The sequence below is a fragment of the Thalia democratica genome, chromosome 9 (assembly GCF_965202585.1).
Source record: "Thalia democratica chromosome 9, ktThaDemo2.hap1.1, whole genome shotgun sequence".
Taxonomy (NCBI): Eukaryota; Metazoa; Chordata; class Thaliacea; order Salpida; family Salpidae; genus Thalia; species Thalia democratica.
In genome coordinates this window covers 30,754,719-30,898,897 of record NC_139173.1, presented here as the reverse complement: position 1 = coordinate 30,898,897, position 144,179 = coordinate 30,754,719, and the positions used below count along the sequence as shown (strand labels likewise).

General features: G+C 27.7%; 5 protein-coding genes across 6 annotated transcripts; 2 read left to right on the top strand and 3 right to left on the bottom strand.

Annotated features, from left to right (window-relative positions):
- Positions 1 to 1,631: 1,631 nt before the first annotated feature.
- Positions 1,632 to 13,558, bottom strand: LOC145843823 (U4/U6 small nuclear ribonucleoprotein Prp3-like). Its single transcript, XM_082951061.1, has 14 exons — positions 13,482 to 13,558; positions 12,016 to 12,182; positions 10,914 to 11,015; positions 10,394 to 10,536; positions 9,270 to 9,427; positions 7,777 to 7,870; positions 7,188 to 7,388; positions 6,217 to 6,386; positions 5,664 to 5,740; positions 5,105 to 5,251; positions 4,450 to 4,663; positions 3,388 to 3,590; positions 2,515 to 2,615; positions 1,632 to 2,045 (listed from the first exon to the last, which is right to left on the bottom strand). The coding sequence occupies exons 2-14, from the start codon at positions 12,158 to 12,160 to the stop codon at positions 1,950 to 1,952; spliced, it is 1,851 nt and encodes a 616-aa protein (XP_082807187.1). The 5' UTR covers positions 12,161 to 12,182; positions 13,482 to 13,558; the 3' UTR covers positions 1,632 to 1,949.
- Positions 13,559 to 34,845: 21,287 nt separating this feature from the next.
- Positions 34,846 to 73,249, bottom strand: LOC145844158 (uncharacterized). 2 transcript variants are annotated; one of them, XM_082951524.1, is made up of 8 exons: positions 73,096 to 73,249; positions 70,635 to 70,737; positions 68,437 to 68,512; positions 67,151 to 67,285; positions 66,631 to 66,699; positions 65,479 to 65,500; positions 35,979 to 36,167; positions 34,846 to 35,084 (listed from the first exon to the last, which is right to left on the bottom strand). In XM_082951524.1, the coding sequence occupies exons 1-8, from the start codon at positions 73,235 to 73,237 to the stop codon at positions 34,870 to 34,872; spliced, it is 951 nt and encodes a 316-aa protein (XP_082807650.1). In that variant the 5' UTR covers positions 73,238 to 73,249; the 3' UTR covers positions 34,846 to 34,869. The 2 variants fall into 2 exon arrangements, with proteins under 2 accessions (XP_082807650.1, XP_082807649.1); XM_082951523.1 differs by lacking the exons at positions 34,846 to 35,084; positions 35,979 to 36,167 and adding exons at positions 63,276 to 63,976; positions 64,879 to 65,067.
- A 10,540-nt stretch (positions 73,250 to 83,789) lies between these two features.
- LOC145845182 (dynein axonemal heavy chain 3-like) lies at positions 83,790 to 89,857 on the top strand. The gene is made up of 9 exons (XM_082952605.1): positions 83,790 to 83,844; positions 84,830 to 84,916; positions 85,153 to 85,316; positions 86,115 to 86,188; positions 86,253 to 86,316; positions 86,635 to 86,812; positions 88,106 to 88,295; positions 88,996 to 89,191; positions 89,764 to 89,857. Exons 1-9 carry the CDS (start codon positions 83,830 to 83,832, stop codon positions 89,855 to 89,857), a joined length of 1,062 nt encoding a protein of 353 aa, XP_082808731.1. The 5' UTR covers positions 83,790 to 83,829.
- LOC145843759 (dynein axonemal heavy chain 3-like) lies at positions 89,795 to 134,527 on the top strand. The gene is made up of 72 exons (XM_082950979.1): positions 89,795 to 89,848; positions 90,404 to 90,538; positions 90,704 to 90,808; positions 91,407 to 91,586; positions 91,888 to 92,024; positions 92,686 to 92,812; positions 93,151 to 93,311; positions 93,795 to 93,979; positions 94,418 to 94,541; positions 94,959 to 95,112; positions 95,485 to 95,632; positions 95,974 to 96,185; positions 96,775 to 96,866; positions 97,233 to 97,347; positions 100,433 to 100,549; positions 101,304 to 101,483; positions 101,775 to 101,911; positions 102,425 to 102,626; positions 103,036 to 103,239; positions 103,555 to 103,669; positions 103,912 to 104,110; positions 104,602 to 104,824; positions 109,741 to 109,917; positions 110,449 to 110,614; positions 110,869 to 111,015; positions 111,159 to 111,292; positions 111,484 to 111,561; positions 111,772 to 111,971; positions 112,316 to 112,436; positions 112,850 to 112,960; positions 113,216 to 113,338; positions 113,591 to 113,713; positions 113,973 to 114,156; positions 114,394 to 114,497; positions 114,671 to 114,773; positions 115,551 to 115,768; positions 116,117 to 116,229; positions 116,552 to 116,721; positions 117,109 to 117,304; positions 117,591 to 117,726; positions 117,926 to 118,051; positions 118,385 to 118,575; positions 118,812 to 118,993; positions 119,257 to 119,465; positions 119,749 to 119,861; positions 122,242 to 122,425; positions 122,674 to 122,796; positions 122,910 to 123,050; positions 123,220 to 123,337; positions 123,656 to 123,844; positions 124,047 to 124,192; positions 124,461 to 124,606; positions 124,858 to 125,123; positions 125,395 to 125,580; positions 125,873 to 126,045; positions 126,320 to 126,487; positions 126,815 to 127,072; positions 127,300 to 127,462; positions 127,742 to 127,961; positions 128,365 to 128,588; positions 128,875 to 128,990; positions 129,329 to 129,490; positions 129,771 to 129,887; positions 130,104 to 130,241; positions 130,462 to 130,587; positions 130,956 to 131,090; positions 131,413 to 131,651; positions 132,122 to 132,321; positions 132,637 to 132,763; positions 133,132 to 133,217; positions 133,735 to 133,941; positions 134,371 to 134,527. The coding sequence occupies exons 2-72, from the start codon at positions 90,425 to 90,427 to the stop codon at positions 134,472 to 134,474; spliced, it is 11,118 nt and encodes a 3,705-aa protein (XP_082807105.1). The 5' UTR covers positions 89,795 to 89,848; positions 90,404 to 90,424; the 3' UTR covers positions 134,475 to 134,527.
- A 777-nt stretch (positions 134,528 to 135,304) lies between these two features.
- On the bottom strand, positions 135,305 to 140,160 carry LOC145845181 (carboxypeptidase B-like). Its single transcript, XM_082952604.1, has 8 exons — positions 140,152 to 140,160; positions 138,667 to 138,903; positions 137,311 to 137,517; positions 136,908 to 137,012; positions 136,744 to 136,846; positions 136,099 to 136,304; positions 135,767 to 135,851; positions 135,305 to 135,498 (listed from the first exon to the last, which is right to left on the bottom strand). Exons 1-8 carry the CDS (start codon positions 140,158 to 140,160, stop codon positions 135,305 to 135,307), a joined length of 1,146 nt encoding a protein of 381 aa, XP_082808730.1.
- Between the last annotated feature and the right edge of the window lie 4,019 nt (positions 140,161 to 144,179).

Genomic DNA, 144,179 nt, shown 5'->3' with positions numbered 1-144,179 from the left:
ATAAATGTTGCACACAGTGATTGTTTGTGATAATTTATTTAGTACAGGGTTGCCACTGGTTTTTGAGAAAACTCTATCTGGTTTTCTGAATTTCTTCCATGTTTTTGGCTGTATTTTTAGTTTGAAGTTAAGTTTAAGAACTGTTTAAGTAGTATAACAACATTAAAATATACTGTAAAGCTACTTTAAAAATTTATTTTAGTAAAAAAAATAATGATAACAAAATATTTTTATCTATAAGATAGATTTTGTGTCAAATCAAATTTTACTGCTTAAAATGAAAATACTGTTTAAAATTCCAGGTTTTTTTTAATTTCTCAAATTCTAGGTTTTTTAGCCTAAATTTCCAGGGTCCAGGTTTTTTGGCAATCCTGTAAGTACTGAACTTTATCCTATTGCAAGAGAAAAGTTTAGTATTTTATTATTGAAAACCTAGTATATTCTAATATAACACTTTGAACAACGAACGCGCCGTATATTGCTGTTCAACATTAGTATTTTAAAATATTTTTCATTTTATTACCATAATCGACATAGTAATTTTTTTTTGAGTTATCAATACATGTATAAAATGATTATATGTTGTATTTAAGATTGGCTACCAAAAGCTTATTTGACACGTTATAATGTTTATTTTTGTTATTCTTTGAAAAATTTTGCCATCAACTTAACTATTGTTTTGATGACACGCTTAAAGATTAGTAACTGTAGAAAACAAACCGATTTCTTTTTGTATTATAAATACATGGAGCATATGCAAATGATAATACGTTTAGAACAAACGTTTATTTGGTACTACTACGGTTTCACTGCTAAGCAGCTTTACAGGTACAATGATAAAACGACGATCTAAAGCACTTCATATATAGAGATAGAAAGGTAATTAGAGGTGATTAGTAATAATTTAATAAGTATTTATTATATTTATAAGCATTAGTAGCTTTTAGGACAAAAAGTTTAACTAAAATACAACCAAATTAAGCATTTACGCCGAAATAAAAACAAAATTACTAAGGTTAATTAAAAGGATGATTCAAAAAACATTAACTATTATACAATAAATAAAGTAAGGTTAAATTAAAAATATCACGATCTGAAGTGGGGGCACAGGGCAGAGAGTGTATGCATATATTGCATGTAATTTTGTTCATGTGTAGCGCACTTCACTTTTAAACCGGTCATTTTTAATTACAAGTGAAATATTTAACATATTGCTATCATAATTTTAAAGCCAACATATCATATAGATAACCCAGAACTAATGTATATTGTAATTGCTCTTTATAGTTATTTCGGCAACTAACATATGAAATAAAAAGTACGACAAAATCAAATAGCATAAATTAAGCAGCCTAAAAAATAGTTTTTTTCTAACCTATGCCAATAGCATTTGGCAAACAATTAAATATAGTTATCTATAGTATCATAATTTTTGAGTTATCAAGAACTTAATTTAAAATTAAATGTCCGAGCACAGAATAATTCTGATAAGAAGCGACTAATTTTCAGATTTATTTTGTAAATTATTTCATGCATTATTGGAGCTTTATAGTGACAAAGGAACAATTCAAGTCTACAAGGTTTATTACAAAACAAAATGTGAACTCAAATTATATTACAAGAAAGAGCTCTAGCATTAGTTAAAAAAGTCGTACAATAAGTTGCAAAGACGCCATTGTTAAAAATATAAACATTTCAGCTGAGAATACCACACAAAAAACAACATGAAAAAATTATCACTAAATAAAAATGAATAAAAGATACCCGTAAATTGGTTTTTAACACTTAAACTGAAGCATGTCATTGAAAACCTTGTGAAAAACTAATCCTTAAAATTGTTCCGTGAGAAAAATTATAATAACTATAAAATAATATTGAACAAACTGGGATATCCTTTTAGTATGGTAATATCATGGTATAATGAGCAAACCATCTTTCCAGCATGTAATCTATTCATTCAGCACCGCATGCGCGTGTGCCAGATCCCAGTACTGCTTCACTTTGTGCTTGGTGAACACCTCTGCTGCTTGCAAGTCGTTTTCAACCTTCAACATATTTCTATTTAATTTTTCAGTGCAAGATTACGTGTAAAACATTGGTTTTTACAACGGTACGTATAATACAACAAGACATAGTAAATGAACTAAAAAGCTTCATTCAGAAAAATACAATATATGAAGGTTTGTCAATATACTTATTCTTTTATATTCCTTTTAAGTTTTCAACCTTGAGTAATAGTTAAAGTAATCATTTCAATATAACTGTTTTGTGTAAAGCTACATGTAAAACTTTAAATTTTTTACAACATTGTACAAGCTATGAAAGTAATAAAGTAGAACGTTTAAAATGGATCTTTAGTTGAGTAAATATTGTTAATAAAATTTTGTTAGTAACAATCATTTTCTTTTAAATGAGCAAATTTACCTTTTCCATGTTATGTAATTACAGATAACAGATATTACTGGTAAGTTAACACGAAATTATATTACCGATTTACAAAAGATTCAAATGTACCTGTTTGAAAGTCATGTCGCCGAAATTTTTCTTGTGGGTCGTTCCCTCCCACAGCACTTCGCACCACTTCGTATCCGACACAACTTCTTCATCATCCTCGTCTGTATAAAATTAATAAGCATTAAAGTGGTAGTTGTTATTGATTAGTATCAAACTTTATACAAATACTGCGAGTTACAACAGTGCTTTCAATGTTCAACTCTAAAAACAGAAGTGGACATTGACTGCACGAAAGAAACAAACGCAATCTGTCTACCATTAAAAAAATGTAAATGAAACATTTGACTCAACACATTTCAGAAAGCTCAGTTAAGACTTGAAAATAATTTTGTCAAATTTTAAAAATTAAGCGAAAAACCTTGAAAAACAGTTACGCTGAATAATTTTCATAAAAACTTAAAAAAAGACTTAAACAAACACACTCACCTTCCAACTTGTAAATGAAAAAGTTCATAACACGTGAAAAAATATAAATGTAAAATATTAAAATCCAATTAAGGAGTTCAAAATAAAAATTCTTTTTAAGTACAAAAACCACCGTTAAGTTATAAAAATGTATATGAACAAAGAAAAAAAAAATTTTAAACACCAACCTTCCAACTTGTTACCATTTTACATCATAAAAACATCCATTTAAATTATATAAATGCAAATAAAAACAAAAAACACCTTTATATACAAATAAAGAAAAACATATTTTTTAACCACCAACCTTCCAACTTGTTACCATTTTACATCATAAAAACACCATTTAAATTATATAAATGCAAATAAAAACTCCAACACCAATTAGTTGATACTTTTATAACAATACCAACCAGTTATAAAAATGTATTTGAACATGTATACAAATAAAGAAAAAAAATTTTTTACCTTCCAGCTTGTTTCCCTTCTTGTCCTCGTCCCACTTGATCCTGACCATCATGAGCCGCTCGAACTTGCGCTGCGCCTTCGGTCCGCCCTCCACCACGACCACGTTGATGTTGGGGTGCATGAGCGTCATCCCCGTCATGTACAGTTGCTTGCTGTTCATCTCGATCTTGTACTTCTTCCTCGGATCTCTTAATGTTCGCACTCTGTTGAGGGGGATTTTAATTGAGTTTTTGACAAGCGCTTAAATCTAATTAGTTTTCTTTGTTTTTTGTTTGGTTCTAAGCGATCGTTTAGATCTATTTTAGCTACGTTCGCACTCTTTTTAGGAGTTTTGTTTATGTGTATACTATATGCAGGGTTGCCAAATGCTTTTGGCAAACTTTCTACAAGCTTTCAAAAATTCTTCCATGTTTTTAAAATTACACGATTTAGGGTCTATTTTTAGGTTATAATTAAGTTTTAGGTAAAAAACGTGTTAAAATGGTATTATGAAATTGAAAAGATATATGAAGCTTCATTGTGGTTTTAATTAAAAAAATTGGATGATGACAAATAAATTTTATCTATAGAATAGGTTTCAATAGATTATACAAATCGAAATTTTACTACTTAACAAGTAAAAGTTGTTCAAAATTCCTCAAATTCCAGGTATGTTTAGCCTTAATCGTAACTTCCAGGTTTCTTTACTTAACATGTAAAAGTTGTTTAAAATTCCAGGTTTTCCCAGGTCTATTAGTGATTTTTGTTCAAGATTTCTCAAGTTCTAAATTTTTTTACAACCCTGACAAAACATTATTTATCAAACACTAACAACTTTTTTTTTTAAAGCTAATTTTATATCAAACATTTATATCAAAATTTAATATAACAAATGACAACAAAAAAAAAACGATCATATCTTCTAAAAGCGTTAACGGCTACTTTTCAACTAAGCTTATGGCAACTACTTAGACTATTTTTTATTTAGACAAACAAACTTGTTTTACAACAAATAACCACTTTCAAACCAAACTTTAAAAACTAGGAAAAACACAAAAACTTTATAAACAAACAATCGCAAACTTGTAAATTTTGACGTGGGTCACGTCGGTGGTGTCCTCCTTCAATTTCCTGATCTTCTTCTCCCGCCGCTCCTCCTTCGTCAGCTTCCGCTCCTCGTTCTGCTCCTCGTGCTTCCGCACCCGCTCCTCCATCTGCCTCCGCACGTGCCGCTCCACCTTCGTCGGGTCCTTCACCGCGTCGTTGCCCAGCACCCGCATCAGGTTCGACAGTTTCACTGTGGGGGAAATTTTCAAATGTGACTGAATGAGAAATTTCTTGGTACGTTTTCAGAAGAAAAAAACTGGAAGGGGATTATTTGTTTTGTTGATTTTTTTTTGTTGGAAATTTTTTTTTTGCGTTTTTTAGTACTTTAGAAAACTCACTTGGTAAGTAAAAAAAAAAAGGACAATAACTGTATTCTTTAAAAGCAGTAAATTTTTTATCTAAATTCCAGAGAAAGTAAGTTATTTTACAAGTATTATTACCTAAAAACAGACTACTAAATCAATAAAAGAACAAACATACTTTTTCAACAATTCTAATTAATTTAATAATAGTTAACACTTAGTTCAAACAATAAATATTCTCCTTATTTTTCATAATTTTTTTAAATTTATTCATTTACTTTTAGGTCATGCTAAAACAAAAATCATACAAAACTTTATTTTCTCCTCACCTTTAGGCTCCGGCGGCGGCTTCAACCCCAACCTGATTTTCTCCTGCTCGTCCTTGAGCGCCTCCATGCGGCTGATCCTGCGCATCTTCTTCCGCTCCTTCTTCGTCAAGTAAGTCTTCAGTACCTGGTCCTTCGACCCTCCCTGCGCTGTGTGACGTCATAATGAGATGTTACGAGAATGTGTAAATGAATATACGGTTGTAATAAAAAATATGACAAGTTGGAATCTTATTTTTGCTAAATGTAACCTAAAGTTCTTTTAACATCTTAATAATTTAATATTTTTTTTGTTTTGCAATGTTAACTTATTTTTTATGTTTAAAAGTAGGACAAAAAATAATTATGTTAAAACAATTTACGAAGAATATACTTAGTATAGAAAAATACAAACCTTACATAATGGCCAACTAACAATTTTTTGGAGTGGATGAAATTTTTGACAGTTAAAACTGTGAGCTTTCTACTGAGTCTTTTGCCTTAACAAAAACTAAACCTTTAATTTGTCCCAATACACTTATCTAATTTAATATATATATATATATATTATAATAAAACTAACATGGTGGTTCAACTTGGATCGGATGCTCGACCAGATTGGTGATGGCTTCGATGTCAACCACGTATTCGCCTGTCTGCCTGTTAGAACATATAAACTTTAATGTAACAATTTATATCAACTTCGGTATAACGAATATCAAGTAGGTGCCTTTGTAATGTTAATGTGTTTGTGTGTTTACGTAAACTTCGGATTGCTACAAAGCAATATGAAGTTTAAAGAAGCTATTGTTTGTCCCTAAAATTAAAATTATTAACTTATAAAAGATGCATTAGACATTTTACAACATTTGGTGGGTTACTCCTTTTTTTTCAAAGTTTTATATAGCCGACGAAAATAAGCACTTTCAAATAAAAAAGTTGGATTTTTCAAAATAAATAACTTTTAATCTAGTAAACTAGACATTCAAAAACATTATAAACAAGAAAACGCAAACTAAGTCATTGGGTTTTAACACGTACGCTAAAAAAAGTATAGTCAACAAAAAATAATCATCTCAAAAAGTATTGAGATGCGTAATTGTTAACTTAATTAGAATCACAAACAAAAAACTGACTCGTCGGGTTTGAACACGTACGAGTCCCACCAGTCCAGCCCCTCGTCCGCATCATTATCCTCCTTCTCGTCGACGATTGAGGGGGCGAGGAGGGCCAGCTTCGAAGCTTTCTGAATTCCCGTCCGCTTGGCCGCCTGGGATATCTCGAACTGCAGCTTGTCCAGCTGAGTCTGAAGAGAAAAATATTTTATTTAAAAAATTTCGAACATAGTCTATGTCTATGCCTGTGAGACAACAATTTTAATGACTCTTTTTAATTTTAATTATATCTTCGTTAAACCTATTTAAACTTCTCAAACTGCAGCTTGTCCAACTGAGTCTAAAGAGAAACATATTTTGTTTTATTTAAAAAATGTTTCAAATTCTTAACATAAATGAAACCTAAAGGGAAGTTACCTATATTATTATTACTTTGTTAAAGTATATATTTTAAATATCTCAAACTGCAGCAGGTCCAATTAAACCTGGATGTGGAATGTTGCTCTTAATGAACATTTGCTTTCCTATAAGTGCTAATAACATAAATTTCGAACTTAGCTTGTAATTATTAGGTAAAATGTTTTACAATTCGTGTACCGCTCAATTAATTTATAAAGTCCAATTGAGTCTGTAATGAGAAAAATATTTTGAACATCTATATCTGTAAGACAACAATTTTAATAATTCTTTTTAATTTCAATTGTTTCTTTTTAAACTATTTTAACCAAACTGCAGCTTGTTTAATTGAACCTGGGTACAGTATGTTGCTGTTATAACAAAATAAATTTCGAACTTAGCTTGTACTTGTCAGGTGAAACATCTTAAACTTTGTACTACTCAAATAATTTATACATGTTTTTTTATAATTGTTGAAAAGAAAAAGATACCTTTACAATTTGTTACCAGAAAGTATACCGTGCGGCACAACACTCACCTAGACAAAATATGTATCCAAAACTTAATAACATTTAAGGTAACAAAACAAAACAAACTTTGGTCCTCAGCTTCTTTCCCATGCGCTCGAACTTTCCCGGCTCGTAGAACTTGAATGATCTTCGGGGCCGGGAGTTTCCCTCGGGAAGCTTCACCCTGCTGTCGAAGTAGCTGGAAGTGGTGCTGATCGGTTCGGACTGCTCCGGCTTCTCCTGCAGCTTCTTGTGGAACTGCTCCTGCTTCTTCGCTTTGATGTTCGCCTGATGTGAATGTTGAATGTAAGTAAAATGAAAAACATGAGAGTAGTGTGAGAAAATTACTACTAATTTCAAGCTAACAGTTCAGGAACAGTTTTAGGTTCTAATGCTTTTCTATTTTATTTACTGATGCTATACTTCAACGAGTTCGACTTTTATAGAAAAAACACAAAAACGTATTAATTCTTTCTTAAACTCAACTACATACAAAATGTAATTTTCTATAGTTTTTTTATCTACCAGAGGTTTGACCCACTTATTCAAACTACTACAAATACACATTACACCTACCGCACTTAAGCCTGTGATCAAACATAAATCAAAGTTTACACTATTCAAACTTATAAAAACCGGCTGGTAATTTACTGTTATATTATTATTACAAGTTCACCTTCAAAGTCGGCGCCCTCTTGGGAATGCTCAAAACTTGACCTGACGAGTCGATGGTTCTCCCCTGGTCGTCCAGAATCAGTGGTTTCGGTGCCCTGAAACATACAATAAAATTTTAATCTGAAGATAATCATTTAAGATTTACTAATATATAACAAAATACTTTTTTAGATAAGCAGAAGTACTTTAACAACATAGTAGAATAATGACTGTTTTTATTAGAAATGTTTTATGTTAAAATAAAATAGAGTTTAGGATTTGTGTTATAAGCTATACACTTTAATACAAAAAATTAAAAAATTTTCTGTTATAAACAAGAAAGACCACACACACAAATTTCAAATACTAAACATTTTTTTTGTTCAGGTATTTAATTAAGACAAACCAATGATAAACAGTCTAGAATATTCTTAAAACAAATATTTAGCCAACTTTAAGGCCATTGGGGAGTTAAGCTGTGTTTTTTACAAGTTGATCTTATTTTATAGTTTTTTTAATCTTCAAGATGCTTTATATCGTTTTAGAAATTTCGAATTATTTTTTGAGATATGACCAATCAAAGTCAGGCCGTACAATAGGTTCCTTATGGGAAGGGAAAACTAAAACAGAGAAAAAAGACTATTTTATTCAAAATCTATCTCCTCCCTACATTTTTCAAGCAATCTTCTTCAAACTTTCACAGTCTAATCTTTATACAATAACAAAAAAAAATTTTACTTTGGACTTTAAAAACTTTAAAGTAAAAATTAAAAAAAAAAGACTTTATTTTTTGTCTTTTTTTTTTATTATTAAAACTCATAAGTAACATTTTTTTCTTTTAATACAAGAAACATTTCCTGAAAATTTGAAGAAGATTGCTTGAAAAATGAAGGAGGAGATAGATTTTCAGTGAATTTTAAAATTTCCGAGAAAATTGACCCCGAAAAATTTGCGGTCCATACGTATGTATCGGAAACTTTTTACAAAAAATAAAATTTCTTACTAGTTAAACGATATTTTTGAATTCTATAAAAACTGGCTTGTAGTTTGCACTTAAAGCTTTCATATAAAAACCAAAGTTAATTTTAAAAAAAAAAATGTAACTGTTAACTTAAAACTTTTTAAGTTTGAAAGTTTTTATTAAAATAATATAACATAAAGCCTAATTAAAATTTTATATTAGCTTTAAAAGAATGATTTTTTATACTTAATGAAAATTTTGTGTTTTAAAACTTTGAAGTAACTATGACTTTAAGGTTTTCTAACAAGCGAATACTAAGTACAGTATTAACTTTGCGCATTGGTTTTCAAAAACCACTGACTTATTATTAAATCAATGTCAAAAAAACTGACTAAAACCAGACTAAACAACATCAAAACTTTAATAAAAATAATGAAAAAATCATAAACTATTGCATATTAAAAAAAAAGCAAACAGAGGATTTACTTTACTTCTTTCAACTTAATAAATCATGCAGTTTTTAATGTATTATTACGAAAGTATGAACAACCAACGTGGGCTTCTCGGGCACGGGTATGTTGAACGGCAGCTTCAAACCGGGTATGCTCTGCATGCTTACCAGGTTGGATTTTATTTTGTTCTGCAGCTCGGCGATCTTCTGCGCTTTTATCATCTCTTCCACCGTCTTGTTTTGCGGCGCGGCTGTGAACCCCTGAGAAATTATAATCTTCATAAAATTATGAATAACTACAGTGTTTTCAAGTCATTTAAAAATGTTTTTGATTTTTTTAAACATAAAATAACTTTTCAAGTTTTAAGTACTAAACGTGTGATTAAAATAAAATATATTTCTTTCAAGCATTTTCCTAAAAAAATTATTAGTTAATTGAAACCCTTTTCTGCTATTTATTTTCTAAAACTCTTAATTTTTAAAGGTTATAACCCCTGTGAGTTATAACCTTTAATTATTTAATTAAGTTATCAAAATCTACGATATTTTAAGGTATTTAAAAAAGTTATGGATCATTGACTTTTTTTCTATGATAACCCTTTAAAATTTCAATAGCTATACATGTGAAAAAACTATAATAAAATATGCTTCTTTAGTTCAAGACTTTTCTTTAGAAAAATAGATACTAGCTATCATTAAAATACTTAAAGTATAACCTTTTTAAATAAATCAACTTTTTTGCAATTTATTTTCTAAAATTCTTAAGTTCAAAGATGTGAAAGCTTTTAAGTGGTTTAGGAATGATTCTTAAAATTTTGAGGTCTATAGCTTACAAACAAAAAAGTAAATAAACATTATTATGTGAACTTGAATTTTTCAAAAAAAAAATGAAAAAATTGAGTTCATATGTTTGTATAAAAATTTTATTGTGTTTACATATATAATTTAATTGTACTTACATATACACTTACATCTTAGTCAACTTTTTTTTTAATTATATAAAAGGAATTGTATGAGAATGAAGTTTAGCTTTTGTAAAATAAAATACTTGACCACTACTGTAACCAATAAGTCTTTTAGTGAAAACTTTTTTACATGCTTTTACACTCGTACTTTTCAGGACTTGGTTGCTATAAAATTAATAATATAAAAAATTGAGCTTATTTTCACAATAAAAAAATGGTTGTTATGTTAGCTTACAAAACATTCAAAAGTACAAAAACAAACCGTTTTTTTCTGCTTGCTTGCAATTTTCTTTTTAGCTTCTGCCAGCATTTTGGCGATTGCAGACTGGTTTGGCACTGCGGCTTCGGCTTGTCCTTGCAAGTTGTCTTGAAATTTGCGCATCTTTGCCAACGTGTCGTCTTCGTCTGAAACGTAAACTAAAATTTAAATCAAAAATATTTAGAGTCATGGATAAGTCCAGTGTGGATTAAATTTGTGTTATATTTAAAACTAATATCTCATATTTGCTTTACTAAAAAGTAAAACTTAATTAATACCACTTGTGAATTTACAATAAAACAATACTTTTATACTATTTAAAATTAAAACAATTAGAAAGGCAACATATAAAATTGCCTTCAAAATGTATCTATACTTATAGCATGTTTATTATTTTATTTTTATTGCTATCATAATAACTTATATATAGTAAAGTTTATTGCATGTAACAATTAAGCATTTTTTAAAGGTTGAACAAATAATTAGTGGTACAAATAGATTTAAGCATGAACATTATACTAACCAACTGTTGACTTTCTTTTCAAACCCTTCTTTCTTTCAATTATAGTAAAAATTTCTTCAACAAATTGTTTGGTGTTGTTTGGCATAACACGTTTCATTAGTGCTGTTAAAAAAAATTTAATTGTAAAACTACACAATTTATATTCTTACATTTAATTTTTTTTAACTTCTTGACTGTAAACAGTTCCAGCTAAAATTTCAGAAAAAAATAGGGAAATCCATGAAAAATAGAATAATATAGGGAAAATATTTTTGAAAGTTTTAACTCAAAATTAAACTCAACCACATTACCTTGCAAAATGACAGGGTAACTGTTGTGAGCTAGTCAGATTTAAAAAAATAATTCTACAAGTATTGTGAAATACAAAGAGCAAATACTTTTTTACCATTTTTTGCATTTTAAACTACTTACCATTTATACTTTATTCCTTCAAAAATAAAATAAAAATTAATAAAACCCAAATAAAATACTATGTAATATCTTGATAAATTTATTATATTTAAAACTCCATTTTTTAAAGATATGACTCTTAAGTATAAACGTTTTAAGCATTTAGCAAAAAAAATGTCTTAAAACTTATCACAAAAGTTTCAAGTACTTTGCAAAAAAAAATTCTAGAGATTTTACAAACTTTTAAATTAACCTAGGGAAATATAGCAATTTTCAAAAAAATGCAAAATCTAGGTAAGTGGGAACCCTGTGTATAATTCACTGTAAAATAAAGTAATAAACAAGGGTAATTTCAATTTCTGCAGTTTTATATTTTACACTTTTTCTTTCTATTTTCAATAGGTTAACTAAGTGTTTAGTTGTAAATTATAAGAAAAATTTAGATAACTGCTTTTTTTCAATTAAACAAAACAATGCCTGGAATCTACTTTTAAGTTGTGCAGGTGCATGGCTGAAACTTTATTATAAGATTTCAACTGTATAAAATTTTAACATATAAAAGTATATAACTTGCAAATAATTATCTTTATAATTAAGAATTTTCAGTAATAACTTCCTAAGAAAGAGTTTATCAACTATTTTTATTTTACAACTATTTTACACTAATCTACAATAAAAAAGCTTGTAAGTCTAAAAACCAAAACACACTCACTTGCAGTTTTTTCTCTGTCTAGGCGCTTTTTAACGCAGCTCATAGCAGCTGACAGGGTGGACTGATCCACTTGGCCATACACATTTTGCATGGCCGAGCCGATGCACTGCTTGAGTTCCTTGTCATCCACCAATGGTGTGTCCATGGTGACTTTTTTAATATTAATTCTGTAATAAATGTTTATGTAAGTCACTTTAATGCTTCAAAATTAAATGAAATTAGTAATTTTGATGAAAATTGTGTAGTTAGTTTTGGTTTTAGAAAGTAGTTACAAGCAGTATGTGTTTAACAGTTTTTATTGCAAAACTGGGTTTTACTTAAAGGGATCATGAAGTAAAAAACAGTATTTTAAAATAGTAGCATTTTAATTTTAAGATTATATTTGAAATAAAAATTGTGATGAAACTTTTGATGAAAACTGGATTCAAATATTCTTTTTATCAAAATAATGATTCTTAAATATTATCTCCTTTATTTCAGGTTATATACTGGAATGTTTTAATTTAAAAATAAGACAATATTTTAATACCACTATGGTTGCCTCTTTCTAAAGCAAAAAAGCTAGCTTGAGTTACATTTAAAAAGCCTTAGCTTACCAGAGTATATAAAAAAGTTAAAAAGAATAGCAAAATTCAAAAATTAAATAAATACTGTTAATAAAACTTAAACAGTAGCCTAAATAAATGTCAATACAATCAAAATGACAAAATACCAGAGTATTAAAAAAATTATGAAAAAAAAAATTAAGTCACCAAAACTACCCTGAGAAGCACAATACACTAAAACTAGCCTGAGACTTGCAAAAAACTAAAAAATAAGCCTGAGTCAGCCTTAGTTTTTCAAAAAAGTTCAAAGAAGCCTGAGTTGGTCTAAGTTAGCTTAAGTTAGCCCTTTTTTTTAATTTCAAACTAGCCTGATATATAAGTAGTCTGAGTTTGTGGGAAAACCCTGTACCGCAACAACTTACAAATTTATTATTATTAACTTATCTAACTCCTGTTATTTTATCATAATAAATTTTATTTTTATTATTCAAACTCAACTTTTCAGATAACTATTTGAGTTTTATTTATTAAGACTTTATTTATCTAAAAGGGTTCTGCTGCAGCTTAGAGTGTTATCACATTACTTTTGAGAGAATATTTTTTTCAAACACTAAATTATTTGACACTAAAATATTTTTTGGTTTTCACTTTCATCAGTACAGCATAAAAACTTTCACTATGAAACAATCATTAAACTACACTGCATAAACAGCAGTTCTCATGGCTACAGTTTTGGATTAGTTCTAATTTTAATTTATTTCTAAATAGAACTCATCAGTTAGACATATTGAACTTCTAAACAAGCTTTACCAAACATTAATATTATTTTTTGTAGGAAATGTGTAGAAATGCATGGTCTAGTGTAACTTTCAGTAAATTTTCAAAAGAGTTTAAACTTTGAAAGTTAAAATAACAACTTACAAAATTAATTTTAATCCCTCTTCATAAACTTTCTTTGGAAAATATATTCTTTATAAGAAATAGGGAAACTAATTAGCTGAAAAAAACAACAATAATTAATATAATTTGAAAAAACTACAATTAATGTTCATTACAAATCATAGTTGTCTGTAATAAATATATTTTTAAAGTTTAACAGTTAATTTACTTAAAAAAATACTTATTTCCTTTTTAAATTTAAACTTTATTAAGTTTAGTGAAATTTATTTAGTTTATTTAATCAAAAATATTTTAAATATTTTAAAGAGTAATTTTATCAATTAATTAAAATCATGAATTATCAGAGAAATTTCACTATTGTTTTATAAGAAAAACAATACTCAGTTTAATACTCAATTTCTTTCACATATTTAAATCAGGGATTTTAGAAGATATTCTAGTACTATTTTCAATATGATATCACAATTTTTATATCACAATATGATATTTAATTTTTTTAATCATTTAATTTTAACAGGGTTACCATGATTTAATGTAAAAAGCCAACCTAAGTGACCAAAAACTAGGTTAAGCTACAACAAACTTTTTTGAGTAAGTCTGGGTTTATTTAAAAATTGAAAATAAATAGTAAGAACCAACTAAAATCAAATGTTTTTATTTTTGACTTAATTTAGAAATAATTTTATAATGGTAACAAAATGAATTTTGTCTAGAAAAAAAACATTTTAGTAAAAATTTGATTTTGAGGCATAAAATCAGACTATAACAAAACAAACTACTAGTTATAAAAAATTGCGAGTAAGCCAGAGTTTTACTACTAACGTTTTACATTTATTAAGTGATCTAAAAATTACACACACTCAACTTATTTTCCACACATAAATTCAAAAAAATCTTTAATGTTTTATTTACAAAAATCAGAAAAGCAAAAATTAACTAGTAAAAAAAAAATTTATGATGTCAATAAAGTTTGTGCAACCTTACATCTAACTTTAGTTCTTTTATTTTGAAGTAGGTGAAGGAAGGGTAAAATATTTTTAAGATACAAAATTGATCTGAAATACTAAATATGATAATGAAAGATGGCTGTCTTTTTTGACAAACTTTTGTTATTATACATATATAAAACGAAACTACAGACAAACTATGTTGGTTACCCAGTTTGTTTACCTTTTTATAAAACTAATTTTTTTAAATTTATTTAAAGTTAGTTTAAAGTGATTGATAATTTTTTTAAGTTTTTTTTTTATGGTAAAAGATTGTCTGTAGTTTGGTTTTACATATGCAAAAGGTTTTACATATTATGGTAAAAAAAAAACATCAGTCTCAAACTCTACCCCTTGCAACAATAAACGTTTTCTGGGGAGTTCAAAATATCAAATATCAAATTCTGGGGAGTTCAAAATATCAAAAGTTTGTCAGAAAAGTGTTTCAAAAAGGGAGTAAGAGTAATACAAAGTTTTAAATAGTATAGAGCATAAACTGTTTTATTAAAACTTTGATTTCATTATTAATATATATTTTTATCAAAAATTACAGTTTACATTTTTTAATTTAAATTCAAAGTACAAAAAACAAATCTAAATAGCATAACTATTATATTATTTAATAGTTATATTATAATACAATAATAAATGTTACATATGGATAATAGTTATCTTAAAAAGGGGGAAATGTTTGGTGATTCTTTTATCTAGATATTTTATAATTTCAATAAGTTTTTGTTAACAAACTTTTGAGAGTAAAATTCACTGTTCAAATTGTTTGTTTTAACAGCAAGTACGATAACATCAGTTCTGCATGGAATAGTAAAAAAAAACTTTAAGAAAAAAGTTTACCAAGACATTTCATTTTATTTCTATTTTAATCGAATGTTTCTACTATGCATTATCGGTTGAAAAATTTTAGATGTAAAAACCAATGCTATTTTAAACGGAATATAAATATAAAGGTCTGATTTGCACAGTCAGCTAAATCGGTAAATATTTTCAAAGCTTTGATTTTTTTTTACTTACATATACACTGTTTATTAAACGACAAAAGACGCTCAAAAATTTAGTCCAAAAACCAGGTGCACTAAAAAACTTTTTGATTATCGAGTCATACACCAAAACAGTTTAATATCAGGTCCAGGACATTATACCCTTATTCCTTATTCACCTTACTCAGACGTTATGAAAATTAAGCAAAAAGCAATTTAATTGTTACAATTAAAAATAGCGACAAAAATATTTATATCTGCTGACTTAACATATATGAGTGACTATTATGGTCACGAGCAGGCATGGTAAAATTTGAAAATCTTTAATTACAGCTGTTTAATCACTATAGTAACTAGAAAGCTAAAGTAACAAAATATAGCGAACTTTTTTCTTCTATTTTACATTTTGTCAAATTTAATAATTTAAATTTCAATACTTTTGTTGTAATGGATTTACTATATATTAAAAAAAAGCTTAGTTTACAAAACACTTTATTATTTTAACACCTGTTTGTAAGATTAAAGCAGTTTATAATATTATCTTTACATATTAGCTTAATTTTTTTTTTGACAAAAAATTAAATTCTTAAAAGTGGTTGTTTAGTTAGATGCTTAAGAAAAAGAATAAAACAACATTTAAGTATAAAATAATTTTTTTCTGTAATTTTACCTCTTATTCAACATTATTATTTATTGACTATCACTTGTTGTATCAATTTGTTTTCATAAGTACATAAGTTCTTCAAAGTATATCAACTCACATGTTTTAAAATCTTTAATAATTAATAGAAGTTTAAACAACATTATTAGAGAAAAACATTAATGTTTTTTATGTAATATATTAAAATAAGTTTTGCTTCGTGCATGCTTTGTCTACAAATGAGGGTTGTAAATTAGTAGGGTAAAATATTCTAAAGAAATAACTACATAGTATAAACTTGTGATTATAATACAAATAGAAAGTTTTAATGATAAAATTAAAAAGATTTTTAAACTATTTTTGATAGTTTCAGAATAAGAAAACCAATCTTAAGATAAGAAATATAACTACTATAGCTATTTGCAAAACTTTATATATCTTTAAGATTGGACTAAGTGGTAATCAACTAAAAAAACGCATATCTACACACAACACAACAATAAAAAGCAATCCAAATGACAAAAACTACCTCCAGTATAAACAAGCAACTGAACTCTCAAAATTAACCCATAAATTAAAAAAAGAAAATAAGAAATACAAAATAAGTTGGAAAATATTACAAAGGGAGAAAAAACCAAAACCAGGAATTATGACATGCAGGTTGTGCTTAAAAGAAGCTTTACTAATCCTTGAATCCGGTACAAATTGCATCAACAAAAGTCGGAATAATGAACTCATGCAGACACAAAAACAGATTTTTACTAATAAACTGGAAAGCAGACAAAACTTAAACCATATCATAATTAAAGTAAAAAATAGGTTATTTTTCTTGATTTTTTCATTGAGTTTTTGTTGACATTTGACTTAAATTGGAAAAAAAGTTTTTTTAGACAGTTCTTAATTCAACTTAAATAAATTTTTATAATTTTTTTAGATAGTTATTAAATCCGTTTAAATTTTGACTGTTATGTTAACTTAACACAAATTGGATTTTGAAATCTTCAGCGACTTTGAGTTTTATTAATGTTTTGTTGACTCTTGGCTTAAAATCACAATTTTAGACAGTTCTTAATTTCATTTAGATAAATTTCAAGGTATAAATATTTTATTATTATCTTTTTTTTTTAAGAAAAGGTATAAATATTTTTTTTTTTTAAGAAAAGCTCTGGATTCAGTTTTTTTTTTTTATTTGACTCATTTCATTAATATTAATTCAATCCTTTTTTTAGAAACTAGTACTAATTTTACCTAAATATACTCTGATATGCTTGAATTTTCGAATATGCAACATTTTTGTTTTTGTTTATATTCTTCACGCATGAATAAGTTTTTTAACAACAGTATAAATAACTAGCATTGTTATATGCAGTTTCATATTTCATTTTTGCTTGACAATCTCTTGCCACCGAAACCGGTCGCGAATAAAATATAAAATTTGCATAAATCTATTTATATCTTTAAGATTTAAAATATAACTATTATAACTATTTTCAAGACTTTATATATCTTGAAGATTAAAAAAAAAATATTTTATTTATCAGTTTATTTTGATGTTTTGTCAAGACATTTACTTCAACTACCTTTAAATATTTTCAATTATACAAAGTTTTCAAGATCAAAGTAGACCTTAAAAGATCAATATAATATTTAATATTGCTTTCGATGATATACTTTATTTGTATAATTTCATATTAAATACTTTGCTAAATACCTTAAGACAAAAACGTTGCTACCAAGAGACACAATTGTAAAACTTTTCGCTTACGTATTTTTTATTGCTTTTTTTACCTAGAAATTAATTTGCTGTTTGCGCAACTTAAAACATTTATCAAAAAATTTAAATTATCTAGAGCAAAGATGTCACAAAGACCTTAGCCAAATAAAAGTTTTTTTCAAAGCAAGGCTGTTAGAACTAAGCTTCCTTATATCTAGCTGTTCTGACGTTTATACTTTTTGGTTGTCAAAACGATCTAGCTGTAATAAACCACATATAGCAATTACAAACCAAAGATTAATATTTTATAAGATCAGCATAATATCATCGCTTTTTTATGCCTAACTCGCTAAAATGATATATAAGTTTATTTTATAATATAATTTATTTTTTTTTAATTATTTTTCTCAAAAAAAGCTTTCTTGCACGCGTGTTAGTTTTATTTGTTTAAAGTTCATAAACAGTTAGTAAAATACTCATATCGTCAAATTATTTTTTTGAAAATTCTTTTGATAACAAATATATGAGTCACAACAAATAATAACCCACAAAACATAAGAATAAACAGATAACTTTGCTAGAAAAAATAATTAGCTAGTTTAGATATTCAACTAGTTGTGAACTTTAAATCAAATATATATACCTAAATTAGTATAATTATTACGTCCCAGTATTAATATAACCCATGTCTTGGGGCTTAGAAAACTAAATTTTTGTTATAAATTTTATGCGTATCAATATTATTGGTCTGGTATTGATAATTTTTTCTCATACACAATGCATGGATAAACTAATATTATTTAAGCTGGAAAACTAGTTAGTTTTTTAAAATGTACATCAAAGAAAAACATTCCTCGATAAAATATTAATTACAATACATATTTTCTTTGTTAGCTTAACAAAGTATTTTTTGTACAATTAATAAACATAAAAAAATCATCACATGTGGTCAATCGGACAAAAAACTTATTTTTGTTGAAGTAAAAAATAGCTCTTTATTACTGTATAAGACTTTGAAGCCAAAGTAAAACTAGTTGCTGTGTTTGCTTCCAAGAGCTCAAATTAAACTTCGCAACTGACGAATACTAAAGTTACGATCAAATTTGTTATTATTTTTTTTAATGCTAAATTTATGCTCTATTGCACTGTTTGTTATATAAAACTAATTTTATGAAAATTGTTTAAATATTAAAAACTAAAAATTAATTGTTGTTGATCATTTCAAAAATTTTCTAAAGTATTTGTTTAAAAAAACTTCATAACATTTAGTTTTACAATTGTTTTCAACACTCATACCAAAGCCTTATAGTTATCTACAAAACTTAAACTTTTAACCGTAGTCATCAACACTTTAAAGTAACAACTTTCAATAGTTGTATGTTTTATACTTAAAACAATATTTCACTCAAAACAACAGATCGTCAGTTAGTAACAGAATCTGGATACCAATCTGTTAAATGAATAGTAAAACACTAAGTTTAACTTCTAACAAAACTGTCAATATGTGGTATTGTAACAAAAGAAAGTTAAAACTGAAATATTAGAGGTTATTTTACCATCTTAAGCAATAAGTTCAGGTCTATATATGTTTAAAAATAAGAGTTTATAAAACTTTCCTTAAGTAAATTACAACACTTGGTTCATTGCAAGTGTTACTTTATACATACGATACTTAAGAATATTATTTTTTCAAAAGTTTAGTTTATCACATAATACAAAACCTTTTCTCTCAAACAAGCCACTCAATAAGTATTTCAGTCTATGGTAGTATGGATTCTCAATATATCTAAGTTTTCTGACAGCAAGCAACATTTCTTTAAACTCATATTCATATGACCAATTTTCAATAAATTCAGGTTTCAGACTTAGTACCTTATCTTTTCTAGTTTCAAATGATGTTTTTAACAGAACTGCTTTCTCATTGTAAGTTATCCATGGTAAATTACCATAATGTAGGTACAATAGGACATAGAACAAAGATTCAAAATCATCTTTTTTTCCCCTTTTTTGATTTTTGTTGACACTGAGTGAACAAAACGGCAAAGACATCCATCTTTTATTGTAGTTTAATTGCTTTACATCGAAACAAGATCCAAAATCTATCGAATTTATCTTATAGCTGTCACAGGTATATTTAGTAAGTAGAATATTTTCTGGCTTGAGATCGTTGTGTACAATATTTTTTGAATGTATAAATTCCAAAATTTCGATCATTTTTATTCCTATTTTAATAGTAGCTTCAAGGGGCAGTAATTTGTTTTCAAAGTTCAATTTAAAAGAATTCAGATTTACGCAAAGTTGTTCAATCATAAAGCATTTTTTTCCATCAACTTCAATCAAATGACCAACTCTTGGTACGTATGCATAATTGTTTTGTAATTTTTTTAAATATGTATGCTCGTGTTTTATACCTTTCTCAAAGCGTTTATGTAGTGCATATTTCAACAAAATTTTTTTATTTTTATACAACGCTTTCCTGATACTACCCTGCCCTCCACAACTAAATTCACCTAGCATAGCAGTACTAAATTTTTCAAATTAAAGTCTTCAGTAAGATCAAACAAACTATCATTTCTCTTAACCTTTGCAACAAACTGTATCCTTTTAATTATATTTTTATCATGTGTATTATTTTTTCAGTCTGAGAGTTCAAATTTGATTCAGTATAAGATGGCAGCTCTATACTTTCAACGATTCTTTCGTTTTGGACAAAGTTGTACTTTTTTTTCAATAGTAATACTGTTCCAGCTAATCCGGTTATACAAAAGTATATACTGCTGGAGCTTAACTTGAAGGATACTGAAAATTTCATCACGTACAAAATGACTAAGCTAAAAACTCAAAAGACTGTATTTTGAACATGAATTAATTGTAAAAGCTTAAAAATGTGTAAACCAAAACTTTGACATTTAATTCAGCTTTAGAAAACTTAGTGGAAAAGTTGAAAAATAATGTTAATTTTTTTTCTATGATAACAAAATTAATAAATTGGTATACAAAACCTTTTAAAATACTAATTATTTTCTTGTTTATCATATATCAAAGTGTTTTTTTACTATTTTATACAAGATAAATTTTTTAAATATTGTTAGATAAAGGTTACAATAAACCAATACATTTAACAACTTTTTTTGTTTTCTAATTAATATTATTTGTTGGTATATTACTTGGTATATTTCTTTAAATACCTATTTAATTACTTTTCTAGTTGCTAAAAATGTAGTTTTAATATTTAATTTCAGCTAAAGAAGCAACACATAGTTAACAGCAAAAGAATAAAGTTTACTTTTAATAGGAAGTACTTAATACTTTTTTAAATGAAACATTCTGTTTCAGAACAAAATGCTTAACTTTAATAGGAATAAAAAAATTAATAGTTAAAAAACTGTTCGTTGATTCTATATCTAGATATAAAATTCATTTTTAATTGTATTTATGCCTTAGACCTTGTTTTCTATTCATGAAAGGGATGATATTATTCTACTTTTAAAAATGTCTAAAAATAAATGATAGTTAATTTTTTACTTTTATTTAGCTTAAAACTTCTAAAAATTGCTTAAAAAAGTTTCTATTATGAAAAAGTATTGACAAAGTCATTAAATTGTATCTAACAATACTTTTGTAAAAATTCGTTATTCACAAAAAATTTCGTAATGTAAAAAAAAAACATTATTTTACTGTTTATTGATGCTAAAGTACAATGATTTGTTTAGCATTATAGTTGCCAAAATTTATATTAAAGCTTTAGTTCATTATGTTTTAGATGAAATAAAAGTTATTATAAAGATTAAACTATTAACTACTTTAATAAAAAATGTATTATAAATTTTTGGTTAAAATGTCGCTTTTAATTTTTAATTGCTTTAAACTGCCGGTATGTAGTTTAAATCTTTCTTCATACAATCGTAAATTATTTTTGCATGTGTATCACATTGTATAATGACTTTTTTGTATAAATTAAATTTAAAGCTAGCAAAAAGGTTTTCTAACCTTATACAAAATTAGTTTTTGATGTAAAAGAAAAATAAGTTTATGAAATCAGGAACGTGAAAATAACTATCGGGTACTATTAAATATCTGAAGCATAAAAGCTTAAAATAAAATAGTTTAAGCTCTTTAGATAAAAATACTTTGACAGGTCGAAAAATATCAAACTGTTAAAATTTTATTTTTGCTTTTTTAAAACAAATATTCGTAGTGAAACATGAACACTTTTTTCAAGAAATAAAGAAAATAATAGCAATATCAGGCTTTTACTTATTGTTAACAAGAATATCGATTATTAATTTGTATGTGTCTCTGTTAAATTTGATTCGGAAACTTTTAAATGGTTTTGTTGTAAAGGCAAGGTAATATAACATTTGATATAATTGATTTAAAATAAATTAAACGCATAAAAAAAAATAAAAATTGTTATGTATACTTTGAAGACAAAACAAAAGAGTACAATGTATGAATATCTTGAAATTGTTAATACTTGTAATAAAATTTTCAGAATTTTTGAAATTTACTGAGTTTTTCACAACACTTAATTTACTTTTTAAATTTACAATATTATTAACTTTCATATTACTAAAAATTTTCTAGTTTTGAAAGTTGAACATTAGAATCATAATTTATACCCTTACATTTTTTACAGTTTGTCAATAACCAGAAACATTTTGACATAGAGACAGCTAATCATAGTAAATAATGATATATTTTTATTTATCCATAAAAACATATTTCAACTATGTTCATTATGTTATTTTAACTACTAAACATTTAGACTTTAGAGCTTAAATTTAACTATTTATTTTAGACTAACTACCGTGATGAATTAAATCATTATTTTAATGTGTGAATCTAAACTTATAATTTTTTTTAGTTACTAATATGTAACTAAATATAATTTTGCAGAAAAAAAGACATTTAATTATAAAAAAGCAAGTAAAGGTAAAACATTTTTTTTAAACCATACAAGTTTATATTAAATTTTTACTTATTGCTATCTATTTATAATCAAATAATATAATTAAGCTTATTTACATAACAAAACTTTAAAAATAATTCATCTAAAAATAATTTGCCCTGATTTAAAATTATATTTTTGTTTTATTTTTACATTTGTGTTCTTAGCTAAATAGTACTATAATAAATGTACAATATGATTTTCTTTTACAATTTTATTCATCTTAATTATTTTAATAAAAAGAAAGACTATTCATTAAAGTTAATCAAAAGTAAGATAGTTTTCAGATATAAAAGGTTTTTAGTTTTAGATAAACTTTTTTTTTTTTTTTTCTAAATTTACTCTGGCAGAACATGTACTAATAGACAACAACTACTTTTAAAATACTAAAGATTCTACTATACTTTTTGATTTTATTTTTATATGAATATTTTGTGCTTTTTTTTTGTTTGAATTAAAAGTCAGTAGTTTGAGATATTGAAAAAAAACTGTAACTAATTGAGTACCAATTACACTGCTGTTACATTTAGTTGAATACTGAATTACTTTGAACAAAAATACAGTTAGGAGAAAATAAGTCTGATGAAATGTTTCTTAGACTATGTTAAGCTATATGTATACTGTGTTTGAGCAAAATTTCATTCTAGCCACAGCCTGCTGCAGTAAACACGTATTCAGAAAACACAATAATATTTTTTGATTATTTTATTTAAAGTTTTTTTTTAGCAATCTTACTTTTTCTTAGTTAAGTATATTCAAATTTTAAGTTACTTTCTTATTAAATTATTAGATACTTTAATAATGTTCTATTATGCATTCTTAAAATATATTCCTTATAGATTAGTCTTGTATAAAAGTTTTAATACAATAAAATGATTTTCTAAAGTATAATGTTTTTTGTGCATTTGATAGTGTTTGCAATTGTTCTTAAATATAAACATGTTCTCTCATTGTTATGCCTAGTTTTGTTTAGAGTAGCCCTAAATATTATTTAATATCAGCAATTAGTATAATTTAAGTATACACTTAATAATGGTTTTTAGTGTGGTTTTACACTACACTAGAACCTAACAAACGGATAAATAGTTTATAGATTAAAAAGTAAAGCCTTATAAAAAAATAAATGAGTTGACCATTTTTTTGTACTTGAACAAATTTTTTATATATTAAAGTTTTTCTTTAGTTTTTTATACTGTTTTTACAGAAAATGCATGATTTACAGTAACACAACTAGAATGTTACTTATTATTACTAACAGGTCGATAAAAATTCTTTTTCACAGGTGTATTTCGTGGGTAATAAGGCGCTTAAAATTAATAGTTTATGTTTTTTTAAACTCAATTAAGAAATTTTAATTCTTTTTTAGTATCTACATTAAGAATTTTTTTTAGAATTTTTCAAAGCAAACTCAAACAAAACAAGTTTTTAACAACATTTACTTAAAATTCTTAATTTAATTTAAAATAAACTTTATTTTCTCAATAAACTTCTATTTATCATTAATATTTTTAAATAGTCTTTTTAACGTTTAGACAGAACTTTATGTTGTTTTTCTAATAATAAACTTATTAAAACTACTAAATAAGATACAACACTGATGAAACAATTTATTTGTTCAAAAACATTGATTTTTTTAAATTATTGTTTGATATACTATGTGTATACTATCATAACAGATTTATCTTTTTGACTCAGAAAAAAAAAATAAACAGCATAGCTTTTATTGTGAAAATAATATTTTATAATCAATATAAAAATTATGCTGACTTTTTTTATGTTTAAATACTGTGAGTTAAAAATTAAAATTTTAACTTAAGTTCTTTTAAACTATTTTAAGCAAATTGATTGTCGTCACTTTAGATAAAGTTGGATGTAGTGACTTTAAATATAATATTATTTTTAATTATAATTTAATAGACAAGAGTAATATTTTATTTTAAACAGTGCTTGAATTTATTTTAGTTTTATTTTTTGTTTAATTTTGTTAAAGTTTATGAAACTGTTTTTAAGTTTAATATCCTGAGTTAATTTTTTAATTACGTTTAATAAATGATTAAATAGTGACAATAAATTTAACAATTTAAACTTAGATTCGTTTCATATTTTTTTTGAATAATATACTTTGTGTTTTTTTAATTCCATAAAGTAAATGATTCTTCTAAAAAATAAAAGTTAGAAAATATATAAATTTAACAAATTTTACAGCAATTCTAAAAATAAGCCTGTTTAAAAGAGTAAAAAAATTAAATAATGGTATAAATTACTTCTACTTATAATGTTTGTCTTTTTAATATACAGCAAAGCAACTTTAAGTGTCTTTTAAGTTTAATAAAAATGAACAAATAAAAACGCTCACGTAGAACTACAGTTTGTGAATAATTTTGCTTGACTTAATTATAAGATGTTGTTGTTAAACTGAGTTTTATCAATTGTGGTTGTGTTGTTTTATTTAAACCGTGATTAATTACGTTTAAAACTTATTTAAACACTCTAAAAACTATATAATAAACTAACGTTTTAAAAATAACAAATAAAAGTACCAAGTTTTGAGTAAGATTTCTCGTTTTATTTTACATAAAATTTCTAGCACTAATCTCTATTATTAACACGTTTTCGTATATCTTCTTTACAAGGTTGAATAAAAATTACTAAGAAAATGAAAAAAAGCTCTTCAGTCATAAATCAAGTGTGAATCGTTTATGAAGTTTAGTCGAAATCAATCTGCACGTGAAACGTTTATGGGCGAAAAGGAGAAAGAAGCCAAATATTGTTTTAGTTGTAACAATATCAACACGAACAAAGTTGTAACGTTGTGCAGGCTCAATATACAAAGTATAAGTTGTGGATACGACAACAGTAAATTTAGTACGCGAAGTAAGTGCTTTTTTTAACTACAATAAGTACTTTTAAAATTAATAAGAAAACAATATTTTACTTTAAAGTGTTGCTAACTACGGTTAAAGTGTTAAGTTTTGTAGATAAGTATGAGGCTTTGGTATAAGTGTTGAAAACAATGGTGAAACTAAATGTTATGATTTTTTTTAAACAAATACTTTAGAAATTTTTTGAAATGATCAACAATAATTAACTTTGAGTTTTTAATAATTAAACAATTTTAAATACTTTAGTTTAATATAACAAACAGTGCAATAGAGCATAATTTTAGGATTAAAAAAACATTTTTTTTAACTTTCTTTTTGAGATGACACAAATGTTTATAAAAAACTTAAATTTCAGTAACGAAATCGCTATCATTAAAAACAAATTTGAAAAAACATTCTTTCAGTCAATTTTATGAGTTTTATTTTTCTAGTATTTATATACATATCAACTGTACCATTATTTTAAAATTAAAACAAGCTGAAGAAAGAGGTAGATGTAATTTATATACCTAGTAATTGTTTGTTTGTTTTTTTATAAAGTAAAATAATTAACTCTATTTACTTAACCTTTTACAAACTAGAAGAATAAATTTTGATAAAAAATAAAAAAATTGTTGAATTTTGCAGGTGATAGTTCAATGAAAAACTTTTTCGCAACACTTAAAAGTGACAGCGTTTCGCTTTGCGTGGAAAGTGACAAAAAGTTTTGTAGTTACTTAAAAAAATCGTTGAATGCAGAAACTGCTTTAATTTTCCACAAGTTGGCGTGCGTGTACCATTATCCCTACGCAGTAGAAATGACCAAAAACTACATAGATCAACATTTCTTGGTGGTTGTCGAAACACAATCGTTTCTGAAAAGCGGTATAGACGTTGTCGCAAAATTACTTTCCAGATCATCTCTTTCAATAACTTCGGAATTTGAAGTGTTCGAAGCTGCCGATAACTGGATCAACTTCAACCTTACAGAAAGAGGTAGATACTCAAAGGATCTTTTACTCTTAGTTCGTCTTCCTTTGTTGACAAACTTCCAGTTAATTGCTGACGCGTTCAAAAGTTCATCATTCGCAAACAATAAAGAGTGTCTTTTAGTAATGAAAAATATTCTAGAAGGAAGTAACAAAGACTCGTTAAATTTCTGTCGCACGACAAGACATTGCGTCAGTCGGGAGTTCCGCTTGACAGCTTTCAGTAATAATTGTTTGGAGACTCCTAAATTTGTTTTTGATACTGCCAACTCAAAATTTAAATATTTCAAAAAAACTCCGGCGATTATAAAACCGCAAGCCTACTATAAAGTCATCTACGCCAAAGGAACTGTTTTTGTTATTGGATGCAACGAACATGTACCGACGAACGAACGATGCAGGTGCCCACGATGCAAGTACCAGGTATCATTGCAAAAGTACTGCTTGAAAAGCGAATCGTGGAAGGAAGAAACTGAAATTTTAGGTTACTGGCTGGAAGACTTTTGCGTTTGCGTCTTCAGGAACGAGTTGTACCTCATCGGGGGAATGATTTTCTTCGACCACAGCTCGGCCATGCCAAGCGACGATTGCTACAAGGTAAATATCAACAAAGGTAGTTGCAGCGAAATCGCGCCGACCCTAGAAACCAGGTGCAACTCGGCGTGCGCCGTCTACCGGGGAAAAGTTGTCGTGTCGGGGGGGTGCGACTCCGAACGCAGTGGGAGGAAGCGAAAGCGCCACCGTCGAAGTTTTCGACAGCTTCACGAACAAATTCAGCGTTATGACGTCACAATTCAATTTTCAAGACACGGAAAGCGTGTTTTCGGTTGGAAACAAAATTTTTCTTTTTAAAAAGAAAACCCAGGAGACGGGATATTATGATGTTGAAGAGGACTTTTGGTCGGAAGTGTTACTGGAAGACGACAAAAACCGTAAACATGAATGTTTTCTCAAGCTTCCTCAATATAATTGTTGAGTAACATGATATCAAATTTTATGTATAGAAATAATTTCTGATAGGTCTTTTGATTTTTAGTAAAACAGTTTTATCTAATGAAAATAAATTATAAAACAAAATTTGAAATATTTTTTTGTTCTGTATTTTTATCAAAATTATTTTTATTTATAATTTATAAAAACATGGAAAATAGTAGAAAGCTTTTGTACAACTAACTATAAACTTTTTAAATTCTATTATTAAATAATTTTTTTTCAATGATGGATTTTTAAAACTTCTGCTTACTGTATGTTTGTACAGCTTTGAATGTTTAAAAATAAATTCTGAAATTTTAACCAGGGTTTCCCAAAGAAAGCAATTTGGTCTATTTGGTCTGTAACAGAAATTTAAGCGGTGATAAGCAGTAAAGGGGCCAAAAAAAAAGGGATATGAGTAGTAAAGCCCTGAAAGAGGACATTAGGTCAGAATTTGAAACTTATACTAGATAATGATAAGAGAGAGAGAAAAGTAATTCTCGGAGTTTTAAGATGTACTTTTGAAATTTTTATCAGATTTAATTGAAAATATTCAGAAAATTTAATGGTCCATAACCTGTAAAAGTGAGAGTCACAAGGTCAAAGTTTTAAATTTGCACTAGATATCTAAAACCGAAGATAAAAAGACAAAAAAAAGAAAGTTTTTAGGCGTTTTTAATGGTCTTTTTTTAATAAACTTTGTCGTAAGTGGCCATGTTTTTTTCTAATTTTTTAATTAAACGTTTTGAAAAAACGGCCTTTCATAAAAAATATTTGGAAAAACCTGCAATACACAGAAAATTTTATGAACTATTTTGTACTATAACTTATTTATATAGTTTTCTGCAACTTTTAACAAATTGTTTAATAAAAAGAAATATTTTGTTATTGTAAAAAGGACACTCTATCTATAAGTCTTCAAGATCTCAACCTCTAGCTTCCTTGATCTGGTTACTTATCGCTTCTACTTCTTTTCCTTTATTATTTAATCCTTTATCAACGGTTTTACTTATGGGTATATCCTAAATGTAAAATGTTTTCGGTCTAAGTCTGAGCATTAACAAGTTAACTTGAATTTTTACTTAGGGTCTAAAGCAGGGTTTCCCAAACTCATTTACTAAATCACCCCCTTTTCAAAAATTTGAAAAAAAATCGCCCCCCATGATTTTATAAACTATTTTTATTCTCTTGAATACGCACTTTTGAGCCAAAAAAGTTGTATTCAAAATGTAAATTAGTCTGGAACTTCTTATGCAGGCACTTTTGGGCTGTGTTGAAAGTAATTTACAGGGCTTAAAAATTATTTACAGTTTTTTTCTTATACGCCCAGTAAAGTTTATTAAAATACTTGATTACCAAAAAGCATTGTATAATCTGTAATTAATTCTGTTTAAATATGGATTGTTTTAAAACTATAGAAACTTTTTGGTTAGTTGTGGACAAATTTTTTAGTCAGCAAGTGATTTTTACTAAAAAATCCTTTCTAGTGTCGACTTGTTTTAAAAATGTACTGACGGGCTGCATAATTAGAAAAAATTTACATATAAGAAAATTAAAAAACTCCAGCAAAATTGTAATATATTGATTTACTATTATTGTGGTTTAGGAAGTACTATTGTGAACTGAAAACGAAATTTAAGGCGTATTTGAAAATATTAAGTATCAAAAAAATGATTTGTTTTTAGATTCGCTCAAGTAGTTTTCAAGTTACTTAGCGGGCCGAAATTTGACTGGACCGTACGTAACCCATGTAAAATCTTAACTAAAAACTGACATTATAACAATCTCTCATATAACAAATTTCGGAAATTTAGAAGTGAATGCTAAGTAACTTATTTAAGTTGCACAATATACTTAAATCATTTTATAAATAGGCATATTCTAAAATTACTTTACCATAGATTAAAAAACTACAAATGAATGAACAGCTTATTTTAACCATAATGAAATAAATATTAAAACATCATTAATGATCTAGTTTGAGGAAGTTTGACCGACTGGTTGATTATCTCACATGAAAAGTGGTTTTATCAATGGCTTCTGTTAATGCAGTAAAATTATTGGTTTCAATGCTAAAAGTTATTGTAAGCAAGTTAGTTGTGAAGTTTAAAATATGATTATAAATTTTTAAACTATGTGTTTCGTAGTAGAATACCATTAAATAGTATTCGACTTGGAATAACCTTTAAAAAACTAAACTTTAATCCTAACAATAATTTTTTTCTTTATTTAAATTAAAAAAATAAACTCTAAAGGTTTTACAGTTAATTTGTGAACAGAAAGTAAATATTATATTAGATTATAATATATAATATAATATTATTCTAGAATATTAGATTGAAATTTTGTTTTGTAACTGTGACAGTCTTTTCGATAGCTTATGTATTGCTGTTTAAAAATGAATTTGTTTTCTAGCTATCAACCTGTTATAATTTAATAGAGGAAAATAGTGAAAAATTAAAAGCTAGGGTTGAACTATTAAAATAAACAACACATTTAAATTGTCAAAATATTTTGAATTAACATAAAACAAAAAACAGTTGTACTAATAGTTTAAAATTCCTTAGTATAAAGATTTTTAAACAATATAGTCATTTTAAATAGAGACCTCAAATCTCTACTCTTTTAAAGTCAAAAAATATTTTTTGAAAGAAAAACTTTATGGTTATCAAGATTTTTATTTATTTTTACAGATTAAACAAGTAATAACAAGAATATGTCAGATAAATATCTTTCAAACAAGTATTTTGTTCACTATGCTATAAAAACTTCAAGAGTAATATAAAACGACAAATATAAACTACAAAATTAACCAAGTCAAAACATAATTACTAATAACTTTTTAAAATAAACCGCTCAACAAATACAGTAGACTTCCGCTTGAGTTTGCACTTTGAACAAAATCCAAAAGTGCAAACTCAAAAATGCATTATAATTTTTTTTACAAAACGGTAAATTTCGATATGTTATAATGCAATAATGTTATGAATAAACGTAAAATCTACTAAAATATAATAAAAAAAATCATTACAAAAGATAGATCTATATAAGCTGTTAAGTATAATATTTTTTTTATTATTAATACTCAGTTAGCTATATACTTTATTTAAGTTAAGTTTAAGAAAATATAAATTTGCACATTTCTTTTGGGTAAAAAGTTCGAACTCAAAAGGAAGTCTACCCTAATTAATATTCATTAGGCTTTAAGCAAACCTTTTGTAGAATAAATAACTTAATAGAGTTGTTAATATAAAAAAAAACTTAAATACAATACAAACCAGTTTAATTAAGAAATATTTTAAAAACTAAACTAAAAAATTTACATAAGTTAATTTCTGCAACTGAAGTCTAATCTAATTTAAGGATGAGTTTCATGACTGCCTGAACGTTTTTCTATATCTGGTACTAAATTACTTAAATAAAGCTTCAAGTCACCTCCTTTACAAATATCAAGATTAGATCTTTTGCTCAAGATGTTGATAACTGAGCTGGAAGCTTTCTCAACAACATAACTGGAAGGGAAAGCTATAAACAACAATCTAAGTTCCTCCAAAATGATTGAATACTTTTACCTTAGTTTTTTTGAGTCCAAAAACTTTCATATTGTTCTTTTGAAAGATTTACTTTAAATTCAAGGTCAGTTTATAAGTCTGAGAAAGTTTCCTGTAAGTCAACGTTTACTTAAACAGCATCTGTTTCGAAGGGATTCATTATCCACTTCGGAACGTTTAATTGAACTATTTCAGTAAACCGTTTATCAATATCACATTTAAGCTGTTCCTGTTGAGATGAAAATACTTCTACTTCACCTTCGATTATTTGAAATTTTAAGTTTTCCAAACTTGCAAACTGTGAAAGATGATTATTTTTGAGTTTTTGGTTGGTTTCTGAAACTGGTTATCTTACTTTTGACTTTTACAAGATTAAAGTTTTTTCCTTGTAAAGTTTTGTTCAGATTGTTGATCTTACCTTAAAGTGTGACATGTAAGCAATGTCTATTTTTCTTTTGACAAGATTGTCTGCCAATAACTTATCCTGTTCAGAAAAAAAAAACACTAACATGTTTAACGTCATGTCCAAGACATTATACCCTTATTCCTTATTCACCTTATTCTGACATATTAAACATTATGCAAAAAAATAAAATTTTAATTGTTAAAATTAAAATTAACAATAATCTTTTTTTGTATCTTTGCTGACTCAGCAAATATGAGTGACTATTGTGGTCACGTCACGACTGACCTTTAAGTTTAAACTACTTAATTATAAACTAAAATTTCTTATAAAAATTAAAGGTTGATTATAACTCTGAATTCTGATTTAAACTTAAACGTTAATTAACTTTTAATGTAGTTTTAGTAGTTGCGATTCTAAAAGTGTTTAAATTTTAAGACTATAAGTTTAAAATTTCCATAATAAAAACTTTTAATAAAAAAAGATTAGCAACATAGTTGTTTAATTCTATTTAAGTCATACCTACAGCTACTATACCATCAAAGTTTGAAAAAAGTTTTGGCAAAAATAAAATTTAACAAGAGTTTATCTTACATAAAAAAAAATATTTTAGAAAAATTAAGTTGGTACTTATGTTATATGTAAATAAGTTAATTAAAAATGAAAGTTTTTATAAAATTTTAAATCTATACTAAATTTTAAGTTTAGTTTAACTCTTTATTTTTTAAATGTTTTAAACAATATTTTCATTACTATTAAAATTATCATTACAGCTTATATCTTTTATGTTTAAAGTTTTAATAAGTTTTTCATTATAGTTACCATAGTTAAATTTCATTGCTACTGTACTTTATTATATATGTTATATGTTCAAACATAATCAACTTTGCTTAATTCCCAAAAACAAATACGTAGCCTGGCACGTTGCTACAAAGCGGCACAATTGTATAACTTATCCTTTAAAGTGTTTTTTATTGGGTTGATTTTTTACCTAAGAAGGAATTTGCTGTTTGCGCAACTTAAAACACTTGAATAAATTTAGATTATCTAGAGCAAAAAATATCTACAACATTGTAGCCAATAAAAGTTTGTTTCAAAGCAGGGCCTTTATGATTAAGCTTCCTTATATCTAGCTGTTCTGAAGTTTATACTTTTTGGTTGTCAAGACGACCTAGCTGTAATAAACCACATGTATCAACTACAAATTAAAGATTAATATTTTAATTAGGGCAATCTTGCTTGATAGTACAAAATTTAAACTGACCACTCAGCCGAAGTTTATCACTAATTAATATACAAATAAAACACGGCCAAAGAATTTAAATTACAAGGATGAAAAAATGATAACAGCCAACATAGTAGCATCGCTTTTTTCTGCATAATGCTTAAATGATATGTAAGTTTATTGTCTTAGTTTATTTTGAAAACAAAAACATTTCAAAAACAGCTTTCTTGCACGAGTTTTGGTTTTAATTTGTTTAAAGTTTATAAACAAATGTTAAAATACTCATATCGTCAAATTATTTTCTTGAAAATTCTTTTGATAACAAATATATGAGTCACAACAAATTCTTACCTACAAAACATAAGACTTAACAGATAACTTTGCTAACAAAATAAATTAGCTAGTTTAGATATTCAACTAGTTGTGAACTTTAAATCAAATATATATATTCAAATTAGTATAATTATTACGTCCTGGTATTTATATAACCCATGTCTTGGGCTTAGAAAACTAAATTTTTTGCGTATTAATATTATTGGTCTGGTTTTTTAATAATTTTTTCTCATTAACAACGCATGGATAAGCTGATATTATTTAAGCTTGAAAACTAATTAGTTTTTAAAAATGTACATCAAGAAAAACATTCCTGGATAAAATATTAATTACCATATATATGTACTTCGTTAGCTTAACAAAGTATTTTTTGTACAATTAATAAACAAAAACAACCAATGTTTTGTCATCACATGTGGTCAATCGGACATAAATCTTATGTTTGTTGAAGTAAAGAATAGCTCTTTATTACTGTATAAGACTCTAAATCCAAAGTAAAACTAGTTGCTGTGTTTGCTTTAGAGAGCTCAAATTAAACTTCGCAACTGACAAATACCAAAGTTATGATCAAACTTAAGCATTTTAAACAAAATTCTATAATACCAATATGCAACATAAATACCACATTTAAAATAAAGTTAAATAAGCTTTGTATTGTTTTTAATTTTTTGTTCAGTTCAACTTATTCTTTAATGCAGGTTTGAAAGATAAGCTTAGACCAGGTTGCCCATTTTAGTGCCATAAGCTGCAAAGGTAAGAGGGTTTGACTGTTTAAGGGGCTATAAACTGAAGGTTGCACTTGATATTACAGAATTGATAACGAGAGTAAAAAAAAAATTATGCGTACGTAAGGGATATTTACTTTAGATATTCTGTAGTTCTGTATCATGATGAGGAGCATTAAAAAAAAAAAAACTTAAACGCATTTAAGAGAACTTACACTGAAGCAGGGCTTACCAACGTCGGTCATCATTCAGAAAGTGGAGGGGGCCATAAGGCCATCATTTGAACTTACACTAGATATTCTGGAGTTGGTGATGAAGAGATAAAAATAGAAAAAATCTTAAGGTAGTATTTTTATAAATCTATTGGAGGGGGCCAATGCTTTTTTAAATTCTTCAAAGGGGGCCTAATGAAAAAAAGTTTGGAAAACTATGGCTTAGACAAATACCGATTTTACTATGAAAACTAAAGAAAAACAAGCATAATGTTAAAAATATTTACACACAATACTAGTCTCTTTCACAAATATTTAATTAAAAGTTTGTTCAAGGCAGAAAAATATTTTATTAAAATAAACGATTGATTAACAACTGTGTATAATAAGTCATAAAATGTTCATACAATACAAACTATAAAATTTGAAAAAGAAACTAAAAGTTGCATATTTTGCTTTCTCTTTTGTACATGTGTAAAAAGTTACTTTTATTTTTTACAGCTAAAAGTCAAATATTTAACAAACTGTGAGTACAATAAATTCTGATTGATAAAAGCAAAATTGAAGTAAGAGAAAAAGACTGGATTAAATAAACAAAAAAAAACAAGAGACATTATCAAAAAAGCGACAAAAAATCTTATAAACACAACTTTTAAACAAAAAGTAAAATTAAAGTAATAACACAGAAATAATTTATTAATAAGTTTATTGTAAGTTAATTAATAAAAACTGTTATTATTTGTAAAGAAGCGAAACAGCACCGGTTCGCAGAAAGGAGACAGAAAAGCACTGGAGAAATTTCACAGCAGAATTATTTTCTATATTAATTATATATATATAATATTAATCAAATTATTTTCTCAGCGCGTAAATTCCGACAAGAGCAGCCGCCGCGGCGACGCCCACCGATATGTGGGGGAAGTACCGCATGAACCCTCCGTCCTGATTGGCTGTCGGTGTTTCCTTCGCGGCGTCCGATTGGTCGATTTGCTGGATGGGGGTGAGGTCGACCGGTTCTTCTTCCCGGAATTCCCCTTCCACGGGGGTGTTCATCGGCGTGTCAGGGTCTGCAAATTTTTTCACTGGTCAACTATTTGTTTGCTGTCAAGGTTGCTTTTTAAAACTGGCAGTTGTTATAGTTTGCACGATTAAGCTGATGATTTTTTAAATTTTTGATTCTCAACACAATACCCACAGAATTCAAGCAGCAACGTTTAAAATATCAACCCTCTATACTTAAAATACATTTTTACTACTATATTTATTATAAATATGATTGTTGCGTGATCAAAAAGAAAGTTTGACCCTATTTATCAAATCTCAAAGATGGAAACCTTTCAGCTGGTTAAGTTGAATTTAAATTCCTCAAACTAAAGTATTTATGTTTATTGACATAACACCTAATTTTATTTCACATAGACCTTTTCTTAAACCCAGTATCCGTAATCATCAACCTTAGATTCCCGATTCTTATACCCGTAATCTAGGCTTTCAGATTTTCATCTAAAAAATATCTGTACAAAAGTGACGTGAAATTCTGAGCTTTTTAATGAAAGTTTTTTTAAGGCTTTTATTGCCATTGGCGGGTGCCTACCAGACGAAAAAAAAACTTTGCTATTGACAAATAGTCGCATGAACAAACTTAAAACAAAATAATTTCAAATGCTTTAATAGAGTCTGTTTTTATCAAATATTGAAAAACAAAATCAATTAAAACGTCTTCATTTCGCCATGAGCCCACTGCATTAATTGGAAGCCACTTTTTTGCTCAACAAAGTTTATCAAGCAACAAACAATATTTTTTGTTAATTTTATTCTTACAACTTCACCTGTGTTTCTTAATTTTCAATAAAGTTTATCAAGTGTTCAATTTTAATTTTTCACTTCTCAAGTTTCAAAAAAAAACCAAAACTTAGCTTAAGAAGCTACCTTTTTAAAAAACATTTTTTTTTCAACTTCACCTGTATTTCCTGTTGCCTTGCCCTCATCTCCGATCAACTTGAGCAGGGAGGCCGTCAAATTTGCCGGTTTTTCCACGAATTCCGGCGGGGTCGAGCTGTCCATGCTGTCGATGTCTTCGTGTTGGGGCGGGATTATTGAAAACGGCGGGGTCGAGGGCGTCGACGGGAAGTTGTCGAGGTTTTCCGTTTCTATGGTGATTGTTTTTTGTTATAGTAAAAGATTTTTTTTTTGTTCTAAAATATTTTTAAAACTTAAGTGGTGAAAAAAATTCATGAATAATATTTTAGGTTTGAGTCAAACTATTGCTGACAGAAAACATTTAATGAATAACTACTCAAATAAGCACTCGTTAATAAAATAAATTTTTATAACCATAGCTTAATTGTGTTTATAATGGGTGCACTGAAACCGTTATATATAATAAAAATATTAAAAGCTTTGTTACTTTTTTCAAAAAGAAGTATATAAATTTTACCCAGTAAGTTATAAGTTAGTTAATAGTAATATAATAAAAGTTGTTTATGAATAAAACAACAAATTAACATCTAACATAAACAAACTTTAAAATCACTAACCATCTTTTGTTTCCGGTAAGTTCTGTTAGTAATTAAATAAGTTAGTCTAATAAAATAATATGCAAAACAAAACACATAGTTTAATATAATAATAAACTTTGTTTCAGTAGTAACGATAATTAAAGTAAGGTACTTAAAACTTATACTAACTTAATTAGAATTTGCAGTTGTTTCAAGGAAATACATAAACATGCATTTTCTTAAATTGACAAAAACTTAATTAAATAAATCAAACTGACGTTTCCTTGTTTATACTAACAACAAAAATACTAAAAAAAAAACGTTTGTATGAATAAGTTTAATTTATTATAAAAAAAAATCCAAGCCTACAATTTAAGGTTTCAAGTAAATCATTAGTTTGAAAATAAAAACTATATTTATTAAACATAACAACATAAACATTTTCCTGCAGTAATTTTTATGTTTAATATGTTATTGTAAATAGAAACAGTTGTAAATTTGATACAACATAATAGAATTTACTTATGCAAAATACTAATAAAATATCAAAAAAGAACAAATTTCAATAATAAACTAACACGGATAAATAAATCTAGTTATCTTGTCATATGTTAATAAACATTAACAGTAAAACAAATTTATAAAACACAAACATCATTGTATTTTTTCAACGATCATTTTTTTATTATTGTTTGCTTTTCAAAAATTTTAATTGCAAAGTTTGTTACAATAAAATTAAATAACTTACAAATATTTGTGATAATTTTAATTTTTTAAACTAATGAAAACAAACATATTTTTATGATTTAAAAAATTTTGTGTTAAATTAATTGCATAATTTTAAATTGAGACATTTGTATATGAATAAAATTGAAATCATAAATTTATGTAGCTAATTGTTTTTTATATAAAATATTTATAATGTTGCTTTTCTAATCAGTTTAGTTTAGGAAAAGGTTACAGAAAAATTTATTTTTATTTAATTTTCTTGATGTCAACATTGTAGTCAGTCTAGCAGAAGTCTTGAAATCAGCACCTTTTAATTTGATAAGGTCATTTGAAAACAATTTTTACTTTTACCTCCACAAACAGCAATATCAAATTCATCCTGATTGCAATAACTATTTTCATACAAAATAGAAGGTAAACCTCGACAAGATTAAGTCATTTTTGTTAAACAAATGAAAATTAATTCAAATATTGCCAAAATATATTAATAAACCATTTAAGAAAGACATAAATTAAGGTTTAAATAAGTACATTAGTCAGTCTAAAAAATGTTTACCTTGCTGTAAAAAAAAAGTTTATGTACAACTTTCAATAGTTGTATATTTTATACTTAAAACAATATTTCACTCAAAACAACAGATCGTCAGTTAGTAACAGAATCTGGATACCAATCTGATAAATAAATAGTAAAACACTAGGTTTAACTTCTAACAAAACTGTCAATATCGGGTATTGTAACAAAAGAAAGTTAAAACTGAAATATTAGAGGTTATTTTACCATCTTAAACAATAAGTTCAGGTCTATATATGTTTAAAAGTAAGAGTTTATAAAACTTTCCTTAAGTAAATTACAACACTTGGTTCATTGCAAGTGTTACTTTATACATACGATATTTCAGAATATTGTTTTTCAAAAGTTTAATTTATCACATAATACAAAACCTTTTCTCTCATACAAGCCACTCAATAAGTATTTCAGTCTATGATAGTCTGGATTCTCAATATATCTAAGTTTTCTGACAGAAAGCAACATTTCTTTTAACTCATATTCATATGACCAATTTTCAATAAATTCAGCTTTCAGACTCAGTACCTTATCTTTTCTAGTTTCAAATGATGTTTTTAACAGAACTGCTTTCTCATTGTAAGTTATCCATGGTAAATTACCATAATGTAGGTACAGTAGGACATAGATCAAAGATTCCAAATCATCTTTTTTTCCCCTTTTTTGATTTTTGTTGACATTGAGTGAACAAAACGGCAAAGAAATCCATCTTTTATTGTAGTTTAATTGCTTTACATCAAAACAAGATCCAAAATCTATCAAATTTATCTTATAGCTGTCACAGGTATATTTAGTAATTAGAATATTTTCTGGCTTAAGATCGTTGTGTACAATATTTTTTGAATGTATAAATTCTAAAATTTCGATCAATTTTATTCCTATTTTAATAGTGGCTTCAAGGGGCAGTAATTTGTTTTCAAAGTTCAATTTAAAAGAATTCAGATTTACTCCAAGTTGTTCAATCATAAAGCATTTTTTTCCATCAACTTCAATCAAATGACCAACTCTTGGTACGTATTCATAATTGTTTTGTAATTTCTTTAAATATGTATGCTCGTGTTTTATACCTTTCTCAAAGCGTTTTTTTAGTGCATATTTCAACAAAATCTTTTTATTTTTATACAACGCTTTCCTGATAGTTCCCTGCCCTCCACAACTAAATTTACCTAGCAGTACTAAATTTTTCAAATTAAAGTCTTCAGTAAGATCAAACAAACTATCATTTCTCTTAACCTTTGCAACAAACTGTATCCTTTTATTTATATTTTTATCATGTGCATTATTTTTAGTCTGAGAGTTCAAAATTAATTCAGTATAAGATGGCAGCTCTTTACTTTCAACGATTCTTTCGTTTAGGACAAAGTTGTACTTTTTTTTCAATAGTAATACTGTTCCAGCTAATCCGGTTATACAAAAGTATATACTGCTGGAGCTTAACTTGAAGGTTACTGAAAATCTCATCACGTACAAAATGACTAAGCTAAAAACTCAAAAGACTGTATATTGAACATGAATTAATTTAAAAGCATAAAAATGTGTAAACCAAAACTTTGACATTTAATTCAGCTTTAGAGAACTTAGTGGAAAAGTTGAAAAATAATGTTAATTTTTTTTCTATAATAACAAAATTAATAAATTGGTATACAAAACCTTTTAAAACACTAATTATTTTCTTGTTTATCATATATCAAAGTGTTTTTTTACTATTTTATACAAGATTAATTCTTTAAATATTGTTAGAAAAAGGTTACAATGAACCAATACTTTTAACAACTTTTTTTTGTTTTATTATTAATATTATTTATTGGTATATTACTTGGTATATTTCTTTAAATACCTGTTTAAGTACCTTTCTAGTTGCTAAAAATGTAGTTTTAATATTTAATTTCAGCTAAAGAAGCAACACATAGTTAACAGCAGAAGAATAAAGTTTACTTTTAATAGGAAGTACTTAATACTTTTTAAATGAAACATTCTGTTTCAGAACAAAATGCTTAACTTTTATAGGAATAAAAAAATTAATAGTAAAAAAACTGTTCGTTGATTCTATATCTAGATAGGAAAGTAAAGTAGAAGCGCAGTGGGTTTCAGGTTAGGTAAAATTCCCTTTTTATATTGTTTACATAATTTTGATATTTATATCCATGTTTACAAACTTATATTCAAATTGTATCTTTACCAGGGCCTAAGTTAAAGATGAAAATTTAATAATGTAGTTTATCAAGGGACAAAAAAAAACGCACAAAATTTTTGTTCCTAAGACGTGTTATACGATATTTACTTTCGATTATTGAGCCTTGCACTACGGATATCTTTTGTAATATATATTAATTATTATATAACTTTAATTATTATAGTGATTATTATTATAAATTATGTAATAATATATAATTAATAATAAATTATATATAAATTATGAAATTATTATAGTACATAAAATATATAAAAATTATTAAATAACTGTAATTATTATATATTATAAAGATATGCAAAATAAATTTAAAAAAATAAATTGATATATTAAACATTTAATTGCATTAATAGTTTTAAAAACATTGCATTTTAATAAATATAATATAAAGAAAATTAAATATCTCAGTTTAATTTATTTTATTAAAACTTTAGCAGCATGCAACATTAAAACGTAAAATTAAATTAAAATATTGCAATTTATATTATACAGTTTAAATTTAATTTGCTTATAATATAATATTTATATATATAAAGGAAATATACAAATTAAAGCATCTTTAAAATATATTTAATTTACCTTTTTTTTTAATTATTAAAACTTTACCATTTTTATATATTTGGAATTGAATTTATAGTTTTAAAGAAATATATTAAAACATTAGCTGCTTAATTCCTTATTATATTAGATTAAATTAAAATATTTCACTTTAAATTTAATTTAATTATAATACAATACTAATATATGTAAAAGAAATATACAAATTGAAGAGTATTTTTAAAGTATATCTAATTGACTTTTTTTTTTAATTATTAAAATTTTACAATTTTTGTATAACGCGATTTTAATTTATATTTTTCATGTTTTAAACCGAATTTATAATTGTTAATTAAAATAAGGCATTATTGATTTTAGAAGTTGTTCACAAAAGGATGATAAATATAAACTAACTTATATTTTTTGTATATTTAATAATATATACTCATTTAAACTGCTTTATATAAACAGGGTTGCCACTCGTTTGAAAAAAAAAATCCAGATTTTCCAAATTTCTTCCAGGTTTTTAAAAATACACATTGTTGAGTCTATTTTTAGTTTTAAGTCAATTTCTATATAAGAAACTGTGTTAAATAGTGCAAAGATATTGTTAAGTTACTTTAAATGTGTTTTTTAATAAATTTTTTTTTTGATTATGACAAAAAATAATATTTATATGATAGATTTTTCGTGTCAAACCGAAATTTTGCTACTGAAATTATTAAAAATTCCAGGTTTTTTGATAAAAATTCCAGGTTTTTCCAAATTATTTTTGCCTAAATTGTCGAATTCTAGGTTTTTCCAGGTAAAGTGGCAACCCTATATAAATTTTTTTTAATTGCAACATATCATAAAACATATGCTAAAATATCTAGTCAACAAAGTTAAAAAAATTGAATAAAATTTATATTTATTATATTATGTCACTATTGATATTAAAAAATGTTTTCAAAATAACAATTTGACGTAAACTAATTTTTATTATTTGCTGATCAAATTTAAAATGTATGTTTAATATGCGTTGTATAATAATATTATATTGTTCGTTTTGTATTAACTTAAAGTGCAATATTTAGTTTTATTGCAATATGATAATAGCAATACGAATATAAAACATTTGCAATTAAATATTTATTAGTTATATAAAATTGTATATTTATTTTGTATATAATTATTATGTTATTAGTATATTTTGTTTAAATTGCAACATTGTAGTATAATTAATTAGATAAAAAAACTTAACTTTCGTTCTATTTAAAGTGACAGAATTTAAATATGTTGTAAAAAATACGGGCAATTTAATTTTTAATATAAGAACTTTAAATTGTATATTTTTTTACATGTTAATGTAATAAAAAATATATTATACTAATATGTGAACTTTAATTTTAAATTTATGATTGGTTTATAAATAATTTGAATATAAATTTGAAAAATTGAATACCAATATTAAAATATATAATGTAACTAGAAATTCTCCTTTGAAAAAGTTTTGATAATGAAAAAGCGTTAAGATAGGGGTGGGGAGAAGGCTAATTTCAGCTTGATATTGGTCAAAATCTTTAATAATTCAGGAAATATTACCAATATTTTATATTAAATGTAACAAAATTGTTTTTATTACGCTAAATTAATAGTTTACTTCCCACATGTGAAGATGTGACAAAACAGAGTGCTTGTATTCAAAAATATTTTACACAAAAAATAAGTTATGAACACAATGCAGCCTGCAGGGTTCGTGCGCGAATTTTTTATTATTTAGCCTGACTGAGACCAATTTAACCTGACATTTTTTCAAAGTAAGGAAAATACCCTTTAGAAGTCATTTTAGGTACTGGGGGGTCTTGATTAGTACTATTGAAGTCTCCAACTTTATCTCAAAAATATTTTGGGCTTCAAAAATCTGCAAAAAGCAACTCATAGCTTAGTTACAACTCAATAAAATAAGACTAAATTGTGAAAAAGGTGATTTACCCCCTATGCCCTTAATATAACAAAATCAGTGATAAGTTTTAACACAAGTGTTATATCTAATACATAACTAGTGCAGAAATTTAGTATATATTACTTAACACAATTGTTCAAGTTAATTAAGCACTAAGAAAAAACATTATAACCAGAAGATTTATATTAAAACGACATGCATTGTCGTGTTTTACTAAAATTTGAAATGAAACGCTCACACAAGTATTAAAATAAGTAAAAAATGTTGTTTATAGTATTTTGACTAATACTTAAATTGATACATAATTATACAGGGTTCGTGCGCGAATTTTTTTTCATTTAGCCTGACTGAGACCAATTTAGCCTGACATTTTTTCAAAGTAAGGAAAATACCCTTTAGAAGTCATTTTAGGTACTGGGGGGTCTTGATTAGTACTATTGAAGTCTCCAACTTTATCTCAAAAATATTTTGGGCTTCAAAAATCTGCAAAAAGCAACTCATAGCTTAGTTACAACTCAATAAAATAAGACTAAATTGTGAAAAAGGTGATTTACCCCCTATGCCCTTAATATAACAAAATCAGTGATAAGTTTTAACACAAGTGTTATATCTAATACATAACTAGTGCAGAAATTTAGTATATATTACTTAACACAATTGTTCAAGTTAATTAAGCACTAAGAAAAAACATTATAACCAGAAGATTTATATTAAAACGACATGCATTGTCGTGTTTTACTAAAATTTGAAATGAAACGCTCACACAAGTATTAAAATAAGTAAAAAATGTTGTTTATAGTATTTTGACTAATACTTAAATTGATACATAATTATACAGGGTTCGTGCGCGAATTTTTTTTCATTTAGCCTGACTGAGACCAATTTAGCCTGACATTTTTTCAAAGTAAGGAAAATACCCTTTAGAAGTCATTTTAGGTACTGGGGGGTCTTGATTAGTACTATTGAAGTCTCCAACTTTATCTCAAAAATATTTTGGGCTTCAAAAATCTGCAAAAAGCAACTCATAGCTTAGTTACAACTCAATAAAATAAGACTAAATTGTGAAAAAGGTGATTTACCCCCTATGCCCTTAATATAACAAAATCAGTGATAAGTTTTAACACAAGTGTTATATCTAATACATAACTAGTGCAGAAATTTAGTATATATTACTTAACACAATTGTTCAAGTTAATTAAGCACTAAGAAAAAACATTATAACCAGAAGATTTATATTAAAACACATGCATTGTCGTGTTTTACTAAAATTTGAAATGAAACGCTCACACAAGTATTAAAATAAGTAAAAAATGTTGTTTATAGTATTTTGACTAATACTTAAATTAATACATAATTATACAAGGTTCGTGCGCGAATTTTTTTTCATTTAGCCTGACTGAGACCAATTTAGCCTGACATTTTTTCAAAGTAAGGAAAATACCCTTTAGAAGTCATTTTAGGTACTGGGGGATCTTGATTAGTACTATTGAAGTCTCCAACTTTATCTCAAAAATATTTTGGGCTTCAAAAATCTGCAAAAAGCAACTCATAGCTTAGTTACAACTCAATAAAATAAGACTAAATTGTGAAAAAGGTGATTTACCCCCTATGCCCTTAATATAACAAAATCAGTGATAAGTTTTAACACAAGTGTTATATCTAATACATAACTAGTGCAGAAATTTAGTATATATTACTTAACACAATTGTTCAAGTTAATTAAGCACTAAGAAAAAACATTATAACCAGAAGATTTATATTAAAACGACGTGCATTGTTGTGTTTTACTAAAATTTGAAATGAAACGCTCACACGAGTATTAAAATAAGTAAAAAATGTTGTTTATAGTATTTTGACTAATACTTAAATTGATACATAATTATAAATCCTAAACTCTAAATAAATACAGTGATTGTTGATGTCATATCAGATTTTAAAATCTTACACTTAAATTAAAAAACCTTTTATATTTTGTTCTTGTAAAGATAAATTAATTGCACCTAAAATTTGCACTCCCACAAAACTTAGTACTTATATCTTAAAGCTAAGTTATGGTGTTGTAAACATCTCTAATAACTTTAAACAAACAGTAAAATATTTAAATAAACTGCTAAGAGTTTTAATTTATTATTTGTTATAATGTATTTGGTATAAAGCCTTTAAATTAGAAATTAAAACAGTTCAACCAACTAAGCTCTGAAAAACATAGCTGATGTAAACAAATTTAAATAAACAGCTAAGTTGTTGAACTAAACTGTAATGTTTAAACTGTATTTTGTTCATGAATTTTCATAATACTGACGTATATAATCTACTCAAAACAAAATAATAAAGATTCTTAAATTGTTTTTAGAGATTCAACAAAAGATTTTAAGCATTTATTTTTACAAATACTGACTGATTTTGTCTTCAATAAATAAATTTTAACAAGAAATAAATTCACATCTCAATTTGATCTTAAAAAGATTTCTCAATTTTATTTAGTCAAAAATTTTCAAGCATTTGAACTGAAAAAAACTGAAATTCTTAAATTTTTAAATAAAAAAACTGACTTAGCCTGACGTTTTTCAACTTTTTTCAAAAAAACTGATTTAGCCTGACTTAGCCTGACGCGCACGAACCCTGATTATAAATCCTAAACTCTAAATAAATACAGTGATTGTTGATGTCATATCAGATTTTAAAATCTTACACTTAAATTAAAAAACCTTTTATATTTTGTTCTTGTAAAGATAAATTAATTGTACCTAAAATTTGCACTCCCACAAAACTTAGTACTTATATCTTAAAGCTAAGTTATGGTGTTGTAAACATCTCTAATAACTTTAAACAAACAGTAAAATATTTAAATAAACTGCTAAGAGTTTTAATTTATTATTTGTTATAATGTATTTGGTATAAAGCCTTTAAATTAGAAATTAAAACAGTTCAACCAACTAAGCTCTGAAAAACATAGCTGATGTAAACAAATTTAAATAAACAGCTAAGTTGTTGAACTAAACTGTAATGTTTAAACTGTACTTTGTTTATGAATTTTCATAATACTGACAAATATAATCTACTCAAAACAAAATAATAAAGATTCTTAAATTGTTTTTAGAGATTCAACAAAAGATTTTAAGCATTTATTTTTACAAATACTGACTGATTTTGTCTTCAATAAATAAATTTTAACAAGAAATAAATTCACATCTCAATTTGATCTTAAAAAGATTTCTCAATTTTATTTAGTCAAAAATTTTCAAGCATTTGAACTGAAAAAAACTGAAATTCTCAAATTTTTAAATAAAAAAACTGACTTAGCCTGACGTTTTTCAACTTTTTTCAAAAAAACTGATTTAGCCTGACGCGCACGAACCCTGCAGTTATCTTAAGTTTACATTTTTTAAAATATTTTTTTAATATCCTTAAAGCTCAAGTGTTCTGTTTGCTTGAGGTATAAGAATATACGTACAAAAAATTTGGTAGACCTTAAGACTTTTAAGAATATACTTTTAAAGTAAAAAAATCAGATTTAATTATAAAAATGTTACTACAATTTTTATATTTATACATTATTTGTTTGCAAAAAAAAAACTTAATTTCTAGTGTGTAGAAATAATTGTGATAATTTAAAAAATATCTAGTAAAGTTTGTAGTAAACAACACAAAATTGTAGAATTAGAAAAAAGGGCATAGAGAGGGTAAACCACTTTTTTCACAGTTTAATCTTATTTTGTTGAGTTTTAACTAAGCTACAAGTTACTTTTAATTTTAACAGAGTTTTAAAATTCAAAAAAAAAATTTGAAATATAACCGATCAAAGTCAGAGATTACAAAAGATTTCATATGGGAGTGCAAACTAAAAAGGCAAAAAAGAGTATTTCACTAAATTCTATCTACTCCTTCATTTTTTAAGATAATTAGCTCAAACTTTTAGGAAGTGTTTCTTGTATTATTTAGAAAATTATGTTGCAATAGAGTTTTGAAAATTGAAAATAAAAATTTTATAAACAAAAAACAAAAAAAAAAGTATTTTAAACTTAAATTAGGTACTATCAAATTTTGAAAAAAATAAAACTTTTAAATAAAGGTGTGATAAATTATAAAAATATATAGCACTAGTAGTTACTAATTCATGGTTGCCACTGATTAAGCTGAGAAAAATTTCCTGACTTTTCCTGACTTTTTACCAAAATTTTCCTGACTTTCTAAATCAAACTCTTAGATTAAACTTATTTTAAAATACATAATCTAACACTTGAAACTATATAAAGCTTTCAATCTAATTTTAGTACAGGTTAAAAACAACAGTTTTTTTGCTAAATTCTATCATCAAACTTCCAGTACATCACTTAAACCATCTGTGTATGGTTGCTGTTTGTAATAAACATCTCTATCAGCAAATGCTTGTATTATTACCTTATAAACACAGCTTGTCTGAAAAAAGACACAATTTTTTAACATTTCCTAGCATAAATTTATCTAGATAAACAAATGACATATAAGGAACTTTTACAATTAAAACCTTGAATTAATAACTAACTTTCACAACTAAAATCTTAAAGCAACAACAAATTTTTACAGTTGAAGCCTTAAAACTAAACTATATATCTGTTGTAAAAAATATTTCCTCTTATCATTTAGTATAAAATTTGTAACAAATATATATACTCTTATTTACTTTAAGACTTAAGTTACTCTACAAAAAATACAAACAATAAGAAAACTTAATCTTGGCATATACCTCTCTTATAACTTAATTTATAAATTTAAACAACTTTGAAAAAATTATAAAGAGGTAAAGTTACATAAAATACTAACCTAACTGAAATAGTTATAAAGAACTCAATTATTTACTTTAACACAACCACTTTGATTCTAAAATTATGCTAGATAAACTTTTGTGTATATATCACAGTTTCACTATGGAAGTGTCCTTGCTACAGATCATCAATACTAAAAAGCTTACAAAATCTGCTTGTTCAAATAGGATACTTGTTCAATATGTTAAAGGAAAATTTTTGCAGTTTTATAAAAGATATTTTACTATTTTATACCAGATGAAGACATTGGAAATAAAATTAAATACTTTTGTAAATTTCTAGGAAAACTTTGAAATTTTTTTTCTGACTTTAAAGGACTTTTAATTAATTTTTACAATTTAAAGGCTTTGGAAAACAAGGAATTTTGTAAATTTAAACTGACAAAATCTGACTTTTTTTTAATTTTATTAAATTTCCTGACTTTTTCTGACTTTTTTTCAAAACCCCTATTTTTTCCTGACTTTTCCTGACTTTTGAAATTTTTTTGAATTTTTCCTGACTTTTCCTGATTTCCTGACTTTTCCTGACCGAGTGGCAACCCTGCTAATTATTTACTAATTACTGCAACTATTTAAAAACAACTGTTGCCCACAAGCACTTTAAAAAAAAATTGTAACTTATAGCTGCCAACATCTTTCCTAGACTGATGATAAGGGTTAGTGGACTTCTGAACTGATGGACTTCGTAGCATTTATAAATTTCCATTAAAGTTAAAAGAGAAAAACTTATGAGCCTGAATTAAGACCACATTTAATTTTTTAGAATCTTTGCAACCAAAATTTGCAGCAAAAAAGAAACCTGTAGTTTCACTACAGTGACAAGCTACAGGGAAGAAAAAACTTGTGTTGCTTGCAGAGTTAAAGATCAATGACATTAGGCAAGAAGCTCTTAGCACTGAAGATTTTTTTGTCATCATTCGATCTAATTTACGTTATTTAAAATGGTTTAATGCAGCTATATCAGCAGTCTCTTTGTTTTAACCAGAAAAGCAATTTTTAACAAAGGATGTAAGTCCCAACATGTCCCTTGCCAGTGGTGTAACAAATTATTCTACTTGTTCAATGAAAAGGGTACTCAAAATTTAAAAAAAAAGTGCATTTCAGATATTCTCTTTTTTTTTTAAAGTTGAAATAATCAAGAAAGTTTAATGTTTTTAAAAACAAAAATGACCATAACTGCTTTAAGCGACAGGGTTCCCAGATAATATCACTGTGCACTAGTAAAAGATCATCTTGTTAACCATCATATTAAAGATGAAAACATTGGGTAAAGGATAGAAAACACCAACCATCCTTGTGCATCAGTAAAGATTGCTGAATGTAGCAAAAACTATTTGTCATGGGTAAGTTTTGTAGCTAATACTGGTGCACAGTCAAACCTCTGGGAATGAATAAACTTTCAGGAAGCTGGTTATTTTAAGATGCCTATAACAATTACAATTTGGTCTGTCAATCAATTTCCTGTTAACATTATAGGGGCTTTCAAGATACTTAAAAGGAATGTCTCAAAAAAAAGAAGAAATCAGATGTGATAGTATTTCTTTATGTTAATAGTTCAGAGACTTGGTTCTCTCTGAGCATATAACCATGGTTCACTTCTTGATTATTAATAAGGATATCCTACCGTTGGATCTCAACTGCCTTATCAGAATCCTGAAGTTGTTGAGAATTAAATTGAAGATAAACTGCACTAAAATTATGATGTAACTAGTGATTACTTATCAAGTCCCATATAAACTACTGAACATGTGAAAATTGTTGAAATTTCAGGTTTATCTTTTGCCTAAGTTGTCCAATTCCAGGTTTTTCTAGGTTTCCAGGTAAAGTGGCAACCCCGTTAACACCTCACAACATTTTTCCTTACATATGATAGGCTTTGTCACAATGCTACAATTGACATGTTGCTCTTGTGCACGCTTCACTACTTTTTTGATTTTATAACATAAGAGAATTCTTTTTAACTTGTAAATTTATTTGTGTAATAAACTGTATTAAACCTTTTGAACAGAACTTAGGTTTATGTAACAAAAAGATGCTACTTAGAATATATTAGCAAGGTTAATTTTGTACATTAATAAATAATTTATATGATAAATCATCAGATTTGCTGCTATTTAGTCTAAATTTGAGAGAAAAAAGGATGCCTAAACAATATTACTTTTTTGTATTAAATATTAGAGTGTCACAGGTGGAAAACAATAGAATTTCTGGGCAGGTATAATTCTATATCTAAAAAATCCAGTTACACAAATTTTGATCTTATAAAACAAACTTGTCTCGGCCTATAGAAAATTAATGTATCACTTGTCTCATGTTATTAAGAAATAAAGCACAAGAAAATCTTTAAAGTAACTAATATTCAAAAAGAAAACTTTAGAAGTAAATTATGTCGTTTATTTTTACACCAATTCATTATGTTATGCTTGTTGCCAATGAACAAAATTACGATACTAATAATCCTGAATGCTAGCTGCTGAATCTTCAAAAGTGATCATTAATAATAAACCAGGAAGGACTCAACATGTAATTTGCAATAAACTTAAGGTTATTTTTTATTCACGTTGTGCTTTAACATAATTTCTTTTTCCAGCAAATTTGTTATTTTTTTTTAAATCCCAAGTATTTTCGAATTTCTGTTAAAAGTATTCTAGATTAGTTTTGTCTCAATAACATTTTTACTGACTTTAATTCCCTCTATATGAAAATTTACTTATACTTTAATCTAAATGATGGGGATGTAAAATTATTTAACACATAGCTTATTAGTCTATAAATAATTATATTAATTTTTGTTACAAGTAGTTTATAGTCAATCTAATTTAATTTATAAACTATTCAGAACTTCTTTATAATATCATATAAATCAGGGTTTCACAAAATAAGCCAGATTCCAGAAATTTAGGGGGTCATGAGGCCATAATTTGGAACTTACACTAGATATTCTGGAGTTGATGATGAGAGCAAAAAAGTTTAAGAAGGCGTATTTAAAGGTGGTTTTTTGAGAAATCTTGTTGGAGGGGCCATAGTTTTTTTTTCTTCCAACGGGGTCAAATAAAAAAAAAATTAGGAAACTTTTCTCTTAATTCTAATAGAAGGACAGTAATATGAACAATTAAAAATTAACTAGTTTATGATTACTTAAAATTAATTTATGTGCTGACATGTTGAACTACAACCAGAGTTTTTTTTTATCTTTTCTTTTATTTAATAACTTATTTTTAACAGGGTTCGTGCGCGAATTTTTTTTCATTTAGCCTGACTGAGACCAATTTAGCCTGACATTTTTTCAAAGTAAGGAAAATACCCTTTAGAAGTCATTTTAGGTACTGGGGGATCTTGATTAGTACTATTGAAGTCTCCAACTTTATCTCAAAAATATTTTGGGCTTCAAAAATCTGCAAAAAGCAACTCATAGCTTAGTTACAACTCAATAAAATAAGACTAAATTGTGAAAAAGGTGATTTACCCCCTATGCCCTTAATATAACAAAATCAGTGATAAGTTTTAACACAAGTGTTATATCTAATACATAACTAGTGCAGAAATTTAGTATATATTACTTAACACAATTGTTCAAGTTAATTAAGCACTAAGAAAAAACATTATAACCAGAAGATTTATATTAAAACGACGTGCATTGTTGTGTTTTACTAAAATTTGAAATGAAACGCTCACACGAGTATTAAAATAAGTAAAAAATGTTGTTTATAGTATTTTGACTAATACTTAAATTGATACATAATTATAAATCCTAAACTCTAAATAAATACAGTGATTGTTGATGTCATATCAGATTTTAAAATCTTACACTTAAACTAAAAAACCTTTTATATTTTGTTCTTGTAAAGATAAATTAATTGCACCTAAAATTAGCACTTCCACAAAACTTAGTATTTATATCTTAAAGCTAAGTTATGGTGTTGTAAACATCTCTAATAACTTTAAACAAACAGTAAAATATTTAAATAAACTGCTAAGAGTTTTAATTTATTATTTGTTATAATGTATTTGGTATAAAGCCTTTAAATTAGAAATTAAAACAGTTCAACCAACTAAGCTCTGAAAAACATAGCTGATGTAAACAAATTTAAATAAACAGCTAAGTTGTTGAACTAAACTGTAATGTTTAAACTGTACTTTGTTTATGAATTTTCATAATACTGACGAATATAATCTACTCAAAACAAAATAATAAAGATTCTTAAATTGTTTTTAGAGATTCAACAAAAGATTTTAAGCATTTATTTTTACAAATACTGACTGATTTTGTCTTCAATAAATAAATTTTAACAAGAAATAAATTCACATCTCAATTTGATCTTAAAAAGATTTCTCAATTTTATTTAGTCAAAAATTTTCAAGCATTTGAACTGAAAAAAACTGAAATTCTCAAATTTTTAAATAAAAAAACTGACTTAGCCTGACGTTTTTCAACTTTTTTCAAAAAAACTGATTTAGCCTGACGCGCACGAACCCTGAGCCTGTATTATCATGTGTACAGGTAGGTATGTAGTGTAATGGTAATCTAACTAAAAATAATAATTAATATAAATTTTTATACACTTTAATTATGATTGAAAATAAATCAAATATAATTTCAGCTTGATATTAGTTCAACATCATGCTAGGTAATTACTAATATTATAGTTTAAAACCAATATAATTAATTCTGGTTATGGTTAACTTTAGGTGAGCACCAATACAGAATTGAAAATATAATACATTCAATGTCTAATTGAACCATAATTTTTGGCTAAAATAATGATACTTTGTTTCAAACAATTTATATAAATACATTACATAGAAAGAAAACTAAAATAAAATATTATAGACTTAAATATTTGACCAGTTTTATTTTACAATATCATAATCAATATAAATTATGTATTGATATAATTATTTTATATTGTAAAAAAAAAGCAATTAAATATTTAAGTTTATAAGTTTAATTTTATTCATGTGTTTCTAAAAGATTAATTTTTAGCCTAAAATTGTGACTAAATAAGACATCAAATGTATTATAACTTCAGCTTGATATTGGTGCTCATCTAAAGTTAACCATAACCTTAATTCTTCCTATGTATTTATATAGCTTGTTTAAAACAAAGTACCTTTTAATATTAAACATTTAAGTCTAAAATTTTAAATTTTTAGCTTGAAATAATGGTAAAAAAAGATATTGATTATTTCTGAATTTCAGTTTAATATTGGTGCAACATAGTACTAGGCTAGGTAAATACTGGAAAATTTCCTAAAAAATTGATCAGTAACAAAACACTTTGAAAATAGTTACTCTGACCTGCAACAGTGTTTTAAAAGTTTCTGTGAAAATTATTATTAATGTGCGGTCTAATGGCATAGGGGCCCTAATGACAACTTTAAAACTCTCTGAGTTGAACTGGAAAATTGAAACCTAGTGGTTGACACATATACAATAAAAAAATTTGTAGTCTCTAATCTATTCAGAGAATTAAAGTGATTTTCAACTAGTAACAATAAAAAATGTATATAACATTTGGTTATGCTCTTCAGGTCAGCACCAATATCAAACTGAAAATACAATCTATTTGATGTGTTATTTAACCATAGTTTTAGGCTTAAAAACAAAACTTTGTTTTAAACAAGCTATATAAACAAATAGAAAGAACAAGACTAATATATTATAAACTAAAATATTCAATCAATTGTATTTTACAGTTTCATAATCAGTATAAATTATTGAATTGATATAAATTAATTGTAATAATTAATTATAATAAATTGTAAAATAAAAGCAATTAAATACTTCAGTACATTAGTTTATGATATATTGAATAATTTTATTCATGTCTTTACAAAAGAGAAATTTTTATCCAAAAATTATGATTTTATAAAACATAAAATGTATTATAAATACAGCTTGATATTGATAGTCTACATAAATTCTTGTATTGAAATAATCATTTAATACTGTAAATTAAAAGCAATTAAACATTTAAGTTTTATTGATTTAAGATGAATATGTTTAATTTTGTTTATTACTTTGCCTAAAATCATGCTTAGAAAACACATGAGTATAATACAATTTCAGATTGATATTGGTGAAACATTATTCTTCGTAATTACCAACCAGCAAATTAAAACCTAGTGGTTGACACATATACAAAAAATTATTTAATTGTATCTTATTTCGAATTTGAAACAATTTTGTGTATGTAAGTGATAATTTAGAACACTTACATATGACTTATCATAATATTACTTTAATATTAGTAATAGTAAACATCACCATAAAACATAAAAAATTAGTAAAAACTAAACACAATATTTAAAACTCTTGTGTATAGCTATTTGTTTCTTATTTCTGTTTTTTTCTTAGTTTCTAAATATTTGAATTTTGAGCACCTTTCTCTAGCTTGCATTTTTTCAACTGAAAGCGCAGTGTATTACTGACTAAAACTAAAAACAGACTGCGGGTACCCTTTAGTTGCCATGAAAAAGTATTGACAAAATCATTAAATTGTACCAACAATACTTGTGTAACAATTCGTTTTTCACAAAAAATTTCGTAATGTAAAAAAAAACATTATTTTACTGTTTATTGATGCTTAAGTACAATGATTTGTTTAGCATTATAGTTGCCAACATTTATATAAAAGCTTTATTTCATTATGTTTTAGATAAAATAAAAGTTATTATAAAGATTAAACTATCAGCTACTTAAATAAAAAATGTATTATAAATTTTTCTTTAAAATGTCGCTTTTAATTTTTAATTGCTTTAAACTGCCGGTATGTAGTTTAAAACTTTCTTCATACAATCGTAAATTATTTTTGCATGTGTATCACATTGTATAATGATTTTTTTGTATAAATAAAGTTTAAAGCTAGCAAAAAAGTTTTCTAACCTTATACAAAATTAGTTTTTGATGTAAAAGAAAAATAAGTTAGTTTAACTTTTATGAAATCAGGAACGTGAAACTAACTATTGGATACTATTAAATATTTGAAACATAAAAGCTTAAAATAAAATGATTTAAGCTTTTTAGATAAAAATACTTTGATATGGTCGAAAAATATCAAAATGTTAAAATTTTTTTTTTTTTTTTGTTTTTTTAAAACAAATATACGTAGTGAAAGATGAACACTTTTTTCAAGAAATAAAGAAAATAATAGCAATATCAGGCTTTTACTTATTGTTAACAAGAATATCGATTATTAATTTGTATGTGTCTCTGTTAAATTTGATTCGGAAACTTTTAAATGGTTTTGTTGTAAAGGCAAGGTAATATAACATTTGATATATATGATTTAAAATAAATTAAACCCTTAAAAAAATAAGAAAAATTGTTATGTATACTTTAAAGACAAAACAAAAGAGTACAATGTATCAATATCTTGAAATTGTTAATACTTGTAATAAAATTTTCAGAATTTTTGAAATTTACTGGGGCTTTTTACAACACTTAATTTACTTTTTAAATTTACAATATTATTAACTTTCATATTACTAAAAATTTTATAGTTTTGAAAGTTGAGCATCAGAATCATAGTTTATGCCCTTACATTTTTTACAGTTTGTCATTAACCAGAAACATTTTTGACATAGAGACAGCTAATCATAGATAATAACAATATATTTTTACTTATCCATAAAAACATATTTCAACTATGCTCATTATGTTACTTTAACTACTAAAAATTTAGAGTTTAGAGCTTAAATTTAACTATTTATTTTAGACTAACTACCGTGATGAATTAAATCATTATTTTTAATGTGTGAATCTAAACTTATAATTTTATTTTAGTGACTAATATGTGTCATAAATATAATTTTATGCAGAAAAAAAGACATTTAATTATAAAATAGCAAGTTAAACTAAACATTTTTTTAATCCATGCAAATTTATAATAAATTCTTACTTATTGCTATCTATTTATAATCAAATAATATATTTAAGCTTATTTACATAACAAAACTTTAAAAATAATTCATCTAAAAATTATTTGCTATGATTTAAAATTATATTTTTATTTTTTTTTACATTTGTGTTCTTAGCTAAATAGTACTATAATATATGTACAAAATGATTTTGTTTTTACCATTTTATTCATCTTAATTATTTTAATAAAAAGAAAGACTATTCATTAAAGTTAATCAAAAGTAAGATAGTTTTCAGATATAAAAGATTTTTAGTTTTAGATAAACTTAGTTTTTTTTTTCTAAATTTACTCTGGCAGAACATGTACTAATAGACAACAACTACTTTTAAAATACTAAAGATTCTACTATACTTTTTGATTTTATTTTTATATGAATATTTTGTGCTTTTTTTGTTTGAATTAATAGTCAGTAGTTTGAGATATTAAAAAAAAAACTGTAACTAATTGAGTACCAATTACACTGCTGTTACATTTAGTTGAATACTGAATTACTTTGAACAAAAATACAGTTAGGAGAAAATAAGTCTGATGAAATGTTTCTTAGACTATGTTAAGCTATATGTATACTGTGTTGGAGCAGGATTTCATTCTAGCCACAGCCTGCTGCAGTAAACACGTATTCAGAAAACACAATTATATTTTTTGATTGTTTTATGTAAAGTTTTTTTTTTAGCAATGTTACTTTTTCTTAGTAAAGAATATTCCAATTTTAAGTTACTTTCTTATTAAATTATCAAATACTTTAATAATGTTCTATTATGCATTCTTAAAATATATTCCTTATAGATTAGTCTTGTATAAAAGTTTTTATACAATAAAATGATTTTCTAAAGTATAATGTTTTTTGTGCATTTGATAGTGTTTGCAATTGTTCTTAAATATAAAACATGTTCTCTCATTGTTATGCCTAGTTTTATTTAGAGTAGCCCTAAATATTATTTAATATCAGCAATTAGTATAAGTTAAGCACAGACTTAATAATGGTTTTTAGTGTGGTTTTACACTACACTAGAACCTAACAAACGAATAAATAGTTTAAAGATTAAAAAGTAAAGCCTTATAACAAAATAAATGAGTTGACCATTTTTTTGTACTTGAACAAATTTTTTATATATTAAAGTTTTTCTTTAGTTTTTTATATAAAGTTTGGGTAATAAAGCGCTTAAAATTAACAGTTTACGTTTTTTTTAACTCAATTAAGAAATTTTAATTCTTTTTTAGTATCTACATTAAGAATTTTTTTTAGAATTTTTCAAAGCAAATTCAAACAGAACAAGTTTTTAACAACATTTACTTAAAATTCTTAATTTAATTTAAAATAAACTATATTTTCTCAATAAACTTCTTAAAGTATTTAAAATATCATTAATATTTTTAAATAGTCTTTTCAACGTTTAGACAGAACTTTATGTTGTTTTTCTAATAATAAACTTATTAAAACTACTAAATAAGATACAACACTGATAAAACAATTTATTTGTTCAAAAACATTGATTTTTTAAAATTATTCTTTGATATACTATGTGTATACTATCATAACAGATTTATCTTTTTGACTCAGAAAAAAAAAATAAACAGCATAGCTTTTATTGTGAAAATAATATTTTATAATCAATATAAAAATTATGCTGACTTTTTTTTATGTTTAAATACTGTGAGTTAAAAATTAAAATTTTAACTTAAGTTCTTTTAAACTATTTTAAGCAAATTGATTGTCGTCACTTTAGATAAAGTTGGATGTAGTGACTTTAAATATAATATTATTTTTACTTATAATTTAATAGACAAGAGTAATATTTTATTTTAAACAGTGCTTGAATTTATTTTAGTTTTAATTTTTTGTTTAATTTTGTTAAAGTTTATGAAACTGTTTTTAAGTTTAATAGCCTGAGTTAATTTTTTAATTATGTTTAATAAATGATTAAATAGTGACAATAAATTTAATAATTTAAACTTAGATTCGTTTCATATTTCTTATGAGTAATATACTTTGTGTTTTTTTAATTCCATAAAGTAAATGATTCTTCTAAAAAATAAAAGTTAGAAAATATATAAATTTAACAAATTTTACTGTATAGCAATTATAAAAATAAGCCTGTTTAAAAGAGTAAAAAGATTAAATAATGGTATAAATTACTTCTAATTATAATGTTTGTCTTTTTAATATACAGCAAAGCAACTTAAAGTGTCTTTTAAGTTTAATGAAAATGAACAAATAAAAACGCTCACGTAGAACTACAGTTTGTGAATAATTTTGCTTGACTTAATTATAAGATGTTGTTGTTAAACTGAGTTTTATCAATTGTGGTTGTGTTGTTTTATTTAAACCGTGATTAATTACGTTTAAAACTTATTTAAACACTCTAAAAACTATATAATAAACTAACGTTTTAAAAATAACAAATAAAAGTACCAAGTTTTGAGTTAGATTTCTCGTTTTATTTTACATAAAATTTCTAGCACTAATCTCTATTATTAACACGTTTTCGTATATCTTCTTTACAAGGTTGAATAAAAATTACTAAGAAAATGAAAAAAAGCTCTTCAGTCATAAATCAAGTGTCGTCTGCACGTGAAACGTTTATGGGCGAAAAGGAGAAAGAAGCCAAATATTGTTTTAGTTGTAACAATATCAACACGAACAAAGTTGTAACGTTGTGCAGGCTCAATATACAAAGTATAAGTTGTGGATACGACAACAGTAAATTTAGTACGCGAAGTAAGTGCTTTTTTTAACTACAATAAGTACTTTTAAAATTAATAAGAAAACAATATTTTACTTTAAAGTGTTGCTAATTACGGTTAAAGTGTTAAGTTTTGTAGATAAGTATGAGGCTTTGGTATAAGTGTTGAAAACAATGGTGAAACTAAATGTTATGATTTTTTTTAAACAAATACTTTAGAAATTTTTTGAAATGATCAACAATAATTAACTTTGAGTTTTTAATAATTAAACAATTTTAAATACTTTAGTTTAATATAACAAACAGTGCAATAGAGCATAATTTTAGGATTAAAAAAACATTTTTTTTAACTTTCTTTTTGAGATGACACAAATGTTTATAAAAAACTTAAATTTCAGTAACGAAATCGCTATCATTAAAAACAAATTTGAAAAAACATTCTTTCAGTCAATTTTATGAGTTTTATTTTTCTAGTATTTATATACATATCAACTGTACCATTATTTTAAAATTAAAACAAGCTGAAGAAAGAGGTAGATGTAATTTATATACCTAGTAATTGTTTGTTTGTTTTTTTATAAAGTAAAATAATTAACTCTATTTACTTAACCTTTTACAAACTAGAAGAATAAATTTTGATAAAAAATAAAAAAATTGTTGAATTTTGCAGGTGATAGTTCAATGAAAAACTTTTTCGCAACACTTAAAAGTGACAGCGTTTCGCTTTGCGTGGAAAGTGACAAAAAGTTTTGTAGTTACTTAAAAAAATCGTTGAATGCAGAAACTGCTTTAATTTTCCACAAGTTGGCGTGCGTGTACCATTATCCCTACGCAGTAGAAATGACCAAAAACTACATAGATCAACATTTCTTGGTGGTTGTCGAAACACAATCGTTTCTGAAAAGCGGTATAGACGTTGTCGCAAAATTACTTTCCAGATCATCTCTTTCAATAACTTCGGAATTTGAAGTGTTCGAAGCTGCCGATAACTGGATCAACTTCAACCTTACAGAAAGAGGTAGATACTCAAAGGATCTTTTACTCTTAGTTCGTCTTCCTTTGTTGACAAACTTCCAGTTAATTGCTGACGCGTTCAAAAGTTCATCATTCGCAAACAATAAAGAGTGTCTTTTAGTAATGAAAAATATTCTAGAAGGAAGTAACAAAGACTCGTTAAATTTCTGTCGCACGACAAGACATTGCGTCAGTCGGGAGTTCCGCTTGACAGCTTTCAGTAATAATTGTTTGGAGACTTCTAAATTTGTTTTTGATACTGCCAACTCAAAATTTAAATATTTCAAAAAAACTCCGGCGATTATAAAACCGCAAGCCTACTATAAAGTCATCTACGCCAAAGGAACTGTTTTTGTTATTGGATGCAACGAACATGTACCGACGAACGAACGATGCAGGTGCCCACGATGCAAGTACCAGGTATCATTGCAAAAGTACTGCTTGAAAAGCGAATCGTGGAAGGAAGAAACTGAAATTTTAGATTACTGGCTGGAAGACTTTTGCGTTTGCGTCTTCAGGAACGAGTTGTACCTCATCGGGGGAATGATTTTCTTCGATCACAGCTCGGCCATGCCAAGCGACGATTGCTACAAGGTAAATACCAACAAAGGTAGTTGCAGCGAAATCGCGCCGACCCGAGAAACCAGGTGCAACTCGGCGTGCGCCGTCTACCGGGGAAAAGTTTTCGTGTCGGGGGGGTGCGACTCCGAACGCTATAAGACGGTTGAGGCTTACGACGGTGGTTGTTGGACCTTCATGCCCGAAATGGTTCACAGAAGGTTCCGTCACAGTTTGGTTGCGGTCAGAGACAAGCTGTTCGCAGTGGGAGGAAGCGAAAGCGCCACCGTCGAAGTTTTCGACAGCTTCACGAACAAATTCAGCGTTATGACGTCACAATTCAATTTTCAAGACACGGAAAGCGTGTTTTCGGTTGGAAATAAAATTTTTCTTTTTAAAAAGAAAACCCAGGAGACGGGATATTATGATGTTGAAGAGGACTTTTGGTCGGAAGTGTTACTGGAAGATGACAAAAATCGTAAACATGAATGTTTTCTCAAGCTTCCTCAATATAATTGTTGAGTAACATGATATCAAATTTTATGTATAGAAATAATTTCTGATTGGTCTTTTGATTTTTAGTAAAACAATTTTATTTAATGAAAATAAATTATAAAACAAAACTTGAAATGTTTTTTTTGTTCTGTATTTTTATCAAAAATATTTTTATTTATAATTTATGAAAAAATGGAAAATAATAGAAAGCTTTTGTACAACTAACAATAAACTTTATAAATTCTATTATTAAATAGTTGTTTTTCAATGATGGAATTTTAAAACTTCTGCTTACTGTATGTTTGTACAGCTTTGAATGTTTAAAAATAAATTCTTTTGAAATTTTAACCAGGGTTTCCCAAAGAAAGCAATTTGGTCTATTTGGTTTGTAACAGAAATTTAAGTGGTGATAAGCAGTAAAGGGTCCAAAAAAAAAAAGGGATATGAGTAGTAAAGCCCTGAAAGAGGACATTAGGTCAGAATTTGAAACTTATACTAGATATTGATAAGGGAGAGAAAAGTAATTCTCGGAGTTTTAAAATGTATTTTTGAAATTTGTATCAGATTTTATTGAAAATATTCAGAAAATTTAATGGTCCATAACCTGTAAAAGTGAGAGTCACAAGGTCATAGTTTAAAATTTGCACTAGATATTCTTAAACCGAAGATAAAAAGACAAAAAAAAGAAAGTTTTTAGGCGTTTTTATTTTTATTTTGTATTTTTTTTAATAAACTTTGTCGTAAGTGGCCATGTTTTTTTTCTAATTTTTTAATTAAACGTTTTGAAAAAACGGCCTTTCATGAAAAATATTTGGAGAACCCTGCAATACACAGAAAATTTTATGAACTATTTTGTACTATAACTTATTTATATAGTTTTCTGCAACTTTTAACAAATTGTTTAATAAAAAGAAATGTTTTGTTATTGTAAAAAGGACACTCTATCTATAAGTTTTCAAGATCTCTTCCTCTAGCTTCCTTGATCTGGTTACTTATCGCTTCTACTTCTTTTCCATTATTATTTAATCCTTTATCAACGGTTTTACTTATGGGTATATCCTAAAAGTAAAATATTTTCGGTCTAAGTCTGAGCATTAACAAGTTAACTTGAATTTTTACCTAGGGTCTAAAGCAGGGTTTCCCAAAATCATTTACTAAATCACCCCGTTTTCAAAAATTTGAAAAAAAAATCGCCCTCATGATTTTATAAAATATTTTTATTTTCTTGAGTACGCACTTTTGAGCCAAAAAAGTTGTATTCAAAATGTAAATTAGTCTGAAACTACTATGCACGCACTTTTGGGCTGTGTTGAAAGTAATATACAGGGCTTAAAAATTATTTACAGTTTTTTTCTTATACGCCCAGTAAAGTTTATTAAAATACTTAATTACTAAAAAGCCTTGTATAATCTGTAATTAATTCTGTTTAAATATGGATTTTTTTTAAACTATAGAAACTATTAGGTTAGTTGTGGACAAATTTTTTAGTCAGCAAGTGATTTTTACTAAAAAATCCTTTCTAGTGTCGACTTGTTATAAAAATGTACTGACGGGCTGCATAATTAGGAAAACTTACATATAAGAAAATTAAAAAAACTCGAGCAAAATTGTAATATATTGATTTACTATTATTGTGGTTTAGAAAGTACTATTGTGAACTGAAAACGAAATTTAAGGCGTATTTGAAAATATTAAGCATCAAAAAAATGATTTTTTTTAGATTCGCTCAAGTAGTTTTCAAGTTACTTAGCGGGCCGAAATTTGACTGGACCGTACGTAACCCATGTAAAATCTTAACTAAAAACTGACATTATAATAATCTCTCATATAACGAATTTCGGACATTTAGAAGTGAATGCTAAGTAAATTATTTAAGTTGCACAATATACTTGAATCATTTTATAAATAGGCATATTCTAAAATTACTTTACCATAGATTAAAAAACTACAAAAGAATGAACAGCTTATTTTATACATAATGAAATAAATATTAAAACATCATTAATGGTCTAGTTTGAGGAAGTTTGACCGACTGGTTGATTATCTCACATGAAAAGTGGTTTTATCAATAGCTTCTGTTAATGCAGTAACTTATTAGTTTCAATGCTAAAAGTTATTGTAAGCAAGTTAGTTGTAAAGTTAAAAATATAATTATAAACTTTTAAACTATATGTTTCGTAGTAGAATACCATGAAATAGTATTCGACTTGGAATAACCTTTAAAAAACTAAACTTTAATCCTAACAATATTTTTTTTCCTTATTTAAATTAAAAAAATAAACATTAAAGGTTTTACAGTTAATTTGTGAACAGAAAGTAAATAAATAAAAAAAATATTAGATTGAATTTTTTTTTTGTAACTGTGACAGTCTTTTCGATGGCTTATGTATTGCTGTTCAAAAATGAATTTGTTTTCTAGCTATCAACCTGTTATAATTTAATAGAGGAAAAAAGTGAAAAATTAAAAGCTAGGGTTGAACTACTAAAATAAACAACACATTTAAATTGTCAAAATATTTTGAATCAACATAAAACAAAAAACAGTTGTACTAATAAAATTCCTTAGTATATAGATTTTTAAACAATATAGTCATTTTAAATAGAGACCTCAAATCTCTACTCTTTTAAAGTCAAAAAATATTTTTTGAAAGAAAAACTTTAATGGTTATCAAATTTTTGTTCAATTAAACTTATTCTTTAATGCAGGTTTAAAAGATAAGCTTAGACCAGGTTGCCCACTTTGGCGCCATAAGCTGCAAAGGTAAGAGGGTGTGATTGTTAAAGGGGCTATAAACCGAAAGTTACACTTGATATTTTAGAATTGACAAAGAGAGTAAAAAAAAGGTTTCAGGCGTACGTAGGGGTAGTATTAAAAACTTACTTTAGATATTCTGTAGTTCTGTATCATGATGAAAAGCATTTTAAAAAAAGACGTAGGCGCATTTAAGAGAACTTACACTGAACCTGGGCTTACCAACGTCGGTCGTTTTAGAAAGTGGAGGGGGCCATAAGGTCATCATTTGAAACTTACACTAGATATTGTGGAGTTGGTGATGAAGAGATAAAAATAGAAAAAATCTTAAGGTAGTTTTTTTATAATTCTATTGGAGGGGGCCAATGCTTTTTTAATTCTTCAAAAGGGGCCTAATGAATAAAAGTTTGGGAAACCCCAGCTTAGACAAATACCGATTAAACTGTGAAAAATATAAAATCAATTATAATAATACAAATATTCATACACAATGCTAGTCTCTTTGATAAATATATAATTAAAAGTTTGTTCAAGGCAGAATTTTTTTTAATTAAAATAAACGATTTGTTAACAACTGTGTATAATTTGTCAAAAAAAGTTCATACTATACAAACTATATAATGAGAAAAAGAAACAAAAAGTTGCATATTTTGCTTTTTCTTTTGTACATGTGTAAAAAGTTACTTTTATTTTTACAGCTAAAAGTAAAATATTTAACAAACTGTGAGTACAATAAATTCTGATTGATAAAAGCAAAATTGAAGTAAGAGAAAAAGACTGGATTAAATAAACAAAAAATAACAAGAGACATTATTACCGGCTTATCAAAAAAGCGACAAAAAAATCTTATAAACACAATTTTTAAACAAAAACGTAAAATTAAAGCAATAACACAGAAATAATTTATTAATAAATGTTAATCAATAAAAACTGTTATTATTTGTAAAGAAGCGAAACAGCACCGGTTCGCAGTAGGGAGACAGAAAAGCACTGGAGAAATTTCACAGCAGAATTATTTTCTATACCATATATATATATATATTAACCAAATTATTTTCTCAGCGCGTAAATTCCGACGAGAGCGGCCGCCGCGGCGACGCCCACCGATATGTGGGGGACGTACCGCATGAATCCTTCCTCCTGATTGGCTGTCGGTGTTTCCTTCGCGGCGTCCGATTGGTCGATTTGCTGGATGGGGGTGAGGTCGACCGGTTCTTCTTCCCGGAATTCCCCTTCTACGGGGGTGTTCATCGGCGTGTCAGGGTCTGCAAATGTTTTTTATTGGTCAACTATTTGTTTGCTGTCAAGGTTGCTTTTTAAAACTTGTAATTGTTATATTTTGCACGATTAAGCTGATGATTTTTTAAATTTCGATTCTCAACACAATACCCATTGAATTCAAGCAGCAACGTTTAAAATATCAACCCTCTATACTTAAAATACATTTTTACTACTATATTTATTATATATATAATTGTTGTGTGATCAAAAAGAAAGTTTGACCCAGTTTATCAAATCTCAAACATGGAAACCTTTCAGCTGGTTAAGTTGAATTTTAATTGCTCAAACTAAAGTATTTATGTTTATTAATATAAACCTAATTTTAACTTCACATAGACCTTTTCTTAAACCCAGTATCCATAATCATCAACCTTAGATTCCCGATTCTTATACCTACAATCTAGGCTTTCAGAATTTCATATAAAAAATATCTGTACAAAAGTGACGTGAAATTCTGAGCTTTTTAATTAAAGTTTTTCCAAGGCTCTTATTGCCATTGGCGGGTGCCTACCAGATGAAAAAAAAACTTTGCTGTTGACAAATAGTCGCATGAATAAAATTAAAACAAAATAACTTCAAATGCTTTAATAGAGTCTGTTTTTATCAAAAATTTAAAAACGAAACCAATTAAAACGTCTTCATTTCGCCATGAGCCAACTGCGATAATTGGAAGCCACTTTTTTGCTCAACAAAGTTTTTCAAGTAACAAACTATATTTTTTCAATACTATTTTTTTAACTTCACCTGTGTTTCTTAATTTTCAATAGAGTTTATCAAGTGTTCAATTTTAATTTCTCAAGTTTTAAAAATAAACCGAAACTAAAGTTTTAGAAGCTACCTTTTTATTAGATAAAGTTAAAAAAAAAACGTTTTTCTTCAACTTCACCTGTATTTCCTGTTGCCTTGCCCTCATCTCCAATCAACTTGAGCAGGGAGGCCGTCAAATTTGCCGGTTTTTCCACGAATTCCGGCGGGGTCGAGCTGTCCATGCTGTCAATGTCTTCGTGTTGGGGCGGGATTATTGAGAATGGCGGGGTCGAGGGCGTCGACGGGAAGTTGTCGAGGTTTTCTGTTTCTATGGTGATTGTTTTTGTTAGTACGTCTTTCAGTAAAAGATTTTTTTTTTTGGTTCTAAAGTATTTTCAAAACTTAACTGGTAAAATGAAAATTCAAAAATAATATTTGAGTCAAACTATTGTTGACAGAAAACATTTAATGAATAACTACTCAAATAAGCACTTGTTATAAAAAGTAAAATTAATGTTTATAACCATTGTTTTAATTGTGTTTACAATGGGTTCACTGAAACCGTTATATGTAAAAAAAATATTAAAAACTTTATTACTTTTTCAAAAAGAAGTATATAAATTTTACCCAGTAAGTTATAAGTTAGTTAAACATAGTGATATAATAAAAGTTGTTTATGAATAAAACAACAAATTAACATCTAACATAAACAATACAATTAAACTTTAAAATCACTAACCATCTTTTGTTTCCGGTAAGTTCTGTTAGTAATTAAATAAGTTAGTCTAATAAAATAATATGCAAAATAAAACACATAGTTTAATATAATAATAAATTTGTTTCAATAGTAACGATAATTAATTTAAAGTACTTAAAATTTATATTTACTTAATTAGAATTTGTAGTTGTTTCAAGGAAATGCATAAATATGTGTTTTCCTTGAATTGCAATTATAAAAACTAAATTAAATAAATCTAACTGACGTTTCCTTGTTTATACTAACAACAAAAGTATTTAATTTTCTTTTGTTTGAACAGTTTTAAGTTTTAATAAAAAAATTCCAAGGCTTCAACTAAAGGTTCCAAGTAAATAATTTGTTTGATAATAAAAACCATATTTATTAAACATAACAAAATAAACGTTTTAAAGCAATAACCTTATAATGTAATAAAAAAAAACATGTTATTGTAAATTGAAACAATCGTAAATTAAATACAACATAATATAATTTACTTGTGTAAAGTACTAATGAAACATAAAAAAAATAAACATGTTTCATAAATTTAACTAATTTTACACAAATAAAATAAAATAGTTAACTTGTCATATATTAATTAACATTAAGTATACAATAACTTCATAAACTACAAACAAAGTTATATTACAAACAATATTATGTATCATTTTAAAAGAACATAACACAGTTTTTTTTAGGGATTTTAGTTGAAAATTTTGTTACAAAAAAATTAAATAACTTACGAAGATTTGTGATAAACTTAATTTTTTAAACTAATAAAAACAATTTTTTTTTCAATTTAAACATTTTTATTTTAAAATTACTTGCATACTTTTAAGTTTAGGCATACAATGTATATACATTTCTTATAATATAAGATCATAAAATTTCGTAATTATTTCTTTTACATATATATATATATATATATATATATATGTATATAAATAGTTTGTTGCGAATATTTGATTTCAAAAAGTAGTACATATGTTTTATACAAAGAATAAAACATATAATTTTGCATATCCAATCCAGTTTTTATTTAGAAAAAGTAAGAAAAATAAACTTAATGAACCACCGATATGCTTTAATAATGAATGAAGTCAAAGGAAGTTAATTTTCATAATTTAACTTGAAAATTAATTCAACCCAACTTACTTCTTGGTCTTTCTGAACGAAAACGATTGATGATGACAAATCCATGTTATCACCAGTTAGTAGGTGGAACTGAAAACAATTATTGTTTTATATATTATAACTGTTAATAAAAATTTCATTGTATTAATATATAAACATAAAGTTAAACTAACATAAACTGTTTAAGTAGAACTACTAATTCTTAAGTGCAACTAACTTGGTTTAAAATACTTTCTTTGTTGTATGTTTTTGTAGTTTCAAAAATAATCGAAGACAAGTAAACTTAATCAGAAATTCACTAAGTACTTTTAAAAATATTTGATATAATCCAGGTAAACAATATCGAAACAAAAGAAACTACAAAAAACTTGTATTTTTAATAAATATTTAGTTCTAAATAAACGAAATCAGAAATATTATCAAAATAAATAAGACATCATAAAAAGTTCTTGCACAATAAATCAGGCAAATTATATTGAAACAATTTAAACAAAACATTTAAATGTTTTAAAATAATCAAACTACAAACAAATTTTCTCACCCAGCCTTTTTTCTCCTGTATGATTTTTTGTCCAATCAGCATGAAGCTCATGACTGCCAGGTCGATCACGTGACACAAAAACTCAACATCGCTGCACTTGAGCACGGTGAACAGTATTTGCAAGATTGTGTTTATCTGAAATAAATTTTATAAGGAAATCAACAAATTAATTAAAAAAATTTAACAAATTAGTAAAAAAACAAAAGGTATTTGCAATATTGTGTTAGTCTTAAAATAAAAATGTTGTTTTATTAAAATCTGAACCTATTTGTGTTTATCTGAAATAAATTTTGTAAGGAACTTAACAAATTAATTAAAAAATAATGTACGATGTTTGCCAGGTTGCCTTTATCTGAAAAAAAAAACATATTTATAAAAATTGAATAAATTAGTAAAAAAACATGGTGAAAGGTGTTTGCAAGATTGTGTTTGTCTTAAAAAGAAAATGTTGTTTTATTAAAATTTAAACCTATTTAAAGTTAGCTTGTTCTTGAGAAGAAGTAATGATAATAAATTAAATCTCCTTTTTGTAAAAATAAAAAATATAAAGATCAAGTTAACAAACTAAATGCTGAATAGAATTAAACCTGATGACTTGAAATTAGCTGACTTATGTATTTTTTGATTGTGTTTATGTGAGTAATACAACAGTAAATTCGTGGTATTATTTAAAGTTTATCTAATATTAACTGAAATAAGCACAAATTTGCTAAGTTGTAGTGTTATGAAAAATGACGTTTTAGAATAATCGTTTTTCGAATAACAGAAACTATTCATGTTATTATGAAAGATGTTTATCAGGAAAACTTACAAGAAATTAGCTCAGTTACGATATAAAAATTTAAAAAACAAAACATTTTAAATAATATATAAACATTTAGATTCGGAGAAACACGTTTTCAAGTATTTTATATGACCAGATCGAAATAAAATAACTTAAAATACAAAATATTTTTTGACATGCTAAAAACACTGTTATAAACTAAAAATAAACTAAAAAATATTTAATTGCTTTATACTGATTTATTATTAATAGGGTATTAGATATAAAGGTACAAATTTACATTTGGTATTAATTAATTGTTATTTATAGTAAAACAAATAAAATAATGTTAACATAGTCCATTTTAAATGCTTCGGAACCAAATAAAGTTTAAAATTTTTATTAACTAAATAAAATAAGCGCTAAGTATCATTATGTAAATTTGGTTACACGTAATTATCAATATACAGAAATGCTTGAATACAAAAATAAAAAGATACAAAAAACAAAGTCAAACACCAACGTCTTCTAAAGACTCCGCAGAGTTTTTTTCAATTGCTTTCTTCACAGCTTTGTTGTACCGATCTTGAGTGAGAAATCTGCAAATGAGTTAAAAAGTGCTTTTAAAATAACTCTACTTTACAACTAATTTATTAACTAAACTTTTCAAAGACAGTATTTATTGATAAAAATGATTTATTCAAGCAAAGTTTTTTTACACATCATAACAACATTATTCATAAATCTGTAAATGGGTAAAATAGTGCTTTTAAAATAGCTCTACAACTAATTTATTAGCTAAACTTTTTAAAGACTGTACTTATCGACAAAAAAAAGCTATAAACAGAAAAATTTGCTGTATGAGATATTATTACAACATTATTTCAAGTATTTTGGTTTTGAGAGTGAAGGAACTTATCTATAAGAAGTTAATCATTAGATTAAAGTCTACTATCATGAAGTTTATAAAATTGTTTTATAGCACAAATAAAAAAATTAAGTCAATAAACAAGCTTGAACTATGCTACATTATATATTTATAACAAAACAGACTAAGCTTATTTTTGTTTTTGTAAAAAAAAAAGTATTTGTATATTCTGAAACTTATTCTTCATTTTATTTATACAAGTTTTAAAGTTTTTTCATTTCTAGTTAATACAAACTTTCTAATTGTAAACAAATTTGACTAAGTGTAAATTTAACACTTTTTAAAAAGACTTTACAAGAACTAATGATACAAGTAATACAATTAAATACAGATAAAAAATATTTTTTCTACTATCCAAAATTTACTTCGGTCAATTTTTTATCAAAGCATAAAAATACTGCTGAAATTGTAGCATAATGCTTCTTTATACTTTTATCAAAAGTCAGCAAACCAGCATCTGTTATTTAACGTATATTAATGAGCACTTGTTTGATCATGTGCTATGTAACTTATTTTATTTAAAAAGTAAGCATAATTAAATTAATAATAAGTTTTCCATTTAATTTCTACACAACGTTACGTTAAAGTGTGCAACAAAGTGTTAAAACTATCTAGTCGAAAGTAGAACCGATAAAATTGTAATAAAAACTAAAATAATGAAGAGGATAGAATATAAAGAACGAAAACTCAACTAATTATATATTCAGATATACTTGGAATTTTGAATATACATGCAAAAAACTAAATAATTTAGTTATAAGGATTTAAAACAAAGCAGGCAACGCCTATTCAACGCCAGTAAAACTTTAATCGCTAGTCTGCAATATTAATGAAGTTAATTAAAAATCAAACACTTATTTAAATATTACCGAGTATCACATTTAAGCTTTAATTTGGATTGAGTGTTATTTGAGTTTAAAAACAAAGTACAAAATTAATTTCTTTTTACTAATGAGTTTACTTTTAGCCAATTAAAGTTTCTGCTAAACCATGGTCACAAAAACAAACTCAACTACAAAAGTAAAAAAAAAAGACATATACAATTGAACGTTGGTTCTAATTAACACTAAAACCAACTTAGAAAAAAAGTTTTTAAAGCCTAGAAGTAAACATTTTCATAACGTAGTACCTTCGAATAAGTTTAAAATACAAGCATAATTTCAACATATTATTCTTGAGAGATAACTTATGTTAAAAAGATTCCAGAAAATACTCCGACATCACCAAAAAATATATTTAAAACATAGTTACAAGCATAGAAAAATAAATAGTTAAGTAAAACGAAAATGTCTTACAAATTAAGTTAGTACAAGGGCACATAGGATTTTCAAGAAAACATTTTGAAAGCATGCTAAACTTAACGCATGTTTATTAAATTACAAACGGATAGAAGGCTAAATACTTTCTTATTTAAAATTTAAATAAGTATTGGTTAGTTATTAAAAGTAACAAAAGAGAAAATACGTTCCCCAAAATTAAGACGAAAAAATTGGAGACTTGTCAACAAAAAAACTATTATAAAATTCAAGAACAGGAATAAGTTGCAAACATGGCCTCACAGAACTTTTTACAATCCTGACTTTATAGCTTGCATATTTATTTATTCTCCAGCAGTAACTTTAGTGAATTAATACTTATAGTCACTTGTTTGTAAACTTTGTACTTGTTGTCGAAATGAAGCATCAAATGTCTAAAAACTTTACATAATACTAGTATGATTTGGAATTTAATTAAAAACCAGCAATGAAAAACTATATTGAACAATATTAAAAATGCTAGTGATAGAAACAGACTTGTGCACTTTTAAATCTTCTGCCATTGCCACAACTTCACGCTCAGTTTCTTCGCTCAGTTCTGCTGAGATTCTCAACAAAGAAGTGGTAAGCTGGTCACAATCTGAAGAGATAATTAAATTATGTTACAAAAACTTTACAATCTTAGTTTTTACAACCATTTAAATATATTTTTTAAACACAGCATAATACAATATTAAAATATCTAAAAAAAAAGTGTAAATTAAACAGTTTTAAATGCAAACAACTCAAAAAATTCAATCAACAGTAGACCAGAAGATCAAATCTACTTACAATATAAACAATTCATTGAGCTTTCAAAACCCACACACAAAACTAAAATTGAGAAAAAAAAAAAACTACAATCTAACATATACAGTACTAAAAAAAACTTGGAATTAAAACTTGCAGATTATGCATCAGAGAACCCCTTATAGCAATTCGATTAAATACAAAAATAAAGTAGAAATGAACTATAAAATTTATGCAGATATAAGAATAAATACATACTAATAAACTAAAGCAACCATAACTAAATTAAGTGTCAGATATTATTATTATTTTTTAATTTTTTAACAATTTGAATTTACTGATTTCTAATTTATTGATACTTTGTTGATATTTGTTAATGCTTTGTTGCGTTTCTTTAACTTTTGATTTGTTATGCAAAAACCATATATTAACTAACTTTATAGAAAAAAACTTTAACTTTGGTAAAACTTAGTTTATCCTTACTTATTTACTAGTTACCTGGTTATACATTATTAAATTTTGCTAAGTAGTAAACATTTTGATCATTTTTTACTGATTATAAGCATCAATCATGTCAGACTTTGATTTGAACTTTTTATTAATTTATCAATAAGTTTTAAGCATACATAACAGCCACTGTTTAATTTAGTGATTTATTATTGTATGAAAAGGTCTATTTATGTCAAAGAAACCAGGTATTAAAACGAAAAATGGCTGTTTCAAAATTTTGTGTTGTTTAAAAAACAAGTTAAAGTTGAATTTACAAAAAATAGTGAAATAGTGAACACATATTAGAAATAAAGAGTTAGCTATTATTAAAAGTAATAAGTTAGTGTTCACTAAATTTATTTGCATTTGTTTATGCAGTACCCTTTATATAATTTTTTTTTCTAACAAAAAGTATAAGATGTAAAATTACTATATTTAATTTAAAGTAAATCTTTTATTTATGAAACAGATTACTTGTAAAAATTACAGGCTTGTTTGACCACAAATACTTTATATGCTATTTAAACCACACAAAATCTAACAAAGTATACAAGGTTAAGAACAAGATAAAAGCTTTTATAAAACAGGCACAATTTATAAACACTAAATGAATAACTTAATTAATAAGTATATACTTTTAAAACTATGATGCAGAAGCTTTATTTTCTATTAATAGAACTTTTTTTTGAAGTTGAGTTTAAAATTATTTATGAAAGCTAAGAGAGTTTTATAATTATAATTTTATGAGCTTGCAAAATACAAATTTGATGTTCTTGTATTAACACAATTTTCTAGAAGATTTATGATTCTATTTGATTAATAACAATTTTATTTAAGAAGCCATTTTTACTCAATAAGTAGTTTCCAACAGTTAAGACTATGCATTGCATAGTTGAGCAAACTAAACAAAAGTTTCAATCAAAATAAAATACTATGGTCATTTCTTAATATTGTTAATTATAATGTAACATAAATAAGTGTCACACACTTAATATAACTTGAAATTATTCCTATTGTTGTACCAGATATATAAAAACAAATCGTTTTTTTAAACTCTAATTATAAAATGCACAACAATTTATAGTAAATAAACTTAAAATTAACATATATTTAACTTTTCAAACTTAATAGTTATTAGTAAATTTAAAAAAAATTTGAATAAAAAAAACCTTTGGTCAGATACTTTAAGTTTTATAAAATTTAAGTTAATTTTCTTGTAGCAATAATTTTTTTTTGTTGACTTAAATAGCTAAAAATAACTCAAATCACCACCAACCAGTATAAAAAGTTTGAGGTTAATTATTTTTACTAATAGGTATAAATAAAAATAGGCGAAAACCTTTATATTTAAACATGAACACTAAATTTTTTTTTTTTTGAAAAATGGGAAAAACGTTTAAACTTAATTTACTGCTTAAAATTTTATGAACTACTTATGACTAAAGCAATTACAATGTACTTAAATAAGAGTTATTGAAAAGATATTTGAAAAAATAACACTTATTTACATAAATTATAAACATTTAAATGAAAATTGATTCATAACTTTTATTTTTATATTGTCACAAATTGTCAAAAAGTTTTTAATGAAAAACATTTAAATGTTTAGTTTAATAGTATTACTATCTTTTTAAATTTTACTGTTAAATGCACTCTTTTTAATAGATGATTATAAAGCTTTAAATTTTCTTAAATAAGCTTAATTTAATAAAGTAATCACTTTTGAGGACTGTATCATCTGCAATGCCACTTTGCAATGCTTCATCACAACGTGAAACAAGGCTTTGCAAGTCTCCACATTGCTCACTCTTGAGCTTAAGATATGTCAAACACACAGCTTTAGTTTCTTTTTCAAAATCCATGATATTAACTTTATTTCTGAAAACAACAAGTAAATTTTTTTTATTACTATGTTTAACTACTTTAAGTCTTTAAATACTAGCACATGAATTGATCGATTTATAAAGTAAAACAATATATTTAAAAAGTGTGCTAAAATTGTTGGTAAATCATTTTAAATTAAACTTAACACAAATCATTATAATTTTAAAACTATATATAGTAAAAACTAATTATAATCATAGCTGAAATTAAGTTCTATTTAGAAAAAACGTACTTTGACCCTCAAGCAGAAATTTCTGATTTAGTCATATTTTTAGCCTAAAAATAACTTATACAAAACATTAAGTTTAGATTTTTATATCCATTATTTACAAATATTCTTTTAATTTGATAGTGAGCAGTTATGTTGTATAATTTTTTTCATTTTAGTGTAATTTTGCTTTTAGAAGCTTCTAGTATACTTTTTAACTACACAGGCCAGAAGATAGTTTTGTAGTAAGTTTGGTCACTATTAACTTCTATAAAGCTGCCAAAACATAGTTCATAAGTTTACTACAAAATAATGTTACCAAAATCACAATGACTGGTTAATTTTAGTTAGTAATAACTGTTTGAATTGAATTGAAGTGGTAAAGCTTTTTTTTTGTCTGCAATAATGTCCTTGAAACTTTATTTATATAAAACTTGTAAAATTATAACACTAAGTATCCTATAAATTGCTTATTGTAAATATAAAAAAAAATCTTTTAAATAATAACTAAAGATAACTTAAAGTTAATCAACTAAAAAAAAAACTAGTAGATTATAAACAACAGCTTATTGAACACAAAAAATGCACTTAAAAATATATAGTCCAAGGACTTGATGTATAAAAAATATTTAGTTATTAATACACTACTTGGTCTTGTCCAGAACAATACTTTAATTTAGTACTCTCATTAACATTCTATAAAGATTAATAAAACAAACGGATAACTAAACTATGTAAAGTTAGAGAATTATGCAATTCAAAGTCATAAGTTAAAAATATAAAACCATGGTTTTAAATAAAAACATTTGAATTTAAATACTAGAAAGATATACTAAATGCAATCAAAGGAGGGTAGTCCAGTAAAGGTTCTAAAGACAGCAACAGCGTTTAAAATTATAGTAATTGAACTATTAACACCTGCTGATTGACACATATAGAAAAAAAAAGTTGTTTAGCATCATTTAAGCACACTGAAATAAAAACATTTTTTAACTAGTGTGAAAATTTTTTAAATAAATAATGTAAAATAATCTAATATGTAAAAAAATATCAACTGAGGTAGCATATAAAATAAGAACAATATTTAATGATTTTAAGAAGCAATTGCAGTCATGAGCGTTAACTAGCTTTTTTTGCATTTTTAAAAAACTGTCCAAACTTTAGATCCAATTATTTTCCTTATATTTAGAGCTAAAGGGTTGATCATACCAATTTGATCATCAGACCACAAGTTTCGGTAGACTGAGACAGGTTTTGTCCTTATTAGGACTCATTAGTCAGTCACAACCAAAAAACTTGTAGTTGTCAATTTACAAACGGTTTATGATGCTTTCACATGAAGCAATCATTTGCTGGCAATGATTAGTGACTTTTTTTTTTTTTAGCATTGTCTTTCCCATAGTGCAACGTTTAAAACATTGTCCACTAGGCAAGACATCTGGTACGCTCGTTTTAGTACAATCAACAAAAAACATAGGCAAAAGTCTGCAGAACAGAAGTCCAGACTTTTGTTTGCGCCGTGAGACAAGCTCAAATTTAACAAAAGGGTTGATCATTTAGTTTGAAAATTTAGAGCTAATTTGGATATTTTTACTGTAGAGAACGCCCCTTTGCCTTTAATTAAAAAAAATTCCATTGGATTGGGGTTTGAATTTTTGAGTGGGCCCCTTAGAAAAATTTTTTTTTTTTCTTGGAACTTTTACTCTAACTGATGTTTTAGCCAGAAAGTATAACTTTTTTAATATTCTTACTTTGCTGTGTTCTCAAAAGTGGTTGTGTTTTCAAAAGTTTTAATAATATATACAAATATGCCCAATTGTAAATTTCAAAGACCTTTTTCTAATGTAGCAAAAAAAGATTTTTTTCAACATATTATAATAAATTATATTATATAAACAACCACTTATTTATGACTATTGTAATGGTCCACGCTTTTTTTATCTAAACTGTTTTTATGTAAGACATGCATGTTTTACTAAAATTATCATCATTTGAACATGAAATCCCTCATATTTCTTTTATGTTCAAATAATGATAATTAAGGCTGTATTGCAGCCAGCTAGCTTGCACATATTATGCAACTCATGTTTTAGGGAATTTTGTTATGATAACAGCTTGAAGTACAATTTCGTAATTTCAGAATACATATTGGTTTTTGATTTAATTTTTATAAGAGTTCAAGTAATAGTTTTACAATTAGTGAAAACAAACTTTAAAAAAACAAATAGTAGTTTCAAGAATTTTGCAATAATATAAATTTTTTTAAATATTAAATCCTACTAATCCATAATCGTATTTTATTAAATTTGGAAATTTACAAAGTTAAATTAGACTCGTTTTACATATAAAAAAGCTAAAAGTTGTTTGACAGAATATAAAATTATAAGCATTTTATGTCTTCTTATAATCAAAGTTTTTTAAAGGCCAAATTTTTTTAGCTTGTTAGAAAATTTGAATTTATAGTTCTATCATGTGAAGAAGTTACTTTAAAGTATTAATTAACCAATTGCTCTAATTAGTAATTTTTGTAAAAAAAATAGCAGTAGATCCAAGTAGCATTTAGTTTTCTATAGAAAAAAAAACAGTCGTGTTATTTATTACTTGATAAATTCATACATAATCTAATTTTCATACGTCCAAAGAAAACATCGACGAAAGTCTACAGAGCCTAAGTCTTGACTGGACTCAAGCCTTGAGACCAGCTCAATTTAACATAAGAGTTTAATCAGACCAGATCACAAGCTTTCGGTATGCTGAGACATGTGCATTGTTTTTAATAAAACTCGTCAGTTAGTCGCAACTCGCAACCCAGAAACTTTTGAAGTCGTTTATCTACAAACAATTTTTGATGTTTTACCTTAAAGCAACCATTTGCCGGTATAACCAGTGACGTCTGCCATGTCAAATTGCTGTGCAACGTTTAATACACTGTCCACTTGGATATATACAATTATAATAAGATTTACTGAAATTTTTAAACCTAAAATTTTTATACTATTCGCTGTCAAATGAGCCATGTAAATCATAGTTTTCTTTATTTTTCCAGGTAAATGAAGAATACTTTTAACTATTAGAGAAAACTAAAACATTATCTTTTGATCGTCAATATTTTTTTAACGTTTTAATTTTTATTTGGTACTTTAAAAAACATTAATGAAATAAATGAAAAACAAAAAAAAAGTTGATGTTCGTTTTCTTTGATCTTATTCGTTTTATGTACAAAACTCAAAAATTCCAAATTTTCCACTAAAAAATGATGCACTTATATTGATACATGAAAGAATGTCATACGCTTTTAATCAAGGACATTTTTATCATATAATTTTATTTTTTAACTAGATAATAAGACGAAGAAAATGTACGTGAAATAATCTACGAAACTTTTTTAGTATAACTGTACATATATTTAAAATGAATCAAACACTGAATTTACATATCTTCCAAATTTGATGCATATGCATTAAATCGTCTTAACATATACATAGCTATACTTAGATAATATGTTGATTAATTTTAATTGGTCTTATAGTGTCTTGTACATTATAAAAAAAACAAGGCAACATATATTTGTTTTATAAGTAGTATAACCTTAGCTTAGTCTGACTAAGACTTCTTAAACCATAAAGCTTAAAGTCAAAAACATATGTAAGCTTTTTTTTATGCTAATACAAAAGAATAAATGATACTTTAACTTTTTACTTTTTACCGACCATATAAAAGTATAAACAAACCAGATTATAAACCTTAGTACATTTTAGATGCTACGTGTAACTAAGTAAGGGGTCGGGAAACTGCGGCCCACAAAGGGTATATGTGCGGCCCGCGTCAATTTTTTAAAAGTAAGTTTATCCTTAATTAGACTCTAATAATCCGCATTTAATCTTTATCATAATGTATGTAACAAAATTTTCAAAAACTAATTAATTAGAAAATAGAAAAAAAAATTCAAGATACATATAAATAATACTTAGTATAAAAAAAAACTACAAATAAAACTGTGGTTTTACAAATTTCTCATGAGCGAAGTCAAAGCTTGTAAATTTAATAAATTCTATAAATAATTTAAAGTACTAAACGTAAAAACACTCCGAATCAAATTGTGTACTTTATTGGTTCAAGTTAGAAAAAAATGGTGCAGAAAAATGCTAAACCACTAAACAGTTTCCAGTTTCTCCATCCAGCTGTTCAGCTTCTCACTTTTGTTTTCAAACTTTTTTCGGCTCTTGTTTTTGGATTCGGACGTGGCAAAAGCCAACGTGACTGTCGCCAGAAAAGAAAAAAGTCCCGCGCAGTTCGTGCGAACGAAAAAAAGTCCCGTGAAAGGCGAACGTCTCAGCTCGGCGACATTCTGACTTAAGTCCTCGGAGATCAGGTAAAAAATGAAACCCGTCACGACGTTGAGCAGCAAGAACCCTGATCCGAGCTTGGAAGGGACTTTTTTGGCTCCGAAACAAACGCGGAGCGCGCTGAGGGCGAACGCGGCTTGCAGCAGTTGGAACGTCGTCGCGGAAATCGTGAACAGCCCGAGGGTCGTCACCTCCTTGTGGATGCAAGAAAGTCTCTCGGAGATCGAGAGGTCTTTGTGAGGTTTCGATGGGTGCAACTCGACGGCGCGCAGTTCCAAACCGCAGTCGAAAGCTAAGATGGAAGTGAAAATCAGACTCGTCACGAGACATGCTGAATGGAAATTTTCTCTGCAAGAAGGCTTCATTTCCTCCCTTTGTTTTGCGTTTTGGTTTTCCGGAACTTTTTCAGCTTTATCAACGATCTCAGCCTTTTGTAACTGCATAGTTTTGTGTTTTTTTACTGTAAAGTATTTATATTGTGATTTGCTTTAAAAGAACAACAAAAAGTTCTAAACCTGTGTATCTACAATTAGACGAGTATGGTTTTTTTGCGGATTGTTTAAAAACAATAAATGTTTTACTCCTACAGTAATTTATAAGACATGTTCAGTCGTTAACTAACTCTGGAAAGATGTTTGATCAAATAAGCGAAAGGTATTGTATATAATAAAATCTACTAAATAAAAGAATAATTTAAACAAAACTATACAAAAATAAAGAGTATATAAAACGCTGAAAATTTTATGGTATCAAAATCTAATGTTTTAAATTTCTTAAAAGCTAATATTCCAGTTTAAATAGAATTTAAAAAGATACTTTTCAGTATTGATGGTTACTTTAAAATATGAAAAGTAAATTCTCAAACAGTCTTTACAAAAACCAATACTATACTTTATAAGACTAAACTGAAATCAGAACATATAAAAACAAACAAAAAACAGTATAACTGTGTCTGAACTCAAGTTTTTAGCTGTTATTTAGATTAGCTGCTTAAAAATAATTTACATGTTCAAGTATTATATTTCTTTCTATAATATCAATAACTCGAACTCACACGAAGAAGATAAAGGTTTTTCTTGTACCTGTAGAAACTTGTTTTATAGTCAAAAATATTATTTCAGCTTCTGAATAAAAACCTTCTAAATTAAGCAGTCAGCCAAAAACTTAATAAAGTAAAACGTCGAATTATAACCAAAAAGTTTTATACTAATTACACAATTTTAAACCGTAAAATAAACGTCATAAACCTAAGTTATAACTTTCTGATTTTCTATTTAATTTATTCCTATATTTACTGACTACTGATCTACTACCTTCCTTTAATTTGTTCAAAAAATATTTCGCAGAGTTATTTAACAACTGAAGATCTCTCATAGTTTACTATCGGAGTGAACATTGTATAGTTTTTGATAATCTGCAATAACACATTTGAATTTAAAGAGTATTTTATTGTTGTTAAGGAAAAAATAACTTGTTACGAAAGAGATATATCAAAGCAAGATGTTGAAGTGTGCAGCTTTACTTACTCAAAATCGCTGAACATTAGTAATGTTAACTTTAAAAACTATTTTTCTTGTAAAAATTTTGTAAAATTGTAGTAAAAATTAAGTATAAAATCAGTTAACTATTTCTGTATAAATTTACACAGAACTTAATAAAGGGAAAAATCGAGCTTGCATCAATAATCTACATTGAAATTTAACTTTATGTTCGTAGAACGGCTAGTTTTATCTACTATAACAACATAAACTGACGCTTGTGTGATTAAGATATGTTTCGTAAGGTATAATAACAATTTCCACTCGCGATAATTCACCACCCGATTGAATCCCACCCGCGTACAATTCCCACTCTACAATTTTTTTATTTTTCTTCATTTATTCCTTTATTTTTTAAATTTTTGTTAAATTTTTATTTGTTATTTATTTATTGAAATCACTGTTACCCCTAACCCTTACCCTTGGTCGGTAAGCGGTTTTAGGATTTGATCGCAGGTTGGAAATGAGCGACTCCCTTTTCATAATAAACACAGGAAAAATTTATGTTTTAATGAATTCTTGACACTACTTATACAAAAGCATAAGCTCTTAATTTTTTAAGCTCTTTTTGTAATATTTCTAAATACTTGCTAATAATACCAAGCCCTACTTAATAACATATACACACTTGAAAGCATGTTTAGTATCTAAAAATAAGAAACTTGTGTTTTTATAAGGAGCTAGAAACTAACTATTAAGCTTTATGAAAAAAAGTTTTCTGATTTCATTAAAAACTAATTAATAAAACTTAACACAGTTTTACGGATTAAGTTAAAAAGCTGACCAATTATTAAAATATTTTTTTATTGAAGGTTTAAAAGAATTTAATGAGTAAAATTAAAGATGAAGTGAGTACAACTATCTTTATATTCTTACCGAGTAAGTAAATTTACTTATTAAAACTATACCTGAAAAAATAAATTCATCTAACCTTTTTGTGAAAAAATGCATGATGATCCTTAAACTATTAAATAATTATTTCGAAAACAAGACGTATGGTTTATAGTTTTATTTATTTATAAAAGTTAAATTGTTTTTAAAAGCTAAAAAACAAAACTATAATTTAACTAATGCTTTAAACCTTTCGTATTGAAATTAATAACGTGTACGTAATGCAAAATGTTTTGTACTTGTGAGTTAGTTACAGATAAAGTTGTTTGTTATGTTTGGTTTAAAATTTAATCACATTAGAATATGACTATTGTTTACAAACAACAAGTTTTTATTGTTACTAGAAACATTTTTGATTTGAAGCCTAATTTACATTTTTTGTGTTTAGAAGTCTTTCAAAGTTGTAAAATATTTTTAAAAATACAAAAAGTTTTACGTATGTATAAACAAACTTTTTAGTTTCTGGATTTTGAAGTATCTCAATCTAATAAGAGAAATTAAACTTAGCTTAAATAACGATATGTTAATAAAAATATTTAGTTTCTTATCAAAACTATGTTGAATAACTCATTATTATTTTTTCCATTAAAAACCCAGTTGAAGTGTGTTGTTTCGTTAACACACAGAAACATATGTTGGTACAATAAAGGAAGATTACTGTAGAATTTGTTTTTACTTTATAGGAAAAAGTTATTAAATTGCTAAATTTTATTAATCTATACTAAACTTAAACTTTAATGATTATGTAGGAAAAAGAACAAAAAAGTATTTAAGATACAAGCCGTTGAAAATAATTTCGTTTCCTAGTATGTTTTATAGCTGCATAAAAAACATTTTGAACTCATTTACTTTTGGTGTACGACTCGATAACCGAAAGGTTTTTTCGTACACCAGACCATGATCCTTTGACAAAACCTTTTAAGCGCTTTTTTATCGTTCAACAAACATTGTATAAATCTCAGGTATTAATATACTAAATTTATCAAACTTGAAACAAACTATAAAAAAAATCAATATGGTTAACAATACCCGCCAGAAGAATTTACTGAAAAAATGCAGGCTTTATTTTAAAACTTATACTGTTTAACTTATACATACTCAAAAATGACTGGTAAACAAAAAACATAACAATGTTTGTTAAACACGTAGAAAATAAAAGAAACTATTATTTTAGTAGAAAAGTGTTAAACCACTATACTTTAAGCTTTATAAGTTTCTAATTAGCTCTTTGAGCTACAAATGAATATTTGTAGTATTTTGACAAAAAATAATTTCATATAATTAGCAGGACAACTGCTACACTAAATTAGTATATCATAACATGTTTTTTAATTTGTTTAATAAGAAAGTTCGAAAAATTAAAAACAAATTATGTAAAATGTTATTTTATGTTTAGCCTGTTTTAAGCAAAACAAAATGAGAATCATGAAAGATAGGACCTGACAAAAAAAAAACAGTTCAAAACACAAAACAAATAAACACAGGAAAAATGGCAAACTGAAAAACAAAAATATTTTAAAGCAATACTGATAAAAAGTAAAGTTAAGTAGAAAATAAACCTTAAAATAAATAATTTTAATTCTCTTGTTCTATCATTTGGTCTTCTAAATTAACTTGCTTCTTTTTTTTTACTCAGTTACTTGCTTATGAGAGAGCACCAACAACTTATACGGTCATCTTTACTCAAGTACAATGTCAAAAATTTTAAAATATGTAGAGATTTTGATGATTTTTGCCGTTTATTCAAAATTGAAATTAGGCAAAAATAAAAATAAACTCACTAAGATAGATTAACTATTCTAAAATGTTCCTTAAATGTAATCATACTTATTAATTACAATTTAGACTTTGTCAAAAATATTTTTGATAATTTTAAATTAAATAGATAAAAGTATACGTGCTAAACGAAACTTAAATAAAAAAGAATACATTTTGATCATTAATGGTTAACGTTACAAAATATTTTTTGATTTGTCGAACTTCTATCCTTTTGAAATTGTCATGAAACAAATGAATAAAAACATGTTTTTATATACAGTGCCACTAATAAGGCATTAAGTTATAAGAAATTGATACTTTTAAGAACATTTATTTAAAATTTTTTAATGTTGAACATAACGTTTAAGAAAGTAAACAAAATCTTATATACATCAGCGTAAAAAACTATCTTAAATAAAATGTATTTATAAGGATTTTATTTTTATCAACAAACAATAAAGAAATAATAACAAGTATTTTGAACAAGTGCGTAGCGTAACTATTCACTTTTTATGGTTAAAAACATATTAATTTTAAAAGCAAAAACTTTTTGTTTTATTCTGTCATGAACAATGTTAATTTACGGTCTATGTTAAAGTTTTTGCTTTTATTTTTTTATTAATTTAGAAAGCTTGTAGTCGTTAAAGATGTTTTGTATTTGTAACTATTTGAATTATTATACATGTTTAATATTTATAAATTTAAAAGAAGATTTAAAGATAAAATTAAATAACTTCCAATTAATTCAGTATTAGTTGTGCAGCAAACTAAAGTTTATGAAATTTTACAAACTACAATTAAGTATCTAACTTTTTTTTTCATGTTTTTGAAATCTTCTCAATTTACTTTTCCCTACCACTAGTTTCATTTTGAGACATTTTGAACATTAAAGTTTTACTTCGTAACTAAGAAGCTACAGCTGCATGCAGTCTAATAATTTTTAATAGATATACAAAGTACGATACTTGAATTCTTAAGTAAGAAGTTTTTCAAAGTATATACAGTAGTGATGCACAAAGTACACACTATTTGAGGTTACCCTCCCTTGTAAAATACATATTAAATGTCAAAAATGAGTGGAATTTAAAAGTTTTTGCAATTTTTATTTTATTAATTAAAGGAAGTTAAATAAACAAAAACAATGTAAATGATTAAGACCATAAGGGGGTCCAACTTTATTTTTTCAATAGTTAATATTAAGACTAATTCGAAAGCTTATAGTAGATACTATAAGGCACTTAAAAAAAACAAAAAATAATCAATTAAATTTAGAGACATAATCATACTCTCTGAGTTGAATGTTATAAGATTTAAACCCAGTGATCAACACAAATACAAATAAAAAATATTATAAATAAGAAATAAGAATAGAAACTTTTCAAGGTCAGTTTTCTCAAAAATAAAAAGTATTTAAAGTCTATCTCCTCCTTCATTTTTAAAGCATTTAACTTTAACTTTTTAGGAATTGTTCTATTGAGTGCAAATAAAATATTTTACCTTGCATAAAACAACTCTCAGACTGAAAAAATGTTTATTAGTTGATTTATTTTTCTTTAATAATAATTTTTTCTATAAAATAGCAATTCTTAACACATTATTTGTATAGACACCCAAAACATGAATAAATTGTGTTTTTGCAATTAATTTATACTTTTATAATCCAGTGTACACACAAGTTATTTTCTAGTAATTTGGTGTGCAAAGCTTTTAAAATGGTAGAAAAATGTTGGATCGGATAACTAAATTTGTTTGATAACTTACATTTTTTAAATTTTTTCAGCTTTAAAAGATATAATGAATTAAATTTTTCTTGGTTATAATATACAAAAATGGAAAACATAAAGGTAGTTTTTAATTTATTTGCAAATTAGAAAACAATTTGAAACTTTAAGCTAATCTAATTTTTTGTTTTTCATACTTAAAGAATAAAGTTTTCAATAGTTTATTTATTAGTTTCAAATGCCTACACAACAGTCACTTAAATTGTTATTAAAAAAACTTAAAATTTAAAATGCTTAGCATTGTACCAGAGTATTTAAGGACTTATTTAAATTTTATATAAATAAATATATATATTTTTTACAAATTATACAGTAATCTTCCTTTATTCTACCAACATATGTTTCTGTGTGTCAACGAATCAACACACTTCAACTGGGTTCTGTAAAAAAATAAAAAAATAATTACTGTAATGAGAGAATAGAAGCATAGAATAAATTAGGTGTATATATGTTTTCATTAAAATAAGATATATTCTACAGATAATAGTTATTAATAGGTGAAATACTTAACATTAAATCCGACTGTTATAAAATTATATGATATTTGTAATTATTAAGTCTAAAATAAATAAGTAAGCTAAATTACACAACAAAATATAATATAAACAAACAACTTAAGTTAATAGGAAAGATAACTAAATCAAAATTTACGGTTGTTAACTAACGAAAAAAATACATTTTTACAACTAATAATTACGTCACAATGTAAATGAGGCCACCTAAACTATTCAATTTGTACTGCAAGAACATTAATTTTGTTTTTATGTAATCCATTCTGAACAAAAATAAAACATTAACCATCAGTTAGTAAATCAATAAAATTCAATAAAACTTAACGGCGCTGAAGGCAATAAAAGTAACAGAAACTCGGTGTAACATGTATATTATATATTGAATGTTATTATAATTTGTTTTTATTTATATTCCAGTGAAGTTACTTTACTAGGATCTTTTATTAGCAAACAATTAAAACTATATTTTGAACAGTTATATATTTTTTACTTAATTTTGTTATTGGTTTGTACAAAAAAAAATATTTTGTTCACAGGGACTTATAAGTCCTGCCCAAAGCAGTAGTCAAATCCGCCCACTGCCCAAAATTCCTCAAAATGAAAAGGAAACTTCTTTATACAAGGTTTGCTCACTGTTTGATAATACTTTTTCTAATAGTGCTTATATGAAATTATCACTACTTTCAGCGTATTTGATATAAGAAATGTTTTATTTTCAAATAAAAGTTATGTCATTTAGAATTAAAAATACTGGTCCTTTCTCTAGTCCTTTAGTACAGTTTTATAACTGTTTCAGTAAAAAATAGAAATTTTAAGTTGTACAATGTGTAAGCTGTTATTTAAAAACTGTTTTTTTTAGGTTGTTAAAAACAACAACAATCATCCTCCTGTTATGCAAAAGAATTGGACTTACCTTTCCCCGTACAAGGAAAAGAGACACCACAGGTTTGCTTCAGAACGAATTGCCAACACAATTACCCCCCAGGTTGCTGACATAACTCTAAAAGAGTTGTACAAGAGAAGGTATGTTGAAAAGCCGCTCTATAAACCCATTATATTTCAAAAGTTTTATAAGTAAAATCTTATATTTTTTTTGTAAATTTGGTTTATTTTATTTTAGATTGCTTTATATAGCTTCTGATATAAAATATTGTTTACAGTCATTTAGCTGTTTTAGAGTGTCAATAACTAAATCTAATATTTTTTAAAATATTTGCATAAACATTTTTTGATTCTTAAAAAAAATATATTTTTTAAAATTAGTACACTGAGTGTTGAAAAGACATATAAAATTTGAATGTGTCATTTTTTACTCTTACAGTAAAAATATTTGAAAAACTTATTGACTTTACTTCAATTGTAGTATTTTGTTTATATACTTTACTGCACCCATTTGATTTTTGATACTTGTTTAGTACTTTGTAACTGTACATAATTAGATATGCAAAATTTATTTAATTTAAAATCAATTGTCTAGTATTTTAAATCTTATTATAACTGGTGTGATTTTTTATCTAATAATTTTAAAATCTAATACGATCTCTTTAAAATATTTAGCTACAAATCTAATATTAAAAAAACTTTCTAAAAAGTTTTTGCTAATACCAAGTTTTTGACTAATATAGTGCTAATAGTTTTTTAATTCTGTATTTAATTGTTTATTTAGAAAAACAAATCTAACTTAATTTGTATTTTTATTGTTAAAATTAAATTTTTTCGTTCAAATGACAAGCTGTGTGTATTACAAACGGTTTAGTATTATTCTAGAATTCCTTTAGTCAGTTAAAAATGTATAACAAACAAAACCATGTAAATTTTCAGACCTAAAGCAAAGCCACTTAGAATTAAACCCAAGTATGTCAAGCCTTCCTTGTCTAAGCAGCGATTGGACGAAAGTGAGAATCTTGTTATATATAGTAAAACATATATGCTGTGTGCTAAAACTTTTTATTTATTCAGTTAACGCCATCAAAGAAAAAAGAGCAAGAGCTAAGTCTGGCAAAAGAAGGCAACAGTCTTCAAAGTAATTCAAATTTATATTCATATTAATGTAATCACTTAACAACTTTGTGTTGTGTACAAGTTTTTCTTTTTTTGAGTATATTTTAAGTTGTAATTTAATATATAATCTAAGTCCAAAACTTAAAAGATTTCAAAGGTTACTTTTATTTACTACAAAAACATGTTTTACCTTTAAAAACTCTAATATTTTATTTGCAATTTTTTTTTAAAAGATCTAAAGCTAAAGTTATGACTTTTTATAAAGAAGTGACACAGCACACCAAGTTCTTTTTTGTTATAACATTTTTTTCTAAACCAATTAGCATGATTTTTTTTTCAGATTCAGTGGCAAGCTGTCAACGTTAGGTTCGTCCAGAAGCAAAAGATCCACCACTTCGATAATGAAGAAGCTAGTTGTTGACGAGGAACCTCCTCTCTCACCGTCTGAACAAATAAGCATCATGCTGGAAATTGAAAAGGCTTCACAGCAGCAAGAACCTACTAAAAGAGACACTGAGGTATGGATTTATACACATTATCTAATAAAAAATATTAAATAAATGTTGAAGTGTGTCTTTGAGAATAAAACTTGTTTCCTGTTCAAAATTAAAAGTAGGTTTATAAAAGTACAGTAGTTTGTTTAAATAAATACTTAAGCAATAGTTTAAGGTCATAGGGGAGTACACAGTTTTTTTTTCAAGTTTAGTCTTATTTTTTTACTCAGTTAGATAAGCTACTTCTTACTTTCTACCGTTTGTTAAAACTCAAAGTTACTTTTGAGATATAAGCAATCAAAGTTAGAAGATTCTAAAAGTTCTTTATGGTAGGTGCAAAGTAAAAGGGCGAATATAGACTATTTTAATAAAAATCTATCTCCTCCTTCAGTTTTTGAGCAATTGTTTAAAAAAATCTTGATAGTAATTTTTAATAAATTTTATACAACTTGCAAGATACAGATACAATTATTTTAATTTTTCTAAAAATAATTTACAAAAAAAAAAACAAAAAATAAGAAAAAACAAATTTTGATCATAATTATTTTTAAGGCTTTTTTCAAAAATTTGCTTCTTACAAGTTGTTTGTAATACTAAAAAGTACATTTTCTGAAAGTTTGAATTAAATTGCTCAAAAATGAAGGAAGAGATATATTTTTAGTAAATTTTTGAAATTCCTAGAAAATCCGCCTTAAAAACTTTTGATTCTATATGGTTGTATCACAAATATTTTACAAACTTGTTATATTTCAAAAGTTAATTGATTTTTTTGTTCTATAAATAGTATCTTATAGTTTTCAAAGTCAAAGCTTTGAAATAAAAGCTTTGAAATAAAAGCCATTGTTAATTTTTTTAAAAAAGTGCTGGACTTCCCCTATGCCCTTAACATTTAAATGGTTTCAAAAATATTATTTTATTTTATAAGTCAAATAACAAATTATTTATTATTTTTGTTTAAAGCTAAAATATAAGAATTAAGCAGTTTCAAGGCGAAATATATGTACAGTAAAAAATAATAAATAAATATACAAAATAAGATTAATATAGAGGTAAATCATCTAAAGTATTTTATATTTATTCTTTCAAAAATTTATTTTCCATCTATCTAAAGTATTTTATTTTGAAATCGTATTTGTCTACGATTTATAATACTCTTTACTTATGATGATCAATAGTACAATGATCATTTTCAAAAAAAAGTTCGCACAATTTCGTTTTTATACAAGTCATATAATAAATAAATTTTTATAATTATAAAACTTAAAAACTTTAGGTTATAATTAGAAATAAAACAATTAAAAGTAATCTTTTATATAGAGATACAACTACTACGTTGAGAAGGGTTTTGATTTAGGGGAAATTGCTCCTCCGCCAGAGGGCGAAAAAGAGCGAATTGAGAGCCACCTGAGCGCTTCCCTGCTGCAAGATCCGAAACTGAAAAGTTCCATTAAGAGGCTTCACGACGAGTTCTTTGAAAACTACACTTACAGCTACAGGCAGGGTGTGGGTGGGTGAATAGTTGCTCGAAATATTTGTGTTTATTGTGTTAACGAAATAAAAATCACAGTTAAAAACTTGATGTTATGTATTTGAAAACAATTTTAAGCCGTTTTAAATGAACTTTGCTTACTTTGAGTTTTGACCTTGTAATTTTTAATATGCACTTAATAGTCTAGTTATTTAATGATTCATGATTTCTTTATATTTTACTAGTTTGCTTTTTGTTGAACAGTTATTTATTAGCTTTTATCTTTTGTAAAACTTTTGACTATTTATAATATTTTTTAATTTTCTTCTATTTTAAATTTCAAAATAAAACCTATATATAAAATAAAATTAGACTAAACTGATAACAACTGTGCACATAGTTTTACTTCTTATCAATTAGTATTATAATTTAAGTACTAGTAATTTATATTAGCTATACCTACAAAAATGACTTAGCTTTTAACTTATTTTAGACAATAGAGTTATAACTAGTTGTTTTTGCTGAACATGTGAACAAACACGATCAGCAACTGAATGTAATTAAAATAAAATAAATTTATTGTTTTAACTAAATAGAAACTAAAAAAAAACACCGAAAAAAACAACTTTATTTTTTTGAAAATAAGCTTACAGTTTAGCTTATGTTAAATAATAACAACCTTACGTAGTATGGTTGAAGTTAACCAGGTTTTTTTATAGTTATTAATTTATTTTTTCAGTTGACTACATCCTTCAGGATGAGGGGGAGCGAACGAGGTTGAACATCGAATCCGTGCCCCAAAAACATCCCCACCGCGTCATCCGGGCGCCGGTGCCATGGAAACACGATTTCGCAGACGCCAGACTGAGCTGCAAGCAGTTCCTGTTCACAACCAACAACGTGCTGCACCAACTGCAGAACCTGTGGCACGAAAAGTGTGTTGAGTGTAAAACACGCATAAACAAATAATTGATTAGTTTGTGGCATGAAACAGATTCGTACTATTTAGAAAAGTGTTGTATAAATTTATGCTTAGTTAAGTGAACAAAATGTTTTATAAAGTATTAACTTGCAACTTGTAAAAATACTTTTATTTAAATTTTGTCGTTTTTGATTTTTTATTTTTATGGTTTAGTTTTGTAGTCATCTGTTTTTTAGCTAGTTAAAGGAAAATTTGTTTTGTTTGTAAGGACTATAAATTAAAAGTATAATTTAATAACTTATCAACATATTCTAAATAAAGTAATTTTTGTAGTTATTTGTTTGAATTGTTTGAAGTTTTCAGATGTAGTCATTTTATTTTAAATTTTATTGAAATAAAATAACACTTATAAGTACTTTTGTATACTATACTTGGTGTACCAACTATAACAAAACGGCTTGATAAAAAGTATTGTTTTAATAAATTAACAACAATGCAAAGTAACCTTTCGTAAAGACTCTGTAAAATTTACAAAAGACTTGCTATTAAAAATTACAGCTATAAACATGATTGTCAACTATTCAGGTTCGCTTCACTCAGATGTGTTGATTTTGATCATCTGAGCCACTCAGGAAACCTTCCTGTTCATCCCAAGAAGTTTGAAGTTCAAGTTAGATAAGTTTTACTTTTCAATACTTTCCGATTTTTTTCAACATTTTAAAAGAGGAAACAAATAAGCAATTATTCAGATTTTTTAACCTTATTTCTTTTGAATACTTAGAATTGATAAAAATAAAAACAAGTAAACTACAAAAAAAACTTTTTTATTAGTTAATTGTTTTTTCATATTAAGAGTACAGTTTGTTTATGTAAAGTTTTTTGCTTTATAGTTGTTATGAGTTTTAATTATTACAGCTGATTAATAAAAAGTACAATAACTGAATTTTGAATTTTTAAATTGATTTTTAACTGTAATAACATGGTTTTGAAAAAATATGCCTGGTTGTTTAAAAAAATAACAAAAACTTTTCTATATGTCATTGCTTTTTTAGAGCTCTAATATATTTTTGTGGTCTTGCTTGTGTGTGTTACGTAGAACATTTTAAGCCGTCAATTATATTATCCTTATCAAATTAGCTTAGTGACCAAGTTATAAAAATAGATAATACTTTGATTTCAATAAAAATATTTATGCGGTTACTAAAAAGTTGATTAAAAAATAAAGATAGAGAAGTCGTGTCTGAACATGAAGAGCGTCCTCATAGACGAATGGATCCCGGCAGCTTCAGAAATATTCAAGCAGAATTCTGCCGAGTGGAAAGATTTTGTGCCGAAATCGCCGAACGACACGTTGATGCTCGTAAGTGTCAAAATAAATGCTGTAACATTTACTGTTATTTCTCCATCTACATATATTAAGAAAATATTTTTTTGGTCAATTTAATATTATTTTGTTGATATATGTTAAAATTTAAATTGATGTAAATAAGTTAATGTGTAAAATTAAAAATTTCTAATCCTACAGATTGAGGCGTTTTTTTCTTGTGCGGCGACTTTGATGTCCAACCAACTGCGCACGTTGATCACAAACACAATAAAAGATTTCATTCAGTTCCTAGAAATCCATGAGGTTGTTATCATGTTATTTTTTATTTTCTAGCATCAACACTAATTCTTAATTGAATATTATTTAGTTGTGAAAGTTATCAAGATTGTATTATATTTCTAACTTTATACTTGTACTGTTAAAATTAGTTACTAAAGTTACAAAACTTAGTTCTATTATTCAAATAAGTACTTTACAAAAATTCATAGTCACAAATATTAATTATTTATTTATGAAAATTGTACAGTTAGTTAGCTTCATAAAAAGTTAAAATATAATAGTTACTTTTACGATTTGTTACTTTTAAACCAACATAAATGTAGAAAATACTTTCAGAAGGAAGTAGTTATGTTTGCAACTAACGGTTTAATTCTCAACAACTCATTTGGTTCAAGCAAAAAACATAATTACTCTAAATAAAAAGTTATCTAAAACACTTTTGGCAAAAATCTTAATATATATTTTAAAAAATACTATTTACCTTAGTATTAGTTAGTTTATATAATATTTTTGATGTACTGTGTATTTTTTCGAATTGAATTATTTTTACAAGTCTTAACTAAACTCATAGATTCACAAAAGTAACACTAACAGTTTTAAAATGCTATAGCTTTCATTTTAGCGCGGTAACGACTTGAAAGGCAGTTACGATTGCTTGAACTGGTGCATGCCCTCCGTCTTCCTCATAAAACTGCTCACTCACGACGACCAGCCCTGCTTCTCTCCCACCTTCCACGACTGCCAGCAGATCATGCTCAGCTGCTTCGAGCACATCATATCCGTCGGCCGCAACATTCCCAGGGTTACTTTTTGTTTGATTTTGAAAGTTTCAAATTTATCAGTTCAGTTTTCATAGTCCCTTTAGGTGGCTAGTTTAATTACAAGAGCGCACGCTAGTTAACAATCCCAGGGTTGTTTGTTATTGTTTTGTTGTTTTTGGAAGTTTTAAACTTGTTGGCATATTAAGTATAAACACACCTCTATTGATAGCTTGTTTGTTCAAAAAAGTGCACGCTAGTTAAAAACTTATGACTTATAAATAAAAATGAAACGTGCTGTAACTGAATGAAAATATAACTTATACCATCATTATCACAAAACAGGTTGAGTGCGAAATTTTCCGGGAAATGAAAAATTCCCAGCTGTACTTAAAAAGCGTGCAGTCGAACGAACACTTGATCTCTAACGCCATCGGGTGGACGCTCAACATCATCAGCCAAAATTCCAACGGGCCGCAGCAGTAAGTTGTTTGACTTTTATAAATTATATAAAAAACTTAAGCTTTTAAACTTAAAAACTGCTGTTTGAAACTGTTGAATTTTAATTTTATAAATTATATAAAAAACTTAAGCTTTTAAACTTAAAAACTGCTGTTTCAAACGATTGAGTTTCAATTTTATAAAAGCAACAGCATCATGGGCTACCTTATATTAAAGTCGAAAAAGTAAAAGTATAAACCCTTCAGTTTTTTATTTAATTTATAAAGTAACTTTTTTTTTCACATTTTACTCTTTTATGGGAGGTTTTTAGCAAATTTACCCACAATAATAGTGTATATATATTAACAAGCAAAAAAGAAATTTAAACGAAAGTGACAAATAACTTCTGTTGTAGGTTTGTAAGTTAAAACCAGCAAGTTACTATAAAAAATCTTTTTTTTTTTTGTTATATATTTAAATTATTACAAATAACTGTTTTTGTATTTTTTTGATTGGCAGAAAATTTACCCCCTTAAACAGAGAATTTATTCCTAGGGTTAAATTTACCCCAGGTTAAGAATCGCTGATTTAAAAACTTACTGCGTTAAATTAACCATCATATCAGCTGCTATTTTAAACTTCAAGGCTTGTCACTCTTCGATACTTTCTAAAGTTTACTGAACTGCATAAATCTTCTTGCAGATATCTGAAGCTGGTTTATGAGAAGTACGAAGACTTGTTGAACGGGGACGCAGAACTGGAAGCCAATAAGTTCATTGACGGCGACCACTGCCTCCAAGACTACGTCAAGAGGCTCAAGTTGTACGAGGTTTGAAACTTGACGTGTGTATGTTTGTTGGAGAAAATAACTAATTTCATAGAAGTGTTAAGGTTAATGCAATTTTTTTCTCTGTTTAAAAATCTAGAAGTTAATTTCACCTATGTAGGGAAAGTTTGTATAATGCAAAAGATAAAATGTTATTTTTCAGTTTTACTCAAAGTTTCACGATAGATAGAAACCACGAAACAAATATCTGAAATAAAAAACTTAAATCGAAGCTTTTGGTACTTTTATAATTTTTAAATTTAAATACTTTTGTTGGTGTGTGAAACCTTTGATCTAGTTGGAATCTTCTGATTTCCTAAAATTTTTAACAACTTTTTCAGGATAGAAAGCAGTGTTGCATCGACTTCAAGATAATTGCACCGATGAGCTTCTTCACTTTGGACTGTTCGGAGATGAACAACGACTTCGTGTCGAGAGTCCAGCATCTCAAAGACATCCTCATCCAGCATCAGCTGACCGTCAACAGAAAAGTCAACAAAGAGTCAGTAATTTGGTGACTATTATTTCATTAAAGTTTCATGAATATCTTTTAGAATAGTTTGATTAATATAATTTTTAGAGATTAGATATTTTTTTTATATTATTTAGGTACTGATTGAACTGTTTTGTTTAAAAATTGCTTGCTTAAAGCAGTTAGCTACTCTTAATCGTTTTTTACAATATTTTTGTTTTCTTTTGTGTGTTTTAGTATACAATTATTACTACATTTGGTTTTAATTTTTGTTATAACTTTAAATAAGGTGTAAAGTTAAGCAAAATAATTTAAAAAGCAACAAAAAATTAAAATAGCTAGTGTACTTAATTATTTAAAAATTATTCACTTCTTAAAATACCCAAAACATTCTTTCGATAAAATTTACATCCTAGCTTTAAAATCTATGCTTAAAATTAATTACCAGCACCAAACTCAATTAAACCCGGGTTGTTTACACATCATTATCGATAGTTTTAATATCAACTGCAGCATTTGCCACCGGTACGAGTCGATGGCTGACAAAATTTCCCAGCTTATAGAATCCACAGCCCAGCTGATGGACGTGATATCCTACATGCGAGTGTGCGAGGAGAAGACAATATACCAGCTGAAAGACGAGGTCACCCACGCTTCAATAACGCTCTTCTTTCTACTCGACTACGCCACACTGCCACGTACGTTTCAATGTTGTTTGGTGGTTTGTTTCTGAAGTTGATGGTTCTAACTGCAGTGCAGTTTTCTACTTGTTTTTGGCAGTTTAAAAAACTTACATAAAAGATAAATATTCTTGTAAGTTTATGTTCAAATGCTAGACGAGTTTAAACGCAATGAAGAAGTAGATTTTTTATGATTAATGTATATAATATTACATAAAATGCTCTATTTTTCAATAGATTTATTTTGTTTGTGCCATTAAAAATTAAATTTTATTTAATCGTCGTTTTTGCAGGTTTATTAAACTTGTAAGTTTTTTTTTACTTTTTGTGAAGACTTTTCAGTAATAATTTTTTTTTATTCACTATAGTATTTTCACCTGACCTTTAAAACATAAGTTTTAGTACTCATAGTTTATAAAGTCATAAACTGTGTAGTAGTCTTTTTCTATCGTACAGGCGAGGATATCAAACTGAACAACAATGTGTTCAACTGGCCGCAGCAAATAATAAACGTGTTTGAAGTCAACACAACCCGGCTTACTAACAAGAGAGAAACTGAAGAAACCAAGTTGTTCAAAAAGTAATAAAAAAATTTTGTGTTTAAACTACAGTTACAATATTCAATTTAATTAGGTTGTTCCTATTTAAATTCTACTTATAACTTCAAATATTTAGATAATATTTTAAAGCTGCTAAGTGCCCAGTATAATATTTTATCTTGATAATAAAATAAAAATTATTTTTTATAAACTAAAATTGAAAAGAAACATTACAAATCTGTTTAACATATAATTTTTCTTTTTTAAAGTAAAGAAAAAGCTTTAAAAATAAATGAAACACTTCAAATTGATATAACATATACTTTTTATTTATTAATATTATTGTAATGTTAGAAAAGTGCTGTTTGTGATCGTCAAAAAAAACTTGAGCTTTGTTACATTAAGAAGCTTTTGCTTAGCCTAAAATTGAAATAACATCAATAAGAATATATTTAAAGAATAAAAGCGTTGGAAGAGAAGCTGAAGAAGTACCAGAAGGAGATAGAAAGTTTCAAGAAGAAGGATCTGGCGAGCGCGGACGAGATGCAGAGGAACGTGGAGAAGTTGACCGAGATCACGTTGAACTTGGACGATGCTGCTAGCGAAGTTGAGGTCATATGCAAGTTTTTTTGTTTAACCAAACAGTTAAAGTTTTCAACTTGAATTTATGGGATTAGTGTACAGTATTTGTTAATTTATTTTTTATTGTTATTTCGGTATATAAAAAAAAAACAATCAAATATTTTTCGCTTCTAAAATTAATAAGTAAAATTTATGATTTATGTAACAAATGTTAGCATAGTGTTGTTATTTGTAATTACCTCTTCGTTTGACATAAAAGCAAAAGTTATTAAGTAATTTCAATGTAAAAGTACATGAAGATAAAAGGATATTAAGGTTCAGCTTCTGTTACTATCATAAGTTTCAAAAAAATGCTACCTAAATAAAGTTTCAATTGCTGAAAAGTTTGTTGATCTTTTACAGGCTATCAACACGGATGAAGAGCTGTTGGAGTTTGGCGAAAAAACCCAGTTTCCGTTGCTGCAAGTTCTTTTCAAGCAGAAGGAGCCTTATGAGACGTTGTGGACCACCGCTCTCAAGTGGCATAACTCCCATGAACTGTGGTTGAACGGTCGGTTGCTGTTTAACTAATGCTAAAACTTTGTTAACTTTTGTTTGAAGTAGCAGACTTGGACTACTTGAAGATTAAAATTAAACTTTATTTTACTGGATTTAGATACTCGTATATTATTCAAACCATTAAGCTTTATTCCTGTTATTGTTTTGCAAAGTTACAGCTTTGAATGACGGCATTGTATATTTTAAAATGTAAATAACAATATGCAAAATACGCCACGTTTTAAATTACTGTTCGCAACTACTTTTATTTTACTGCTATTTCTCTTATGAGCATACTTTTTGTAAAGAAAAAAGCATTTAAAAACAAAGCAAATAAAAAAAAAACTTTCCCAGGCCCGTTCCAGCAGCTGACGCCCGAGACGATCACGGACGACCTGCAGGCCATGTGGAGGGCGGCGTACAAGATGTCCAAGACGTTCAGCGACCAGCCGGCTCCCAGGAGGATCGCCGAGGGAGTGAAGAACAAGATCGATAAGTTCAAGGTGAACCTGCCCGTATTGATCACCATCTGCAACCCGGGGATCAAGGATCGCCACTGGGACGAGGTCGGTGTTTTGTTGTTTGTTTGATTAAAGTAAAAACTGTTTAAATTGGTCGATTGCGTTTGAGGTTCAGGTTGTTGATAAATGTAAACCGAATTTGTGAAAAAGTAAAAAAAAGATATGTATTTTGTAAATTATGTTTTTTCTATGTCTAGTCTAGTTTTTATCGTGATTGTCAGTCTAAATATAGGTGAGAAAACTAAATAAGAATATATTAAATTTGATATCATAAAGGATTAATACTTTTCAACAGGCGCTCTTAAATTTAGTCATTCTTTATTTTTATGGTTTATGACAACTTTTATTAGTTTAAAAATCTATATTTGCTAAATTATAAAAAACTTAAGTTTTACGTGTTAGTTTTTTTGAAAGGTACATTAGATATATTTATGTTAACTCTTTAATTTATTAGGACATTATTAGTTTGCTATAGTTTTTGTTACGAATACCTAAGAATATATGTTTTTTTTATGTGTTTTGGCATATGATTTAAAAGATTTAAATTTTCAAAAGCTTTTATAAAGGACTAAATAAACTGTTGAAAAACTATAAAGTATGAAATTTTAATGCTACATAAACTAAAATAAAAAAGATAAGTGATTTGGTCGGATTCGACGTGAGACCCGATGAAGACTCCTCATTGTGGCACATGCTGGAATTTGGATTGGGAAAATACGTCACCAAGTTTGTTTGCTGAACAAAATTTTTGCGATTGTTTTTGTTACTTTACTTTCTTTTTACAAAGCTTCATCTAAACTCATTGTAGAATTACAAGTTAAATAGTTCACCTTCATCTTGAATTCATTAAGCTGTTTTTCATTAAGTACTTATCTTTTCAGACTACAGTTTCATCTGATCACATTTGTTTATTCATGTTTAACTATTTTACTTTAAATATATTTTCTTAAGACTAAAACTAGTTTTTTATGACAACTTTTAAAATTCGGACTAGTTGATAAAAATTCAAAATATAGCGCGCCTTTAGCTTTTAATCAAAATTACCACCGACTCGTTGCATGCCCTCATTTTCATGCTTGTCATCACGTGAAGGTTGGAGGAGCTGAGCGTGAGAGCCGGCAAGGAGTACAGTTTGGAGAAGGGACTTTCCAAGATGAAGCAGGAGTGGGCGGATGTGGAGCTCATACTCACCCAGTATCGCGACTCGGTAAAATAAGAATCATTTGTTTTCATTTGTTTATTTTGTGTTTTTATTTGCATGTTTTGTTTTGTAGCAGTGGTTCTCAAAGTCGGTACACGTGCGTATTTTAAGATTGTATTTTTGTTTTTTTAGTGCTTATAATTTTTTTTTGGTAATTGATTTAGATATAAATTTTATTTTAGAAAATTAAAAAATCTATTTGCGGTTAAGTTATAGTATATTTTGTACCGGTTGAATTAACTAAAAGTCAAATTTAAATGATTGCTAGCTAATCTAGTACCACATAGTTTTTTCTTAATTGTTGAATGTAAACACTTTTGAAAAAAAAGTTTGGAAATCACTGCTTATTATGGTTAATGTATTTAAACATTTTAGAGAAATATCAAGAAATTTGAAAATAAAGATACTTACTAGTTCTAATAACTTGAAAAAAAGTCAATTGAATCTAGTATAGAATACTCTTTTTCAAAAATTAAGTAATTTTTTTAGCATGACAAACTTATTTGCTTTGCTTAATGACGTTGTTGTTTGTGCATAACGACATTTTTATATCAATCTGCTAGTCCTATTAACTTTACAAATAATTTCTTCACCATACTGTTGTTGTTTGTAATTAAACTTTGTTGATTTTTGAGTTTAAATTTCGGTTGATTGCCATCAAAAACATTTGTTTAAAATTGTTAAAAAATATTTAGAGTTTACCTGAGTAAGGGTAAATTCTCACTCACTACTTTCTACAAAAAGAAATTAGTTTAGCAATCTGTAGACACTTGTTCACATTTAAGTCATGTCATTTAGAAGCACATTTAAAGTCTTTACAAGTTTCATATATCATTGCATACAATTGTTATGGTTTACTTGAACAAAGTAAACTTACAGAAATTTCCATACATTTAGCTTGTAGAGAGATATTTTATTGTTATTTAATCTTAAAATTAAGAAGTTCATATCAAAAATTAACCTCAGAATAGGCAATATTGGGGCTAAGGCCAGCAAAGAGTGGTCTCTGGACCACAGATTAAAGAAGATGTACTCGGAATGGGAGGACATGAATATCGAGCTGAACCCGTACGGAGAAAATAGTGTGAGATATTTAAGTGTGCATCATAACATGATTCATATAGGAACTCATTTAGTCTCATTTAGAACTTTTTAACTTCATGGGTCTTGACACCATTCATTATTTTTTGCTTCTTCATCAAAGGAGTTAAAGTTATTTAGTTTCTAAGAAAAAATACCCTCCATACTTTTAAAACTTTCCCGAATATTGTTTTATTTTTAAAATAATGCTTTTCTTAATAATTCCAACAGCTAAGTAATCAAAAAACAAATAAAAAAGCAAATAAAAACTAGTTAATAAAAGCTAAGTCTAATTCGTTCTTACTGATCAGTAAAATAAAACAGGGTTGCCACTGTTTGACCATAACGTAGTTTGAAATATTTTTTTCACCTAAGTTTTATGAAAATATTCTAAAAGTGTTATGGCTTTGACTCGATTGTAATTCGTGTTACACTCCAAACTGTCTTGTATAATTTTTTTAATTTAATAATGCTTTGCAATCTTTAAAAATATACACTAGTTTTGAGTTTATTACGTAAATACGTAGTTACGTAGCAATGTTTTCTCGGTTAACAATAAAAACTAGTGTTTAACATATAAAAAATGCATGTGTTGTGTTGTCTCAGCTTTTTTTTCACCTAAGTTAAAACTAGTGTGTGTTAATTATTTTTTGTGTTTTAAAACTAGTTAATGTTGAGCTGTGTAGGAAAAATTTAGTGCTTGAATATAGCTTTCGCTAATCACTGTTGAAAAAATACTTAAGTAAGAGTATAAGAGTGCAATAAAGTTTTTTTCGCTGAATGTTGTTAAAATTTTTTTTGAATAAAAGTTTTTAAAAGTATTATTTAGTGTTTTCAGTTTATAAAAAGTAGATTGTTTATATAAACGAAACTTCACTTGTCTTATATTTTATTTCTCATTATTTTAATATTAAACTTATTTTTGACTATAAAAAATGTTGTTATATTTATTTAAGGAGTTTGTTTTTACCTACATGTTTTTTAAAGATTGTTTTCTATTTTTCATATGAAAAATCAAAGAATTTTGTTGTTATTTTTATCTATAGAGTAATTTAAAGAATATTTACATTTAAATGTATTTGTTTCAAAAAACCAATAGTCTAGTGTACTTTAGTTTATTCATACTTGTTTGGGTATACAACATGTAGTTTTTGTAGTTGAATTATGTGCATTAAAATTAAATAACTTTAATGCTTGCGTTTATTGCATGAACTATAAAACTTATAGTTGTATTATTAAACTTATTTTAACAAACTAAATTTACTTAAAATGTTTCTAATGTTTTTGAGCTTAGTTCAGTTTTAGTTCAGTCAACTATAAAGTTAGAAACAGTCAGTGGAATGTATAAGTTTGATAACTTAACAAATAGCTAGTTTATAGTCTATGAGCCTGTATTGCTATTTTTTGAGATTAATGTTTGATAACGTTTTATAGTCAGCTCATATCACTACATAAGCAGTTGATGTTAAAAGATAATCTAGTTTATAAAAGTAATAAAGAAGACTAAACAGATTATTTTTTTGTCAGGGTATCAAAATATTAGGGTCAATAGATGAGACTCAGATACTGATAGACGATCACAAGTTGAAAGTTTTAGTTATGAAGGGATCACCTTACATAAGCCCTTACCTTGACGAGATAACAGTTAGTTCAGCTTAGTTGTAATTAAATTTAGTATCTAAGACTTAGTTTCTAGAACTCTGGGTAAGAAAAACATGTTAGTACTTAGATGAAAAAACAGGAAAGTTATGTAATCGCTAGATAGAAAAAGACCCTAGAAATGACGTACATAATTGAGTTTCTTTCTTATACTCAGAATTTTAAAGTTCATAAAAAGCTAATTCTTAGATGAAAAGACACAGAATAAAAGACTAAAACAAAACAAAGATTAGAAAGAAAAAAGCAGAAAAGTCGTTACCAGCAGCAGATCTTTAGTATAAGCAGGTTCAGAACAGAAAAAGCAAAAAGAGAAAATCGTATAAAGACATTTACGTATTGTTAATCCAATCAGGATATCCACATCCTGTCTTCTGTTGATGAAATCATGGAGCTGCTTGATGATCACGTGATAAAATGTCTGACGATGAAAAACTCTCCGTATATCGGACCCATTGAAAACGAAGCAAAGGTAAAAAAGTGTAGAAAACAAGTGCTTAAATATTGTCAAAAAAGCTTAAGAAAATAGGAATACTAAATATCTAACTTTCATTAGTTTGTATAAGTAATAGCCAAATAAAAATTATATAAAAAATTAGTAATTAATAGTAAATTTAATTTTTTCCAGTCTAAAACTACTGTTCTTTAAAAAAGTACATATTTTAAAATTCCTTTTAAAACTATTTTAAAGTTTTAAATTATTTTTTGTATATAAGTAAAATACCATTAGATATTTCTGTACAGGTATAAAACTTTCTATATATTTTCAAAAGACTGATGTTATTACTTACTTAAAAAAATAAAAAGATAGAATAAAACTTTCATTATCAATCGGTATAATAAAAACAAGATATTACAGCTTTACAAAAACAATTTTTTAATAAAAAAAAGTAAGTGTTATTAACCATATTTTTACTAAACTTATTTTTCGTAATATGGTACAGAAGAGCTGTTTGTAAAGATCTAAAAAAATACTTTAAACTTAAATTACTTACTTATAGTAAATTATTATGCACTATTAGTGATAATAATAATTAAAAAATATATATACATATTTATATTTAACATAACTTTTAAGTCTGAAAATAAAAATTAAAATACAAAGGAAGCAAGTTTACATTAAAAAAAAAAGTCAACGAATAGCTCAAAATAAACACTGATATCCGCTCTAAACAAAACTTAATGCTTATGTGATATAAAAAACTGTTTACATCTTGCTTGTACAGGAGTGGGAATCGAAGCTGACGATGATGCAGGACATATTCGACCAGTGGCTCAAGTGTCAGGCCACCTGGATGTACCTGGAACCCATATTCAGTTCGGCCGACATCCTCGCTCAGATGCCGGAAGAAGGAAGGAAGTTCGGAATCGTCGACGGGTACTGGAAAGACATCATGACCCAAGCTGTGAGTTGTTTGTTTATATTAGATGTGTCGTTTATAGTACGTTTATAATTTGTTAAGTCTTTAATTAGAAAAAAAGTTGTTAAAATCATAGTCCTATACAAAATAAAAACAATTTGTCTCAAAACATAGATTGATTTGTTAGTGACCAAACTATTTTAAATTACATTTCTCACATTTGAAATTTAAAACTTATTATTATTAAAAAAAATAAGACAAATGTCCCTAGAAAAATATTAAGATTCTGATAGAAAATGCGGTTCTCACAAGTTTATTTAAAAAATATAAATTTAGGCGAAACAAACGAAAGTGCTGCAAGCAACGGCACAGAACAACATGTTGGGAAGGTTGCAAGAAGCCAACGAACTTCTCGACGAAATTCAAAGAGGTCTCAACGCGTACTTGGAAAAGAAAAGAGTTTTCTTTCCCAGGTTTGTGTGTTGGTGTTACTGTTGTCATTAGTTTCTATTAATTTCTATAATTTTTGTTTTGCTATTACAACAAATTTTAAATTTTTTAGCTGGTATAATTTTTTAACTGTTTTACTTTATTTGTACCCTCAAACACTTTTTCTCGACCAAAACATATATTTAAGACAAGCAAGTTGAATAGTTTATTTGAAAAATATTCATAAGCACAAACTAATTTTACTCAAAATGTAAATAAGTTAAACTAGCTTCTTAATTAATTGGCAGCGGTGTTTGCTTAGCAGCTGTTAAAGTTTATGAGTTTTATTTTTAAACGTTCCATTTTACAACTTTTTTTTTAAACATTGATATTTTTGCGCTAAACTATCTTGCTAAAAGCATTATGTTGCTACCCTTTACAACCCTCGCAGAATTGTATACTTTTGTATAAACTTTTGTATTACTTTTATGTAACCTTTAAAAAAACACTTTTATGAAATAACAAGTTTAATACAATACAGCTTACAAACAACGCAGGTTCTTCTTCCTTTCAAACGACGAGTTGCTTGAGATCTTGTCCGAAACGAAGGACCCGCTGAGGGTGCAGCCTCACCTGAAGAAGTGCTTCGAAGGGATCAACAGGCTGCAGTTCACCGACATGATGGAGATCACCGGGATGACGAGCGCGGAAGACGAGACGGTCCCCTTCATGTACAAGCTGTACCCGCAGAAAGCCAATGTTCGTGAGATTAAATGTAAACTTGTGTGAAATATTTTGATCTTTTCTTTTACTTTCTTCTTTGCTTGTTCTGGTCAATTATAACTAGTTAAAAACAATTTTTAGTTAAAATAACCCAAGTAGTAACACAAAAAAGGTTTTATAAATAAGTTTTATGAGTTTTTTTATAAAGTTAGTTTCTGGATTTATACAGTTATAATTACTTTGGACTTGTATAAGTTGAGTTTGTTTTAACTTTTACTGATAATTAAATCTACTAACAATTTAGTAATTAAAAAATGTTCCAGTTATAATAACAATCTATTTGAACTAATGATACTATGGATGAACCAACACTAGCTTGTATAGTTTAAACACGTCGTAAGTAAAAATCAACGTAAAAGCCAAAGTAGTCATCATAAATTTTCAGGGAATGGTAGAAAAGTGGTTGTCTCAGGTGGAAACGGCGATGTTGGACAGCCTGAAGAGCATAGTGATGAAATCGCTGCTGTCCTACGCGGAGAACCACCGCAAAAAGTGGGTGCTCGAGTGGGCGGGCCAGATCATTCTGGTCGTGTCCCAGTACTACTGGACCTGCGAGGTGGAAGAAGCCATCACCAAAAACAAGCTTGCTGTCAGTTGTCATATGGATATTGTTCTTTAAAGTTTTAAACTATTCAATTAATCTTGTTGTAATTTTTTATACTATTTTAGCACGTATAGTTTAAGACAAACTATAGTTATGTATGTGTTAATACTGAGTTGTGAAGACAAACGCAGAAATATATTTTTAAGACAGTTTTTCAGCGATATGTACTGGTTCAATACAAATTCTATTTTTTTGAAAACAATTATTAATTACGAATGTTACAGTTTATAAAAAGTATTTTAAAATAATTTGTGATACTTATAAATATATCTCTTTTCAAAAATGTCTCTAATTTTTAAGGATTATCTCGGTCAACTGAACGACCAGATAAACGACATTGTGGATTTGGTCAGAGGAAAATTGGACAAGGGAGCCAGAGTTACACTTGGTGCCCTTACTGTGCTTGATGTCCATGGTTAGTTATTAATACTTTTGTTTTACTAATCACAAAAAATCCAAATTTTGATTTTGTTTAAAGAAGTTTATATAATTAGTTAACCTCATTTATATTAATTAAATAAATTTTTTACCGTTTTTGATTTTAATTATAAATTAAAAACTAGATTTGTAAACCGTGTTTATTTTGTATGTATCACAAAATTTAAGACAAAGTAAGTTGTTTAACACCAAACAAAATTCACCAAACAAAACGAACAGCGCGAGACGTCATAGCGGAACTGGTGAACCTGGGCATCTCCGACTGCCTCGACTTCAACTGGATCTCCCAGCTGAGGTACTACCGGCAGGGCGGGCAGATCCGCGTGCAGATGATCACCACCGACTACTTGTACGGGTACGAGTACCTGGGGAACTCCCCCAGACTGGTCATCACCCCGCTGACGGATAGGTGTTACCGGTTAGTTTCAAAAAAATAAAAAGTTAAATTTTTAAAAGGCATTTCACTTAGGTATTTAGATATGGTTATATGAATATATGTTGTGTGGGTTGAAATTTATCAATTTTATTTATCACAGTATATATCTTTTATTTAAATTGAAAGTGGTATTTTGAAATACGGCCGTTATAGTTGAGCTTATACTAAATAAACTCTTTTGGTTATAGTCTGTGGATAGCTAAAGTTTCATGGCTATATTAGGTGTTCTTTTTTATAAATTTTCATAAAAGTATTGTAATCATAACAAAAGTTTATATTTTTTTACTCAAAATGCTTTGTTGAACTTATTAATTTCCATAATATTAACAAGAAGTTATCAAAACTTAACTATCTCACTAATCTTTCTTTTATATCACACTAAAGTTTCAGGTAATGTAATTGTGAATTTTAGTCTTAACTTATTTTACTCTACCAGTTAAACTTTTAAACATCATTTTACATTAAAACCTCAGAACGTTGATGGGAGCGTTGAAGTTGAACCTGGGCGGAGCGCCCGAAGGACCCGCGGGTACCGGAAAAACCGAGACGACCAAGGATCTGGCGAAGGCGCTGGCGAAGCAGTGCGTCGTCTTCAACTGCTCCGACGGCCTCGACTACAAGGCCATGGGAAAGTTCTTCAAGGGACTGGCTTCGTGCGGCGCGTGGGCCTGCTTCGACGAGTTCAACAGAATAGAGGTTACGACTTTTGTTCAGTTGCAGCTGAAGTTATGAACCATCATGCTTGAATGTTTCGAACAACCAAGCGTTAATGATGGGCTTTTGAATCAATAGTTGTATTCTTAGAAACATCTTAACTGTAGTTTAGTTCAGTGGTCGGCACGCTAATTTGAATTCGTGAACCCTTAATCACAAAATTAAAATTCGGTGCACCCCAATTTTCACTCTTTAGCGCCGCTAGTGTTGAAGAATATGTAAATACTTTCAATCGATTTATTTACTAATAATTCGAGAACACCCAGTTAATTTTACACGCTAACTTAAAATTGACCACTTTACCCTATCCATTTTAATAAACTTATATCAATGATCTAATTTTTACAACAATATTTTACTTGTATCCCCCAAGTCTAAAATACTAACTAGATTACCACAATCCAAATTAACAATCAGCAGTCTTGGTACTTTTTATTGCATGGTAATTTTAATTATTTAGTTAACTTTACTTAATGATTTTTTATTAAGCGATTACTATATGTGTTTAACAAATGCATTGCCACGAAAAAATAGCGAAAACAAAAATTACACCAAAAAGTAACGAAAAAGTAACGAAAAAAAACATAAAAAATCATATCACAGCTAAATCCGTTTTGTTGACCTGGAACTGTCTTTGTTGGTCTTGTTGCTAGCACGAGTCTGAATAAACCTAAAATTTAGGTTTTAAAGTTAATGCCTAGTAATAATTCAGGTCTTAATGAGGTTTATATGCCCAAAAGTTATTTTTGGTTGAAGGACTTGGATACACAAAAAGACCTCTCGGTCATCGAGTTGCATACCCAACTTTAATCAAATTTATAATGAGCTAAAAATTATTTAAAAAAACTTAACAGTTAAAATTCAAACTCTAAAACAAAAAACTTTTTAAAATGAGACTATTAAAATTTAATACATTAACTATTTTTTATAAACTAAAATATCAACAAACAAAAAATTATATAACAGTATCTAACATCATACACACATAAAATCTATATTGAACTTTACGTTAAAAGGTAAAGTTTTAACCTGAAAGGTTTTTAAATTTAAAACTTATCAATAATTTAATCTTTTACATGTCTTAAAAAAACAAGACTTATATATATTTAAGTTTTGAAAAGTATGTTTAAGAATTTGGATTCTACTATTTAACTTACTAAAATAAGTAAGAATAAAAATGAGCTATAACATAAAGAAAATAAAACTACAACGTTCAAAAAAAAAAAAAAAGCAAAAAAAAGCTGTTACTAATAAAAACAAGTAATTTTTTAAACTAATTAAAATGATAATGATTTAAAAAAAACAATTAAATTAATGAAAATTAATAAAAGTTAACATAACAATAATTAGATTTTTCTCAAAAGTTATTAAGCACTTATAAAAATGAATAAATCATTTTTGTAAAATTTAAAAATGTAACAACATTAGTAGAAGAGACATTGACTTTTATTTTTTTTAGTGTAATTAAGAGACTAAAATACCGAGAGACCTATTATTCTTAAACTATCTAACCATAATGAGCTGTTTATTAGAACTGCTACTGGGTTGTGGTTCCTTTTGTCAAGTAAGTTCTTCAATTGAGGTATAATGTCTCAGCATAAGTATCTTTTTAAAAGTTACTTTGCCAAAGTTTTCCGACCTTTAAAATAACATAATAGTTATCCAAAGAAGTTTGAGTGTGTAAAAAGTTTATCAAAAAACTAATGTCATTACTGATTTCTAATCTAGTTTAATCAATATTAAAAAAATACTTTATAGCTTTAAAAAAATTGTCCTGATTAAACTTATAAAACATTTTATTTCTATAAAAAATATAAAAAACCACCATAAGTAAAATATTTGGTTTAAAATAAGTAATATACAGTAAATTTGATATCTTACTGTAAATATTTAAAATTATTATTGTGTTAATTTTTATTTTAGCTTAGTTTAATAAAAGAAGTTATATTTAAAATCAGATTTTTAGTAAGTAAAAGATGTAATATGCAAAAAAAAAGTTAAAAGGACAATCAATAATTTGCAAAAAAATAAGAATTTAAATATTTTAAGACCAGGGTTGCTTATCTTTGAAACAAAAAACATTTTTTATTATGTCAAACATTTAATGTACATACTGTTAAATTAGTTTTACAGGATTATAATCCTTTTGGTTAAAACTGATTTGACAGATCAAGACTGTCCTGAATGACTTTTAAACTGAACTGTAGTCATCTAGGTTTTTTTCATTTTTTTTATTTTATTTTCAAAGGCAAGAAAAACAAATATCTTCAGCAAAAAATACTAAAATTACAAAATTAATTATTGGGACTAAATTAACTGTGTCTCATTCAAAATGTAGAAAAAAAATGCCTGAAATCTTAAAACTATACTGAGATAAAAATAACTACCTTGAGTCAGCCTGGGTTTAAAAAAGAAATTTAAAATGTTCCAAGTTATATTATGTCATACTGAGATTTTCAAAATTTTAAAGTATCCAGGATTATTCTGATTAAGTGGCAAACTTGTTGATTACCTGAAATATCAAATTTATAACAAATATACAATTCTAAACTATAAATTTAAAGCAAAAAGGGTTGTTAATCAAAAATCAAAACCAGACTCAAGCTCAGGAAAAACATTCTAACCTAAAATGGGTATTTTTTTAAATCCTTACTAGTTTGAGTTTTGATAAAGTATCATAAAACTTTTAAACTGTCTATAGTTTTGCATTCACATAATAAAAATACTGAAAAAGATATCAATTAACAGTGTGTTTTCTTTCAAAATATTTAAATAAAGTAAAACAACTGAGGAACTGTACAATATTTTGAAATTTTCAAAAAATAAAACTATATCCAAATAAGCACAACTAAAACAGAAAAAACTAGCTTAACATTTCACAAATAATAAATTTTTAGTTCTTATTATAAAATTATAAATTATAAAAATACTAAACAAAATTTTTTAGTCTTTTTTTTAATGTTTGTTAAGCATAAAGAAAGATTTACATCTTAAAAACACATACTATAACTCTTCTAATAAAAATATTAAAGTTACTGCTTAATATATTTCATAAATTTAAGAACAAGCATTAGCACTGTTGTTACTCTTCGAGTTAAAAAACTATCCTGACTCTTTAACTTTGAAATTTTTTAAAAACATCATATATAAATATTCAATATAAATAAAGTTTAAAAAACAACTCAAGTTAATCATCAAAATTGGAATTTTAAAAAAATGTTAAAACTACAACAAAGAAATTTCATTTAATGAAATAAACAATATTAGAACAAGATTCAAAAAGCAAATTATTCTGGGAATTGTAAAATATTTATACCGTCCTGAGTTGCACTAAGTGTAGGACTCTGTATTAGTTACAATAAAACTAGCCTTGGTCATCTTGAGTTTAATAAAGAAAAGAGAAAGCCAAAGCTCAAAAGTAGCAGTATAAGTAATATTTTGATAAATGACTAAATATATTTTTCATACTTCAAAAAAAAAATCATAAATGTATTCAAAAATTCTACACAAGTACCAAAACTAGACTACCTTTTGCAAGAAAAAAACATGCCTAATAAGACTTTATTTCTAATATAAAAATTACTTAGGCTGAGCAACCTTCAATCATACAACAGATACAACATATTTTGTTAAACCAACAGATCAAAATAGCTAGTAAATAAAATAATTAAGAGAATAAATTTTTCAACTTTCAAAGTCAATAAATTTAAGTAACAAGTAGTTTAATAAAAAGCATACCTAGCTAGCCTGAGATTTACAAAAAAAAAAGAAAAGTTTTAGCCATCCTGAGATTTTCAAAAACATTTATAAAATTCAAACTATCCTCAGTGTGTAGTAACTCAATGTCAATTTAAGCCTATAGTTTCTTTAAATTTTATATGCACTATTCAATTATAGATAGGTTAATTAATTAAATATAAAAATAAATTTAAAGGTATAATATTTACTTAACTTGTGTTATTCAAAACTTAAAGCTGTTACTTAAAACTTGTTCTTTACTACTGTTATGCATCTATTTAGAGAGAATTATTAATATACTTTAACTATTTTTATCTTAATTTAACTATTTTTTTATTGAACATAAATTCTTTTATTTTCCTGTAAGTATAAAAATTATCTCTAAATTTTCATCATTATTGAACTAATAATATAATTATCATGTGAATATTCTAATAGAAATTATTGTTTAGTTTTAAAAGTAGGTAATATTAATAATTTATAAAAGGAACTTCTTCACTAAGAAAAATATTGTAATCTACTAATACTATAAGTAAATAAATACTAACCTTTTAAATATAATCATGGTCGTAGCTTGATGAAAGCTTCCTCCACATCAGTCAACTGAAGTTAAAAGATCTTCGAGCATTCTCTCTATTCTTTCAGATGCAAACTGCAGCCTCAATGTTGATATAAAGACTGATATGTGATTTTTAATACCAAAATAGATCATGAGAGTAAAATGGCCAATAAACTAAAAGCTAAACTAAACACCAGGGCTGGATTTAACTTAAATATTTAAGTATGTTGCTTAAACTAAATAAATATAATAATAATAAGACAAAAAGTAAAGTTTTGTGTAATCACAAAATTTCGTGCACCCCTAAATGACTTTTGTGTACCCTAAAAGTTTCGTGCACCCCAAAAAAAGTTTCGTGTACACTAGTGTGCACCAGTGTACACCGTGCCGACCACTGGTTTAGTTTATGTTTACTTAAGTACTATTAACCACTACTAGTTCGATTACTTTTAAATGTTTCCTCTAAGCTCAGCTTGGTTTTAGAAATGATTAGCTTTATCTAAACTTTTAATGACAAAAGCTTATACTCTGTATATACACTACTGCCTGTCTACAAAGTGCCTGCTATAGTGTTGTAACAAAAAATTACTCGACCGAACAGATAGAAGTGTTGTCGGTGGTGGCGCAGCAGATACTGTCCATTCAGAACGCGGTGGCCGCCCGGTTGACCCACTTCACCTTCGAGGGGTCTTACATCAGCCTCCAGTGGACCTGCGCCACCTTCATCACCATGAACCCGGGTTACGCGGGAAGGACCGAGCTCCCTGACAATCTCAAGGTTAAAAACTATATAGATGACTGTTTTTTGTTGTAATCTTGAACAGAAGTAATTTTTGCCGTACTGTATGTGTGAGACTTATACTAAGTATTTTAAAAAACTATGTAAGAAATTAAAGTAGTAACTTTATTGAATTTAAAAGTTTATTTTGTATTGTAAATTTCAAAACTTATATTCAATTTTAAGTATGTGTGTGATGAACTAACTCTACATTTTAGTTTTATTCATTTTGATTTCAAGATTCGATAAGCAAATTTGAGTTTTTAAGTTTTAGATAGTAAAAAAATATTCCGTCTAACTTTACTTTAAAACTTGAAAAATCTAAAGCATTATAAACCATATTTATTTTTCTTTTCATAAACACTGAACACTAAAAATTATTACCTAATACAAATGCCAGTTTGAGTTCTTGTCCACTCTACTCTGTAATACTTCAGTTAAGGGTAAAATATTATTGTTTATTAGTTTTAGTTTTACTAATACTATAATTTTTTTTGTACATGCCTTGCAAAATTGTTAACTACGTAATAGACACTGTTCCGAGCTGTGGCGATGATGGTACCAGATTACGGCATGATAGGAGAAATATCTCTGTACTCCATGGGGTTCGTTGATGCGAGGAGTCTGGCGCAGAAGATCGTTGCCACTTACAGGTTGTGCTCGGAGCAACTGTCCTCACAACACCATTACGATTACGGTACGTGCTAGTGTATAATTTTTATGCAGATGTTACTGGTAAAATATATGGTTGGTTGCAATCGTGTAATTTACTACAAGCAAGTGTAAAGCATAACCCTTCAGTTTTCTATCTCTGTTTTCCGGTTTCCATAAAATTGACTTCAATTAATGTTTTAGTTGCTGAAAGTTTATTAAGAACTTTCATTGCATATATTAGCCGGCTGCAGTGCAAAGTTTAGCGTTCAAAAAAGAAAACTTTAATCTAACTTGAAGGTATGAGAGCGGTGAAGTCGGTGCTGACGGCGGCGGGAAACTTGAAACTGAAGTATCCCGATGAAAACGAGAGCATCCTGATGTTGCGAGCGATCATGGACGTCAATCTGGCTAAATTCCTCTCACAAGACGTGCCTTTGTTTAACGGTCAGATAGATTTGTTGTTGAAAGTTTGAGAAGACGTCTGAAGTTTTTAAGCTAGCTTTTTTATCTACTCTTACTTGCAATGAACTATTGCAATAAAAACTGTTTTTCTTTTCTTTTTTGAATTTAATTTTAAATAAATACAGGTATAATTTCTGACCTCTTTCCGGGAGTTGAGCTGCCGAAACCTGACTACGAAGTTTTGTACACTGCGCTCAAAAAAGTCCTAAAGAGTAAAAACTTGCAGGCTACTGATTTCGTCATCACAAAAATTACGCAAGTTTGTGCATTGATAACTAATATTTACATTGAACTTCTTGAAAACACTAATGAAAAAAGATTGTTTTTTTCTATATAATAAGTTTTATAATAGCAATGATCTTCGATGTTTTAGCAATATTTTTGTTCACAACCTACATACCATAGTAATGAGTATTTTGTAATATTAACCACACTTTAAAAATAATAAAGGTCTACGAAATGATGCTGGTTCGTCACGGTTTCATGATTGTTGGCGACCCACTTGGCGGGAAAACCACTGCGTACCAGGTTGTTACAAATAATTATGTTTATTTGTTAAACTATATGCTTCAAACCAAATTCAATGTATAACTAGAGATCTGGTTATTTCAAAATAAAGTGTTTTTTAGACTACCGTACTATTATCTTGAAATGTTTTTTATTTTTTCACGCTACACATATAAACTGGACATTCTATCTTTTTACGTACTGTATTTAACCACATAATCATTTCTCCAGTGTCTAGCGCAAACGCTCACGGACTTGTACAACAGCAAGGCTTTGGACGAGGTTTTGGGCGTGGACTTCAACATAATCAACCCGAAGTCGGTGTCCATGTTCCAGCTGTACGGAAGCTTCGATCCCGTCTCGCACGAGTGGTCAGACGGCGTGCTGCCCATATTGTACAGAAAACAGGCATCTACTGACTCCCCTCACCGGTGAGAAGTTTTGATTGGATAAGGTTGTGGTTTAATGAAAAAATATCAGTAAAGCTTTACTGAAGATATAAAAGCTGCTGTAGTAATTTCTCGTATAAAGAATTATGTCTTGGTGTAATTTACACCTCTAGATTTGTTCCTTGTAGAATATGCACCTTTTCTGTTCTTCTTCTTAGCATAGAAACGCTTTTTAAATTAACTTTTTGGTTTTTATAATCTTGTTCTTTTTAAATAAGTGTGTGAACTTCTTAAATTGATAATCAGTCTTTTTTATATAATAACACAACGTATATGTGTTTATTTTATTGTTAAGTTCTCTTTGTTCAAACTATGTTATCTTACAGTCAGTGGCTGTTGTTCGATGGTCCGGTAGACGCGGTTTGGATTGAAAACATGAACACTGTATTGGATGACAACAAAAAACTGTGTCTCATGAGCGGAGAAATCATACAAATGAGCAACAAGGTATGTTCACTTTTTAAATAATTACCAGAACTTTTGTTGGTTTTCTTTGGTATTTTAAACTTCATAGAATGACTTTGTATTTTTGCATGTTGTTTGTTTTTTACAGATAAAACTTGATTTTAATTATTTTTTTTATCGTGAACGTATTTATTTTTTGTAATAATTTGGTTTTTAAGAACTATAATATTGAAGCTACTTTTAACGAAGAAAATTAATTTTATAAGGCTCTTATTCAAAAACAATTCAAAATTTAGTTAATTTTGTGAAGTTTTTTCCTTTATGTTATTGAAATATTTAACTAGTTTTAACAGTAAAGTGTACAACTAACACATTCTTCCCTCAAACCTAATCAAACTTGCGGTATGTTTAAAAAGCAAAGTGTTAGCTTAAGAATAAACTTCACTAACTCACAGATGAGCTTGATATTCGAGCCTGCCGATTTGGAGCAAGCTTCGCCCGCCACCGTGTCCAGATGTGGTATGATCTACATCGAACCCGGAGAGCTTGGCTGGGCTCCTTTCAAGGTCGATGTTAAATTTGCATTGTGATTTTTTTTTTTAAAGTTGAACAAACTTAAAATGAGTTTCAACAACATTTTTAGCTTCATAAGCATTAAGCTTTATTTTATTTCGCAGTTGAATAAACTGGTGTTATGAGCACAAAAAAAAAAAAGAAAAAGCATTTCTTCAAGTTTTATGTTTTTAGTATATTTGTATATTAAGTTTTATTAAGCTTTCATCATTTTGGTTATGTTTATTTTACTAAAACATCACACACAGGATTCATACATAAACACGTTGCCGTCTAACATCGACGAAGAGCATAGAACCATGCTGAGTGACATGTTCGAATGGCTCCTCAATCCTTGCTTTGAGTTTATCAGGCACAACTGCAAATATATAGTCAGTTTTGATTTACATTTGTTTATGAATCTGTTAAAACGTATTGATTTACAAGAATTTTTTTTTGCGTTTTTCAGTAAAACAAAACATAAGATTTTTTTTGCATTTTTTGTGACAAAGTAACAATGTTGAAATTTAATTACAAATAAAAACATTCAAGTACCAAATGAATAAATTTGAATTTGTGCTTTAAGTTCTACTCGGTACACTTTTTTTTTCTGCAGTTTTTTTAAATCATTTTTCAACGCACAGTTGAAATCATCGGAGCTGCACCTGACAGTGATGCTGATCAGGTTGTTCGACAGCTTGCTGACGGAGATCAGGTCTTCGGGCGATCTGGCGGAAGAGAGCGAAAACTCCATGACTCACCAGCAGGTTCAGATGAGTTTAACGTATTAATACAAATTAATGAAATAACTTGTGTGTGTTTTAACTAAAAAGTGCTATTTTTATAACTTCGTAGGCACGTATCGTACACTAAAAAATTTCTAACAATTTTTACTAACTCGGAAAAATTTAACCGTTTTTAAGCGGTAGTTTTCAATGTTGTTTTTATATAACTATGAATACTTAAAGGTTACTATTTACTACCTTAATTACATCTTGTTAAAATAGTCATCTTATAATTTTTCAGATTTCGTTGTGGCTGCAAGGAATAATGTTGTTCAGCGTAGTTTGGTCACTAGGCGCCACTATTGACGGAGAGAGCAGAAAAAAGTTCGATTTGTTCTTCAGATCGCTCATTTCAGGTCAGGAGAACAAATATCCCAAGCCGAAGTCTTCCAAACTCTCGAAACAGCACTGCTTCCCTGAAAAAGGTGGGTTTGTTGTTTCCAAGATTTTTTAAAGTAATTAAATAACAAATTATTTGTTTTCTTTGGTTTAGTTTTAGCTGCTTTAAGACTTTTTAGTTGCGGATTTATTTTAAAGTTTTTTGTATTTGTTCTAAAGCATGTTTCATAAAGAACAATAACTGTTTGTTTTATCAGGTTATAGTATTTTAGATAAGATAGTTTCCCATTTTGCATGTAATTAATAACAATGTTATTATGAAGGATCTGTATACGACTTTTTCTTCCGCAAACGATCCAACGGTGGATGGGAAAATTGGATGAATTATTACCAAAACAGCGATGTTGCTATAGCCGAAGACGCTAAAGTAAGTAGTAATGAAACATACCATATTTTACTCATGTAAACAAAACTTTAAAATAACATTTTTAAAACGAGTATTAAAAAAATAAAATAATTCCAATTATAAAATTACTCATAAAAATTTTACGCTCTATAAAAACTTATTGGATCTTTTTATTACTTCATCTTTTTATTTAGGTAAGCGAAATAATAATAACTACAATGAACACGGCCCAACAGAGCTACTTTCTTGACCATTTCATTAAGTCTGGTGTGCCTGTCCTGTTCTGCGGCCCAACAGGTAGTTCCAATCGTCATTCAATACAAATAACTTGATCTCATGATACTTTAAACTGTGTATTAGATTAAGTTTAATTTGTACTCACTTTTTTCCATGCTAAATATAAAAGTCTATCAATTATAATCTAGCCATGATTTACTTTACATTTACATAACAAGGAGATTTTAGGTTTAGTTTTTGATTCTTTTACAATACATTTGACATAAAACTAACCTACACCGTTCTAATGATTAAGTAGATTTTAGAAAAAATATATACTTTAAGCTTTTAAGGTTAATACTCGTCAACTAATTTGAAATATTTTCAGTAAAGCTACCTGTAACTTAAAACAGGGTTGCCAAAAAACCTGGAATCCTGGAAAAACCTGCAGTTTGGGAAAATTAAAAAAAAAAAAACAGTAAAAACCTGGAATTTTCGACAAAAATCACTAAGTAACCTAGAAAAACCTTGAATTTAATTTTTTTTACATACTAAGTAGTGAAATTTCGATTTTACACAAAAAATGTATCAAAAAAATTATTGTGTTTTGTCATAATCAATTTTTTTTTGTAGTAGAAAAACACTTTTAAAGTAGGTTTACAGTATCTTTTCAATGTTGTTATACTGTTTAAAACTGTTTTTTAACTTGAACTTAATTTTAAACTACAAATAGACCCAAAAACGTGTACTTTCAAAATTCTGGAAGAAATTCAGAAAACCTGGAGTAAAAAAAAAACATTTAACTACATTAAGAATATTTTTTACTTAATATAAACCGAAACGTATTATCTTTGTAAGGAACCGGAAAATCTGCGATAACGAACGACTACCTGCTCCGTCTCGATAAGGAGAAGTTCGTGCAGAACAACATCAACTTCAGCGCCAGGACATCCGCCGGCCAGACCCAGGACATAATAATGTCCAAGCTGGACCGCAGAAGACGTGGCTTGTACGGACCGCCGGTGAACAAAAAGTGCGTCCTATTCGTTGACGACCTCAACATGCCCCAGAAAGAAGTTTGTTTTTGGCTTGTTACTTTTTTTATTTTATTTGTTTTTCTTACGTTTTTTTATTTTGGTTGTAAGAAACCATGAACTGCTTCAAGAAAAACTATATATATATATATGTTATTCTTTTAGTAGTCTGTTTAGTTATAGTTATTTTTAGGTTGAAAACTTGCAAATTAAACACCTCACTAGTTTTTTTCTTTAAAAGGTTACAAATAGATCTAATCTAATGAAGTTTTATTTCATAAAATAAAGTTTAATTTTCTCTAAACACCTTTACTCTTTGCCTCATAGCGGTTTCAGACTAAAAACTATGTTGTAATGTATTTAAAAGGTAATTTATAAAAACGATATCAGATATATGGAGCGCAACCTCCCATCGAGCTGTTGAGAACTTGGCTCGACCACGGATTCGTGTACGACAAGAAAGATAGCTCTAAAATCAACCTTACCGATGTTCTCTTCATATCGTTAGTTTTATATATAATTTAATATTTTATCGTTTGATAAACTATGCTTTATCTACATAATCAAAAAAAAGGTGTTCGAAATAAAACGGATTAAAATAGTGATTTGAGATTGATACATTTTGTAATTTTTTATATATATTTTTTTTTAATATAGAACAGCATTTTTTGTTTAAAGTTTTTTAGAACTCATAACATTTTATACATTTTATTTATAGTAGATTTTTGTAAAACGTTGTTTGTATTATTATATTAACTTTGGTAATTATTTCAAACATTTTTTTTTAACAACCATGGTTTATAGCACTATTAAAACTGTTTACAGCGCAATGGGTCCCCCTGGCGGCGGTAGAAACAGCATCACGGATCGGATGACGCGCCATTTGAACGTGATATCGATCGACAACTTCTCGCAGGACACCATCACCAAAATATTCCAGTCCATCGTGGATTGGCAGTACGCATCGGGCTACGATGCCGGTATTCAGAGAGCAAGTAAGATGTTAATGTAGTTAATTTAATCAAGTTTTACTTACAAATCTATCTGATTTGAAATGATAGATAATGACAGTTTTCAAAAAAATAAAACTGATTGCTGTAAATACAACTTTCTAAGTTTAAGACTCATGAAATGTTTATACTCGAACAGAGTTAATTTTTTCTTTAGTGGTACAAACTTGTATATAACATCATGAAAAAAATATGTAAATGAATCAAGAAAGCATGAGTTGATTAAAGTTTAGTATACTGAAGCAGCTTTTTCTATTATTGTGATTAAAACTCAGAATCATGATCTTAGCATGTCACCTTGAAATTAAAGTTTAAATACATCATTAAAACCGAGTTAAATCTGCTAACTGAAAACTTCTCACTCCAACGTAGGTAGGGCGATGGTGCAGGCGACGATGGGAGTTTACAACAGGACCATGGAAACCTTCCTGCCCACCCCCACCAAGTCCCACTACGTGTTCAACCTGAGGGACTTCGCCAGGGTCATCAGGGGAATACTCCTGGTGCCTGGCAACAGGATGGAAACCTCCGACAAGTTCATCAGGCTTTGGGTGCACGAAGTGTACAGGTTGGAGGAACAGTTTGTATTAGAAAGTTCACTGACCATTGTTTACTGCTTTCTTGAAAGTTTATAGTTTTATTGAGTATTATAACTTAGTTTAAATTGAAAAATCTTAGGACCAGTTTAGATGAAATGTTAGAGAACTATGTAAATTATTAAGTTCAATTTAATATATATTTTGACCAAATAAAAAATAAAAAAGACAAAATTTTATGGTGTAAATTAAAAATAAATAATTTATTAAAAACGTATAAAAAAACCAGAGCTTAGATCAACAGTAATTATAAAACAGGGTGTTTTACGATCGCCTGATAGACGATGAAGACAGGCAGGCCTACTTCAGAATAGTGAAGGAGTGTTGTACTGACTATTTCAAACAAAGTATGGACAAGATATGTGCAAGATGCGTCACCGGAAAACAACTTGTTGTCAGTAAAAATATTTTATTACATTTTAAGAATATTAAGAGTATTCTGTTTTTAGATTTGTAGAAAAACTTAAATTTCCAAAAGTAGTTAGAAACTATTACTCTTTTTCGAAACTGTATATCATTTTTTATTTCAAAGTCAATCGATGACCGAATTGGTTTTCAAATAAATTTGTTCTTAAACAACATGTAATATTCAGGATGACGACATAAGAAACTTATTTTTCGGAAATTACATGGATCAAGAAGCTCAGGTTTACGATGAAATTGCAGATTTCAAAGAATTAACAGATATGATGGAGCACTATCTGGAAGAATACAATCAGGTTAGATAACTTTTATGCAAAATGTAAATCTAATATGTAATATCTGAGAACCTAGCTGGTTTACTACAATTTAAGTAGTTGTAATAGTTTAGATTAGTAGTATACTTTTAATCTTCAATAAAACACTTTCAATTTTAAACTTGGTCTTTTATTAAGGAGAAAAATTAGTCCGAATCAAAAAATCTGTTCAAATAGCCAAAAATATATTTATATTAGTGACTAGTCTCTACAATTTTATACAAGAAGAGATGTACATTCGCTACTCAATTTAAGTTTTGTGTCTCAATACACAACTTAAACCAAGTTACCATTCTCATACAACTTAACATTCAGGTATCAAAGACGCCGATGTCGCTGGTGATGTTCAAGTTCGCCATCGAGCACGTGTCGAGGGTAGCGAGGGTCCTCAAGCAGGACAACGGCCACCTGTTGCTGATCGGAGTGGGGGGCAGCGGCAGGAAGTCGGTCACGAGGTTGGCCGCTTTCATGGCCGACTACGACATCTACACCGTGGAACTGACAAGGTTTGTTTAGAATGAAGTTATAAATATATTGAAATACTTTATTATTGAAAAGTAACACTTAAAAATTTAATAATTTGTAATGTCATGTTTACAGTGAGCTAATCCATACCAAACTATGTTTTATTAAAAGTTTTATGGACCATTTTATATAAAAATGTAGATATAAATTTTAATAAAACTTTTTTTAAACTTTTATACATCTAATTTATTACTAACAAACGTTCTTTTTTTCAAAGGTCTTACTCGTTCGCTGATTGGCGGGAAGACATCAGGACGATGATGAAGAAGGCGGCACAGGGTAATCCCCTCGTGTTTCTGTTCAGCGACCAGCAGATCAAGGAGGAAAGCTTCGTGGAAGACATCAACATGATCCTCAACACCGCAGACATCCCCAACCTGTTCCCAGCCGATGAGAAAGGTTTGTTAACTTTAAGTTTTTTTTTTTCTCTTTCTAGTTTTTAAAAAAATTGTGTCAGTTAAAAAACTCTCTCTACAAGTTCTACACCGAATGGATGGTTATTACATATATTATGGATGTTTACGATTTTTTTTTGTTTACGTATGTTATCTAATATAAAGTCCTTCTTTGTTTGCTTAAAATAAGTTTATATCAGTAATATATAAAAAAATTATTTGAAAAAAACTTCTTTGAATTCGTTTTAAAATAATATTTTTCGCCAGTCGAGCTGATGGACAAGATGATGGCGATAGCGAAGAAAACGGGCCGCAAGATCGAGGGAAACCCGGTTGCCATGTACAACTACTTCATCGAGAGGGTCAAGGCGAACCTGCACGTCGTCCTGGCGATGAGCCCCATAGGGGATTCCCTGAGAACGAGACTGAGGATGTTCCCGTCGCTGATCAACTGCTGCACCATCGACTGGTTCCAAGTTGGTTGAACTAGTAGTTTTTAACTTAAAAAAAAAACAATTTAAAATAAATTTTTATTTATTTCTCAAGCGAAATCAATTGGAAGACTTTCATACTTTAGTTTTAATCTTTTTATTTATATAGACTGGTTTAAAACATCTCATGACATTTTTCTGACAAGAATGACGAAAAGAAAGTATTTTAATACTCTTACTATTTTATGTTAGTATGTACACGTTACAGGCGTGGCCAGACAGAACTTGGAAACACTTTTATTTTTATTTAAAAAAAATCACACAACAGGCGTGGCCAGAGGACGCGTTGGAGATTGTGGCTCACAGATTTCTCGCTGATGTTGACCTCGAAGACGATATCAGGCAGAAATGCGTGCAAATGTGCAAGAACTTCCATGAGAGGTGTAAAAAATATTATGTTTTGTAGTACAATTAAAAACTTTTAAGATGAGATTGATTTTATTTTATATTTTTAACAAAAAGCATAGGGGGAGAAATCGCCTTTTTCATAATTTAGTCTTATTTTATTTAGTTCTAACTAAGCTACAAGTTGCTTTTTACTAGTGATGTACCGGACCCACAATTTCGGGTCCGGCCGGATCCGGATCCGGACTTTTTTTTCAAATTAGAATCCGGCCGGAACCGGATCCGGACTTTTTTTTTAAATTAAAATCCGGCCGGAACCGGACCCGGACTTTTTTTTCAAACTAGAGTCCGGCCGGAACCGGATCCGGACTTATTTTTCAAATTATAATCCGGCCGGATCCGGATATCAGACAAAAATGGCAATATCCGGCCGGACCCGGATAGTGAATCCGGTACATCACTAGAATAAACTAGCCTGAGTCAGAATGAGGTTTTTAAAAACTGAAAAAAAAAGAACTTTAATCTAATAATAAGTAGAACAGCTAGCCACAAGGTTTACAAATTTAGGTGTTATTTACAATTAAAAATCTGAAATCAAGTTCTTGAACAAAATACACTAGAAAGTTACAAAATATTGAAAACTGGATCAGCTCAAACTTATTCAAAATCTAAAAGAAAACTAGCCTGAGTTTTTATATAAAACTAAACTAGCCTGAGGCAGTCCAAGATTTTCTAAAATTCCCAAAAATTTTCAAACTAGCAGGGTTTCTACTGTTTAAGTCAATAAAACTAGCTAGAGTGAGTATAAACAAGCCTGAGTCAGAATGAGGTTTTTAAAAACTGAAAAAAATACTATAATCTAATAATCAGTAGAACAGCTAGCAAAGGTTGACAATTTGGTAGTAAAGTTGTGGACTGATTGTGGTACACTTAACTTATCAGTACTACCCATCATAATTAAATCCTACCTTATTTAATAAATATCTAACAAATACTAAATTCTAACTGAGACTACTTTCTATAATCAGACACGACAGTTTTGAGTGATGAATCTTTTATATAAAACACAACAAGAAATACTAGCATATACAAAATTATTAATTACTTTGGTAACACTTTAAAAACTGGAAGCTATTTAAATCTATATCAAATGACTTAAAACAAAAAACTAAAAATTAAATAAAACTTTTAGTAGACATGAAACTGTAAAACTTTTAATAAACTATTAAACTATAAACCTGGCTTAAATATTTAAACAATTAAACACCTGTTGAAATATTCACTTTTAAAACAAAACACTACTTACAATAAGCATTCACAAAAACGTTCAAGATATTTTGTTGCTTCAAGCTACACACCAAACTAACTAACTGCTTACATATAAACTGCCTGTCATGTTCTGATGTTTTGTTGCATCAGTATTTAGTTTCAAATATTTCGTCATATGATTCTCATTTGCTCGTACATTTAACCGTTTTAACTCTAAATATTCTCTGAGCTCAACTTTAAACAATAAAAAATGCAAGTGTTCATTTCAAAGTTTTCAATTTTACAACATATGTAAAGAGTTTTATTTCATGAAATGTTTATTTCATAGTTTAAATGTAAACAAATGTAAATTAGTCACGTGTACAAAATGAGCCAATCACGGTAGGTGTTTAATTTTAACTGACGAAAATGACTCTTATTAATTTACTCAGGGTTTGTTTTTTAAAAAATACTTTTCAGTATGCTCTTTTTTACTAACTAGATCCGGATCCGGACTTTTTTTTTTAATTAGAATCCGGCCGGAACCGGACCCGGACTTTTTTTTCAAATTAGAATCCGGCCGGAACCGGATCCGGACTTTTTTTTCAAATTAGAATCCGGCCGGATCCGGATATCAGACAAAAATGGCAATATCCGGCCGGACCCGGATAGTGAGTCCGGTACATCACTACTTTTTACAGATTTTTTAAACTCAAATAATTTTGAGATATAGCCGGTCTAAGTCGGAGGCTACAATAGGTTCCTTATGGGAAGCGTAAACTAAAACGGCATATAGATAGAAATCACTAAAAATCTACCTTCTCCTACGTTTGTTGAGGTATTTATCTCAAAAAACGTAGGAGAAGGTAGATTTTTAGTGAAGTAGTCTTTTTTCGCGGTTTTAATTCGCGCTTCTCAAAAGAAACCTCCAACTTTGATCTTTTATATCTCAAAAAAATGTATTGAATTTTTTAAATTTGTAAATAACATCTCGTAGCTTAGTTAAAACTCTATAAAATAAGATCAAATTGTGAAAAAAGTTATATATCCCTTCCTATGCCCCATTACTTTTAAAACTCCAAATCCATTACAATCAATCCTCAAAAAGCTAGTTGAAACTAAATGCATGTTATACTAAAAAGACATTGCACTTTAAATTTACGTGCAGCGTGCGCCACCTGTCGGACAAATTTTGGAACTCGCTGAGGCGGAAGACGTACGTAACCCCCACTTCGTACTTGGAACTCATACTGACGTTTAAAAACTTGCTGGAAGAGAAGCGTAATGAGGTGAAGGGGCTGCAAAACCGATACTTGAACGGGCTGGAAAAACTGCAGTTTGCTAGCCAGCAGGTGAACTAGTAATATAAATAAGTAATATAAATAAGTATAATAATGATATAAAAGTAAATATTTTCAAACTAAGCAACAAAGTTAGGAATCATTTTTCTGATTGTGTTTGAGTACATAACTTGTTAGTTTGTTACTAATCATAATTGATTGACTGTGAAAAGATACAAAGGTTTTTAATGTCATTAAACAAGCAAGTATTGCAGTTTTATTACTTTGTCATCTATATAAATTCATTCTACTTGTTGTAGGTCGCCGTGATGCAAAAAGAACTGAGGGATTTGCAGCCGGAACTGGTGAAGACATCAGCGGAAGTCGATCAGATTATGATAAAAATTGAGCGCGACTCGGTTGAAGTTGAAGCCAAAAAAGAGGTAAGATCTGCCGTGCGGTAGATATCTCCAAACTAGTGTTTCCAAGTGTGCACGAGAACAATTTTCTTGGAATTTCAAATCATAAGTTAGTTAATCTCCCTGCTAACGAACAGATAGTGGCGGCGGACGAGGCGGTGGCCAACGCGGCAGCAACCGAGGCTCAATCGATCAAGGACGAGTGCGAGGCCGATCTCGCCGAGGCCATTCCCGCTCTGGAGGCCGCAATCGACGCGCTCAACACTCTGAAGCCCGCTGTACGTTTCAGTATCTGTTTGTTTTGTTTGCAATTTTGATGATAAGTGTTTCATTGTTTCAGTGGGTTAAGTGGAAAGTTCAAGTAATTTTTTTAGTCCACAACTAGCAGTCAATATCAGTTTGAAGTATTTTGGTTTGTAAAGTTTACTTATTTGATATTTTACGCAGGATATAACGATGGTGAAATCAATGACGAATCCCCCGCCGGCAGTCAAGCTCGTGCTTGAATCCATTTGCATCATGAAGGGAATTAAACCTGAAAGAAAGCCCGACCCGTCAGGCTCAGGTTTGATTTTGTAGCTTCATAGCGTTTTTTATTTCAGTTGTTTCAAAAGCTTATGTGGGAAGAAAGTAAGTATTTTTTGTTTTAGGCCATAACTAACACTCTTAGGTGTGGAACATAGTTTTCGTAAACTTTTGATAAGATTTAAGTAATCAAACTTTTTTGAACTGGAAAGAATGTCATTTTAAGCTATGTATAAATAGTAAACTTTTTTATTAGGTTAGAAATACCACTTTTTAATATGCATACTTACAAACCATAGTCGCTTCAAACTAAACTAAAACACTTCTTTAAATTAAAGTCAACCAAACAACTTCGCAGGTAAAATGATCGCTGATTTCTGGGGTCCGAGCAAAAAAATGCTGAACGACATGAAGTTTCTGGACTCGCTCAAGGACTACGACAAGGACAACATCCCGCCGAGGATAATCAACGAGATCCGGAAGACGTACGTGTCCAACCCCGAGTTCAACCCCAACATCATCAAAAACGTCTCCTCCGCCTGCGAAGGTAATTTCGTTTGTTTGCCAAGCTTTTTTTGTCGTTTTGTAGATTGTTTTGGTGGTTTAAATTTTCTTCAAGTGCATTGAAGTGGCCTTATAACTGGCTTAGATGTTTTTTCAAAGAAGCTTTAGTACCTGTGTTGTGATTTTTTTAATTTCAAAACAAAATCTATTTATACTAAATATTTATGTGTTGATTTTTCACAAAGGTCTGTGCAAGTGGGTGCGCGCGATGGATATTTACGACAAAGTGGCAAAAGTGGTGGCGCCCAAGCAGATAAAGCTGGCCAAAGCGGAGGAAGAGTACGCGGCCAACATGGCCATGCTCAATGAAAAAAGAGCGCAACTCAAAGAGGTTGGTGTTTTAAGAAGACTTGGTAAAATATTCTGAGTTATCAATGGTTTTACAGTTGGAGTAAAGCGTAGTGTTTCATTTAACTGTTTTAGCGACCTTAATTATTAAAACTACCCAAAACTACATTAATATTAAGAAAATTTTATTTTTTTAAAAACTGCTATTATATACTTATCTTTATTTATGCGCAACTATTTGAAATGGGCTTAAAATGAGATTGATTTTATAAAAATGTTCAAATGTAAATAGTGTGCAATGTTTGTGGCAGGTTTTGGACAAAGTTGCTGCGTTGCAAGCCGAGTTCGACAAAATGAATCAGGACAAAATAGACCTGGAGAACAAGATTGAGCAGTGCAAGATGAAGTTGATCAGAGCTGAGCAGCTGATCACTGGTCTAGGTGGTGAAAAAACAAGGTGAAGACTTTGTTTTTTGTATTTTTTGTTTTTAGTATGTATTATAGTTTGTTTAAAAACAATAATGTTGCTTGTTTTTCTAAGCTTGTTTTAAACAGCTCCTAGTTACTAAAAAAAGATCAATTTTAACTCGTAGTACTTTGTTTCATATTAAATATCAAGCAGTAATTGTTAATCGAATTTAATTTTGATTGAAAGATTGTAAAACGCTTCTTTGAAACCTTAAAACATAAGTATCGTACAACCCACAGATGGACGGAATCGGCGGAGAGGCTGGGCTTCTCCCTCGTCAACCTGACCGGCGACGTCCTCCTGTCCTCGGGCACCGTCGCCTACCTCGGCCCCTTCACCGTCGACTTCCGCCACTCTTGCGTGGCCAAGTGGCACGAAAGCTTGCAAAACATGGAAATCCCCTGCTCCGGCACCTTCCAGCTGTCCAACGTGCTGGGCGACCCGGTGCAGATCAGGGACTGGCAGATCGCGGGGCTGCCGGTGGACGGCTTCTCCATTGACAACGGTTTGGAGATTAAATAAAAAAATAGAATGTTGTAATACAATATAAGTTGGGTTTAAATTATAGATGTCTGAAAAGTTTTTATCAAGAAGTGTCTACGCTTTTATGCAAAACGATAAATAAAACTTACGTTTGGCTTTCTTTTATAACTGGCTAGTTGAAAGGTTATTTTAGCTGTCTAACAACACCAGGTTTTTAAAACTTTTCAGTAATTTTCAACCCGTATCTTGTGGAAATTTTTGGCAAGATTTAAACCAACACTTTCGTAATTCAGGAATAATCACGAAGAACTCGCGGAGATGGCCGCTGATGATCGATCCGCAGGGCCAGATAAACAAGTGGGTGAAAAACATGGAGGCCGACAACAAGCTGTACGTCATAAAGCTTTCCGACGCCAACTACGTCAGAACCCTGGAAAGCGCCATACAGTACGGTCACCCTGTGTTGCTCGAAAACTTGGGTACGTGAGTTTGTTAAGTCGAGTGTTTCTACTATCGGCTGAATTTAGAAATAACAGCCAAGCCATCAATGTGTATTTTTATTAAAAAAATGAAAACTTTAAGAATAAAAAAGTAACCTAACTTTTTTTTTGTGTCGAAATTTCGTTATTAGTTGAGTTTAAAAACTAACAATTTTAAAGTTAATGTTCAATGTTTTTAAAGTAACAAATAACAAATTTAGATTTTTAGATCTTTTATGCAATCTTTATTCACATCAGAACAAGACTAACGCTACTTGAAAACGTTTTGCAGGCGAAGAGATAGACGCGATACTGGATTCGGTTTTGTTGAAGCAGACGTACAAGCAGCAGGGCGTTGAGTACATGATGTTGGGCGACTCCAGCGTCGAGTACTCGCAAGATTTCAGGTTCTACATGACCACCGGTCTCAGGAACCCCCACTACCTCCCCGAAGTGTCCGTCAAGGTAACAGCTTTATAAGTTTCAGAAAGAATTTTATTTTTTTAGACAACAAATTTTTATCAATTATTAGTTTTCAAAAGTCAACAAAAAAAAAACATTTGTTTAAGCCTATAGTTTAATTAATCGTTTTATATTTACAATTTTTTTTTCTTTTTTTATATTTCAAAATAAAAATTAGTCTTATATAATTATATTTTAAGCAAAGTGTTAAATTAGTAGACTCTCATAATTTAATGTTTTATGTTTCATACTTAAATAACTTACCGATAACTTCCAGGTGTGCCTGGTCAACTTCATGATAACTCCGCTTGGACTGCAAGACCAGCTTCTGAGCATTGTGGCCGCCAAAGAAAAACCCGAGCTCGAAGTTAAAAAGAACGAGTTGATTTTGGAAAGCGCCGAAAACAAACGCCAGTTGCAAAACATCGAAGACAAAATTCTGATGGTATATAACTTACTTGTTATTAGTTCAAAATATAAATCTGGTTTTTAAACTAGTGTTTGGTATAATTTGGTTTGGAGTTTTTTGAGCTAGTAATCATAACCTGAAGACTTTAAACCTAACAAAAAGCTACTAATGAGTGGTTTGATGTAATTTAGTTTCAATTTATTTTTCATAAAACTAAAATTATTATTTTTCATATTATTAATAAACTAATAGATGCAACCTTCGTGGTTTTTAATAAAATTATTTTCTACATTACATAAAAGTCCAGAAAAATTAAAATTACGATTTTTACTATCAGTGTTTAGCAAAAAATCAACCAATCAGGTTCTATCTTCGGACGGAAACATCCTGGAGGACGAGACGGCCATCGAGATCCTCTCCTCGTCGAAAGTGCTCTCCGAGGAGATCACCGCCAAGCAGCAGGTGGCCAGCGAGACGGAGAAGGTGATCGACGAGACGCGGATCGGGTACAAGCCGGTGGCGGTCCACTCCACCGTCATCTTCTTCTGCGTGAGCGACCTGGCCAACATCGAGCCCATGTACCAGTACTCCCTCGCCTGGTTCATCAACCTCTACCTCAACGTGCGTTTGTTGCTCGCTTGAAGGAATGAGACAAATCTTCTTTTTTTTTGTCTTTTTTTGTATAAAAATAAGAAAACTCTTCTTAAATACTTGTTTAATCTTAAAGTATCATAAATGATTAAAACATAGTTATTAATAGTTTTTTTATTATTAGTACTTTTCAGATAACTTTGAACTTTTCTGAACCACTTTTATGTGCTGATTTGTAATAACTGTCAATAAAACAGTCGATAAGAAACAGCGAAGGTTCTTCTAATCTCGAAGAAAGAATAGCAAATTTGAACAGGCACTTCACAGACAGCATTTACAAGAATGTGTGCAGATCACTGTTCGAAAAAGACAAACTTCTCTTCTCATTTGTACTCACCATTGCTTTGCAATCTAACAAAGGTTTTGATAATAAAATATATTAAGTTTAGATTATCGATAAATGCATTTTACAGTAAAATATTGTAAATAATATATACAATATAACAACTGTTTTATACTTAGTACAAAATAATTTTAAATTATACAACAAAGTTAAGCTATTTAAATACTATTTTTAAATAAACAATCAAGTACGTTAAAATAATCTTGGTTCATTTTTATAAAAATACAGAGTTGAGTAATTAAAATTTATTTTAATATCACTCTATTTTAAGTATTTAGCAAAATATTTTCTTACAGGAAATGTCGACGACGCTGCATGGAGATTTTTTCTGACGGGAGGCGTCGCCCTTGACAACCCTCACCCCAACCCCGCCCCCTCGTGGCTGGCCGACAAAGCGTGGTCGGAGGTGGTGAGGGCGTCGCAGCTGCCCGGCCTGCAGGGTTTCAGGGAAAATTTCGAGGAAGAGATAAGGTCGTGGCGGGCCGTGTACGATTCTGCCACCCCCCACGAGGAAAAGTAAGTTTTTAGTAAAAGTTTTTAAATTATTGTTTCAGTTAATGTTTCTTTTTCATTATAAATAAAAGCTAATGTGTTTAAAAGTAGCTTGGTGTGTTTTGAAAGCTTATTAGTATTAAGAGACATCAATTGATCAGTTGTAAAAAGTTAAGATATTTGATATAAGCTAGACACATAAGTGTTTTTTTTTTTACAAAAATTTGTTTTGAGGCTTTATTAGTTAAATTAGTATTAGAAGTAAAAACTTTTATATAAATTCTAAATACTAAAAAAACACGATCTATTATAAAAAAAGTATTATTTATAAGCTTGAAAGACTAGCTATTACAACAAATTCCTTTTAGATAAACTTGAAGTGATATATTGGTGATAGTGATTTTAAAAAAAACTGAAAACTTTCCAGGTTTCCGGGCGAGTTCGAACTTTTGTCGGGTTTGGACCGCATGGTGGTGGTGAGGTGCCTGCGTCCGGACAAAGTCGTCCCTTCCGTCCAGCAGTACATCGTGGACCACATGGGCCAGCCGTTCATCGAGCCGCCCACCTTCGACCTTCAGGGGTCTTACGACGACTCAACTTCGATCGTTCCCCTGATATTCATCCTCTCTCCCGGAGCCGATCCCACCGCCGGTACTTTTCATTTGATTGTTCTGTAAATTTCTCGTTTTTTTTAGATCTGCGTTTATAGGATTTTTATTAGCAGATGTAAGAGTTGTATTTTTTTGTAACTCTAGTACTTTTTTGAAAACTAACTGAATTTTTTTTTGGTCTTTTACGTTTTTTAAGTTGTTTCGTTTATAATTGCATAAATTGTTACGCTGTAAAAAAAAAAGTATTTAGTAATTTAAGTTTGAGATTTGTACAACAATATTTTTTAAATACATTATTAGATTTTTTACAAAAAAAATACGTTCAGGCCTGTTGAAGTTCGCGGAAGACAAGGGATTCGGTGGAAACAAAATAGGAACGATTTCACTCGGTCAGGGTCAGGGTCCAATCGCGTGTAAGATGATCGATGACGCCGTTGTTAATGTCAGTTTCTTTGTTATTGGTATTTAAAATTAAATGTAAGCAACTTGTAAACGTCAGTTTGTTTATTATTACTTTGAAATAAATTGCAACTGCTTTTACTGTCTTGGACAATACATTAAAAGGTATCCAAGTGGTGTGCGACTCGATAACCGAAAGGTTCTTCGTGCACCAGGTCCTTAGACTAAATATTTTTGAGCGTCTTTTTTTATGCTGTTCAATAAACTATTACTATGTTCAAGATGTAGAATGATAAACATAATGTTTACTCATTTTAACCTAAAAAAATTTTTATCCTGCTAAAAACTAATCAGCTTTAATTTCGTTAAACAATCAAACAGGGTAGTTGGGTGGTGCTTCAAAATTGTCACTTAGCAACGAGTTGGATGCCGACCCTTTCGAAGATTTGTGAGGAGACAATTGTTGCAGGTAAGGTTCACGATGATTTCAGATTGTGGTTGACCAGTTACCCCTCTGACAAGTTCCCTGTCTCTATTTTGCAGGTATGATGGTTTTGATTAGGAATGATGGATTTTAAGCTGCATATTTTTCAAATACTAGTTTTATTTTAATTTAATAAACTTTTTATTAATAAGGACAATTTTAAACCAATATAGCCTTCATTTAAACGATTGCAAATTTTAATTATTTAAAGCAGTTTTTAGGTTACAACTATTAAAAAAAAAAGTGTTTTAATTTGTGTTCAATATATTGATTTGAAAAAAAGGACTCTTTCATTTTGATAATTATAAACAATATTATTTTATTTTTAACGTAATATAGAACGGAGTGAAAATGACCAATGAACCACCGAAAGGTCTGCGAGCAAATTTATTGAGATCTTACGTCAGTGATCCGATATCCAACCCTGAATTTTTTAACGACTGCAATAAACCAAAAGTATTTGTGAAACTTTTTATTCTAAGAAGATAATTTTATTTATCGAGATTAAAGCGAGATTAGGGTTTTTAATAAACAATTGTGTTTTCTAAAATTAAAATTTTGATGCAAGAGTAAAGAATTAAATGTAATAATGTTTTTAAGCAAGTGCAACAACTTTTCCCATAAACGAACAACCGCGTATAAGCTTTTAATATCTTTCCATCAACTTGACAGGCTTGGCAGAAAATGTTGTTCGGTTTGTGTTTCTTCCACGCGATGGTGCAAGAGAGAAGGAAATTTGGCGCGCTCGGATGGAACATCGCCTACGAGTTCAACGAATCAGATCTTCGCATCAGCATGCGGCAGTTGCAAGTATGTTTTCATTTACGGTAAAATTATGACTTTTGTAAAAGTTTACTATACACTTGCAAGTTGGAATTAGTTTTTAAATTTCCAATAATCAAAGATGTGTTGGTCCAGTAGAAACTTAAGCAAAGTATTAAAATTACCAAAAACGTCTGTAATATACCAAATTTTAGCTTTATTTTTTAATTTTTTTCGAGTTATTTACAAGCTAACACACAAAAAACAGATGTTTTTGAATGAGTACGACGAGGTACCGTACGAAGCGCTGACGTATCTGACGGGAGAGTGCAATTACGGAGGAAGAGTCACCGATGATAAGGACAGAAGGCTCCTCAATTCACTACTAAATCAAGTTTCTTTTGTTTATCTATATATATGTATATAAGTGTTATGAATTGTGTATGATTTTTATAAAGTTTAAGTTTTGTTTCTTAAATAAATAAATTTCTGTTCACGGAACTGTTTTTTTTTGCTTATTACAGTTTTGATTTGTTAATTTTGAAATTTACAAATAAAAGTCGAAATGCGACAACAAGTTTAAATCAACTTCAAAACTTTGTTTATGTCTATTTAAAATATTATTCGTTTAAATTTTCTTATTAGTTTATTAACAGGAGTTGTTAAAAAAATTCAAATAAATTTTTACTATGTTTAGTATTTTTCAGTTTTAAGTATAGTATTTAGTAAAACTATATTGTATTGAACCTAACTATTTTTCAGTTTTACAAGCACCAGCTGGTAGATGAAGAAACGTATTTGCTGTCACCTAGTGGTAACTATTTTGTTCCGGAGTGGGGAGAATGGCAAAATTTTGTTGATTACATCAAAGACCTTCCTCTCATACCTCATCCAGAGGTTAAAAAAAAACTAAACACTTTTAATGTAAAAGCTATTTAAAAATCAGTCTTAAATGTAATACTATATGAAAGAATGATTTTGTAACTTTGGGTACATGCAACTAATAACTTTATAAAATTTAAAGTACAGTATCTGAAGTTTTTTGTGTTGGGAAAAAAAATTAAAAATAGCTTAAGGATTATTTGGTTTTAGATAATTTTAAACGCTTGTTAAAATGAATAAATTTTAAAACCCATGTTTTATATGAAACATAAGCAGAATTTTTTTTTAATTATCATTTAATAATTAATAAAGCATTTTTAATAAAAAATTTATGCAGGTTTTCGGTCTGCATGAGAACGCGGACATCACCAAGGACAACAAGGAAACCCACGAGCTGTTCGACGGGGTCCTCCTCACGTTGCCGCGGCAACAGGGCGGAGGGGGCAAGTCGGCGGAGGAGGTCATCGACGATTTGGCGGGAGACATCCTGGAAAAACTTCCTGCTGATTTCGACCTGGAAGAGGTGATGACGAAATATCCGGTTATCTACACCGAATCCATGAACACCGTTCTAAGGTATTTACTACATATGTATTATATTTTTTTTTAATAACTTTTTTAAAAATCCCATCTTTCATTTTAATTTCAAATAGGAACGAATTACCAAGCTTTTATAAACAAATCACTATTCAAGCTCATTTTTTTATATTATTTTTTGTAAAGTATTCAATACTCAATATGCTTCACTTATGAGTAAAAACTTTTCTTTGTGTATTTTCATTTGTCTTATGAAACTTTTATACTGTTGTTTAATATTAGCTTGTAATAAAACTAAAAGTATCTTTCAATTATAGAAAAAGCTATTTGTATTGTACAATAAAAACCTAATTCAAAATAATTAGAAAATAAATATAACGCATAAGTCGACTTGTAGTAAACTTTAAGTACCTTTCGTTTAATTTCAACCATTTATTTTACAGTTTTGATAACCTTTCTCCAAGTACCAGCAAACAATAATAAACAATCAATAATATTTAACAAAACAGACAGGAGCTGATCAGGTTCAACCGGCTTACCGTGGTGATACGAAGCTCGCTCCAGTCACTCCGCAAAGCCATCAAGGGGCTGGTGGTGATGAACTCCGAGCTGGAGGAGGTCTTCAACTCCATGCTCACCGGCAAGGTTCCCAACATGTGGGCCGCAAAATCCTACCCGAGCCTCAAGCCGCTGGGTGGCTACATCGCCGGTAAAACGTTTTAATTGGTTTGTCAGTGAGGGTTTGTTAAACGTATATGGCAAGCGTATGTGCAAAACAAACTTTCAAATAAAAAAAGCAAAGTTTTTTAGTAGTCTTGAGTTTGTTTACAATTGAAAAACAATTATGTAAACCTTTTTGGAAATTAACTTCTTTAATTTTACTCAATACTTATATTTTACAAAATGGTATTGCTAAAAACTTTAAGTAAATTATAATTTGACCTGTTATTTATTTTTTTGAAAGTATGTGTATTGTTGCATAAGTAAGTTTATTATATATAATACTTCATAATATTTGCAACAGACTTGCTAGCTCGCCTGCAGTTTTTCAACAAATGGATCAAAGAAGGAACTCCCAATGTTTTCTGGATTTCAGGATTTTATTTCACTCAGTCGTTTTTGACCGGCGCCACTCAAAATTACTCCAGAAAGTTAGTTGAGTTAAAACAAAGGAATTACTTGTACACTTACTGTTGGAATATTGTTCAAACACAAGGAATGTTTTTTTAATAACTTTTTCTGAAATCTATTTTTATCCCATTTCGTTACTAACTAACTTGTGCTATCTCAAAATTAGAAGTAACAAATGTTATTTTGCATAAACTAAAATTTTTTCTTTATATTTGCTAACTTATAACTATTATTTCTAATTAATTGTTATTAAAATCAGATCCAAGTTAATGCATTAAAAACAACCAATCTAATTTATATATAATATATAAATTAAAAAAAAATTAAATTACTTAGTTTTAATTAACCAATATTATTAAACAAACTTTATAAATTTAATTTTTAACAGATACACGATACCAATAGACCATGTCGGTTTTGAATTTGAAGTTCTTTGCAATTCTGAAAGTGGAATTTATAATAAACCCGAAGATGGTTAAAACCTTATTTAATCATTTAAATTTTTCAATGCGACAAAATTGTTAATTTTTTTTAGAATTATAATTAACCAAAAGCTTTGTTTTATAGAAAAGCTGTTAAACTAAAACACAACGCAAACAACTATCAAAAAAGCTAATTCTTCTATATATTATAGCAATTAGACATTTTTTTTTAGTTTTTATTTTAGCTAGATAAAGTGTTTTATCACCAACTCGTAGTATATAAAATAAAAAAAATATATAAAAAGTTTAAAAAGTTTAACTCTGATACTATTAGTTTGAAAAGCTTAAATTAATTGATTAAATTATAATGAGTAGTAACTTTTTAAATACGCTTGTTTTTTACGAAACTTAATTTTTTTTATCTATGCAAAAACTTTGCTTTATGTTTTAATAATGCTTAAAATTTAGTTTTATTTTAATTTTTTTTAACCTTTTAGCAATTTAATCACACAAAACTGCTTTTAAACATTTTACATTAAAAACAAAAACTACACAAACAAATAATACAGGGGTGTACGTGAAGGGTCTGTTCATAGAGGGCGCCAGATGGTGCCAGGACACGAACGAGGTGGCCGAGTCGCACCCCAAGATCCTGTTCGAGCAGCTGCCCATCTTGTGGCTGCAGCCGGGCGTGAAGAAGGACTTCAAGGAGAGGAAGACTTACACGTGTCCCGTGTACAAGACCAGCGCTCGCAGGGGAACCCTGTCAACCACTGGTAACTTTTTTATTTATAATTGTTTTTTTTTGCCTAACAGTATTAGATTTGATTTTTTTTTAAATACGGTGAATAATTTTTATTAACCTTTTCTTTTTTTAACTTTTAGAATTTTTAGTTTACTCCAAATTTTACTATGTAATGTTTATTTTTAGTTTTAAAAGTAGCATACTAATATTACCAGTTCGAGAATATTTATTTTATCTAAAAAAGAAGAATGCGTTTTTTATTATATTGGGTTAAACTTTGAACTGTTCTTATAAAGTTGGAGTATGTTTTAGGGGTTGAAGATATATTATTTAAACAATTTTAAAAAGTTTTCATAATTTTGCTATCTTCACTATGTATGTTATGCTTAGATAAGAATATATATTAATTTGTATTATTTATATTATCAGCACTTTATAACAATGTTACAATACATTTCAGGCCACTCGACAAATTTTGTGATGATGATTGAATTGCCCAGTAAAAAGCGTCAAAGTCACTGGATTAACAGAGGGGTGGCGGCCCTCTGCCAACTTGACGATTGATAATATTCAATCTGTTTTGTAACTTTGAAATATTTGCTGTGTTTAACTTCAAATTACTGTGAAAATTAACATATTTACAGTGTGTCTTCAATATTTTTACTGTGAAAATTTTACTGTCATTTTATTTACTGTGTAAAACTTAATCTTATCATACGTACTTTGCAAACACAATAAAATTCACTGTATTTAACTTGAGCTTGTTTTATAAACATAGTAGAAAATAGGTATTCAATCGTTTATGAATCATTGATAAATAGATTTTAAATTTTTTAAATTACCTCATGTGCACAAAGTCTTGTTTTTAGTGATCTACTATGAACAGCTTTTTAAAACTTTAAGGTTCTTTGGTTTGTTTAAAACACTGCTACTGTTTATAACCAAAAACTACTCACAATGTCCAAATATTAACAAGATTGATTTAGTTTTTGATACAAAGGTCATTCTTTTTTTCAAACACTTTTGCCCACTAGCAACTTTTTTTACAAAGATTTTAAACAGATGATAAATTCTGTAAGTCATCCTACAGTCCTTATTTATAAATATTCTTAATATTTTTGAGTTTTGCTGTTTTTACTACTGAAGTCATTGAAAACTACACACTTCATTATTTTCTTTTAAAAAACTAAATAAGATCTTTAGTTAAGCTGTTAGACAAATTAAACTTTCTAAGAGTTATTATTTAAGACATATATCAAACAAATATATATCTTGTTGTATTTCAAAATCTATGCAAAACTTGATTTATTTAAAACAGCAGTAAATTTTCAGAAAATACTTTATTACAAAAAGCTCGAAAAAGTACGAGTTTATCAAAAACAATCAGAAAAATATTATTTATTCACAGAAGTTTGGTAGTGAGCGACGGAAACTTTTAGAGCGGCCAAAAACTCATCGCCAGAGGGCACTATTTGGTCTTCTGGGAGGAGAAAACCGTACTGGCCCAGATCTCTGAGCTCGATGGTCCAGTTGATTGGAATTCCTGCCACCCCGGCCGTCCAGTCCGCGGTCACTCCGCTGCACTCGTCTGTTGATTAATAATAAAACCGAAAATTATTAACGACACAAAAATTTTTGTAATTTAAAAAAGTTGATTTTGAACTACTTTTTTTGGTTTTAAAAATTAAAAGAAGTTTTAGTTCACAGTTTTATGCTGCTTTGAAAACTCGTAAATTTCAACTGTTTTAAAACAATAGTTCATAGATGTGGTATAAAAAAATATATTTATAAGCTAATTAGAACACTTCAAAGACAAGCAAATATTTTTTGTAGTCTACTGGTCAATTAAAACTTACATATAGTTTGACCGCCTTGACCAAAAGTGAACTCGGTTCCGTACAAAGCCTTTATTGCGTCATACATGTCTTGTCCGAGTTGGTCCTTTAAAAAAACATTTAACAACTAAACTTATACATTTTAGTATACATAAACGAGATGTGTTTAGCCTTAATTTAAATGAAAGCAGTCTAGAAAAAAAAAATTTTACGAAAGTTTGGTATTTTACTAAAACACATTACAACAGTTTCAACTCTAAAAGGCATATTTAGCCTTTACAATAACAAAAACAGCCCATAAAAACGTTCAAAAAGCAAACTTTCTGCCTTTTACGATAGTTGCTTCAACTCACGTGCAGGGCCTGGTTCGCCGGCACGGTCACCAGGTCGAAGTTGTACGGGTAGAGGAGGTACTGGCCGTACGAGTGGACGGTGATGACCGTGTCTATGACGTCACTGTTGGCTTCTATGAAGTAGGACAGGTGGCGGGTGCAGGACTCGGAAAAGGCCACTGGTCCGTGGTACGTCAGGTCGCACGGGAAGGGAGACGCTCCGACCTCTGAATAATTATTTAAAAGGTTATATTTAGTACTATTGGGGACTTTAAGTTTGAGTTACGTTTATTTTTCACACGTTGCAGTTGTTGTAACGAAGATAAAATTGAAGTTTAATTAAACGATGTGTTTCTAGTTTATCCTAAGTAGAACTTCTGTGCAATTTGAAATAATAAAAAACTTATCAGTGATTCTATTTGTTTTTAGTATGATTTTGAAAGTTTAACAAAAATATTCGACAGTTGATTTTCAAAACTTTTTTTTTCTAATAACTCCTTTAGTCTGTTTAGTAACTTCTTAGAATTTCGCTTTTTTCTACTACATTTATGAAATATTTAAGACCTTTAGTTAAGGAGAGTAGATACTAAGCACAAATCTAAAACGTTTCCTATTTTATATTTTATTCTTTTTAACTTAACTAGTATGAGTATCAAACATTGTTACCTGCCCAGTGGTAATTCCAGTTTCTGTTTGGGTCAACTCCCTGACAAGTGCTGCCTGCCTCCAAGTTCACCCCTTTGCTTCTCGTTTTCCTCCACAAACGTTCCTCCTAATATATCAATTACGTTAAATAACACATATATACTTATTTGAATAGAAAAACTAACAATTCCTCCGGTAAAAGTGTGCGCGTAACCGTCAATGTTGACCATCGGGACGATGTACCAGTCCACGGTATCGGCCATGTACGCTAGGTCCGGGTCAGTCAGTATCTTAAAAAATAAAGAAGTTTTAAAATTAAAAAAATCAGTTTTAAATTAGTAAGTATTAATTTTTGTTTTATAGAAGTTTAGAACTACATCAAACTAAATGAAAACTATTTGAAACATAACAAATCAGACTATTAAAAATATACTATCAGTTTTGAAGAACAATAAACTAAAAACAAAATGAACAAAAAGGTGATGTATCACTTAGTCAATTAAAAGGTCATATAATAATTTTCGATTTGCCTGAGCAAAAATTATTTCATTAAAATGCATTTTATGGTTTAGCCTTTATTTAGTTTACCTGAGCGAAAGCGTACAAGATAGATGCAGCGGTGATCCACTCTCGGGCGTGCGTGAGTCCGTCAACGTATATGGCTCTCTTGCTTACGCTCGGGTCCGTCTGCACCTTCAGCGCGTTTATTTTCCTGCCCTCGTAAGTGGTGCCCACCTGAAACTGGGTGACCACCGGTGAGAACGCCTCTGTAACCAAGTCCATCCATTCTTGTATCTGTAAAAGTGTGTAAAATTGCAAAACTCTTAAATGTATTTTTTCTAGGACAATACAGTTTATACTCAGTATGTATATTTTTCACAATATGAACTTATAATTTTTGGTTATATCAAGCCACTATTTAAACCAGGGTTTTCAAAACTTTTTTTTTCATAAGGCCTTATTTAAAGAAATAAAATAGCTATGGCCCCTTCCGACAGGACTTCTCAAAAAACTAACCTTAAATACGCTTTTTTTTTAAAGAACCTTTTTTTGCTCTTCATCATCAATTCTAAAATATCTAGTGTTAGATTCAAATAATGGCATCATGGCCCCTTAGCAGCTTATGGCCCTATTAATTTCTGATATGGCCCTTTTTTGGAAACCCTGATTTAAACTGAACTTTAACCTTTATTTCTTACGCTCAATAATTTGTGTAAAATGCAATATCTTTCATCCCTTTAATACAATACTGGAAACGGCTCTAAATTGCACGAGGTTACTAAACGCAATTTTGCATTTTTATCCCCTCGTGCAAAAGTGTCGTTGTGCAAAAGTATCTTCGTGCAATTTTCTACCCTCGTGCAATTTTGATAGCTACCCTACAATACTAGTTACCCTTACAAATCAATTAAAATTAACGATATTTGTATAAAACTTCAGTTAGTCAAAAACATTAAACATTTTCACCATTAAACAGTATTTTGCAAAGCAAAAGCAATGCAGAGTTTTTGTTGTGGTAATAAAAATAAATCTAAAGTAAACAAATTTGTCAAAAAATTCATTAACCTTCAGTATATTTTACAAAGTTATTGTGACAGTCAAATATTGTAAATAAAAATACCATAAATTCATGTCAGTAAGAGTCGACTTTTGATTTTTTTTATAAAACCTTGTTTAAATAGTATAGCATAAATTTGAAAATTTTTACTAATATAAACAACTTAAAACTTTGTAGAAAAAAAACTTCAGACAAAATATTGAATCATGGTAACATTGTAATTAAAGAATTATCTAAATGTCCAGTCAAAACAAACTAGATTAGAAAACTTTGCGTAAAATCATAAAAGTTTGAAGTTTTAAGTATAACAACATCGTTTTTGTAAATCCAGAAAGTTATTAGACTCAAATGCACATATTTTCTGTTTCAAGAAAAACAACTAATACCTCTTCAGGAGTGTGGTATCTTGAATAATTGAAATCGTTTAGATCTCTCAGCTCCACTCTCTCCTGCCTCCTCATCTCTGCCTGCTGATCTTCGACCAGTCCCTGCACGTTGGGGATCATCACCCTCAAGTCTTCCAGCTTTCCGGAGAGTTCATCCCTGAATGTTGATAGCTTGTCCGAAGATATCAGGATGTCTGAGGAGCGGCCGATGACGCTCGAAGGTTGCCAAACATCTATCTGAGAAGTTTATTAATAATAATAAAAAAACTACAATTTAAATTTTATCTGACATCATGTTTACACTTAAAAAATTATCTAACAAGGATTGAATTAGCTGTTTGTGATGAAAACTAACAACCAAATGTTGTGAAAAAAAACATTTAGTTGTAGCTTGAGTTTTTTATTATACAAGGTTTTAAAGTTAATTTACTAATGACTTTTAAAAGTAGCAAAACTTAATTTTTTCTCTAAAAAATAAAGTATATATTGATAGTAAGTGCAACTTTTTTTGATATATACACTCAAAACTTCTAGCCTTTAGTTTGTATTATTTTGACAAAGCTTCATTAAAAACAACTATAACTTCACGCTTTTTAAGTAAGGTCTACACAGTTAATTAAAACTTACAAATGGATCATTGATTTTGACAAACTCTTTAAGTACATTTAACTCATCTTCGTTTTTTGGTGTCAACTTCCAAACTTGACTTCTAAAATTTATTAAACAACATTAAAATTAACATTTAAAGGTGTAAATTTTAGTAATAATTTTTTTAAGCTTAAAACAAACAATCATTTTAATATTTTGAAAATAAATACTTTTTTTACGAACCCTACATAACTTTTAATGTCTAAATCGATAAAATCTTTCTTCCAAATCTCAAAAATATTATTTTGTATAAATATGGTAGTTTAATATATTATGCGCTTAATATAAATTATTTCATTATGCAAAAGAATTTTTAAATTCATACATAATTACGTTTGTTAAAAATGTACAAAAATGTAGTATATTGTGTTGAATATCAACATTTTCATAGGTAAAAAAGGTTCCTTAAGTTATAACTTAGTTTTGTCAACTAAGTAACTAACCCTTCGTAAATAACTCTTGCTTTACTTATATAAACCAAAACTAAAGTTATTAAAACAAAAAGATTGAAATTGTATTTCACCATTTTGTCGTTTATACTACAACATTTGCTACTACTCGAAAAAAAACAACTTTAATTTTTTACGGTAAGTTTAATTATTAACGAAATCAATTAATCATTAGCGTGACAGTGACACTAATTTTGGTTAGCGAAAACAATTTTATTATCTACATAAAGCTCGCTTTGTAAACATTGTTTATTAATTGCAAACATATTAGTGGACATTTTGTTTGTTTTGTCGGAATTTTGTTGTTTGAATTGGTGATAAAATTCCGTATTAAATAAATGCCGAATTCAATTTAAACTTCTAACACGTTTAAGGTTGTAAATCAAACCTTGGACATTTGCTTTACAAATTTAAATAATCCACTTTAAGAGCTATAAAAGAATTTTGAAGACATTTAGGTTTATTATTATCGCCTTGTAATAAATCACTTAGCTTTAATTGAATGAAAAAATATACTTACCTGTTCGCAAAATTAATTTATTAAGCATTTTATTAATTTACACTCAATGCTCGTAAAGTTTTTTATTGTTTATTTACATATACAACCTTTTTACAACTGTTTTAAAAGGTTTTAATCAACCAAATATAGCTTATAACTGCATTGCTAGTATTATTTCTACATGTTTTGAAAGCTTACAACTTTGCAGTTTTCAATGTCATTCATTTTGTAATAGTTTTTAATTCATATAATAAATTTTACTTGTTAATGTTTGTACTCTATTAAATATAGTAGTGTTCTCAGGATCACTGCAATCAGAAAACAGTTTCAGAATGCCAGCACAATACTAAGAATACCCAAGAGAAGACGCAATGAATTAATAGGATAAAATTCCCTCAAAAAATTTCAGTTTTAGAAGCGTGTAGCTATACAATGTTTTTTAATTAGAATTCATGTGCTCAAAACGAAGTTTACTTTTAGATTTAAAGTTTAAAACGATACTGTTTAAATATTCGTTTATACGAAGTTAACTCTTTAGGAAATTTTAAAAAATACTTTTGCTTAATATTTACAATCCTGGACAAGATGTTAAAAGGTATCTAAGTGGTGTGCGACTCGATAACCGAAAAGTTTTTTAGTGTACCAGGTCCTAGGACCAAACATTTTGAGCGTTTTTTTTTCGTTCAATATACACTATAATGTTTCATGGTAATATCTCCGAATACTGTCGTAGTAGATTTATACTTTAATACTCACTAAAAGATCCCAAAAGCAAAACTAAACTTTATATGCTTTTAAGGTTTATAATTATCTTATTAAATGTACAATAAGTTTATGTATCAAGCTTTTTATATAAGAAGTATGTGTAGTATATAACTGATTTATTTATAATTGTCATTAATAACGCAGAGATAACTATAATAAGCATAATTATAAGAACATAACTATAAAAAATTTAGATTTTTTATGTAAATGTATTTGTAATAAAAAGCCTTTTTTTTACTAAAAATAGCTAAGAATAATCGTAATACTGGACAGAAGTTAATTGATATTATAATAATTCTTAAACTATTTAATGAAAATTATGTAAAATGTTTTTTTTTAAGTTTAATGTAACAAATAAAAACTAAGAATTTAAAATGTAAAACTTTTTATTAAATTTTAATTGTACTTATAACTTTAATTTAATTCATAGCCTAAAATATCAGGGTTATCAATATTCAAGTAAAAAATTAAACAGAAAATGTTAATTTTTTAAATGAATATGAACAAAATTACTACTGACTTAATAAAAAACATATAGTAGTTAAATAGCTAATTGTTACTTTTTTACTTTTATGGTATTAATAAAAAAAACTCTTTTTTGATAACAATTATTTTGATAAAATTCTATGGTTAGAATTAAAGCATTAAAACCTAAAAGTTTAAATGAAAACATAATTTTTATAATTTATTGAAGAAAAAAAATTATTATTTTTTAATTTATACTATCAAACTTATTTTTGAGTTTTAAAACTTTTAAACAATGTCTTTTAAGTTGTAAAAATATTACTATAATGTGAAACATTGATAAGTGTTTTGTGTTTATAAAAATATTGGTGTAAACCTATGTTTAATCCACAAATAAAATCAAATAATAGAAATGTAAATATTATTTTAAATACTAAGTACATATATATACGTATATATTATAAATATTTAGTAAGTAGTATGGGCGACGCGTGATAAAAAGATAGAAACTACGGAGTAAAACCTACTAATTAAAATACTAATGAAATTTTTAATAATAAAAAATTCATACGTAAGTTGGTAAGTGCTAAAAATAAAAAAAACATTAAGTTGTTATAATTTTCCTCAACTTTATAACGTCATGACGCGTCAAAACTGGTTAGTAGAAAAAAAAGATTTAAAAATTTAACTGTAAATTTTATAGTTAGTACCATTTCTTATTAATTATAAAATATATTTTTTTATTTATTAACTGATTTAAGTTTTTGCAAAGCTTTGTCAACCTTGCAGATTTATTAAAGTGTTTTAATAAGTTTAAAAAAATTGTCTTCAAAATTATATTTAAAGAATCTTTGAATATAAGTTTTAAATACTTTGTTTTCTTCTTTTTAGAAAACAGCACACAAATTAGTACTTATGTAAAAAATTGTTTCTGCTGTACAAGATTATTTTTTGTTTCTGCTTGCAAAATGATAAGCTATTAGTAGTTTATTTAAAGCGGAAATTTATGTAATTTCGGTCGATAAGAAGCTATATTTTAACAAGCTATATTAGCTATATATATTTTTTATATTTCTAAAATAAGTACTGTTTATATAAGTTATAGGACATCAAAGTTATACTCTCTAAACAAGAAAACTTGATAACCAAGCTGTTACTTTTTTATAAAATGTGTTACTTTTTGAAAAAGTGACAATGAAAAAAAATTGTAGCAGCAGTTTATTTAGCTTATTTTCTAAACGGTAATAATCAAAATACACTTTGAAATTTTAAAATTTGCTTAGTAAGTTGTACAAATAAAGTTAAAAAACTGTTTGAAATTTTCAGTTTAAATTTCTTTTACCAATTTTTATCATTCGAGTTTTAGTTTTTAGATCAACAGAAAAAAAATTAATGTTATTTTGTAAAATCCTAAAACAAGAAAAAAATTTGGGGTTTTGCTATCTTTTGATCAGCACAACAAAAGGATATTAAAAATATTGCTAAATGCTTAATGTAACTTCACTAATGTCTTATGGTTTTTATTTTGTTGTTTAGCTGCTGCAATAATGCAACTACATCAAAGAACTTTTTTGCTAAATGCAGTTCTCACTATGTGAGCACGTATGTTTGTTGTATACACGTGTTTTTGACAAATTTATAAAGTTTTTATCTTAATCAATAAATTTATATCGTTAACAACATTAAACTTTAAACTTAAATAACTTGAAAATTTGTTTTATGATCATATAAAATTAAAATAAACTCTTAGTCTAGAAGTAAAACATTAAAAGAAAATAAATAATGCTTTTGCTAATTAAACTGCAATGATTCATTGTTGAAATGCAAGTAGAAATTATATGTTAAAAATTTCACAAAAGTTTAATTAAGAACTGAGTATAATTTTAATAAAATAACAAACCATTTTTCCATTACTTTTTTTTTGGCTTATTGATAACAAATTGAAACTTTGATATAATAATTTATTAGATAGTTTCGGTTTTCGCTATATCATATGATGTTTCTTATGTAAAAATTGAATTAGTGGTTAAATAGTTGAACGGAACATATTTTATAATTTAATAATGACATTTAATGTTTAATGTTCCCCAAAACCTCAGTTTCGATCGAGCCACATGATGTTTTCAAATTCCGTACTTAATATTTAGAACCGCAGACTAAATCTAAAAAAAATTACTTACGTAAAAAAACAAGTGTTGTAAAATCACGTTATACAGCTTTTTTTTTTACAATAAACCGTTAAAAATTAGAAAAATTATTTTAGTTTTTGGTTTATATATAAAAAATGATTAACAAATCAAGTAAATTTTGTATAATAAAATTCTTATTTAAGTAGCACATAAAATTATTATAACTTGCAATATAATTGACAATTCAATTTTTTGAATGATTTAAAAATAAACATCACCTAATGTACTTTTTCACTCTACTTTTATAGATTTAAACTAAAGATTTTGTTTAAAAATCAACTAGTCTTTAAAAGATTTATTTCGCTAGGTTCTTTCTTTAAAAGTTATATGGGTATGTGGTTTTACTTTTATGTAACAAATATTTTGTTTACCTATTGAAATTTCAACTCGGTTCTATAAAATGTTATATTAAATAATTTTGCTTTAAATATGCAGTCACTTCCTGTCAATTTTTTTTTGAAATTTAGACGGTTACATACAAACGTTTTTTTTTATGTG

Excerpts from the sequence above, each read along its gene's own strand:
- LOC145843823 (XM_082951061.1), bottom strand. The coding sequence starts at position 12,160 with ATGGACACACCATTGGTGGATGACAAGGAACTCAAGCAGTGCATCGGC. Across the intron at positions 11,016-12,015 it reads AGACAGAGAAAAAACTGCAA|CACTAATGAAACGTGTTATG; the intron begins GTGAGTGTGTTT and ends TTTTTTTAACAG. Across the intron at positions 7,871-9,269 it reads CCCGTGCCCGAGAAGCCCAC|GGCACCGAAACCACTGATTC; the intron begins GTTGGTTGTTCA and ends TGTATGTTTCAG.
- LOC145844158 (XM_082951524.1), bottom strand. The coding sequence starts at position 73,237 with ATGGATTTTGAAAAAGAAACTAAAGCTGTGTGTTTGACATATCTTAAG. Across the intron at positions 68,513-70,634 it reads GAAGATTTAAAAGTGCACAA|ATTTCTCACTCAAGATCGGT; the intron begins GTCTGTTTCTAT and ends ACTCATTTGCAG. Across the intron at positions 66,700-67,150 it reads TACAGGAGAAAAAAGGCTGG|TTCCACCTACTAACTGGTGA; the intron begins GTGAGAAAATTT and ends AATTGTTTTCAG.
- LOC145845182 (XM_082952605.1), top strand. Across the intron at positions 86,317-86,634 it reads AGAAGGCAACAGTCTTCAAA|ATTCAGTGGCAAGCTGTCAA; the intron begins GTAATTCAAATT and ends TTTTTTTTTCAG. Across the intron at positions 88,296-88,995 it reads CAGCTACAGGCAGGGTGTGG|TTGACTACATCCTTCAGGAT; the intron begins GTGGGTGAATAG and ends TTATTTTTTCAG.
- LOC145843759 (XM_082950979.1), top strand. The coding sequence starts at position 90,425 with ATGAAGAGCGTCCTCATAGACGAATGGATCCCGGCAGCTTCAGAAATA. Across the intron at positions 101,912-102,424 it reads AAAAGAGTTTTCTTTCCCAG|GTTCTTCTTCCTTTCAAACG; the intron begins GTTTGTGTGTTG and ends CAAACAACGCAG. Across the intron at positions 127,962-128,364 it reads GCCACCCCCCACGAGGAAAA|GTTTCCGGGCGAGTTCGAAC; the intron begins GTAAGTTTTTAG and ends AAAACTTTCCAG.
- LOC145845181 (XM_082952604.1), bottom strand. Across the intron at positions 136,847-136,907 it reads ACACTTTTACCGGAGGAATT|GAACGTTTGTGGAGGAAAAC; the intron begins GTTAGTTTTTCT and ends ATATATTAGGAG. Across the intron at positions 135,852-136,098 it reads CGGCGAACCAGGCCCTGCAC|GACCAACTCGGACAAGACAT; the intron begins GTGAGTTGAAGC and ends GTTTTTTTAAAG.